Source organism: Capricornis sumatraensis, chromosome 10 (genome assembly GCF_032405125.1).
Source record: "Capricornis sumatraensis isolate serow.1 chromosome 10, serow.2, whole genome shotgun sequence".
Taxonomy (NCBI): Eukaryota; Metazoa; Chordata; class Mammalia; order Artiodactyla; family Bovidae; genus Capricornis; species Capricornis sumatraensis.
This window is the reverse complement of record NC_091078.1, coordinates 98,775,255-98,917,955: the sequence shown is the minus strand read 5'-3', so window position 1 is coordinate 98,917,955 and position 142,701 is coordinate 98,775,255. Positions and strand designations below refer to the sequence as shown.

The following is a 142,701-nucleotide window of genomic DNA, read 5'->3' as shown; positions in this document are numbered from 1 at the left end:
CAGGAGGAGAAGGGGATGACAGAGGATGAGATGGTTGGATGGCACCACTGACTCAACGAACATGTGTTTGAGCAAGCACTGGGAGTTGGTGATGGACAGGGAAGCCTGACTTGCTGCAGTCCATGGGGTTGCAAAGAGTCGAACATGACTTAGGGACTGAACTGAACTGATGTAATTTTGTTTTATTGATGGGAATGTGGGTGGTTTTGGCTCAGACAGTTAAGCTTCTGCCTGCAGTGAGGGAGACCCAGGTTCGATCCCTGGGTTGGGAAGATCCCCTGAAGAAGGAAATGGCAACCCACTTCAGTACTCTTGCCTGGAAAATTCTATGGACTGAGAGGCTCCTCAGAGCCTGGTAGGCTACAGTCCATGGTGTCGCAGAGTCGGATACGACTGAGCGACTTCACTTCACTTCCCATTTTCACCAACACAAGTACCTTTGCTGCAATACCCCCTTGAGAACATGCACGGATAGTCTCTAAAGGAACTGCTGCAGCTTTTGTACATGAACAGATCCTGCCACCATCCCCTCCCAGTATGGCCGAACCAATTCACACACTGAGGAGTGTGAGACTACCTAGCTCCCCGCCCCAGTGCTCACTACTAAACTCATACAGATTTGCCTGTTTGAAGGGTGGAAATGTTGTTGTTTAACTTGCATGTCCCTGATGACCACTTAGAGCATCTTTCCAGGTGTTTTTCTTTCCTCATCTGGGAGCTGCCTCTTCATATTTTTGCACATTTTAGATTTTGGGTTGTCTTTTTCTTTTGAGTTTGTAGGAGCAGAACATCTTTTCAAAGAGAAACTGCAAAAGCAAGTAGCAAAAGACAGTTTGCTTGACTGCAAAAAGCGATAAAGGCACCTGCTGGCGGAGAAATGGAGGGAACAAAAAGCCTGTGGTGTGTGCGTGCGTGCATGGGTTTTTTTCCATAGCGTGACTTTAACACCCACACATGTTTAGTAAACGGAGTGAAGCCCCCAAAGATTGCAACGGCAAAGATGAAAGACAGAAAAGTGAGGTAGTTCTGCCAGATGCTTAATAATAAGGGCGATTTCCAGCCAACAGCTGTGGGCTGGTTTCGCAGGCTGGCTTTCACGGGCTGCAGGGGCTTGGTCTGTGGCCCGAGGACCAACTCTTTCCTGCAGGAATCTTTCCTCTGGTGGGAGCTGGGGATCCGGGCTCCTGCTCACCCGTTGCCCACCTAAGGAAGTGACATCAGTCTGTGGCCCCTGTCTGGGGTTATCTGAGGGGCTCGTCGACGCTGCTAGTGGTGACAGAGGCAGAGGAGCAACCAGCTGGCAGCAAGGGGTTGGCAGACCCGGGCTCACCGACTTGCTCTCAACCGCAGGGGAACTTATCTCCACAGGGCATCTTCCCGGGTGAAAGAACGGGCACTTGTGGGGCACAGAGGGGCCGAGGAGGAAGGGGGTAGGGGACCCGGCCTCTCTGCAGCTGGTTCTGCTGTGTCTGTGGATGAGGTCGTGGATAAACCGCCATAGTTTACCCACAAGGATAAACCCCAAAGATGGGGTGTGGTGTGGGCCGAAGAGCTGGGTCTGTGTGACATCATCCCTCGAGCCCTCTGTCGTCAAATCTTGTTTAAAAAGATTGGAGAGGAAAGGCTCCGGCCATTTTTCTTTCGGAAGACAGGTCTGGAGTGGGCTGTGTTTCCAGCCTTTGCGAACGTGGCTAGTAAGTCAAGGCTGTCGCTGAGGAGGTTTGAATTGCTTTCTTTTCTTTTTTATAGAGTCTTGCTCATAATAATTCTGTTTCTCCTCCCAAAGCTCCTGTAGTAGATCTTTTACCAAGTCCCCCTAACTCTGGAATACTTCCCCAAACCCACTCACTTTACTCCATCCCCAAATTCAAACAGAAACAAACCCTTCCTGCCTCTGGGCATTCCTGAAGCCATTCGTGACTCCTAATATCATGCCTTCTCTCCCAAGATCTCCTCCACTCAGGCTTTCATGTAACCTCCTGAAGGACTATCCGTTGCTTAACACTCAAAGGGTAACAGGACCTTCTGAAGACAGGTAGCTTCTCTGCCCCCGCTTGCAGAAGTGTCTTTCTCCATTTCCCTTTATCTCCGTTATTCCTCCATCGCATGAGTGCACACACACACACACACACACACATATTTAGCTCGTGACATTTTCTTATTCTGTCTTAGATTATTTGTAATTTGTTTTATCTTATGCCGCAGACAGTGAAGTCATCCATTCCTGGATTCTACGAGTATCTGTAAGGGCTCACCACATGCCAGAGACTGCTCGACCCTTGGTTTCTTATTATTCTCTCCTGTCTTCCTTCTTTGTTCATAATCCTTCTGCCTCCCTCTTGCTCCTACATCCTCGTTTTCAGGGACATTTTTCTCTAAGGAACCAAAACTACCTCATGAAATTATCAGCCACTGAAAAGCCCTCAGGCTTTCTGCAGCCCTGTGTGGGTGGAGGGAGGTGAACGGCTGAGCAGTCTTATGCTATGCTTAAGCCACGTTGCTCTCCCATGTCTGCTGGTAGGTCCTTTATTTACTGTATGTCTGCCTAACAGGTCTGTCTGCAGGACACAGACATTTTGCTTTGGGGACTGTATATTTTATAACTGCACCTTAGCGGAAGCCCCTTGCCATCTCAGGCAATGGCTCTTCCTTTCCATACGTCAGCATACATGTCACCTCCTCAGAGAAGACTTCCCTGTTTGCCCGTCGGAAGTAGCCCCATCCTCTCCCTTTTCACGACCCAGCCACCCTCGATGACAATCACCTTGTGTGGGAGATGAATGTCACTGATGTTCCCAGTTAATGGTCTCCCTCCTTCCACATCCTGTAAGATGGAGTTTGCAGCTGTTTCCGCCAAGAGGTAGAGTCTGTTTGCACCCCCCCAACCCCCTGAATCGACGCTGACCATGTGCCTTGCTTTGACTAACAGAACGTGACAGAAGTGATGGTGTGTTAGCTCGGAGCCCAGATCTTCAGAAGCCTTGTGTCCTTCTGCTCCCAAGTGTTCTCTCTCGCCTTCCCTCCCTCCTGCTGTTCTCCCCTCCCTGCCTCTCTCTCTCTTAGAACCTAACCATCAGCATGTGCACAAACCCAGGTGACTCAGGGGCAGGATGGGAGACCACTCAGATGAGAGCTATGTTCATCCTAGCCAGCCAGCCCCTCATCAACTTGTTAGCTGACCAGACACATGAGTAGACCCAGCTCAAGTTATCTGAGGTTGCCAGGGATGAGAAGAACTGGCCAGCAGAGCCCAGCTTACACTGCAACTTCCGGAATCATGAATTAAGTAACAACCAATGCTTTAAGCCACTAAATTATGCAGTGGTTCCTTAGGCAGCAACAGCTAACTGGTACATCTTGCTTTTTTCCTTTAGAGCCCTTCTTGGGACTCTCGGTTAGCTCCTCAAAGACTCAGCTTCGTTATATTTCAAAAGGACAGCACATTTTATCTTGTAGCCTTCTATGGGATTTAGATAAGATGATGTTGTAAAGCTCTTGGCACAACTAGGGGCTCAGGACATTTATTTATGTCCTTTTTCTCTGGAGAAGAGTGGAGAGTCTCAGTCAAGAGAATGTCTGAGCCATTCTCCTCCAAGAAAGCCCTCAGAGGCCTTGGAACCATTAAGAAGAAATGTTATTAGGAAGGGGACCCAGGGTGAGATAGTGAAACAAGCCTGTTAAGTGGGTTGAATTTGGTCGATAAGTCCTGCATTGTCATTTAACAGATTTCTCTGCAGTGTTTAGAAGAGAAATTGTTTATCACAAGAAGGGCCAGTGCTTTTGCTTTGGTGCCTCCCAAATGCCAAGCTCTCGGATAGCAACATTCACAGCAACCTTATGGAACAGATATTAACGTACTGTCTTACAAAAGAGGAAACTGAGGCTTTGAGACAAAGGCCACCCTGTAAGTAAGTGTAGAACTGGACAGACCTCAGTCATGGCCGTGACACCAAGTACCTTCACTAGAAAGTACTGCTCGCTGGGCACACGCTGAGTGCTAGGCCCTTCTCGGCTCCTTTTATATACTAGCTCTTTTTTATCCTCACAGCAGTTGGGGCGGCTATGGGTGGAGGGGGGGTACCGTCACCACGTTTCAGAAATAAGTCTCTTGCCCCAGGTCACACAGGCATGGCGGTCATCCCAACCTTGTTCTAGTGGGAGACAGTTTTCACCCTCTTCCATGACCATTCCCAGGGATGGAGGAAGGTCAAGATATTAAGTCAACAGTGAGTTTAAAACAAAAAGAGAAGTGAGCTAAATCTTTGAGGCCAACAGAAAGGAAGGGCAGGCCGTCACAGAGCAACTTGCAGGACAGCAGAGTGGGAGGCGGCTTACCTCCAGCCTCTTGGCCGGGCCCCCCGCATGCAGGATGGTGGGAGCCCAGAGAGCAGTTGTCTCCCTCTGGAGTCATCTCGAACGTGGGGGGAAAGGCCTCATCAACACAAGGGTGAGGGGAAGGAATGTGAGCCCCAGGTCCCACAGCGTAGGTACTGAAACACAGATTCCAAGTTGAAAAGATCGCAAGCAGATGTCTTTCCTGCAAATGCCTCAGAACCTGGGATGTGCTGTTTGCCTGTTTTGCAGATTTGCGTTGTGCTGAATACTCACTCACAGCTCTGGGCCACAAGACTCAAGTTTGGGAAGCTGCTACACATAGATTTGGGGACATCTTTTTTCAAATGTGGCTGATTTTGAAAAGCGGGTTGTTACTTCTCAGAAGGAAACCTGTGGCCAATCTGAAGCCTGGGATGGGGTCTTAATCCATGTTTCTCTCTGCCCAGCAGGTAGGAACTCGGTAAGTGTCTGTGTGGTCCGCACGTGAGAGACTCTACGGAGAGAGCATCAGACTGGAGGCCTCAGGTCAGCAGCCCCCACGGAGAAGTGCTTCTCCGGGCCTCTGTGACAGAGACTCGATCTTTGATGTGGTTGCTCTGATGTGGCCATTTTGAAACTGGGGACATTTTGACACAGCTATTTTAAAGCTGTGGAAAATTTCTGACTTTTTAAAAACACCACCTTCAAGCTTCTGAAAAAATTAGCAAGTACCAACGCAGTGTGGGCTCGGGGACACGGTGAGGATCAACATCATAGAGAAAACTGAGACGGGGACGAGGCTGGGGAGGAGGGGCCTATTCTTTGTTTACATTTCATATAGGAAAAGAGTTGAAAGTTTAACGGACTGATTTTTAGGGTTGCAAAAAGCCTCCAAGTTAAAAAGAAGCCTTTGAGTAATCAAGATAGTGTGGTATTGGTGAAAGAAGAGACAGATAGATCAATGGGACAGAAAGGAGAGCTCGGAACAGAGACCCCCATGAATATCGCCAACAGGTCTTGGACAAAGCAGCAAAGGAAACACAATGGAAAAAGACAAAGATAGTCTTTGCAACAAATGACGCAGGAACAACAGGACGTAAATGTGCCCAAAATGAATCCAGACACAGGCCTCAGGCCCTTCACAAAATTCAGCTCAAAATGGATCTTTGATCTAAATGTAAAACACGAAACTCCCGGGAGGCAACACCAGGAGAAAACCCAGATGGCCTTGGGCAGGTGATACACGTTTTAGATATAACAGCACAGGGGCAGCCGTGAAAGAAAGAACTGAAAAGCCAGACTGCACTAAAAACTGCTCTGCAAAGAAGATGTCAAGAGACTGAGAGGACAAGTCACAGACTGGGAGAACGTATTTGCAGGAGACATGCCTGGTAAATGACTGTTATCCAAAATATACAAAGGACGCTTAAAACTCACCAATGAAAACAATCTGATTTTTTAAAAATGGGCCAAAGGCCTTAACAGACACCTCACCAAAAAGATACAGAGATGGCAAACAATCATATGAAAAGATATAAACAATCTTATGAAAAGCTCTTTATCGTATGTCATCAAGGAAATGCAAATTAAAAAAACCAGTAAGATACAACCATAGAGCTATGCTGCTGCTGCTAAGTTGCTTCAGTCGTGTCTGACTCTGTACGACTCTAGAGACGGTAGCCCACCAGGCTCCTCTGTCCCTGGGATTCTCCAGGCAAGAATACTGGAGTGGGTTGCCATCTCCTTCTCCACCATTGAGCTATGCAAGTGGCCAAAATCTTCAAATGCTGGCAACGATGTGAAGCTTTAGAAATTCTTATCCACTGCTGGTGGAAATGCAAAATACAGACACCTTGGAAGGTTCTTACAAAACCACACATAGTCTTACCATACGATCCAGTAATCAAACTCCTTGGTATTTACCCAAAAGAGCTCAAAATTTGTGTCCACACAAAAACCTCACATGAATGCTTGTAACTGCCCAAACCTGAAAGCAACCAAGTGGCCCTTAGTAGGTGAATGACAAGGAATATTGCGAGAAAGAGGTTATCAAGCCATGAGAAGACATGGAGGAAACTTAGATGAATATCACAAAATGAAAGAAGCCAGTCTAAAAAGGCTATATGCTGGATGAGTCCAACCAAACGACATTCTGGAAAGGCAAAACTATGGAGACAATGAAGAGATCACTGGTTGCCAGAGGTCAGAGGGGAGAGAAAGATGAACAGGTGGAGCAGAGAGGATTTTTAAGGCAGAGAAACTATTCTGAATGATTCTCTAATGGTGGACACACGTCACTACACATCTGTCAAAATCCAGAGAACGCACACCACCATGAGTTACCCTTCATGGACTTTGGGTGATGATGCTATGTTGACGTAGGTTCATCGGCTGTTATGAATACACCACTGTGGGGCAGGATATGGGTGGGGAAGCAACAGGGGATATGCGGGAACCCGCTATACCTTCTGCTCAACTTTGCAGTGAACCTACAAATGCAAAAAAGGGTGTCTGCTTGTCTTTTACAAAGCTTGTCAGCAATCTTGCTGCCTAACTGTCCTCATCACCGCAAAGGTTCCCTGACAGTCAGCAGGGTGCCCTCCCTCCCTCTGGGCTGTTGAGCCCTAAGTGCCCAGAAGCCTCCCTGGAGGCAGGAGTGGGCAGAGGGGCAGAGACAGGCAGAGCTGAGGGTTCTGGAGCCGGCGGTGGCCCAGTCAAGACGAGGTAGAATCCGTGAGCTGGTCTGGCCAGCCGGAGCTCACGCTGAGCGAGCCTGCAGAGAAACCACGAGGCTTTGCTGGTTTTTCCCTGAAGTTTCCCACGCAGCAGTCAGTGATCTCTTAGGAATGGGAACTGGATTGGGTCATTGCCTCCAGAGACCCCTTCAGTGGCTTCCATCACACTGGGCATCAGGTCAACACCATGGACCTGGGCCTCAAGAGCCCACCCCACCAGGTGCCTCCCAGTTCCCCAGCCGCCTCACCCCTCTCTGTCCCCTAGCATGTTCTTCTCATCCTTGGACACGCCCAACTTCCTACTACCTGTTCCCTGGGCTGGGAATGGTTACCCCAATCTTCAGCTCATGGGAATTTATAATCCAGGTCCTAAAGGTCACCTCTTTAGTAAACCCCTCCTAACCACCCGGTGTGAGACACCCCCTCGCTCACTCCACCATCTCTCTGCTTTAATCCTCTGTCATTTAACTTGGTATTTTTGGTCTTGTGCACTGCCCTATCCCTAGCTTTTAGTTGAGCGCTGGCACAGAGCAGGAACTTGGCAAACAGATGTTGAATGAAGGACTCAAATGAGACTGGCCAGTAGGACTGATGTTTTATCATAAACAGATGGTGCGAATAAAGTCACAAATCCTGCAACTGGTCTCACAGCTCACACGTGGCGAGCACAAAACCTCAGGAGGTGTGCATGACGTTTATTTTCCCTTATAAATTGTGCATATTCTGCAAGAACCTGGCGGCCACACAATGAACTCTTGACCTCCTCCAGGTTCCAGAGACCTTCATTTCAACACCTTAACCATATCACATCCAATGTTAAACGTACCACCGCCTTATGAAACCAACACCATCCCTGATATCTCATTTTCATTACGGGCACCCAAGTCTCCCCAGAGCCTCTGAATGATTCTGCTCCCCCGTTCCGCAACCTCCCACAACTTGCCAGCTCCCTGGTCTCCTGGCACGTCTCTCTCATCCCTTTCATTCCTACTGCTGGGCACGGTGTTGACCACTCTTTCCCCCACCGTCTGCCTCTGACAATTGTCTCCTGTGTCACTTCCCAACCTTCAGTGGCTATTCATGAGAACTGATATTAGCAAAAATGGCTACTTCTTTCCTCCTTCTCCTCCTCTCACGGTTTTAAGTGCTAACCATAAAACACGAAGAATTTAAAGAATCTAACGCAACACTGGAAAGCAACTATACTCCAAAAAAAATTAATTAAAAAAGAAAAAACAATCTGTAGTTATCCTGGAAAGTCTGCACCAACTTTAAGCCTCCTTGGGAGGGAGGGGCCCTCCTTCAAGCCCCTCTGCCCTCAGGAAGAGAAGAGTGGTCCCCTGCCACGCCCTGTAGGGTCAGTCTTCCTACAATACAGGTATCAGCTGCTGAACTGTGGGTCAGTCTAGACCTGCACTGTGCACCATGGTGGCCACTGGCTGTATGTAAGCTTGCTTTTCTTCCTGAATCTTCGATACATATTAGGAAAGGCAATCCAAAAGCACAGTGGGGTCTTTGGAAGAGGACGATGATAGATTTCCACTCTTCCTTGATTTAGCCATTATCCTCCCCTGGGAAGTTCAGAGTGTCTTGAAGGGGTTATCTGAATTCAAACCAATTGCAAGTAAATAAAATTTAGAGAAATCCATTTCTGAGTCGCACTAAGCACAGCTTGCGTGCTCACTGCTACACATGGTGGCAGCTGGGCCATGAACAGCGCCGACACAGGATGTTGTCCCCACCACCTTGTAGAAAGCGCTAACGCACGGCCCTGCTCTAGACCCCAGCACTTGGATGAGGCTTCTTTTCTCATTAATGTAGCCAAGAGATGATTACTAAACTCTTAGAACGTGCTGCTGAACTGCAACTATGCCAAGACCTCGTGGTCCTGTGCTCACAGAGTTAGTGGGGAAAGAAAATCCTTATGAACTTTACTCCTTGGAAGTTTATCCCTGGAACTCGTTGTACCCACACTAGTCAGACCCTCACCACCAAACGATTGCTAACCCCTTCAAGACACTTTGGACTTCCCAAGGGATGATAAGGCTTTAATCAAGGAGGAGCGGAAATCTACCATTGCCTTCTTCCAAAGACCCCCCTGTGCTTTTGGAAGATGACTTTCCTAATACATAACGAAGATTCAGGAAGAAGAGCAGGATTACAAACCTAGCCTTAGATCTGGAGACCTTGGAAAGCAGAGGACTGAAGCAAAACTCATTTATTCTCTGCCAGAGACTGTGCTAGACACTCGGAATGTGGGGACAAACAGGGGGAACCCAGACGTGGCTCTCCCACTGGCCCTTGCGACAAAGTCACCATGGGCCTTTCCTCTGAGGTAGACTTGAGACGCTGTGGGGCACAGATTTCATTTCACAATTAGTCCCTCGTTGACCTTCAACTCCAGTGCAGCCCCAAGCCCTGGGACCCAGAGGGCCTGCACCCACCCCCTGCCCTCTGGAACTCATCTAGGTGAGAATGCAGAGAGAAAAATCCCCATTGCAAAAGGGAGCCAGCAATGGCCCATGATCACCCAGCTCCGAATTCTACCTGCAGAGAGAGAAACACAGCAAAGAAAACAAAAGAATGGGGAGTCCCCTCTGAGGAATGAAACCAAACTGAGTGACAGACAAAGGAACCCCACTTGTCCCAGGCTCACTGGAGACACCAGAAGTTCTCCCTACTGCCTCCCTGCATCTTCCTGCCTCCCCAGCCTTGCCATCCCAGCCTCCTCTGCAACCCAGGGAAAACCTGGGAATTCCAAAGTGGCTCATCTAGAACTTCTGGACCGACTTCCAGAACACGTGGACCGCGGGGGCGGGGGCAGGGGCAGGGCCACACAGAAGAGAGAATTCTTCCCACAGCAGCACACTGACCCCTTCTCTTCTTCCCTGACCACCGCCCCCCACGCGCCTCTTCCCACCAGACTCACCAGCCATGTGGTGGGCAAGCAGCCCGAGTCAAGAGGAGGTAGAAAGCACAGCCATCTTCCTTGCCCAGGGCGTTTGCCCTTGTAGTGCACGCTCAGCCTCCTGGAAGCTTTCCCGGGTCCCAAGCAAACATAAGGGAGGAGCAACATCACCACTCCCTCCGCCAAGACCCCCAGAAATCAGTTCAGGGGGCATCTGTGTCCCCCTGTGGCCTCTTCCTTCTCTGTCATCATTTGCCAACTCCAAGGGAGAAGTGAAAGGCCACGGCGTTCGGCCGATTCTCAGTCAGGCCCCGTTTTAGACACGATGCTCAATGAATGTGGACAACGTTAGGGAATTCACAGCTCCCTCAAGGCTGCTGAATCAGCCGCGGCTTTCATTCTTACTGCTCACTGCACTGCACGTTTCGTCTGGGCTACTTGCTGGCCTTTCCATTCAGATAAGAAACCCAGCTGCGTCTTCTGCATGGCTTTGTTCTGTAGGAACTGGTGGTGGCTGTGATGGATGGGTCCTGTGCCTGGAAGAACACCGCCAAGGCCACAGGCCGATATATGATACACTGACAAGGCGAACTCAGTCTCATTGCAGCGCTGCGGGGACAAATCTACAAACAACAGTCTTTGCCATAATGTCAACAAAGAAGCAACTTGAGTCTTTTCTCTGTTCTGGGCATCAGAGGCTGTTGACTGTAGCTTCTCTTTGACAATTATTCCCCAAATGCCCCTCAAATGCCAGGCATGGTGCCTGGCCCTGGGACCCAGAGAGGTGCAACTGTATCGTGATCGAAGGCTCCATCGAAGCTGCTGTGGCTGGTGAAGACTTGCACGTGTGACTTCGTCAAAAATATAACATCTGTTTAGGCGTTTTTCAAAATGTCACCTGAACATCCATGATCAGTAAGATGAAATGCATCATTGATGTTGATATATCTCATGGATAGTGGTCACATCAGAATAAAATCTTACTGTATTTGACCTCAGTTTCAAGGAGTTCCTGGCTCTCCAACACTCCCTGTGTTCCCAGATGTGTCTGTCCCATTAGTGACCTTCGAAGGTGGCACTGCCATGCGACGGAACTTTCAGAGATGACGGGCCTGCTCCTCACCTATGCTGTGTTCCACGGTAGCCACGGCCACACATGGCTGTCAAGCACCTGAACTGTGGCTACTGTGACTCAGGAACTAGTCACATTGTAATGGATTTGAATTTAAACAGGCAGATGTGACGAGTAGCCATGGTATTAGCACAGCTGTATGGGTTCAGGTGGATCTAAGGCAGGCACACCAGACCACCTGACCTGCCTCTTGAGAGACCTGCATGCAGGCTAGGAAGCAACGGTCAGAGCTGGACATGGACCAACAGACTGGTTACAAATAGGAAAAGGAGCACGTCAAGGCTGTATATTGTCACCCTGCTTATTTAACTTATATGCAGAGTACATCATGAGAAACACTGGGCTGGAAGAAGCACAAGCTAGAATCAAGATTGCTGGGAGAAATATCAATAACCTCAGATATGCAGATGACACCATCCTTATGGCAGAAAGTGAAGAGGAACTAAAAAGCCCCTTGATGAAAGTGAAAGAGGAGAGTGAAAAAGTTGGCTTAAAGCTCAACATTCAGAAAACGAAGATTATGGCATCTGGTCCCATCACTTCATGGGAAATAGATGGGGAAACAGTGGAAACAGTGTCAGACTTTATTTTTTGGGGCTCCAAAATCACTGCAGATGGCGACTGCAGCCATGAAATTAAAAGACACTTACTCCTTGGAAGAAAAGTTATGACCAACCTAGATAGTATATTCAAAAGCAGAGACATTACTTTGCCGACAAAGGTCCATCTAGTCAAGGCTATGGTTTTTCCAGTGGTCATGTATGGGTGTGAGAGTTGGCCTGTGAAGAAAGCTGAGTGCCGAAGAATTGATGCTTTTGAACTGTGGTGTTGGAGAAGACTCTTGAGAGTCCCTTGGACTTCAAGGAGATCCAACCAGTCCATTCTGAAGGAGATCAGCCCTGGGATTTCTTTGGAGGGAATGATGCTGAAGCTGAAGCTCCAGTACTTTGGCCACCTCATGCGAAGAGTTGACTCATTAGAAAAGACTCTGATGCTGGGGAGAGATTGGGGGCAGGAGGAGAAGGGGACGACAGAGGATGAGATGGCTGGATGGCATCGCTGACTCGATGGACGCGAGTCTGAGTGAACTTGGGGAGTTGGTGATGGACAGGGAGGCCTGGTGTGCTGTGATTGATGGGGTCACAAAGAGTCGGACATGACCGAGCAACTGAACTGAACTGAACTGAAGGTCTAACGGGTCACACTGTGATGCCCAGAGCAGGGGCTAGGGGTGATAACCACCCCCTCACAGGCCTGTCCAGACAATGAGACTTTATAAAGCTACACTTGGGCCAGCCTGATCTCTCTCGATGGGACTCTCCACCTCCCCATTCCCTGAAAGGAGCCATGCTGTCTAGGAAAAGAAGTGGCTGTCAGACGATCGGCTTGTCTGAGCAACTTCAGAGAAGACAGTTTTCCCTTAGCCCAGCACTTCTTGGCTTTTCAGTTCTGGTTGCACATCACCGACTCTGCTGATTGCTGGAAGCTGCAGCTGGTGACTCCCTCTCCCCACCCTCCTGGCCACCCCACCAGTGACAACTCAGGCAGGGGTGGCCTGGCTTCCTTTCGGGTGTTTTCTATGGGTAGCAGCCTGCTCAGAGCTCACAGAAGGCTTGCCCGTCGTCCCAGGCAGAGAGCAAGCCAGGCCCTTCCCCAGAGCTGGTGGGGCCACCTCCTCCTGGAGCCTCACTCGCTGCCCTCCCCCGTGAGTACCACCTTCTTCCTCCTCCCCATCCCAGGGGCGCTGGGTCCTCAGCTGTGTGCTGCCACGATGGCTTCTAAAACCCACTCGCTTGCTCAGTGGCCTTGAGCACTGGGTACTTGGCTAGAAGCTGCCAGGGAGGCGGAGGTGAGTCAGGTGGGTGCCTTGCCCAGGCTTCCAGGGTGAGTAATAAGACTGCCTCCCACCCACACGTGTGAGGCTCGGGTTCAAGACAGTCTGTTCGGTCATCTGTTCCTTGCAGGAGGGAGAAACAAGAGTGGGGGACGGGTGACAAGAAGGTGGGCCGGGGCTGGGAAAGTGAAGCCCCGATGAGGTCCCTGGGTCTGAGGGGCTGTCCCAGGGAAAGTGTGTTTTTGGCAGCATTCTCTGTAGCAGCGAAAAACTGGAAACAAGTGAACTCTGCACCAAGAGGTGACTGGTTAAATGAATCATATAGAATTCAGAGAGTGGGACACTTGGCAGCCACTCAATCTGGTGACATAACTTCACACTGAACTGGCATTAAATGTGGTCCGTGACAGACTGTTAACTAGACAGCAAGACAGAAAACGCTTTGGGTAGTTTGATTTCCTTTCCTTTACGGGCTATATGTGTATGTGTGTATGTGGGATTGTGTTAGAATGTCTAAAAGACCGCATCTCGGAAGACGAATGCTGGCCATCCTAGGAAAGGGGTGTTTGGCGAGATTTTATTTTCTTCATTATATATGCTTGCTTTGTGGGATTATTTTTTCTTCACTGTGAATACAGTCCTTTACAATCAGATAAAAGTAAAGCTGCTCTATTGTAAGTGACTCCTCACTGACCACTGCTTTGTCCTGTCAACATACTTGTCCAGCTCTTAGCTGGCTGTGGCCCCTTGGACCCTCTGTGGGAGGGCAGCTGCTGGGTGTGGGGCTGGGATGTGGTACAGCCACCAGTGGGCAAGGCCTGTTCCTCCCCCCCCTCATCCCACAAACCCAAGTTCACCTGCTATTTCAGCATCTGGCGTCTGACAGCCTATTTTTCCAAATATCTGTCCATCTGCTCTGAAGCCCCCTCACATGCCCCTCACTCACAGCTCCCGAGCCCAGCACAGTGCCTGCCCGGCGAGGGGCGGGCACCTCACCCAGGCTTAGGGAGCAGACAGCCCGAGGGACAGCTCAGAGTCCCTGCTGTCATGCAACGTGAAAAAGCAGAGCTTCCAAACAAAAACAAAACGCAAGAGGTGATTCAACTTCCGTGTGGCAAGTTGGACAAAGATCAAAGTCAGGACCTGCCTTCCTGACTCACTTTAGTATCGGTATCCAGTTTTTTGGGGCTACTATGAGTAACGCCATGTGGATTTTCACGCTGGTTACCTTGAAGGACAGCAGAGAATAGAAAAACGATAGCTATTAGTGGATCCCAGGCTAACTTTTCTAATAGGCACTTTCCACTCTTAGAGATGAGCAGCTCCCCACTTCTCAGGACCCGGCACATACTTGCTGCTTTCTGGCATTCACACCTTTGTGGATGTCTTTTACATTTCCCTGACCTGGAGTCATGTTTTCTCCCTTCACTGAATGCCCTCATGCTCTTCAGCCTACATGTGTGCACTCTGAGTTGTTTCTGTTGTGTCTGACTCTTTGCGACCCCACGGACTGTAGCCCACCAGGTTCCTCTGTCCACAGGATTCTCCAGGCAAGAATTCTGGAGAGGGCTGCCATGCCCTCCTCCAGGGGTCTTCCTGAGCCAGGGATCGAACCTAGTTCTCCTGTGTCTTCTGCATTGACAGGCAGGTTCTCTACCACTAGCCCCACCTGGGAAGCCCTCTTCAGCCTACAAGAGCCAGCAAAATTGTTGCCTTCTCAATGAAGCCCTCCTGAATTTTCCCCGGAGCTGGGGACTTGGCTTCCTTCTCCCAATTCCAAAATCATCTCATAGCATTTCCCATTATTGGTATTTGCAGCCATGATGTATCCGCTGTACTTGAATGTGAGCTTCTTGAAGACATGGATCATGTCTTGTACAGTATTTAAGCCAAGAAAATGTATCCGGTGTCCAGGTGCATTGTTTAAGTGAGCTGTGGGGTGAAGCCTGCTTCCTCATCATTGCAGAGTTCTCTGCATCCCGCTAAGAGCCTTAACGCACAGCACTGCACTTGACCCTGGAAACAAGCCTTTAGAGCAGGTCGCGTGATCAAGTCCATTTTACAGACAAGGACACCAAGGCTAGGGGAGGGCAGGTCACTCCTTGCTAAGGTCCCACAGGCAGCAAAAGATGGGCCAAGGAGCAGATGGGGGCCGGCGTGCTCCCCCCCCCTCCCTCCCCCGGGAGACAACAGACAAGCAGGCTTTGCAGACGGGGTGGCTCGCGCACCCCAGCGAGGCCTCGTGGAGCAGCGGCGGGGAGACCTGGGGGGGCACCGAGCCCAGCCCTCGTGTTCTCCCAACAGACGGCAGAGAGGTCTCTTGCTTTCAGTGTGTTTGTCACTTGTGGGTTTTCCCCTTCTGTTTTTCTCTCCTTCTCAGGGGTCAGAAGAAAATGAAAGCAAGCTCTAACACTTGTGCGGTTTGTGGAATAAGACAGAGGCAAACAATATGACCAAGGGCAGGACGAGCAGATGCAAAGACTCGAGGGGGGTCTCTAGGCGGTGGGTCTAGGGAGGAATGTTTTTCATTTTCAGTTTCACCCCTGGGCTCTCTCCAAATCGTCTATGAGCCCAAAGCACCTTTATAACGGAAGGAAGATAAACCTTTACAGAGAGCCAGTGTAGCATTCCAAAGTCGCCAATAGTAGCCACAGTGAATTTACTTGCTAGATTTCTTCTTCCAGGGTTAGGAGGGGACGAGTTCCTCCTATGGACAACTTTTGCAAACAGGTGTACAGGACGGAAGAGCGCTGGGGCTAATTTTTTTTTTCTTTTTTTAAGCTGACAAGTTATTTTTAAGATAGCCCTTAAAATAAAATGTTGTACACAAAGTAGAATATGTAAATAGGTTACAAAACCTAAAGGAAAAAAAATGAAAGTCACACTTCCCACTGGTCATCCTTGTTTAACCTCCTTCCAGAAAACACTTCAGTACTGACAGCTATCAAGTGTATAACCTTTTATGTATTTTTTAAAAGATCATGCATCATAATCTACATTTCGCACGTGTGTACCTAAAAATCTTGGTGACCTCCTTGTATCAGTGTGAGGTCTGATTTATTCTATTTATTGGCTACCTGCGATTTACTGAATGAGTGTATCAGAATATCACCTACTGCTGGATACACAGGTCGCTTTTAGCTTTTCTGATTCTGGGGGCGGCGGGGGAACAACATTCAGGATCTTGTGTGTTACTCGCTCAGTGGTGTCTGACTCTTTGCGATCCCATGAACTATAGCTGACCAGGCTCTTCTGTCCATGGGATTCTCCAGGCAAGAATACTGGAGTGGGTAGCCATGCCCTTCTCTGGGGAATCTTCCTGACCCAGAAATCGAACCTGGGTCTTCTGCACTGCAGGTGAACTCTTCACCATCAGAGCCACCAGGGAAGCCCATTCATGCACCTTTATGTTCTTTTGTGTGAGTACTAGGAGCGCGGGCGTGTTCCCAGCAGATGAACAGCTGAGTCAGAGCTGCTGTGCTCTGTATGTTTTGACAGATACGGTTTAATCCTCCGAAAAGGTCACATGAATTTACACTCCCCACTGCTGTGTGGAGGCCTTTCCCTCAAACTCTCACCAGCATCATTACCATCAGTCCTTATTTTCAACCTATAACTAGCTATAACCAAATCCATTCTTTATTCTTTGTGTGGCCTCCTCCTTCGGGAATTTGTTTTCTCAGATATTATCTGGTTAATATTTAGTCTTTTTATGCAAGTTAAAAGGAGGTGACATGGGATGGAAAAGAGTCTGGGGCTACATAGATACTAGAAATATATGAAGTGTTTTCTAACAAATGTCTTAAAAACTATTTCCCTATTTCCCAAGATGTATTAAAATTAAATTAGATGAGTTGAGATTTTCCCATCTTAACTAGGCAACTTTTTACAAAGATTTGTTTCAGAGCATAAGAGAAAAAAAATCATAAAGTCCATGGGGCAATATGTAATTTGGGGGGAGATCCTTTGAGACTAAGTAAATTTCTTATCAAATGTTCACCTGCTAATTTCATCATCCATTGGTGATTTTTCTAATTACAGTAATCCTCTGTACTTATTAGTTGGCACCATAAGGAGAGCTTAGTTTTCTCATTTATTTTTCTCAGTATGGATCCACGGATCCTTATTTAATTGAATGTGCTATAATAACTGCCATCATTATTTAATTTGATGCTCAAACTGCCTCAGATTTGGCTAGTGGAACCCTATCAAGTTGGTGCCTCTGTCCTTTGACAAGTCCTCAATGCCTTTAAACACTTGCTTTCTGGGTTAAAAATCAGTCCCAAGTTCATCTTACAGTCTCCCTGCCCTAACTCTGGAATCAGGCATTTCTCCATGGGGTCCTGGTTCCTTGTCAGTAAGAAAGGTATTTAGAAACCAAGATCTGGGGACCTGCTGGCCATTATACTGTGTGTCCTTGCTTTTACGTCGTCTCAGCAGAGAGAGTCAGGAAATAAGCTAAAATACATAACACCTGTGGCTCAGCGGGTAAAGAATCCACCTGCAAGGCAGGAGATGCAGGAGACGTGGGTTTGATTCCTGGGTCAGGAAGATCCCTGGAGGAGGAGGAAACGGCAACCCACTCTCATATTCATCTTGCCTGCAGAATCCCATAGACAGAGGAGCTTGGTGGGCTACAGTCCACGGGGTCACAAAAGAGAGTCGGCCATGACTGAAGTGACTGAACAAAACACATCCATGCAAACTTACCTGTATCTATTTATCAATCGATTGACTGATCTATCAAACATCATCTGCTTAATCTCTTCTAACCCTAAAAGCCATGGGTTCGTACTGAGCCCTCAGTTCCCACCGAACAGCCCAAGGCACTTCAAGGCACTTTGGAGGAGCTACTGGCAGGAAGGCTACAAGGAGGAAGTCCTGGGTGTCTTTCCCCCGCCTGCTAACGGCCCGATACGACTCTGAAGAGGGACAGAAAGAAGAAAGGTTTCATCAGATCTTGCTGTTTTTCCTTTCTTTACTTTGACCACTTTACTGAGATCCAGCTACCAGCACTGCAAATGTCTGAGGTACAGAACCCAAGTTCTGACATTCGTGTACCCCCGTGAGATCACCACACTATCAATTCAGTGAGCACACCGCTCACCCCAGAGGCTTCTTGGCCTGCTCTTGTCCCTTCCTGCCCTCTTGCCCTGCCCTGCCCTGCCCTTCTCTGTCTCTCCAGGAAATCACTGATCTGCTTTCTGTCACTATTGATTAGCTCCCATTTCCTAGAATTTTATACAAGTGGAATCACATAGTATGTACTTTTTTCCGGGTCATTTTGAAATTTATCCACATTGCTGTGTGTATCAGCAGCTGTTCCGAATTCACTGTATGGATACTCCATGGTGGCTTATTTACTCTACTTGAAGGACAGTTGGGCTGTTCCCAGAAGTTGGCTATTACAAACAAAGCTGCCAGAACATTCCTACGTCAGTCTCTGTATGGATACGAGCTTGCACTTTGCTTAGGCAGGTACCACATGACGTGTGTTTAACGGGTCTCCATAGTGGCTAGCCCACATGGTATGCTTCTTTTTCTTTCTTTTAATTGGAGTATAGTTGCTTTACGGCACTGTGGTTGTTCCCGCTGTAGAGCAAAGTGAATCAGTTAATAGAGACACATCCACCCTGTTTTCAGATTGCCTTCCCATCTAGGTCACCAAAAGAGCAGGGAGGGGAGTTCCCTGTGCCATACAGCAGTTCTCGCCAGTTCTTGTCTGTTTGATACACAGTCCCGTATATATGTCAATCTCAATCTCCCCGTTCACATGCTATGTTTCTAAAACAACTACACTCTTAGAAAAGCATGGAGAGTCACGAGGCTGTGCTGTGAAAACAAGAATAAAAAAGCCCAACAGGTTACGGTTGGATGTATGAGGGAGCAATTTCCTTCCAGAAGCTTGGGGTGTGGGCTGAACATGCTTCTTGGAAACACACTCACTGAAGGTGTATAAAAAAAGAAATGCCCCACTCGGGCACAGACCCCTTCCTTGAGAGGAACCAAGCTGTTGTTTGCTTGGCCACAGAGGGGTGGGTTTTGCAGAGATTCAAAACACAAGAAAACAGCAGCAGAGATTTACCTCAGTTAGTTTGGAGGCCCTCTGCATGAGACAACTGTGTTTTCTTTGGTAAAGAAATGCAGGACTTCCTTTTCCTGCTGAAGTCAAGGTACAGAGCAAACAGGCCCTGAATTTGTAAACTGAGCACGCAGGGAGGTGTCGGGGTGCTGGGCCCCTCCTGGCGAGGGACTGTGACGCTGGCAGAGGCCACCTCACTCTGGGGTTCTTGCCACCTGGTTGCCGAGAGGCCCCTCCAGCAGTCAGCTGGAGCATTCTTTTAAGTCTGCTGTCCTGCCGTCTTCAGGGGACACTTGGTGGATAAAATTGGAGTAGCGGCGCCTGGTAGAAAAGCTGAGTTATGAGAAGAAGGGTTAAGGTAAAAAGGATGCGCTGGGAAGACGTCAAAGCCCCCAAGTGCTCTCAAAGGAGAGGTTTCTTTTAACTCTAGGTTAACAACCTAGATGACTGTGAAATCTAGGCTTGACTTGAAATCTAGTTAACTCAGCATCAGTATAACATGGATTCTAACTCTGGCTTGGCAGATTTTTTTTGTTCATGAGAACAAAGAAATTTAATGCTTCATCTCCATCTCTCGGTACTTGCTACTGTTCAGTTAAAAGCCAGTCCTTGTTTTGATTTTTGCCCTCTCTTTCTAGAAGCAAGTCTGAGTCTGACCCACCATGGTCCCCACGGAAGCCACAGTGAGTATGGCCACACCCTTGGGCTCCTTGAAGTACACTGCATTTGGGGCCTCTTTTCAGGGAGTGGGAAGGGCTCCATTGTGGGGGAAGGAGTGCTCTATGGTTTCCCAGGGCAAGAGTTCTGCTGAGCGGTGCTCCAGACAGCTGGTCAGTGCCCAGCACAGAGGGTTCTGTGGACACGAAGCTCTGGAAGAGCTCTGCGGTATGTGGGGGGGGGGGGGGGGGGGCGGGGGCAGAGGAGAAGGCTGGTTCAGGTTTTACTCATAGGTGAGGGTTTTATGATCTTTACAATGTGCCTAGTCCCATGTGTCTGTTCTGAAACTCAGACAAAAGACGGCAAAGGAGAATTCATTTGCTTTTAAAAGACCCATGGTGGGCATGTTAGTCGTGATTCTTATCAAACTTTATATAGTCTTTACAAAAAAGCAAATAATGATATATATTTTTCTGAAAGAGGCTCATAGAAATGAGTGAGTACAGCTATGATCCAGAGAATCATTCATGATTTTACAGCCAAATATAATTAATTATAGAATCAAATAAAATTCCTATGCTTTACTTATATTAAATGCTCACAAAAATATCTAAGGATTTTAATTTTGCTTTCTCAAAGGGAGAATCTGGGTTTTACATGTAGGTATTGAAGTCAAACATTCTTAGTGGAGTTGACAGATGACCTCCATGCTGTATGGAGAGTGGTGGTTGCCACCACTAACGTCAAGCAAGTTATTTATCATATGCTGATGATATTCAGCATAGCATACGTCATCATGTTTCCCGTAACAACAGCAATGACAAAAAGGCCATTATTTGGGGCCTGCTGAAGTAACAAGGTGCACGTTAAGTCACTTCAGTTGTGTTCGACTCTTTGCAACCCTACGGACTGCAGCCTGCCAGGCTCCTCTGTCTGTGGGATCCGCCGGGCTAGGGCCTGGGGCTGCCATGCCCTCCTTTAGGTGATCTTCCTGACCAGGGATCGAACCGAGTGTCTGATGTCTCCTGTGCTGGCAGGCAGGTTCTTTACTAGTGCCACCTGGAAAGCTGAACCAACAAAATAAGTCTCTATTTTTCTGACCAAAATTAGAACCGTAGTTTCTCCTGAGACAGAATCTGCTCTTTATCCCTGATGCTGGAAACAGGGCTGATAACATCAGTCATTCGGTTTTATCATTTGGGATCTTGGAAAAATATCTGAACTTTGCAAGGCAGCCTCAGAAAGGAAGGAAATGCACTCAGATAATGACCTTTTGTGGTCAAGAGGTGTCCAGCACCACCGACACGGGGACAAGCTGTGACCTCTGTGGCTATGACCTTGGTCAACAGCCATGACTCTCCTGGGGCCGCTCTTCTGAGACCGGCCGTGTGCCAGTCACCACCCAGGGCGCCGTGGTCTCACAGCAAAGGCGGAGCCACGCTAACAGATGAGGAAAGCCACGCTGGGGGAGGGGTGGAGGGTTCATGGTCAAATGGCGCAAAGGACGAGGAGCGCTGGGGGCGTGGCCCCGGCTTCCCGGGCTCCTCCCTGAAGGCGAGTGTCCACGCGGCTCACTGGCTGAAAGCCTCCCCTCCTCGAAGGGGGGGGGGCTTGCCCACTCCCACCAGTCCGAGTCCCTCCCTGCCTGTCTCCCTCCTCTTCCCTCCAGGCCCCCGTCTCCTCTCTCCAGGTGCCCATCCTGGTATAAGGAGCAGGCAAGGATATGGCCTTGGCCCTCCACAGTGGCCTTTCCCCAGGGGTGCCTGGAGCCGGGGGAGGGTATCCCGAGACAAGAGTCAGGAGGGAGACCTTGGAAAGTTGGGGGAAGATGGAGTCCAGGAGCTGCAGCTTCTTCAATGTCTGGGCCAAGGGCTCCCAAAGGGAGGAAGACACACCTGCACAGGCTAGGGAGCTGGGGCCTGTCGGGTAGAGCGCCTGGCGGCGGGCACTGGCAGGCAGGGCAGGCCCCTTATCTGCTGTGCACTGAGGTTTGCCCCCAGCAAAAGGCAGTTCCCAGCTGCCCTGGGCAGAGGAAGCCACAGGGCATCCTCTGGTGCCCACAGTCTTTCCGGGATGGGTGGGGGGAGGATGCAGATGGGGGATCTGACAGCCACTCGGCTCAGGTGCTGGGACCCAGACACTGAGGCTCAGGCTTGGTGTGGCCACTGTGAGGTATGGTTTTTCCAGCAGTCATGTACAGATATGAGCGTTGGACCATAAAGAAGGCTGAGCGACAAAGAAATGACACTTTTGAATTGTGGTGCTGGAGAAGACTCTTGAGAGAGTCCCTTGGACAGCAAGGCGATCAGACCAATCCATCCTAAAGGAAATCAACCGTGAATATTCACTGCAAGGACTGAAGCTGAAGCTCTAATACTTTGGCCACCTGATGCAAAGAGTCAACTCATTGGAAAAGACTCTGATGCTGGAAAAGATTGAGGGCTGGAGGAGAAGGGGATGACAGAGGATGAGAGGGTTGGATGGCATCACCGACTCAATGGACATGAGTGAGAAAGCTCCAGGAGACAGTGAAGGACAGAGGAGCCTGACAAAAGTCAGCCACGAATTAGTGCCTGAACAACAACAAATGACAGTGACAACATCGGAAGGTGGAGGGCAAGGTGCCGGGTCTGGAGGGGCTACAAGTGGCCCATCCTGGGGTTGAGGGGCAGGGGGCTGGCTCTGGCCTTGACCGTCCCCCAGGGGGTGAGGGTTTGGGCCAGAACCTTCTGTTCCTTGGGTCTGTCTCCTCCTCTATAGTGAAAGTCACTCAGTCGTGTCCGACTCTACAACCCCACGGACTATAGAGTCTATGGAATTCTCCAGGCCAAAATACTGGTGTGGGTAGCCTTTCCCTTCTCCAGGGGATCGTCCCAACCCAGGTATCGAACCCAGGTCTCCCACATTGCAGGTGGATTCTTTACCAGTTGAACCACAAGGGGAGCCCAAGAATACTGGTGTGGGTAGCCTATCCTTCTCCAGCGGATCTTCCCGACCCAGGAATCAAACTCGAGTCCCCTGCATAGCAGGCAGATTCTTTACCAACTAGCTATCAGGGAAGCCCCCCTCTATAAGATGGTCTCTAACATCTGAAAATCATTCTAAAACCTGTTGAGCCTCTAAAAGCTCTGTCTGGGGCAGAAACCAAAGCCTATGTGAGCAGAAGGCGGCCCCCGCTGCTGAGTTCCAGGCCAGTCCCTGGGCATGCTGTGAGACAGTCTCTCACTTACTTAGATGTGTGACTATAAGGCACTTCTCTTCTTGATCAAAATTCTAAAAATCATCAGAATGATATCAATACTCCAATTAAGTAGCCCGCTGGGAATCAGAGCCATCCCACGATACTGCCCTGTCTAGGGGCCCTCTGTGCTGTGGAGCTCAGGACCCCGCATGCAGGCAGACCACCCTCCCCCCATCCCATGACAGGTGAGTCAGGGACCTTTCTCGTGGCTTGCTCCACTGCTCTTACCATCACTGGCAAGAACACTGTCCTTTGCAAGTGGTTTCCTTGCCTGGCATGTAGTTTTACTATGCTTAGTAAATTCTTGCTGAATGAGTGAACAAATCACATTATTTATTGCCAATGAACAAGAAATAAAGAGCTGTTTCTCAAGCTTAAGGTGATCATGCTGACCTCTTAGTTAGTCAAGGAATAAGATCGTGGGATCTTCACACAAACACCATCCATCCTGGCCAGGTCTGGGCCCACCCCCGCCCCCCGCCCCTGCCACGGATTGCTGCTCCTCACAGTGACAGAAGATTCTAGATCTGGCTCAGACCACTGCTCATGGGGGACCACAGGCTGTGAGCAGTGGTCTAGTTGGTGAAGATGTCATGTTTTTAAAAGGGTCTAAGAACAACACAATTTGCTAAGAAATGTTTCAAGGGAAACCTTGGGAAAGAGAACCTCTAGACATTCCAGTAAGATGTGGAAGAGAATGGTCAGCCCCATCACAGAGAGACTGAGCACTCCCCAGCAGTAATGACACCCTGTTTTACTCTGTTCCCACAGCCCCTGTCATGTTCCATAAGAGGCAAGAGGCAGTTACTGAGTGCATACGACAGAAGAGAAAGGACATACGTTCAAAGAGGGTCAGAGCAAATGGACAGAACAGCGAGAAAACAGGAAGAGTTAGAACTTGAGTTTTCAGCCTAAAACTGAGCTGTCTGATGCGGTAGCCACAAGTCACGCAGGGCCTGTAAGCACTTGAAATGTGGTCACTCCGACTAAGATGTCCCTTGATTGCGAAATGCACTTAGTCCAAAAATAGTCTATGCAACAAAAGGATGTGAAATATCTTGATAACTTTTACACCGCTTGAAAGTGAAAGTGAAGTTGCTCAGTTGTGTCCGACTCTTTGCAACCCCATGGACTGTAGTCTACTAGGTTCCTCCGTCCATGGGATTTTCCAGGCAAGAATACTAGAGTGGGTTGCCATTTTCTTCTCCAGGAGATCTTCCCGACCCAGGGATTGAACCTGGGTCTTCTGCACCGAAGGCAGGCACTTTACCATCTGAGCCACCAGGGAAGTCATTGCTTACATAACGAAATTATTTTAGACATGCTAGGTTTCATAAAACACATTATTAAGGTGAGACCTACCTATTTCTTTTGACTTCACTTGGCTACTAGAAAATGCAAAATTAAGGAGTTGCCTTATTTCCTATTAGGCAGCACTGATCAAAGGGTTTTACTTGGTTACTATACTTGGGCTACCAGTTTGACTGAGCTTCCCAATTACAAAGGGAATCCTCATCAGTCACAAATTCATATAGTTCATGAGTTAAAAAAAACTCTCACTTGTTCTTCAGGAAATATGAAAGCGTTGCTTTACATCTCTTTTATATGTAAATGCCAAATGCACATCTGAGCTAGGTCTTGATGAGTGGACACAGAGCTAGACGGAAATGCCCTTGGAGGTAGGGTGCACGGCAAGCTCCTTAGAAGCCACCTCGACACAGTCCCTGGGATAAACTCAGGGCAGCTTGTGGGAAATCCTCAACCCAGTCCTCAGCCAGGGGGCTCCAGTGTGTGCTCTTGGATGGAAAGTGAGTGGGAAATGAGTGGATTTCAGATCCTTACAGTGACCTCTCTAGGTCTTATTCTGAACCAGACCTTGAGAACAGCCTTTGTGGATGGCTTCTCCAGCCAGAGCAGTGTATCCAGGGCTGAGAGAGCAGAGAGGACAGAAGAAATGGCCTGGCCACCTCAGAATTCCTCCTGGAAGCCAGCTGCCCCTCATCTGGATGAGGGGCCCACCCCTACCCGGAAGGTCCCGGATTAAATGCATGCATATCCTGTACTCCACACAAGGTCTGGCATGCACTTGGGGCTCTGACAGTAGGGAAGCAAATAAGCTGCTAAATACCTGACATTTATATCTGCAGGGAGATTTTCAGAGGATCCTGTGCCTGAGAGCCAAAGGGTGTTTACCCACCAGTGACAGACAAAGCTATGAGTGCAAGTCTTGACACAGGCGTGTCCAGGCTTCCCCTGGCCTAGGACACAAACTCTTCCTCTGTCATCGCCGTAAAGATGCCCAGCACTCTGACCCTGTAAGGATGATACAGGCTGGCCTTGTGGTCTTGACGAAATTCATTCAATTCCATGTTTTTTATGTGTGAATTCAATCACTCTGAAAATATGCCTGGAGAGTCCTTAGCTGTATCGAAGGGTGTGTGTGTGTGCATGTGTGCTTGTATGCACATTGTGAGGGTGTGAGTACAGGTGTCTGAATGTGTGCACGTATGTGCAGGGGTGTGTACATGTGAATATGTGTGTATTCGTGTAGGCACGCTTGTGTGCATGCGTCTGTAAATGTGAGGACTGGTGAGGGCTGGCTTCATGGGTGGGTGGCAAGGGCCTCATGCTTAGAAGTGCTGCTTGATTTAATGCTCTGCTGTCTTGAAACTCGTAACAAATTCTCAACAAGGGGCCCTGAAATCACGCAGCGTGTGCTGGTTCCTGGGTATGTGCATGTACGTGAGGGTGTACACATAAGCGTGTGTGCTCATGTGTGTGCACACGTGTAAGTGGGTGCGTGTGTGACTGTTGCTGCTCAACAGAGGATCCATAGCTTTCAGAGGATTCGGGGGAATCTGGAGCCAGAGAAGTGTGAAAGCCTCTGGGGACCTCTCAGGGAGCGCAGAGTAGGCAGGAGAAGGAGCAATCAGGCTCGTCGAGTTCGCCGGATGAGTTCGCTGGCCAGTGGCCCCGAGACCCTCCTCCATCCCGATGGAGCCCCTGTCACGTGGGCTGTGACTGCTCCTTTGCTTGCGTGTCTCTTCCCAGAGGGGGAAAGTTCCTTGAGAGTGGCAACTACACTTGACTCTTCAGCACCTGCTTAATAAACATTTGTTGAATAAATAAATCATTTACAATCTAAGCAGATGCTCTCGGAATTCCTATTTCCTACACACGCATTTCTTCTGCCTTCTCACAGCCTTTTGGGGTTGGAAGGTTCAAGGGCTCCGTGCCTTTGCCATCAGACTGAACCTCCAAAAGCCAGCCCCTGACCCAGTGTCGCCTGTGTCTCCTTGCAGAGCCTAATCCTTAGCCCGTCAGATGACTACGGCTACGATGGCACGCCGCCCATGGAGTATGACACCAACTTGACAGACTACTTCTGTGAGAAAAGCCACGTCAGGCAGTTTGCGGGCCACTTCCTCCCGCCCCTGTACTGGCTTGTGTTCATCGTGGGTGCCGTGGGCAACAGCCTCGTCATCCTGGTCTACTGGTACTGCACGAGAGTGAAGACCATGACTGACATGTTCCTTCTCAATTTGGCCATCGCTGACCTTCTCTTTCTCACCACCCTGCCCTTCTGGGCCATTGCCGCCGCTGACCAGTGGAAATTCCAGACCTTCATGTGCAAGGTGGTCAACAGCATGTACAAGATGAACTTCTACAGCTGCGTGCTGCTCATCATGTGCATCAGTGTGGACAGGTACATCGCCATCGCGCAGGCCATGAGGGCGCAGATGTGGAGGCAGAAAAGGCTTCTGTACAGCAAGATGGTCTGCTTTACCATCTGGGTGATGGCGGCCGCGCTCTGCCTCCCGGAACTCCTGTACAGCCAAGTCAAGGAGGAACACGGAACTGCTATCTGCACCGTGGTCTACTCCAGCAATGAGAGTACCAAACTCAAGTCGGCTGTCTTGACCCTGAAGGTCATCCTGGGCTTCTTCCTCCCCTTTGTGGTCATGGCTTGCTGCTACACCATCATCATCCACACCCTGATCCAGGCCAAGAAGTCCTCCAAGCACAAGGCCCTCAAGGTGACCATCACTGTGCTCACCGTCTTCGTCCTGTCTCAGTTCCCCCACAACTGCGTTCTGCTGGTGCAGACCATCGATGCCTATGCCACGTTCATCTCCAGCTGCGCCCTCTCCATCAAAATTGACATCTGCTTCCAGGTCACTCAGACCGTGGCCTTTTTCCACAGTTGCCTGAACCCTGTTCTCTACGTTTTTGTGGGTGAGAGGTTCCGCCGGGATCTTGTGAAGACCCTGAAGAACCTGGGCTGCATCAGCCAGGCTCAGTGGGTTTCATTCACGAGGAGAGAGGGAAGCCTGAAACTGTCATCTATGCTGCTGGAGACAACCTCAGGGGCTCTCTCCTTCTGAGGTGGCTTCTCTGAGGTGGGCGGTCCTTTTGGAAGTGTCCAGAAATTCAGAGACAGCTTCCCTTACTGACAGGCCAGAGGGAAAGCGGAGAAGGAGAAGCAGTGAGAAAAGGGAAATAGAAAACTCAGGAAGGGATGAATTTGAATAGCATTATTACTTTTGGTCAGGATTTGCCAAGTTGGACTCTTTAAAACTGACTGGCCATCCCAGGAGACTGCTGCCTGGCTCCTGGCTGCAAAGGCTGTGGTTTTCAGAGGAGGATTAATGAATGACAGACACTGCAGGCCTCCGTGGCTTTGCCACTTGCCTGAGCATTAATGCAGCTGAGCCCTGGAGGAGGCATTTGATTTCTCGGAGCCCTGGGAATCACTGTGGCTTCAGTTCTGACGCCATCTCTTCCAAAAGAAGACACAGAAGCATCGGCCACTGCCACAGTCCATGAATGCACAAGGCTTCATGAAAGCTTCTGTCTTTGGAGAATTTCTGCTCTGGTACTGGGGGCTGATACCCATGGCAGGTGTTGATCTAGATCCTTCCAAACAACCTCGGATCTAATTCCCTTCTGCTCTCCTTGATCTCTTTGGGGCCAGTGAGGGTCCTTGTTCCTGTTCTGAAACTATCTGCAGCACTGGTCAGTGAGCCTTTGGGCAACTGACCGTACACACATGTCACCTGAATTCTGCTGGCTTCCAACCCACGTCTTCTGGAGGCCCTGTGATTCCTCACCTGGCTGCCACGCTGATCTGGGCAGGATTCAGCTTGTCCCCTGGTGCCATGGAAGTGGTCTTCACAACCCCTGCAGGGAGATTAAGAACCTGGGTTGGTGGGGACCTGGCTCCACTATGGGCTCACTCTGTTGAGTGGCTGGTATGATGGTCCACTCTGTTCCCTACACAATGGACTGGCCCTATTTGCCCTCTTCTTTCTGAGGCCACTGGAAGGATATTTGTCTCCATGCTTCTCTTTTTCATATTGTATAATGCTAACTTTTTTTAAAAAAAAAAAAAAGCTTTCAACTTAGAGATTAGGCTGAAAAAAAATGTAACTTACCTTTGTGTCTCTTTTTACTATTTGGCAAATTTATCACATTAAATATTTTCATTTATTAGAAAAGTGCTTTTTAAATGACTGTTTACAAATATCCATTACTTTTCACTTTTTTTTTTTTACCCTGTCTCTATATTTTAAATGTGTATACAGATCAAACAGCCATATTAGAGTATGAAGAATAAGAGACTGGGATAAGGAAATAACACTTCCAAAATACCATAAAACCATTTTGGCTGAATAATTCCTAATTTCTTCTCTGGGCAAACTTATCTTCCAAGTTTCTCCAGGTGAGTCCATTGGTATTTCCAAAGAGGACGATCAGAACAGGATCATGAACCATTCCGGCTTTGCCACTTGCTTCAGAGAAGGCATCTCATTTTCCCAGTGCATTGTGAGTTGCCGTGGTTTCCGTTCCAAGGCCATCCCTTCCAAAGGGGACACCAAAGCGCTGGACTCTGCAACAGCGTCCTTTCCCCACCCACTTCTAAGCTACACGTCAGTGAGGAATACAGTGAGCAGAAAGTGGACAGCAGCAAGAAGAGCAAGAGTCGATGCGCAGGCCCTGCCAACCCACCCCAAGTGTGGGCAGCTGGTGGCAAACAAGCATTGGCCTGGGACCAGCAGGCCAACGCGGGTCCCAGCACAATAAGAACCACCTACAGTCAAGGGGAGGCTGAACTTCCCAAGGCAGTCTATGGACAGAGCTGTCCATGTGCCCACCTCTTCCAGAAGGCGACTCAGATATCCTTTGAGAAACCTAGAATAAGCAACAGGAATGGAACAAGCCTAAATAACCCTGTGCAGTTCAGTGGGAGAACCTGACTGGGCTTGGCTTATTCATCCCATGCCCTTTTGATACTGCGGTTCTGGTACTATATGTCCTGGGGGCTCCACTGGAGCTGAGGATGGGGAGAGGGATGGAAGCAGGGAGGAATGAGCCACGACTGTGCTTGTTCAATCTCCTCCAGCCTAGAGTCACTTATGGGACATCATGATGGAGATTAAGTGGCAGTTCAGAGGTAGTTTGAACTGAACTACATGTTAGTTTTGCCAACAAAGGTCCAATCAGTCAAAGTTATGGTTTTTCCAGTAGTCACATATGGATGTGAGAGCTGGACCATAAAGAAGGCCGAGGACCGAAGAACTGATGCTGGAGAAGACTCTTGAGAGTTCCTTGGACTATAAGGAGATCAAACCAGTAAATCCTAAAGAAAATCAACCCGAATGATTCATTGGAAGGACTGATGCTAAAGCTCCAATACTTTGGCCACGTTATGCAAAGAGCAGACTCACTGGAAAAGACCTTGATGCTGCGAAAGATTGAGGGCAGGAGGAGAAGGGGCAATAGAGGATGAGATGGTTGGATAGCATCACGGACTCAATGGACATGAGTTCGAGCAAGCTCCAGGAGATAGTGAAGGAGAGGGAAGCCTGGCGTGCGGCAGTCCGTGGGGTCACAGAGTCAGACACGACTGAGCAACTGAACAAGGACAGAGGTGGATGAGGCTTTGCCCAGTGAACGTTAGTTGAGGAAAAAGTGCCACAGACTCTACTTCTCCCCACTCTGAGTTTTAGGGAAGGAGATGAACGCCACAGGAACCACGAACCCTGCACTGAGCGTGATGACCACCCTTAGTTCCAAGGGCCTCCGTTAGCACCCGCCTGACTGTCCCAGTCCTACCACAGCGGCAAAGGAGGGCTAAAGATACACTGCAGCTGCATTATATTTTAAAGATTTTAAGTATCCTCTATTGGTAAATCAGTTTTTAAAGGATTGCATAAATAGGACCATTTTACATTCAAATTAAACTAGGTCTTAGAAGCAGATTTATCCTAAGATAAAAACATTGGAAGGATCAGCAAGGGGACACCCACTAGGACACCCATTCAACATTTCTAGAAAATATGTCTGTGAGTACTTTCCTGAAGTAATGATAAAAAAGGATTATAATATAATTACATTTTTACAGGAACTCTATAGATCAGAAAAATCAGGAAACTGAATGAAATACATCAGAAAAGATACTGCTTTACCTACTAAAATTTCAACACATGACAATGTGTACATTCAAAGGGGAATGCTGTTTTGATGTAAGATGTGAGATATGGATGTGAGAGTTGGACTATAAAGGAAGCTGAGCACCGAAGAATTGATGCTTTTGAACTGTGGTTTTGGAAAAGACTCTTGAGAGTCCCTTGGACTGCAAGGAGATCCAAGCAGTCCATCCTAAAGGAAATCAGTCCTGAATATTCATTGGAAGGACTGATGCTGAAGCTCCAATATTGCCTGTTTCAAAGTGAGGTCTGGTCAAGGGGTGCTAAATGACTTTGACAAAAGGGAGATTATCACGGCCTCCAGTATCTGCACCTCACACATTTTAGACGCTCCAAAGAAATCTCTCTCTTCATTTGACAAGTAGTCACTGATTGTTTACTATGAGTGATTAATAAATAGCATGGTTTTAGAATTCTCATTGCAACCAAGACTTGGTGGTTCTGCAACAGTTTCCTTGGCCCGACTCCATATGGCCCTCCTGTTCCAACTGTGGTCTGAGCCCAGCAACCTCCTGGGACAGGGAATGTCTCTCTAATCAATTCTGTATTATTGTTACAGACAGCCCAAATAGCTAATGTTCCTTTCAATGTATTATAAAAACCTACAAAAGACAAGCAAATGTTTCTCTCCAACACGTGACTCTTTGTGAGTTCCCCTTCTCTCTTGACATATTTGGGCTTCCCAGGTGGCGCAAGTGGTTAAGCACCTGCTTGCCAATGCAGAGGATGTAAGACACACACACACACAGAAGTCGCTCAGTCGTGTCCGACTCTTTGCGACCCCATGGATTGTAGCCCACCAGGCTCCTCGGTCCATGGGATTTTCCAGGCATGAATACTGGAGTGGGTTGCCGTCTCTTTCTCCAGGATGTAAGATACACAGGTTCAATCCCTGGCTCGGGAAGATTCCCTGGAGGAGGGCGTGGCAACCCACTCCAGTATTCTTGCCTGGAGAATCCCATGGACAAGGAGCCTGGTGGGCTACAGTCCATAGGGTCACAGAGAGTTGGACACGACTGAAGTGACTTAGCATACACACAGCTTCATGCCAGGCTGGCAAGGTTTCTCTGCCCAATCCTATTTCCTCCTACTTCCCTTCACAGTTGGCAATCCGGAATAGACATTTGCCCCCAAGATTCCATCTCAGCATCTGCTTCTAGAGAAGTCAGCTTGCAACAACCTTTTCATCAGAGGCTGGCCTAGCAAAAGCACATTTGAGACCTGTCAGGCAAAGGGCACAGGGTACCCAGAGCTACAGTGTTCTGTGAACATCCGTCACAGAACTCATCTCTGCAGGCTGGGAGCAGAGGCCTGACTGATCTTAATTCAACCATCAGCAGACCACTGTGCACACCAACAGCCTGCCAGGCCCCGTGGGTACCGGACAGACACGGGCTTGCCTCTTCTGACTGTCATCTCCTGCTTGCTTGCTTTGTGCTGGGTACATACATAATACTGTATGTAATTCCAACCATTTTGCAGATGAAGGGGCTAAGCGCTTCAGAGATCAGGAACCCACCCAGCATCACACTGTAGCAACCGACAAGGCCAGGACATCATCCCGGGCATGTCTGGCACTCAAGCCTTGACTTTTGCCCGCCAGGCTGTCCCACCTTGCATGTGTGACATGGTCAGACAAATCAGCCGCTGCTTTGAAGGGTTGACCAACACTGTGCCAAGCTCCAGGCTGAGTACCAGGGGCTGCTGCAAAGATGCATGGGCAGAGACTGGGCTGGCACTGCTTTAGATACCACTGCACACAAACTCAACAATGACATGGGACAGCTGAGGCCCTGCTGAGCCCTCTGTCAAAAGTGGGCCACAGGACAATGACATCATTTTCACAGGCTCCTCCTCAAACACGTGCAGTTGTGGGGCCTCAAATTCTTCATGTGGGAGCCACAGATGCTGCATCATGTCTGAGGATGCGCAGATTCAACGACTCTGCAGCCAAACCTGGCCAGAATTCTGGACACCCACCGTCCTCCTCACCCCACACTGTCCCCGCTGGTCTTCCTGGCTCCTTTCTCACAAACAGTCCATCTGCCCACTGGACGCCACCTCAAAGTGCGTCAGTACCACAAGGAACAGAAGAAGCATCTTGTCAAGCCCTACTCAAACTCCTGACCCATAAAATCATGAGATACAATAAAATGTATTATTGTTTTCAGCCGCTGAGTTTCGGGGTAATTCATCACATAGCAGTTGATAAACGGAATACCAAGGAGCCAACAATTTTGCCATTAGTCTTTCAACTCCAACACAATGACGTGAGCAACCTAGACTGAACCCGCAGGAACTCACGGCACAGACCCAGCGTTACAGAAGAGGCTGGACAAGGTGTCAGACAGTCCACCCCGCAATCCCCTAGGTGACTCTGGCTGGATCTCTCCCAGCCACATGCTTCCTCCGCCACCTGCTGAGGTCTCTGCTTAAACACCACCTTCTCTTCCAGGCCATCCCGGCCCATCCACAGTCCCCTTCCCTGCTCTGCTCTTCTCCGCGCTTGGCACCACCTGACGCTTCAGAAGTATAAACTCGGGCAGGGACTGTTTCTTTTCTGTTCACTGCTATTTCCCAAGTGCCTACGACAGACCTCACACATGAGGGACACTCAGTCAACGTATGTTGAGAGAATCAACGGCCCCTCCAATTTCAAATATTTGGTTCTGGGAAGTGCACTTACTGTTGTGAAATCCTGCTGTCTTGGGAAAATGCAGCAATTGATAACGATATTTTACCAATCTCATTGAACAAAAACTTATGGAGCATCTTCTAGGTGTCAGGCACTGGGCTTAGGTGATGCTAAGGAAAAGCAGACATAGGTCCAGTGCCCACGAAGCTCACAGTTCACAGATGACAATCAGACCATCATGAAGAGAGGGTTTCGAGATGGTAGTGTGTTACAAGAGGCTCTGACCTACTGTGCGGATGAGAGGCGGCCAAGGTTTCCCCAAGGAAGTGGCGTTAAGCTGAGAGCTGAAGGATGAGCAGGAATGCGCTACAGGAGGAAGGAGAGGGAGGGTGCACTGGGAGGACGGGGTAACATGTGCAAACGCCCTGCGGTGCCCATGCCTGCGTGACACTGCCAGGCCAAGTGCCCCCGCCACTGAGCTAGTTCAGGTTATCACCACTCATGCTCTTCTCGTTTTAAAGTCTTTAAATATGAAAATTAAAAAAACCACACACATAGGCCTTCCTTGGTGGCTCAGCAGTACACAACCCTCCTGCCGATGCAGGGGACATGGATTCAATCCCTGATCCCGGAAGATCCCACGTGCCTTGGAGCAACTCAGCCTGTGCACCACAACTACTAAGGCTGCGGTCCAGTTAGGGCCTGGGGGCGGCAACGCTGAGCCCGCGCGCCCTGGGGCCTGTGCTCTACGAGAGCAGCCACTGCAATGAGGAGCCCGCGCACTGCGGCTGGAGAGTGGCCCACGCACCAACGAAGACTCAGCACAGTCAAAAAATAAAAGTCGCTCAGTCGTGTCCGACTCTTTGCAACCCCATGGACTGTAGCCTTCCAGGTTCCTCTGTCCATGGGATTTTCCAGGCAATGTACTGGAGTGGATTGCCATTTCCTTCTCCAGGGGATCTTCCCAACCCAGGGATTGAACTTAGGTCTCTCACACTGTAGACAGACGCTTTACTATCTGAGCCACCAGGGAAGTCCAAGTAAGAAAACATACATAAACGTGGCGAGAAGAGCGTAACGAACCTCCTCCCGCCCATCACTCAGCTCCAACAGCGATCCACACTCTCCGCATTCTAGTCCCGCCCACAACGCCCACCTGCTCCTCCTTCCCTTTCTCTTCGCTCTTGCTTCCTTTGCCCCCCTTCGTGCACTGGCTCCTCCCTTCCCCCCTTTCTTCCTTCTCTCCTACCTTTCTCCGGTAGCTCCTCCCTTTGCTACGGTATTTTAAAGCAAATCCAAGACATCATATACTTCCCCTCAAAAATCGTGCTCTTGGGGCTTCCCTGGCGGTCCAGTGCTTACGAATCTACCTGCCAACGCAGGGACATGGGTTCCATCCCTGATCCGGGAAGATCCCACATGGTGTGGGGCAAGAAAGCCCGGCTGCCGCAGCTACTGAAGCCCGAGCGCCTAGAGCCCACGCTGCGTCACAAGAAAGCCTGCGTGCAGCAACAACGATCCAGCACAGCCAAAAATAAATAAAAATAATAATAAAATCATGCTCTTACCCTTACAAAGCTCCAGGTATAAATGAGTGAATGAATACCTGATGGAAGCTTCCTGTTTGGCTGGGCCACCTCTTACCAGAGGGACCAAGGGAGGTATGCAGCTAGTTGGGAATGAGTGAGCAGACGCTACAAGGTCTCATACTGTGGGTGACACTTTCTCAGTGGGACTAACAATCTAGGGAACTCAGAATATTCTGGCAAGGCCAACAAAGGCAGAGTGAGCCCCAGCACTGTCCCTTGTTCAACTTTTGGAATCCAGAAAACCTCAGAGCCAGAAGATATCTGATCCACTGAGACGGTGTGGGACCATGAGCTATAATTCTCAGCGCATAACTGATAAACCTCTTGTAGGGAGGATGATACACAGTAAGGGTTTACAGGTCAAGGGCTGCCACAGCATAGCTTGGTTTATGGAAGGTTTTTTTTTTTTTTTTAATCATTGGAGAATCTACTTTCCAGTGAAATGAGAATGGTTTGGAGAAAACTACTGCCACAGCCATCTCAGCCTTGTAGTAACATGTTCTCCAAATGGTTCAGACTTACCAGCTTCCCTGGGTCTTCGGTTTCCTCATCTGTAACAGGTGGCTGACTTATGGCAAGAGCCTATTAAATTACTTATGCTGCTATTAATTATATGTTATAAATAATAAGCCAGTGCTGCAATGAGCTGATCTTTCTCTTCTTTCCCATGAAGACCTGCCAGAACCCAAAGGTCCTTAACCTTTTTTTTCCCTTATATATCCCTTTGACAATCTGGCAAAGGCTTCTCAGAATGTTTTAGAATGAATAAAATATATATGATTACAAGGGAAGCCAATTACACGGAAGCATAATTCTCTATTAAAATAAATTTGTGAACTAGTAATACACGTCTCTTCATGAACACGGTTAAAAAAAGATCTATAGCAGGTATAACAACCACCTTCACTTCACAGTGAAGATGAGCATAAATAATATGCAAAGGGTCTGCAACAACTTTTAAGTAACAAGAAAATATCTGTCACTCCCACCAGTGGCAGAGACACAGGTCTTGCTAATGCATACTCATGTGGCATGTAGTCTATATTCATAATTGAAGGAAGAGCTAAATTTTAGCTAGATAGTAGAGGAAAGGTGTCATTTTCCCAAGTTCAAAGACCTTCTGAATTCTGTGTATGGACCAGTTTAGGAATCCCTATTTAACCCAGATCCTTTGATACCAAACTCATAGTTCTTCCTCTAAATCTTAAATTGTGGACACGTACGGAACTACTTCAGGTTTGGGGAAGGGAATGTTTTTCCATTTACAAATGACCGGTTGGGTAACATGTCCCTTGAATAAGAACATAAGCCATAAAAAAGTTATGGTTGTAAAAAGGTTTTACCTGTAGGATAGTTTCATATCAGATGGTTCATTTGGAAATATCTTCCTCTCTAAGAATGACATTTCCATCACTGCATCCCAGTGCTTGGACCAATGAGCTGAGAGAGAGGTCCTGGCTCCAAGATTTGAGGGTCACTGGCAAAGTTGAATTAGGAGACAGATCCATTAGCTGATTTCACCCCTTTCTTCAAGTTCTAACCAAAATGGTGACAGAGGTGATCATCAAGGACTTTCTGGCGTGGTCCACGGATCACCTCCGCCAGTATCCTCATCTGGCAGACTTGTGAATGAACTGGACCCAGTGAACCAGAGTTGACATGCCGCCTGCCCATGCCTCTGTATTTTAATGTAACCCAAAGATAAGCACTTTCTTCTAGGAAACTCTCTGCTACTTGCGTTGTATTTACTGACACTTAATAAACCAACAGGTTGACTATGGAGCAAAACTGAGCCCTGGGTGAGCCTTGGGCTTTTCCTGATAACACCTGAACCCTTGATAGCCAAGGAGCCCGTGCGCCTGATCTGCGCCTAATGGGTCCCTGTCCCTCTTGCACAGGTTCATCTTGGGGGCATGAATGTGTGGTCCTTCTGAGAACATACAACAGGTCTGTGGGGGCCCTTGCTGGTGCAGAAGGGCTGTCTTTACAAAGACTTCTGGTTTCACACATAGACCCTGTCTGTTATGCAAAGGCCACTGGAGGGCTGATGCTGCGGCCACTATGTGAAAGCACGTGGGGCCCTGAAGTCAGCCCCAGAGTCAGAGGAACAAACTGGATTCCTCTCTCCAGGTCTGCAGTCACTGCCTTTGCTGTCTGTTCGGTAAGCCTGCCATTCCCCCCACCACTCCTTCCCTCCCACGAGAAAGGTGGCTTCTGCTCACCTGGCCTGCGGGTGGCCCCAAGAGAAGGCCCTTCCTGCTGCTGACCCCCCTTTCTTACCCCTCCTTCGCTCTGCTAGCCTTTGGGTCTCCCCTACCCCCTCCCACTTTCCTTTCTCACGCCAAGGAGAAGCCAGTGCCTGCCCCACTGACCTGGCAGACGGATGGGTGACCTCCCAGAAAAGGTGTCCTTCTCTCCTCAGGGCTCAGTGGGAGGTCTCCCTGAAATCGCCTTTCCCTTGAGCATCCTGCAGCAGCCACAGGCCCGAAGCCAAAGGCACTCTGGAAATGAGGCCTTCCCTGGGGAAGGCCACTCACGCACCTCGGGTTTGGAGAGGCCTGGCTCCCTTTGTTCATTATGGAGCTAACACAACTCATTCCAGGCTTCAGATAGGCTGCCAAGTCTGCGATAACCTCAGTATGAACCTGCCAGAAGGTTGAAGAAACCACACCAGCCTCCGGCCTCCAGCCTCCCCCCGGAGCTCGAGGGATGGGGGAGGGACGAGGGGACACACATCAAAGCCCAGAGACTGGTGATCATACTTTGGCTCGGCTTTACTATCTTTCTTCAGCAACCAGCGAGTGTGGGAAAAGTAAAAGGCTGACCTTTCTTTCAACCCTAACCCACTTTGAGTGGCTTTCACAATAGCTCTGCTCTCCCCTGGGTTTTGATAGCTTCAGCTTTAACCGCTCTCTCAATAAAAGTCCGTTTTCTCATTTCAGGCGACAGGTTTCACCATCTATTTGCTCTGCAGACGTGTGTGGGTGGCGGGCTTCACTCGCCAGATTTTTCCCACGCATCTTCAAACCGAGAGGTCTGACCCTGGCTGAAGTGTCCTTCTGAGTCACCCGGGGAATCGCTACATCCTCTGGGCGGAAGAGGCATCGCAGGCACCGGCACGCGTCTACGGACACCGAGAGGGGCCAGAATTCCCGGAATCGTGTGGGGGCTTGGAAAACCAGGAGCGGAGGTTTGGTTTGCTCACCTTGGGGCGGCTCAGCAGGGGCGGAGAGGTGCACCAGGAGCGTGGCACGGAGGCCCCGGATCCCAGCCCAGATGGAGCAGCCTGTATCTGTGTCCCGGTCCGTTCTCCCAGGCTCAGTCCACGTGGCCTCTCTGCAGGGCCTTTCCTATGAACACAGAATTCCTTCTGCGGTGCTGTTTCAGGCACTTGGATTGAGCACTCTTCCATCCCTGGACAGGAGAGGCTTGAGGGCACAGGAGGCTATACGTGTCCGATCCAGTAACCAGCTCACTTCCATCCTCCCCAAATCGGCCCTGTGGGCTTGACCTTGTCCTTCTCTACCATGGGGGTTTTGGGGGTTGGTCTCCGGCCAAGTTCGCCACCAGGATTGCTGATGGCCTAGGGCTGACCGTGGTGCCCAGTGTCCTTGCTGATTCAGAGGCTGGTGAGCACCGTGCTCCCTGCTGCGGGGTGAGGCAGAGCAGGGAGATGAGGATGAAAAACAGGGTTCTGGAGCTGCAGGGAATAATACACTTCCGGGAAGAGTCACGTACTCCTGAGTAACTGATCAAAGAGGCGGCCGCCGGAGATCCAAGGCAGGAGGAAGGCTGCAAGAAGGGGAGTGGAGGGAAGGAGGGCTGGGGGGACCCTGTGGGGCACAGGGCGCTCCAGAGGCGAGTGCGGATGGACTGCCTGGCCCAAGCTCAGTCTGCCCAGGGGAGGAGTGACTGGGACACGGCCCTCGGGGCCCATGTCCAGGGTCTTCGCTGCCCCTCTCTGCTGCCTCCTCTAGCAGCTCTGCCTAGATTTGGATCCAGCTTGACTAACCGTGGTTTTAGGCCACCCGTGACCTCCTCCCCAACTCCATCATTCTGGTAAATCAGGCTGCTCTTCGTGGACCAGGGGAGGGCTGGAGAATTTTGCTGAACGCAGCTCTTCTGGAAGAGGGCAGTGGGTTGGTGCATCGCATTGGCTGGGGCAGGTCTGAACTCAGACCTCAGCGCACACTGTGGGTCCAGATGCCAGGCCAATTTGGCAACCTCTTAGAACAGCTGCTTTTTTTTATTCCCCCTTTTGAAAAGTCACAGGACTTGACATGGCCCAACAGCTTTGCCCCGACTCTGGTGGGTGCAACTTCATCTCTCACCTTATGTCTCAATGGAATGAAACATGACGCCACTGTCAATGTCATAGTGTTTATTTAAATCCTGAGATTAAAAATAAGACATTCCCAAATGGTGCAGCAGATGCTATACGGACTATGTTTTGGGATACAAAAGTTCCTCACCCCCACTGGGCAGGTGGAGAGTTGGCATTTGATGTGCTTCTGGTAATTCTTTGGCAGATAAAAAAGTTAGGTTCTCAGACTCACTACCCCGTAAGGCCGCGAGCATTGAGGATTGGTCTATTAAAGTGCAATTCTGATTTGGAAGCCACCCAACTGAGGCTTCACTGTTGCTCTGCAGCCATGGGGGGACAGGAGCATCTCTGGACAGCCCTTGTCCTCAGGTTCTGAGAAGACTTTTTGTCAGAAATGCCTCCTCAAATTTAAAGATGTACTGTGTTATTTTGAAAAAGTGCTTAAGAGAGAAAAGGCATTATTAACTGTCTTTTGTTTCCTTGGAAGCACCACAACAGAGAAAAATTCACCCAGGGTTCCACTGAAAAGAACCTTTTGGGTAAGTGTTTTGTAAACGTAGATGGCTGGCTCTACATTCTCTGTGCTGGGTGACCCTTGATTCTGAGCGTTGCAGAGGGTAGCTCTGCCCTCATTCTCAACACCTCTCAGCTGAGGTTGGGATTCTCCAAGGTGGAGTCACCAAGATGGGCTTCTAAAACTGAAACTCCTATAAAAACGTATGGTGGACAGCTAACCAGAATGATAAAATACAGACTCTGAGATTTCATCCCCAAATGGGGATTTCTTTTCAGATGAGTCTGGAACGGCTTCACCACTGAAGGTGAGTGACAACTGAAAATAATTTTAAAAAACCATCTCCTTTATCTCTGATTTATCTAGTGTGGCTGTGCATTCATACTTTTCAGACCCGATGTAGTGTTTCAGTTCCAGATTCCTGTTTGAGAATTTCCTTGCCTGCTCTTGGTCCAGCGGATGTGGAGTAGATGGGCTCCAGCCAGAAGTGCTCTGCAGGGGCTACGCTTTCTCCCAAACAAGCTTGCTGGCGATGGATGAGGGTGCCTGACAGAGGCTGTGTTCCCGGGCGAGGGTGATCAGTGGCTTCCAAGGCATTGGTGAGCAAGGTGGCTGGTACTAATCAACACTAAACAGCAAGTTATTCAGAGAGCTTGGCCAGCCCCCAAAGAGGCTGCTGGGGGATTTTTCTTTTTTTTTTAAGATAGTGATCTGGGATCCCAAGAATGTTTCCTACTTGTTGACTTTTAGTGTTAATTCAGTCTACTGGCTGGGGCCACCACTTTCAATAGCTGTTTTTCATTATCGTTTGCAGTAAAAAGAATACCTCAACCCCCAAACTTCAGTAAAGTTGGGAACTTGTTTAAAATAAGAAAGCAGTTTATACAAGCCATACTTAAATATGCCAAGATGAACTCTAGCTGCACATCAAACCCGAGCTCCCACAGCAAACTAACGAAGAACAAGAGTCCATTCAGCACAAAAAAATAACTGCGCTGCAGCGGCAGGGTGGGGCCGCGCTGGGCAGGCGAAGGCTTTTGCGCCCACTGCCATCACTGTCTGCAGCGCTGGCACAAGGGGCCCGCGGGCTTCTGCAGCAGTGCCTCTGGGTTGGCTTCACAAGAGCCACGGGATTTTTTTAAGCTGCAGTTGGTCCCCTGCTGGGTCGTGTCACAGAGGTTCAGAACAAGCCTCAGATGGAATGTCTCAGGCCTTCGGCAGGAAACACATCAGCTACTCGAGAAATGCAGATTCGAGCTGCAGGTGACGGTGGTGAGATGAGGGCCAAGAGGGCCGCCTGCTTGGCCATGTCTCCAGGGTATCCTGGGAAAGCTAAGCACTCAAACCGAGATTCCAGATGCTTCAGGGTCTTTTCTCTCTCTCAAGTGGTGAGCCAGCTACATCTGGTTATCCTCTTCAAGGGGGAGATGGATTTAAAGGCAGGGTAGTTTGCTTTCAAGCAGTGCGGCACCCTGTAAGGACAAGCATTAAGTCTAGGAAGTCTCTGGGGGCCTGGCCATTTCTGTTTTGGTGCTAAGCACCGTCAAGACCTTGCTCAATGAGATGCTAGACTCTTGGCTTTCTGCCACAGGCGGCAGCTTCCAGGAAAGAGAGCACGAGAGGGCCAGCTCTTTTCTGGAAGGTTCTGTTCACCATGTCTCAAGCCCCACTTAAAGTGCCTGGAAGTGCCTATGTCTCCTGTTTAAATGGAAGTTCTGAGTCTACTGCCAAAGTCATTTCCTCCTACCTCTGCTGGCGCCTGGGGGGTATGGGGTCTGAACTGAACCTGGCCAAGGATTCTTGACCCATTCGTCAGTTCCCAAAACCAGTCAGATCAGGCTCGTGAATGATGAGATGAAGCTTTGACGTGGTGTGACTCGGCTTAGTCACCGGGCCAGCTGAAGGGCTGGCGGGGTATTCGGACCTGCAGTCGCCTTGCCAGATACCCTCTCCCCTGACCACAGCTAAGGTGGGCTGCTTGGTCAGATCTCTGCTCACTGCGGAAGGACCTGGGTCCCAACTGCCCTGTGAACAGGGCACAGAGAGGCCGTCAAAGGTGAGCTCTCTGTGGTGGGAGAAAAGGGCCACAGAGAACAGGAAGATCATCTGCTTCTTGTCCCGGAAAAGGAAAGAGGATTCATTTGCTCCCAGGTGTCAGCTGCAGGCTGAGCAGCAGGAAGTGGGCAAAAGGGGTGCGGGGAACCTAGGCAGGTGGGGAGGAGGGACCGAGAGGTGAGCAAAGAGCCGATTCATGAATTATGCCCGTTTATACTTGAGTTAGCAAAGACTTCTCTTAAGAAGCCCTCGACTTCTAAAAGTGGTTCCTACCCTGAATATGATCATTAGTAAACGTATCTGCAGAAGCTCTTGTCAATATAAACAAAGACAGGCTGAGAAGTGAGCCCCACAGGCTGATGTGTCCAGCCTTTTGGTCATGGCGTGGATGTTACCCAGCATCTGGGCTCTGGCCATCTGGACGTAGATTGCACTGCAGGCCCTCAATAGGTGGGTTCTGTTTCCTGGATTAGCTTTACTTCTGATTCTTAGGGTGGTATTTTGAGCTGTTGAGAGGCCCAGCTGAGTGGAGGGCTTTGCTCCAGGACAGACTCGCCCAGATAGAAGGGCCAGGAGAAAAGTGCAGCTGGCGGCCCCTCTGAGCAGCCCTGCACTCCCTGGGCAGGAGGGGACAGGAGCATGATGGAGGAAGCTGGATGGGATCTCAGGCGGGCCCCTAGGTGCCCTGATGTCCTTTCCCAGGGAGGACTCGAGGGCCCCACAGGGTCTGGCCAGGCCTTCCAGCTCATGGTCACCCGTGATGGCTGGCTGGGCACAGGGGGGCTGTGTCTCTCCACGGGCGGAAGTCGGGACCCTTCTGACCCAGGAAACTCCTTCACAGGAGGCCTGGAGCCAACTGCGCCCCCCTGGAGAGGCCAATGGTCTCCTGAGTGTTTAAACCTTTGGCATAGTGTCCCTCCGGGTGTGAGGACAGTGGAAAACGTCACTTGAGCCCTTACGAGCCATGGGCTAAGAGTGGTGTGCAGCGCTGAGTACACGGCGCTCGGAGCAACGTGGCTCTGATGAGCAGCCAAGGGCCCATCTCCTAAAGTTGCATAGTGGATACTGATAGCTTTAGAGCAGCTATTTTTTGTTTTCTGGGTTTTTTAGGTGCTTTACGTGACAAGTGAGGAGGAGTAGTGTTTCCTGTGGGTAATGTGAAACTAGCAAAATCCAGGTACTTGAGGTTACGGGAAATCACTTCCATCGTAGATCACAGGCCGGTCAACAGTTAAGTGATAAAAGACTTTCTTGGAGACGAATCTGAGGAGACAAATGGGGAAGGGGGGGTTATTCCGAGGGCTGGAAGCAGCTGCAGTGACCTGGCTGGGGTGGGTGCTGGCTGGCACAGGAAACCTTGGTGCAAACACCTCTGCTCCGAGCCTGGGGTCCCTCACAGACTGCGTGGACTCTTCCGGGCCCCCTCACCCCCATTTCCTGACTCTCTAGCAGAGATATCTTCCTGCAAAAGGATCTTAGGACACCTCCGTGGACTGTCCTGGGCTTGGGTGCAGAAACGCCCATTCAGTCCCACACTGTGAAGCACCCCTCCTTCCCTTGCTGCTCTGAAGGGGCCCTGGGGTGGGGGTGTCTCAGGGGTCTCGGCGGTCTGGGCTGCCCTGGGGAAGTGGGTGGCGCAGGCGTGGAGGGGACACACACAGTGGAGGCGAGCCTGGATCTCATTCTGACTGGACATCTGGATCTCTTCCGCTGTCGTGCTTTGAAAACCTTGACTAGGCCCTGAGATGACGTCAGTGGCGAGGGCCACAGTGTGTCTCAGCACCATGGCCGCTCCTACTGCCGACTGCAAAGCTGGTCTGGGGCTGCCTCTGCCCTCAACACGCTGCTCCCAGCCTCTCCGTCAATGTGCGGTGGGGCTCAGGGAGGTAGTAAAAATGCTGGCTGCCACTGCAGAGGAAACCGGGGTTCCAGTAAAACCCAGAGGAGAGAGAGTGCTGGGCTGGCCTCCACCCCACCTCCTGACCGCTGCCCTGAGGGGCTGAGGCCCATGCCCGGTCTGACCAGCTTTCTGGACATGCAGAGCCCATGCCCAAGAATCCTGCTAACACAGGGTGTGTTCATGTTCCTGGGGGAAGGGCGCGGGAGGGAAAGGTGGGGAGCCCATTCTTCCAAGCTCTCCCTTGGTGGATGCCCATGGCCACACGCCCTGGGAGTTCAAGGCCCTGAGGTGGTGAGAGGGTGCACTCCAGCTTTCACCGACAGGTGGCACCCCAGCTTCTCACCTACTTGATAGCTATTAAGTTACTGTGCTTAAAGCCCAGTGGGCTGGCAAGGGCACCCATGGGGAGGGATGTGGCTGCTAGCTCAGGGCCCTGCTCAGAGAGGATGTGGCTGGATGCTGATCAGACAGGTCTTATGAATGAAGCGAGCCCCTACTAAGGGCTTACGCTGAAGCCAGAATAGGGACAGGTGCCCAGCAGCCTTCACTGTGGCACATCTCCATGAAACAGGGCCCTGGCTCGAGGCAGATGCTCAACCAGCGTTGGTCCGTTGTCCTGCTTCCTTTCTTGGCTGCCCCTCCAGCCTCATCTCCATTCACCCCCATCCTCCTGACCCCTCAACCTTGCACTCACTCCTGGACCTGCACCTGGAGTTCTGAAGTCGTGCTCCCCAGAGATGGGACCTGCTGCTCACTCCCTGGACAAGGGGGCCCAGGGGCCTGGCCTCACAGCTCCAGTCCTGGTTAGCTCTGGGCCTCATCACTTCACTTCTCTCTCATCCGTCCATTCACCCATCCACCCATTCCTTCCACTGTATTTGCTGAGCTCTTCTCCGGCCTGGGCAGAGGGCATCAGGACAGCAGAAGCAGAAGAGCATCCCGGGTAAGAGCCCAGAGCCTCGAGCCAGGCCACCTGGGTTCAAATCCAGCCCCACCACCAGCTGTGTGATTGGGAGTGCCCCTCTTCTAGGTCCTCAGTCCCTTAGCAGTAACACGAGGAGAAAGACAGTCCCTACTGCACGGGGCTGCCGTGTGGCTGAAGGCAGTAGTATTAATAAGAGCAGAGGGCAGAGAACACGCTTAACCCGTGGTGAGACTCAGTAAGTATCAGGCTGTGTGTTACACACGCTACAACGACACTGGAACACCAGAGTATAGGTCTAAAATGAATGAACCACCGATAATCAGGGACTGATAATTAAACAACTGCTTTTACACGTCCACCTCTGTCCTTGAGGCGGGGTGCCGGGTGGGTTCATCCGGACGCTGACTGAGGAGGCGGCCTACCTGGAAAAGGTGTTGTCGAAGATGAGCAGGTAGATGCCTGGTGTGCGGACCTTGAGCTGGCCCTGGATGTTCTCCTTGTGGGAATTGCAGCGGGTGGTGGGAATGAGCACCTGGGAGGATAGGCAGATGGGAAAAGTGTCACAGAAGCGGAGAGGGCACCACAGAGCCTCTGGGCAGACTCTTCATTTGGGGAAGGAAACTGAGGCCCAGGGAGGCTGAATGCCTCATGAGGTCACAGCTGAGCCTCATCAGCCCCCATGTCCGGGGGGTGTCCTTCCACATGCCCTGGGTTTGTCAATAACTTACAATGGGGCAGGGACCAGTGTAGACATGAGTTTCGCCAAAATCACGATAGGTCAGCATCCTGAAAGACTGGTCCCCCCAGCCCCCTCTGACCATGGCCAGCGCCAGAACGCTCTACTCTCCAGAGAAGCAGCTCCTTCTTGGCTTCGGGAAGCAGAGGCTTACTCCAGGTGGAATCCTGCCTGGCCCTTTCCTGTTGGTGCTGGTGCTGCTGCCCTCGGGGTGTCAGAGACGGGCCCAGCCCTCCATCCACGTCTCTTGGGCACTCTGTGAAGCTTCTGGGCCTACAAGCCTCCAGGCTGACCGCCCCTGGCTCACCCGTGGCTTCTCACTGGGCCCCAGTCAGTCCGTATGTCCCAGAGCCCTTTCATCTTTCCAGGTCTCCAGCTTCCTATCTCCTCTGAGAATGAGAAATTAATCCCTGGAGACACTTATTTTCTGAGAACATTGTTCCCAGGGCCTCACTGTCCGAGGCCAAGTCTGAGCACATGGTGTGAGCTGGCCAGGGCCGGGGCTGGGGTACTGGGATGGCCAACCTCTTCCCCACGGGCAGTCTTCAACCTGCTGGCCAGGCGAGACACTTTAAAACTGAAGATATAATAGGAAGTAACACAGGGCCAGCCAAAATTTAAAACATTTTTGGGAGGGGTTCCTTGCTGGTCCCAGTGGTTAAGTGTTCATCTGCCGATGCAGGGGACATGGGTGTGTTCCCTGGTCTGGGAAGATCCCACATGCTGAGGGGCAACTAGGCCCTCAAGCCACAACTACTGAGCCCGCGGGCTGCAGCTACTGAAGCCTGCACACCTAGAGCCCATGCCCGCAACAAGAGGAGCCCCTGCACGACAAACAGGAGCCCCCGCTTGCCGCAACTCGAGAAAACCTGCAGGCGAACGTTTCCAACCTGTACCAAAAGACTGACTCCAAAACAGAGACTCGATTATGTTTTCACCTCAAGGCTGAACATAGCTGCCTACTTCTTAAAATGCTACATGATGGTCACAAAGTTCCCAAAGTGGGCTAAGTTCCCACAAAAAGCTCTGCCCTTCAGGATCTTGTGGTTTAATGGTGATAACAGATAAGAAAACATTCAATTGTGCTGGGTGAGATTGTCACAATAGGTGTACTGGGGAGGGGTGCCTATCCCAGCCTCTCGGTGGGTGGGAGGAGAGGCAGAATCAGGGAAGACTTCCTGGAAGAGGCAACAGTGAGCTAGGACAATTTAGTTGGTACAGTCCATGGGGCCTCAGAGTCAGACACAACTGAGTGCACACACTTCTAACTTATTTGTATCTTTACATCTAAATTGTATCGCTTGTAGGCATGAAGGGGTTGGGACTTGCTTTTATCCAGCTTGACAATTCCTGCCTTTCAATTGGGATGTTTACCCAACTTACATTTATGCAACTGTCAATAAGGTTAGGCTTGAGTCTCTCATCTTACTGTTTTTTATATGTTCCATCTGCTGACTGCTCTCTTTTCCTCTCAAAGCAGTAAGCTAGGGCAATTTCAGGGCTCAACTTGTTCTATCAAGGATCACTGTCCATCATGTCCTACTGCATAGTGACTTAAAAACGGTTGCTTCTCATATTTTGTCTGTTTTGGTTCTTTCTTGGGAGGGTAAATCTTAGCCATTCTCCCGTGCTTTTGAACATGTTGTCCCCCTGCCTGGTGTGGCCAGCGAATAAAAATAAATAAGTAAGAGACTCAGGTTGGATCCCTGGGTCAGGAAAACATCCTGGAGAAGGGAACAGCAACCCACTCTAGTATTTTTGCCTGGAGAATCCCATGGACAGAGGAGCCTAGTGGGCTAGAGTTCATGGGGGTTTCAAAGAGTCATATATGACTGAGCAACTAAGTTAAAAGGATATAAAAGGAATATAAAAAGATACACCGCGCTGCTGCTGCTCAGTCACTTCAGTCGTATCCAACTCTGGACTACAGCCCACCAGGCTCCTCTGTCCATGGGATGCTCTAGGCAAGAGTACTCGAGTGGGTTGCCATGCCCTTCTCCAGGGGATCTTCCTGTCCCAGGGATTGAACCCAAGTCTCCTGTACTTCAGACAGATTCTTTACCACGGAGCCAACAGGGAAGCCCCATACCATGCTAACACTGGTCGAAAGAAGCTATATTAATATCAAAGTAGATTTTATATCAAAGAACATGGCCAGGGATAGTACCATAAATGATAAAGACAGCAATTCATCAAGGGAACATAACAATCCTAAGCACTAGCTATTAACTTGATCTAACTGATATTTATAGGACACTCCACCCAACAATAGCAGAACACACATTCTTTTCCAGTATCAGTTCAGTCATTCACTTGTGTCCAACTCTTTGTGACCCCATGGACTGTAGCACGCCAGGCTTCCCTCTCCATCACCAACTCTCAGAGCTTGCTCAAACTCTTGTCCATCGAGTCAGTGATGCTATCCAATCATCTCATCCTCTGTCGTCCCCTTCTCCTCCCGCCTTCAATCTTTCCCAGCATCAGAGTCTTTTCAAATGAGTCAGTTCTTCACATCAGGTGGCCAAAGTATTGGAGTTTCAGCTTCAGCACCAGTCCTTCCAATGAATTTTCAGCACTGATTTATTTTAGGACTGACTGGTTTGAACTTTTTGCTTATCCAAGGGACTCTCAAGAGTTTTCTCCAACACCATAGTTCAAAAGCATGAATTCGCAACACTCAGCTTTCTTTATGGTCCAACTCTAACATCCATACATGATTACTGGAAAAACCATAGCTTTGACTAGACAGACCTTTGTTGGCAAAGTAATGTCTCTGCTTTTTAATATGCTTTTTAGGTTTGTCATAGTTTTTCTTCCAAGGAGCAAGCGGCTTTTAATTTCATGGCTGCAGTCACTGTCGATAGTGATTTTGGAGCCCAAGAAAATAGTCTGTTACTATACCAAGTGAAAATTTCATGCAAAGATGGGCACAATAAAGGACAGAAACAGTATGGACCTAAGTAGAAGATATTAAGAAGAGGTGGCAAGAATACACAGAAGAACTAGACAAAGATCTTCACGACCCAGAAAACCACAATGGTGTGATCACTCACCTAGAGCCAGACATCCTGGACTGTGAAGTCAAGCGGGCCTTACACCAAGTGGGCCTTACAAAGCATCACTACAAACAAAGCCAGTTGGAGGTGATGGAATTTCAGTTGAGCTATTTCAAATCCTAAAAGATGATGCTATGAAAGTGCTGCACTCAATATGCCAGCAAATTTGGAAAACTCAGCAGTGGTCACAGGATTGGAAGAGGTCCATTTTCATTCCAATCCCAAAGAAAGGCAATGCCAAAGAATGCTCACACTACCACATAATTGCACTCATCTCACACACTAGCAAAGTAATGCTCAAAATTCTCCAATCGAGGCTTCAACAGTACGAGAGCTGAGAACTTCCAGATGTTCAAGCTGGATTTAGAAAAGACAGAGGAACCAGAGATCAAATTGCCAACATCCTTTGGATCATCGAAAAAGGAAGAGAATTCCAGAAAAACATCTACTTCTGCTTTATTGACAAAGCCTTTTACTGTGTGAATCACAACAAACTGTGCTTCACAGTTTTCACTCTCTTCAAGAGATGGGAATGCCAGACCACCTTACCTGCCTCCTGAGAAATCTGTATGCAGGTCAAGAAGCAACAGTTAGAACCGAACATGGAACAACGGACTGGTTCCAAACTGGGAAAAGAGTACTTAAAGGCTATATATTGTCACCCTGCTTATTTGACTTATATGCAGAGTACATCTTGCAAAATGCCGGGCTGGATGAAGCACAAGCTGGAATCAAGATTGCTGGGGGAAGTATCAGTAACCTCAGATATGCAGATGACACCACCCTAATGGCAGAATGCGAAGAGGAACTAAAGAGTCTCTTGATCAAAGTGAAAGAGGAGAGTGAAAAAGCTGGCTTAAAACGCCACATTAAAAAACTAAGAGCATGGCATCCAGTCCCATCACTTTATGGCAAATAGATAAGGAAACAGTGTAAACAGTGACAGACTTTTCCAGCATACTTGGAATAATCACTAGGTAGGCCACACTCTAGGCCATTAAGAAAAATTACATTTAAAAGGATCCAAACTATAAAAAGTGTGTTTTCTGACAATGGAGTTAAGTTAGAAAAAAACTGCAGTTGTCTAGAAAATCCCCAAATATCCGACACTAAATAACATATGAGTCAGACAAAAGTCAAAAGGGAGACCCCAAAGGCCCAGAGAGACAGAGCACACAGCAGGCTCCTGACACCATGGAACCCCGGCTCTGACTGCAAGCAGCTGGTGGCGAGGAGCAGGACGGGCCCAAGACAGGCCTGGAGGGGACCGAGATGCGCGAGCCCTTGTATGTGTGGGCTCTGTGGCAGCCTCCTCTACCAAGAAGCACATGGTATCTCATCAAGCTCCATTACTGGCTTATAATAGTCTAGTTCTACAGGGAACTGAGAATCCTGGGAGGTTGAGAGGTTGGGTCTGCTCCTGTGATCCATAACCTAAAAGTTTTGAGCCTGGCCTGAGATATTTCAGCAAGCACACGTAGGAGGTGTGCCAGGGAGAAAGGCTTGCGGTTTACACAGGGATGCCTGTGTGCCCCGCCCCTCAGCCTTCCCACACATTACTCTGATTCCAAAGCAAAAGCCAAGAGCTTGTCAAGGCAGGATCCTCTGAAAAGGACATGTAAGATAATACTCTTATTTCTTTACAACAGTCTATAGACTTTTTGGTCATTCCAGCTGCTGTTTTTTCTACCATGGTCAAAATCTGTAAGATTTTCTCGCTATTACTTTAAATTAATCAACCAAATCATCTAGGGGAGCCAAAGGCTCTGGTGTAAAACTGTGGAAAATTCTTTAAGAGATGGGAATATCAGACCTTACCTGCCTCCTGAGAAACCTATATGCAGGTCCAGAAGCAACAGAACTGGACATGGAACAACAGACTGGTTCCAAATTGGGAACGGAGCACGTCAAGGCTGTATACTGTCACCCTGCTTATTTAACTTACATGCAGAGTGTATCATGTGAAATTCTGGGTTGGATAAAGCACAAGCTGGAATCAAGATTGCTGGGAAAAGTATCAGTAACCTCAGATATGCAGATGATACAACCCTTATGGCAGAGAGCAAAGAGGAACTAAAGAGCCTCCTGATGAAAGTGAAAGAGAAGAATGAAAAAGCTGGCTTACAACTCAATATTCAAAAAGATAAGATCATGACATCTGGTCCCATCACTTCATGGCAAAAACATGGGGACACAATGGAAACAGTGAGAGACTTTACTTTCTTGGACTCCAAAATCACTGCAGGTGGTGACTGCAGCCATGAAGTTAATTAAAAGACTCTTGCTCCTTGGAAGCAAAGCTGTAACAAGCCTAGGAACAAACAAACAAAGTAATAAAATAAAAACGCAAAAAGCAGAGACGTCACTGTTCCGACAAAGGTCTGCATAGTCAAAGCTATGATTTTTTCAGTAGTCATGTATGGATTAAGAGTTGGACCATAAGGAAGGCTGAGCGCCAAAGAATTGATGCTTTTGATCTGCGGTGCTGGAGAAGACTCTTCAGAGTCCCTTGGACAACAAGAAGATCTAACCAGTCAATCCTAAAGGAAATCAAACCTGAGTATTCATTGGAATGACTGAGGCTGAAGCTGAAGCTCCAACACTTTGGCCACATGATGTGAAGAGCCCACTCACTGGAGAAGACCCTGATGCTGGGAAAGACTGAGGGCAGGAGGAGAAGGGGTCAAAAGAGGATGAGAGGGTTGGATGGCATCACTGACTTGAGTCTGAGCAAACTCCGGGAGATAGTGAAGAACAGAGAAGCGTGGCATGCTGTATGTAGTCCATGGGGTTGCAAAGAGTTAAACATGAGTGAGCAGCTGAACAACAATTGGTACCAAAGCCCATACAGCTGAGGTGACAGGAGATGACTGGGGCCCCGTGTAAACCTGAGCAAGACAGGTCTCTGCTGTGTGAGCTCTGGGGCCATCCCGCATCAGCCTCCCGTGCTTGGACAGCTGTGACCTGATTTATACCACCCGTCTGCAAAACAGTCCAGTTGGTTGTACTGCTCTCTTGCGAAACTCCAGTGGTCTGGGGCCCTGGTACAGAGCCATGACTCTATGCTAAATGGAAAAAGCCAGTCACAAAAGGCCACATAATGCATGATTCCATTCACATGAAATGTTCGGAACAGGAAATCTGCAAGGACAGAAGGTAGGCTGGTGGTCGCTGGGAAGAGGTTGCGGAGTGACTGCAAATGGATACAGGGTTTCTTTTTGCTTTATGCAGTGATGAAAATGATCTAAAATCAGACAGTGGTGATGGTTATGCAATTCTGTGAATAATACTAAGACAACGGAATTGCTAAGATAACTAAGATAACTGAACATCTTAAATGGGTGAGTTACATGTTTGTATGTAAATTGTATCTCTTCAAAGTTATTTAAAAATAACAAGTCAAGCTCCCTGTCCCAGCTCCTCCCCTGACTCTCAACAGCCCCAGGCAGGCCTCTGGCTTCTCTAGACAAACAGACAGGCAGGGCCCGGATCTCCGTCCCTGACTCGCTCCAGGCTTCAGACCAGTGGTCGGCACACGGGTGGCCTCAGGTCCGTGACTTACTGCTTCTTTTGTCAAGCGCTTCCCAACTCACCATCTCTCATCTCAGTGTCCAGGCCCGGCCTTGATGGAGGGGGGCCCTCTGGAGAGAGGGTGGTCCCAGGTGGGGCGTATATGATGTGCCCTAGAGACGGGACTGGCCTGCCACGCTGTTCCCTCTGCCTGGACGCTTCTCCTGTAACCCGTGACCCCTCCCACTCCTCCCAATAGCTTCTCTTGGTTTGGCCCAGGAGTCTCCTGGTCTGCTAATGCCCCCCAGGCTGGGTGAGGCACCCTTCTTACTGCTGCCCCACCCCCCACCCGGTGCCACCCCATCATGACAGTCACCACCTGGAATCACAGTTGTTTCTCTAACAGGGCCTCTCTCTGATGATCCTCTGAACTCCTCAAGGGCAGATCCCAGCAGGGATCAGGATCTCTCCTGATCCTCAGTGGGCCCTACAGAGCCCACTATGCCACGGAAGTTCAGTGAGTGGTTGTGAACTGAGTGCAAGGACCCAGCCCAGTTCCTGATGTCTGAGCCTCCGTCACCTTGAAACCTAAGTGCGGCAAGGTGCACTATGTCCTCTGGTTCCCACAAGGTCCAGGCAGGTCAGGGCATCACCCGGGGAGTCCCCAGGCGAAACGCTAAAGAAGTGAGTCTGGACACAGACTCTCCAGGCTGATGTCTGTCCAGGACCTCAGGCAGATGCAACAGCAACCCCACAGCGGGCTGGGGATGGCAGAGGAGCCCCGTGAGCACCCTCTCACTCACTGTGAGCTTCTTCTGCCCCTTGGCGACCACTGTGGGAAAGACATCGGCTGCCAAACCCTCCAGGCAACAAGGGAGCCCGAGATGAGGACTCTGACTGAGCTCCTGAATCCTGGGAGGAACCAGCCAGGTCTTTCGGGGCCATGGGATTAGGTAGGTGAGTGACTGAGCAAGGGGACAGGTGTGGACACAGGATCTGTCTGCTCCCTCTCTCACCTCGGACACCCACCTGTGTCTAACCTGGGCAGACGCAGTGCTTAGGTGCTCAGCGGGCCTTGGGAACATGAGGTGAACGGCAAAGGTGCTGGGGTGAGTTCTGGGCAGTGCAGCTGTTTGTTAGAGCAGAGATGACAAGCCCATTGCTTAAGCTGCTCAGCCAGCTAACTGTCCAGGCAGGCTGCTCTGGCATGGCTGAGCCTGTAACTGCTCTCCAACCACAGGCCCAGGACCTCCCAGATGGATGTTCAGAACTGCTCAGGAAGGAAGGGGTCCCTACATGTGTGGCGAGGTCATGAGCCCGCGAAAGGAAAAGAGGGGCAGGGCAGTTTTTAAACAAGAACGAGCATGAAACTCCGTTCAACAAGGCCAATTCAGGGGGCCAGATTTCAGTTTTAGGCACGAATCTGAAGAGGAGAGATATGAGGAAGCAATCTGTAATGAGCAGGTACCACAAGGACAGGGACGGCAGGAGAGCAAACCCAGAGGGACAGATGCCGCCCCCCCCCCCCCCTCCGCCCACGTCAAATAGCAGACGTGGATGCTGGAGCCGGAGCGGCAATCTGCACCCAGCACTCCAGAGCCTGGCCCTCCTGGGGCCCTGGGCCCTCCCCAGACCGCGACTCGAGCCCCTTAGGACACCCCAAGGACCACAAGCATGCGGGACTAGTGGACACCATCACAGAAACTTCACAGAAGGGTTCTTTCACCACTTCGACTTGCCCCTCTCTAGCTTCATTCTAACCGACTCCAGTGTTCTTGCCTGGAGAACCCCAGGGGCGGGGGAGCCTGGTGGGCTGCCGTCTATGGGGTCGCACAGAGTTGGACACGACTGAAGCGACTTAGCAGCAGCAGCAGCTTCATTCTTAGAAAATGGAGACGTTGTACTAAAAGCCTGGGACGCAGCCTGAGCTGCAATCCAGCCTGTGTGTCTGTCCTCATTCCTTCCACTCCCAGTGATTCCAGTGGAACTCGAATGTCCATGCAAACCCGCTCTCCCTCCATCACCCCTCACACCCTGCCTGCAGAGACTCAGGCGAGGAATTCAGACTCCGTGCCCCGCCCCACCCCATCCCTCCAGGCCTATCCACTGTCCTGGGCTCTGCACTCCACCCCATCCGTTCTCCTCTGACTTCTTCCCCTTGATTGAGACCAGTGACTCTCAACCTTGGTGCCCACTGGGATCACCCAGAGATGCCTGGGTCTCCCTGAGTGATTTTGATTTTGGGGTCTGGATTATGGACTCAGAAGTGCATTTAAAAATGTTTCCTGGGTGTTTCTAAAGTGCAACCAAAATTGAGGACAACGGTCCCAGCCAGTCATTGTCACATGCTTATTAGGATTTCTTAGTTTATGAACTGGTGTCTGCTACCAAGGTTCTCAACCCAACCACCCAACTGACACAAAGGCTAGGAGTCTCTTTTGACCTATCTGAAGTGAGACGCTGAATGCCCTAAGCTCAAAGCTGGAAGCAGAGATCTTGGCCACCACCTCCCGTGATTACTCACTCGTGCTCTCCACGACTCTGTTAAAATATGATCCTTAACCTGAGTCACACATCTGCATTCCTTTCAGTTTCACCTACCGACCTACCCCAAGGTCTGTCTGCAGCTGACCCAGGAATGGCCTTCAGACGTTGGGAGACAGTTCTCAGGCCCTTCCGTCCCCACCGGACAAGCCCAGCTGCGTCGCCTGCTCTGCCTGACGCAGGCCGGTGAGCTTTTCCACCCTGGTTTCCCTCCGTCCTTCTCAGAACAGTCCAGGGAAGGGCTGTCTGGGCATCCTGCTGGCAGGGAGCCGGCCTCACCTTACACTGATCCAGCGGCGTGTCCTCGGCCTCCTGGAAGACCACGCTGAAGGAGATACTTTTGGGGTCGGAGGAGAAGACCCAGCTGATGGTGAGGCCTGCCTCGGCCACGGTGATGGGGATGAGGCTGTAGGTACTGGACCTCACAAACAGCTCCCTGCTGCCCTCCCCGAAGTTGGTGATCTCTTCCACCGTGAGGGGTAATTTTATCCTGAAACACGAATGCAGAGAGGGGCTTAAACACAGCAGGGAAAGCACTTGAGTCCACTGGCCATGTTGCCCGTAACTCAGAGGTGACCGGAGACAGCTAGAGGCTGCTGCAGGGCGGCCAAGCCTTTGGTCACCATGACTGCCAGGCTTACTCGTGGGAGAAACCCTGATGTGCCGCCCACGCCATCAGCTCTTTCCTGAGCACTTAACTATTAACAGATGCCTGGCATAGCTCGAGGCACTGGGGACACAGGAGTGAAAATTACAGACGACAATCCTTGTCTTCAAGGAGCTGGTGTGGTCCCTGCGAGTTGGCGGGAACCGAGACGCCTGGGCCGCTCTGGGCCCCTCGAGGGCAGGAAGTGTGTGCCGAGGCCTCAGCTTGCACAGCTCTCCTGCGGCTGCCCTCTGCCCGGCGGTCCACTCTCTCTTTCTCCTTCCTTTCTTGGCTCCCTGGCTTTTACCTGTTCAGTACCCGCAGAATGCATACCCGTGGTCTGAAACCTCCTGTCCTTGCTGTCGGTGATCTCTCTTTCAGCAGAAATCCGGGACCTGCCTTGAGATTTCGGGGGCACCCTGACGCGCATTTCTTAAACACAAATGTCCCAGGCTTGCTAATACAGGGTAGGATGAGGGCCCTGGGGAGAGAGGCTTCTGGGGGCCGTGTCCCTATGCTCCCTCTCATTAGCTGGATTAACAGCCAGTTCCAAAAGCTTAAAGGATTGGGGACACTGAGTTCCTTGGCTGGACAGAGGGCATGGTGCTGGTTCCTGCCACAGGGCTCAGCCTCAGGCTGCAGCCAGGGACGACCATACCTGCCTCTGGCTGGTGTGAGAATTACGTCAGAGGATAAACTTGCTTGGAAGGGCAAAGTCTCCCTCATTAAGGGCCGTGCCCCCTGCGGCACTGCAAACCCAGAGGCAGCAGGTGAGTCAAGGCCACGAAGGTGGGGCCTCCAGAGAGGAGCTGCAGGTCGGGAGCCCGTGGCCTTGCTCTCCTTTCCTCTCCTCTCCTCAACCGTGAAAGGGCCAACTCTGCTCGCCAGCTTCAGGTTTGTTCTCATCTACACACGAGGAAGCTAAGATTTAAAAAGACACAGAAAGACTGCCTAGGTCCATACAGGTCTCAGCCAAAGCCACTGCCTTTCCACTATACCAGCCTGCCCTTTGTGAAGAAAAATACTACTGCCCCTTTAACACAGCGGTGGAAACCAAAATTCAGGGAGAGCGGGTAACTTGCCTAAGACTGCACAGGGGTGCAAGGGGTGGTGCTAAAGGTTCCAAAGCTGTAGAGGTGGCTGGGAATACTGGCCAAGCTTTGCGGATGAGAAGACTAACTGATGATTAAAAATCCAAAATACTGTAAAGAACAGCTCTGATACAGCTCATTCACGTGTGAAAAATTCAATTCCATGGACCATTTTTCCATGTGTTAAATTAGGTTTTTGGCTGATTATAGTTAAAAACATAAAATTCTGAAAGAGATGGGAATATCAGACCACCTGTCCTGCCTCTTGAGAAATCTGTATGCACGTCAGGAAGCAACAGTTAAAACTGGACATGGAACAACAGACTGGCTCCAAATAGGAAAAGGAGTACATCAAGGCTGTATTACACTCATCTTACACGTTAGTAAAGTAATGCTCAAAATTCTCCAAGCCAGCCTTCAGGAATACGTGAACCGTGAACTTCCAGATGTTCAAGCTGGTTTTCGAAAAGGCAGAAGAACCAGAGATCACATTGCCAACATCTGCTGGATCATCGAAAAAGCAAGAGAGTTCCAGAAAAACATCTATTTCTGCTTTATTGACTATGCCAAAGCCTTTGACTGTGTGGATCACAATAAACTCTGGAAAATTCTGAAAGAGATGGGCATACCAGACCACTTGACCTGCCTCTTGAGAAATCTGTATGCAGGTCAGGAAGCAACAGTTAGAACTGGATATGGAACAACAGACTGGTTACAAATAGGAAAAGGAGCACGTCAAGGCTGTATATTGTCACCCTGCTTAATTAACTTATATGCAGAGTACATCATGAGAAATGCTGGGCTGGAAGAAGCACAAGCTGGAATCAAGATTGCCAGAAGAAATAACAATAACCTCAGATATGCAGATGACACCACCCTTATGGCAGAAAGTGAAGAGGAACTAAAAAGCCTCTTGATGAAAGTGAAAGAGGAGAGTGAAAAGTTGGCTTAAAGCTCAACATTCAGAAAACGAAGATAATGGCATCTGGTCCCATCACTTCATGGGAAATAGATGGGGAAACAGTGGAAACAGTGTCAGACTTTATTTTTTTGGGCTCCAAAATCACTGCAGATGGTTATTGCAGCCATGAAATTAAAAGACGCTTACTCCTTGGAAGAAAAGTTATGACCAACCTAGACAGGATATTGAAAATCAGAGACATTACTTTGCCAACAAAGGTCCGTCTAGTCAAGGCTATGGTTTTTCCAGTGGTCATGTATGGATATGAGAGTTGGACTGTGAAGAAAGCTGAGCACCGAAGAATTGATGCTTTTGAATTGTGGTGTTGGAGAAGACTCTTGAGAGTCCGTTGGACTGCAAGGAGATCCAACCAATCCATTCTGAAGGAGATCAGCCCTGGGATTTCTTTGGAGGGAATGATGCTGAAGCTGAAACTCCAATACTTTGGACACCTCATGCAAAGAGTTAACTCATTGGAAAAGACTGTTGCTGGGAGGGATTGAGGGCAGGAGGAGAAGAGGACGACTGAGGATGAGATGGCTGGATGGCATCACTGACTCGATGGACTGAGTCTGAGTGAACTCTGGGGGTTGGTGATGGACAGGGAGGCCTGGGGTGCTGCGATTCATGGGGTCGCAAAGAGTTGGACATGACTGAGAGACTGAACTGAACTGAACTGAAGGCTGTATATTGTCACCCTGCTTATTTAACTTATATGCAGACCACATCATGAGAAAGCACAAGCTAGAATCAAGATTGCTGGGAGAGATATCAATAACCTCAGATATGCAGATGACACCACCCTTATGGCAGAAAGTGAAGAACTAAAGAGCCTCTTGATGAAAGTGAAAGAGGAGAGTGAAAAAGTTGGCTTAAAGCTCAACATTCAGAAAACTAAGATCATGGCATCTGGTCCCATCACTTCATGGCAAATAGATGGAGAAACTATGGAAACAGTGACAGTCTTTATTTTTCTGGGCTCCAAAATCACTGCAGATGGTGATTGCAGCCATGAAGTTAAAAGACGCTTACTCCTTGGAAGAAAAGTTATAACCACCCTAGACACCATATTAAAAAGCAGAGACATTACTTGCCAAGAAAGGTCCATCTAGTCAAAGCTATGGTTTTCCCAGTAGTCATGTATCGATGTGAGAGCTGGACTATAAAGAAGGCTGAGTGTCAAAGAATTGATGTTTTTGAACTGTGGTGTTGGAAAAGACTCTTGAGAGTCCGTTGGACTGCAAGGAGATCTAACCAGTCCATTCTGAAGGAGATCAGTCCTGAATATTCATTGGAAGGACTGATGCTGAAGCTAAAACTCCAGTACTTTGGCCACCTGATGTGAAGAGCTGACTCATTTGAAAAGACCCTGATGCTGGCAAAGATTGAGGGCAGGAGGAGAAGGGGACGACAGAGGATGAGATGGTTGGATGGCATCACTGACTCAATGGGCATGAATTTGAGTAGACTCCAGGAGTTGCTGATGGGACAGGGAGGCTTGTCGTGCTGCAGTCCATGGGGTCTCAGCGTCAGACACAACTGAGCGACTGAACTGAACTGAACTGAACTGATAGTAAAAAAAAAGGTCTTGTCCAATATGAACAGTTTTCAAGAATCTGAGAGTAGGCAGAGGCGTCTATTGTGGAAAAGAGGTCTCATAAGCTGGAGATCGTGTTGCACCACTCACTCTGACAGGATGCCCCACTGATGCCAGGTCATTTCATTATTTTACGTTCCAGAATTCTGCCCTTGCACCCCAGTGACCTGGATTGTGCCCTTAATCATTTTTCACTTTCTAGACGTCAACTGCTCAGTGAGAGGACAATACTCAGTCTCGCTAAGGGAGATGCTAATGAGAAGATAGTTAGGGTTTGCCATCTCTGCTCAAATGTAATCTTAAAAAAGTCTGTTGTTTACAGTACTCACATTACAAACGTAAATTCTACTGGTCTCCCTACTTCCGTCCCTGCAGAGTCATTCTTCACATGGCAACCAGAGTGACTCTGTTTCTAACGTAAGTTAGGTCAAGTCATGCTTCTGATCCAAATCTAATTTAAAGCTCCTAGTTCCCTCAGATTAAAAGTCCTTACGATGGCCCAGAAGGCCTGGTGCGACGTGGGTCCTGTCTCCTCCTCATCCAGTCTCTCTCCTGCTTTCTGCTCCAGCCACACTGGCCCTTCCTGGATTCCTTGAATATACACCAGACACCATTCTGCCCCAGGGTCTGTGCACCGACTGTTCCCTCCGCCTGAATGGTGTTGCCTCACATTTCTGCATGGCAACTCCCTCAAGTCTTACCTTCTTAGTGTTTTCTATTTAAAATTATCTTTTCTTTTCCACAGTAAGCACCACCTTGTAACATACACAGGGCACAGAAGTGCAGGAAGAATGGCTACAAGAGGGCAGGGAAGCCTTCCAGGGTGATGGGACTGTTCTATATCTACACTCTGGTCCCATGGAGGGGACAGTCATTTTTCTTTTCTGGATCAAGGTTTCCTCTTTGGCAGAACAGGGAGTGGAGCTGGCTGGGCACAGGGGCCTGAGACTGTATAAGCCTCTGGCCCAGCAGGACGTGTGGGCTGCCAGACAATCAGTGACTACACCGTATCATCTGTCTAAATCCAAGCACTGTGCACTATAAACGGGAAATCTTACTGTATATAAATCTTACCAAAAAGACGAAGAAGACGAAAGGGAAAAAGAAAAAGCAGCGCACGCCCGAAAGCCACTGTGGGTGCCCAGTCCGAGCACAGGGGTGTTTTCTGAGGGGCGTGGAAAGGCCAGGCCTCCTCTGGCGCTCCTCCTCTCCTCCCCAGCTCCCGCCACCCCAGCAAGGCCAGCTAGGGCCCACGACTTACATCAGTTCTCCCGACTTCAGCAAGCAGATTTCAGAATCCTGCCCCACGGGCATGTCTTCAGCATCCTCAGGGGTGAGCGAGGTGGACGTGGTGTCCCTGAAATGTCACAAACACAGCCAGCTAGCTGTCAGCACATAGGCCCACAGTCTTGCTGGAGTCCAGTAGCCATGCCCAGAACACACAGGGAGCCCTTCCGATCATGGACGCCGGGACAGAGCCCACAGACCCTGTGTCTGGGGAGCCACGGGGGCCAGGCTAGGGTGGGCAGGACGGCGAGGTGCGGGGGGACAGCAGGGCCGCAGTGATCTCCCCAGTGTCCGCCCGGCACAAATGGGCTGCCCTCCTCTCCCACGCCAGCAGAGTTACAGCTGTGGGGCGAGTGTCCAGCACCACGGATGCCAACTTCACAGCGCCTATCCCTGACTCCACGAGCCTGCTCTGGGCCTTCCCCGAGGAACATGGACAGGGTGAAAGGGCAGGAAGTCGCATGGGCTGAGAGGGAGGTGTGGAGGCCCCCTCATATAAAGGGGGCAGACCCATGCCACATCTCTTCCCTCCCATCATGGTCTGCTGTCCAGAGAACCAGCTGCTGGAGCTGCCTGGCAGGAAAGCGGTTCCCAAAGAGTACTCTGTGGAACACCAGTGCCTGGGGAGGGGAACCCCATACTCTTTCTCCGAAACTCAAGGCATTTTTACACAGTAAATTCAAGGCTCTGAAATGTCCTGCAGTAAAGGAACCTCCTAAATTTTAAATTTAGTGTTCCCACAGAACGTTTCTAAACCCTACTGAGTTGCTGCTCCTTGGCGCGTACTGTCTAAGATGCCAGTGGCCACAGGTCACAGATGGGGACACCGAGGCCTCACTGCCTCTCACGCGGCTCTGGGGGCAGGAATGTCTGTGACACACAGTGCACTGCAGTAACCACGACACCCTGGGAGTCTGGGAGTCTGGGAGGGGTGCCCGGTGCCTCCCCCAGAGGCCGACACACACAGCAGCCGCCGTCCGCTCCCACCCTCCACGCTCCTGCACCGCATACTCGTCCCCACCCCAGTCACAGCCCCAGTCACGCTGGGCCTTGCCCATCTGCAGGGGTCTCATCTCCCTCTGGCCCACAAGATCTTGCAGACAGGGGCTGCAGCAGGACTGTCCCTGCCCCAAAGGACAGGCCACGGCCATCTGCAGGAATCAAAGCACATCCATGATACTTGCAAAGAAATACACGTGGGGGAGTGAATAGTCAGTGTGTAAATTCAGGATGAGAGGGCAGAGGAAAAACTGACGAAGTCAAGAGAAGAATCAGGGACAGATCCCGAAGAAGGAAGTCTCCGAGTGGCTCAGGGGTGGCGGGCACTGGGTTGGCAGAGCCACACCTGAGGCCAACCCGCAGCCCCTTCACCTTGAACGAGATCCTCTCACATGAAGCAGACTGCAGCCTGCCAGCTTACACAGCCTCTCTCTCTGGAGGACAGCCTGGCACAAGAGGGGCCTCTCCTCTCAGGAGACCTCTGCACAAGAGACCTGGCTTCCTTCAGATAGCTGGATGCTACACCTGCCCCCCACAAGGCTGGGCCGCTGCTCGCCCCACTATACGGCCCCAACTCCCCTCCCCGTTCCTGTCTACTGCTGGGGGGCTGAGCCCACTGACTGCGGCAGGCTGCCCAGGGCGCTGCTGTGAGGGTGCAGGTGGTGGCTGGCATGGAGGGGGCCTCCAGGGCTCCCGAGATAATCAGACAGCCACTAGCGCCCAGGTGTCTGGCCGGGGATGTTTGTGCCGTCTCCATCAACCCATGATAGGTGGGAGAGCCTGTCCACAGACACCCTGCCCTTGGGTCCGAGTGCCCTGAGGGCCAAGCAGTGGGCGCCCTCTGGCTGGGGCGAGGAGTGGATCCAGAGAGAGTATGGCTTGTGTGTGTGTGTGAGAGAAGGGGGTACGCAGGTGGAAGGGGTAGGCATCACTCAAGGCGGTTCCAGTCTTGGCTTTATGACCAACTCTGACTCTGGGTGAGCCACTTCCTTCTCCATGTTTTCCTCTCTAAAAGGGAGGAGATGGAACCAGCTGGACCCCAGTTCTGCCGGCCTACAAAGGCTGTAAGTTTCAAAGGACTTGGAGAAGGCATTCCACTGGCCGGGAGGAGCCAGGCTCGACCTGGCGGGCACTGTTTCCAGGGAAGGAGCAGCAAGAACATGTCCTGAAGTGTCTGCTGCCACCAAGGGCAAACCTGTTGCTCCTTTTCCTCCTTGGCCCAGCCCACCTCTGACCTCCTCCCTGTCCAACACCTCCTTCCTATTCATCTTTCAACCACTGGCTTCCAGATTCCCACACTGCCATCACAGAATGTTAGTGCAAGAAGCAGCTCTAAGAATCATCCAGTCCAACTTCCACTTAATAGCTGGGGAAGCAGAGGGACAGGGGAGAGGAGCTGGGAGTCCCAGCGCCAGTCAGCCCGTCTCGTTTCATTTGCTCTCAACCTTGTCCAAAGTGAAGCACCATAAACGAGAGATAAATAACATGCGAAACGAATGCTGGAAACGGTCGTTCGTTCCCTCAGTTTTCCTGCATTAAGAATAAAAGACACCAGAGGACTTCCCCAAGGGGCTAAGACTTCACCTTCTGATGCAGGAGGCACGGGTTCAACCCCTAATTGGGGAACTAAGATCCCACATGCCATGTAATAATGGTGCTAGGAAAAAATCTGAATACCCCAATGCAAAAGGGCAGTGTCAACAACTGATCATACTCTGCACCACATACAAGAGATTAACTCAGAAATGGATCACAGACCTAAACGTAAAAACGAGAAAATAATGGTTAAAATAGAAAAAGCCAAACGATTAAAAAAATAATAATAAGTGAATAAATAAAAGACGCTGGGCCTTCCCTGGTGGTCCAGCGGTAGCGACTCTCTGCTCCCACTGCAGGAGGCACGGGTTCAGTCCCTGGTTGGGGAACTAAGATCCCACAAGCCGTGGGGTGCGATGAAAAAAGAGTCTTCATCTGTTTTTTCTTCTCCTCCTCCATCTCCTCACCTCTCTGACCATCATGACACAGACAACCTGATTACTTGCATGTACTACCGGAGTAGATCCCACGACCCTTGCCAGTCCTGGCTGAGGCCCCGTGTCGGGGAGCTCTGTGCCGGGCGGGGGAGCGGTGGGTGGGGGAGGGGGGAGTGTGCATGGGTGGGTGATGCAATCTCAAAGGCGATGGTTAGGGACACAGACCTTCCTTTCAATGGCTCTTCAAACTGTGGGTTACAACCCAATCAGTGAGTTGTGAATCAGCTGAGTAAGTTATGATGCATATTTTAAAAAAAATAGAAAATGTCAACACATTTTTGCATCACATTGCATGTAGTAAGGATAAGCATTATTGTTTTTAAGAGGCTCTTGTTCGACTTTATGTCTACACAGATACACACCTGGGTAGTCATGTAAATTTCTGCCTGTGGGACGCAGCAGAAAATGTTCAAGCAACTCTGCTGGAAGATATCAAGGGATTTTGAAGTTTGAGAAGGACAGGGAACAAATGCAAGGCCACTAGGGGGCACCCTCTCTCCTTTTGTTGCCACTGAGATGTTTCAGAAAAGCTCACTGTCCACAGGTGACTCCTCCTCCCCTTGCTCTGGCCGTGGGAACTGACTACTAGCTATGGTGGCCTCTTGTGGCTGATGGCATGTCACCCCATCCTGTCCATCTGCCTTTCCGCCCCTGAGCCTGCGGTCAGTCGAGAGGAACCTGTACTGAGGCACGTGTATCTGTCACCTTGCCCTCTTAGGGGTGGTCATCTTGGCCACCCCTGCCACAGTTGGCCTCGGCACCTGCCTTGCACACAGCCAACGTGGTTTCTGTCCCTAATGTCCTCAAGGGCATGAGCAAGGCTCACTCCACTTCAGAAGCAAGCAAGAATGAACAGGCGACCACAGGCAAAGACGCTGAGGAAGTCTCCAGCAAGGTGGTCCAGGGTCCACGCCTGCCTGGACGAGGGGTCACAGTGGGGCTCTGTCCAGCTCAGTATCTGCAGCTGGAATCTACAGTATTTTCCTGTCACAAATCAGAACGCCTCAACCACTTGCTTCTTTAACTTCAATCCTGCCAATTGCCCGAGAAGCAGACTCCTGGCCGCTCAGGTTGTCTGAGGAAGGCATGGAGCCTAGAGAGCCTCCTGGCCTGTGTGTCCTGCTGACAGCCTTCTTCAGGGGGCCCCACCTGCCCCTCCGCCAGGCCAGGCCAGCGTTAGGAGTGCTGCTCTGCCTGTTACCCGGGGCCTCCTGTGAACTGGAGAGGCCTCTGCTTTACAACTGCTCTGCCCAGTAGAGTACAGTGCAGTGCCACTGGCCTCACGTGGCCGCTTAAATTCATCAGAATTAAAACAAAACTCAGAGCTTGGCTCCATGGTTCCGGTGGCCACACTCCAAGTGCCTGATACCTACACTTGCCTGTTGGTCACGCAGCCACAGGGCACACCCAGCATTCCAGAAGGCTCTGCTGAACAGCTCGGGTCTAGAAGGAGAGGCTAAGCCACACGGTGGGCCACATTCACTGCGGGGCTTGGGCGCATCTTTTTACTTGACTTTTAAATTCTTACCAGTTTTTCTTTTGGTTTTGGCTTCCTTTTTGCTGAAAAACCAAGTGAAGAAGGGCGCTTCTGGTTTTGATGTCTGATTACTTGGTAAATATGCAGACCCACATCCCTGTCCTCACCACTGACCCGCCGCCTGCTGCCCTCTGGGTAGGCTGCTTTTCTGAGGGTCTTTCCACTCATCTTCCACAGCCCCCACCACCCACCACCCACCACCGCCTGGCAGTTACTCCTCTCCCGGCAGCCACTGCCCCATTCCTGGTCCCAGAGCTGCTGCCGGAACCAGGGCTCTGGCTCCAGAGTGTCAGGCGTTCAGAAAAAGGGAATGGGTCAAGAGTCTGACCCCAAGAGAGCCTGCGGTGGGCACAGCTGCCACGGCCCTTTTATTCTTCCCTGATTCTGCTCAAGAGCTGTTTGCATGATCTGGGGGAAAACCCAAGACATATGACTGGGTATCTGCCGTCAAGAAGTTCACTTGTGTTTCAAAGACAAGCAACCGACACTCCAAATTGGAAGACAACAGAAATAAAATTCTGGTCCTCAAACTGGGGGCGGGGGGGGGCTCTGACTTAGTTGTGAGTTTGAACTCTCCACTGGAGAATGCTTATGACAAGTAGAGTCTCGCTCTCTCTGAGATACATAGCTCTCCTCCCTCCCAGGCATGGGCGCGGTCACAGAGGGCACCGGGCTGCTTCTCCCCAGGGAGGACGTGCTGAGGGGGACAAGCACTGCCAAGTCAGTGTGTCTGACCAGGTTCAGGCCCTTCTGTCATCATCCCGTGAACTGGGCCTAAGTGACACGGTTGGCTTGTCGCTGGGAGGAACTCATCTCTCAAAGCTCAAAGACTCCAAAATGTGGGGCTGGCTCCCTGTGAAGGGATGTCTTGTTGAGAGAGACAGGTCCTTCAGGATTTGGTTCAGCCTGTTCACTGGTGACCCTAGCTGTGAGAAGCAGGGTGGTGAGCACCACCTGAGTGGAGTGGGTTTAGGAGGCAGGGTGACATCAGGCCCTCTGGCAGACCCATCTCTAGAAGCCATCTGGCCCACTGGCCTGGTGATGATAGACACCTGGCCTTGCATCCTGGCAATGGCAGTTACTGGCTTTGAGTCCATGAGGGTTGTTCTCTGGGTATGGTCCTCTGTATTCCCATCTATAAAATGGGATAATACCTACTTGCACGGTCACTATAGGGATCAGGGCTGTCGTGTATGTTGGAGGTGTACACACACAGAACCCAGGCCATAGCATCAACTTTGCACTGGTCCAGACCCAAACTGCTCCAAAGGAACATACGACTAGTGGATGAAATAATTTTAGGGTATAAATGCCACCATCTTCAGTGGACTACCAGTGCCAGACCTGCGCATGGCTCCCCTTTGGTTTACAAATTAAAACCCTCTCAGATCCTGGTAAAAGGGTAAGACCCCAGCCAGGCTGTGGGGGTTGTGCAGCATCGGAGCCACTGCTTTGTCTCTCGGACCCCCAAATTACACGGGTGCGGGCTGGGTCATGTGGATTCTGACCTGCAAGATGGGGAAGGGCTGGGTCTCCTAACATCACCAACTGAGGACTCTTCACAATCACTCAACGGAAACCCGGACCACATCAGAGACAAAGGCAGACCTTCCTGCTGTGAGCAACCTCGTCTGCTTAACAAACTGAAAGAACAGCCCTACCGGTGAGTCATTTATCTTTTCTTTATAGTTAAAAGAGGGGCTAACCCCACGTTTTGGGGGGGATTCTCAGAGTCCTGCTGCAGCGTGGTACAGTCAAGTGCCTGGGTTTTCAAGCTCAACTGCTCTTGGCTCAAACTCCAACTCAGCCACTTGCTGCCAGAGGGCTAGAGTAGAGGACCGTGACTTAATCTGTTTCTGTAATACGACGCTGGTAACATGATGTGCCTACAGTGTGGGAGACCTGGGTCCAATCCCTGGGTCGGGAAGATCCTCTGGAGAAGGAAATGGCTGCCCACCCCAGTACTCTTGCCTGGAGCATCCCGTGGACGGAGGAGCCTGGTAGGCTACAGTCCAGGGGGTCACAAAGAGTCGGACACGGCTGAGAGACTAAACTAAAAAACTAAACACGCTGCTGATAGGAATGGCAGGGTCACACCTTCCCTAGGAGACAAGGAGATGCTAGCTACCCGTGTTGTTCACTGACTAATCTCTTTTTCCCTTTTTTTTCCGTTTCTTTCCCATTTTATAGGACCGTTGTTATCTTAGCTCATGGTTTTCTTTCTTTTCTCCATGTACATCAATACACAACTGTAATAGCTTTTGAAAATACAGAAAATTTTAAATGAGGAAGGGAAATAAGTCACTACTAATTCTACCAGTCAGGGGTGAACTGCTGATAAAATGTAATTTCTGTTTGTTTTAAAAAATTTTTTGTCCAAACCATAGAGCTTATCGTAGGTTCTTAAACAAGGCCCATAGAGCATGGAACAGGGGGGTTTAGAGTTCATGAATCCCTGCAATTGCAGGCATGTATGTACATCATCACTGAGGGAAACGATGTGCAGCTTTTAGGAGACTCTCAAAGCGGTTTCTGATCAAAGCACGTTGAGATCATCATCAATTTCACATGCACTTTGTCCTCTATTCGCTGTAATAGTAACAGCCAAATAGTATTTTGCATATCGACTTTGTGCTTACATTGTTTTGAGCAATTTAAATGTATTTTTGGGGGGGCAGAAATTGGGAGACTGGGATTGACATATACACACTCCTATATAGCTGCATAGCACAGGGAACCCTACTCAATCCCTGTAATGGCCTATATGGGGAGAGAGTCTAGAAAGAAAGAGTAGACATTCGTACATGCATAACTCACTCACTTTGCTGTACAGCTGAATCTAACCCCACACAGTGAATCAACTATGCTCCAATAAAAACAATGTTTGACACACTGTATTTCCCAAAGTCAAGGGTGCTTCCTCAATGTTTCAATCATATTCTATTTTATGCCTAGATTATATTTTCTTTATTTATTATCACATATTTACTATTTCCAAAGTTGGATATATTATTATTTTTAAAATTTTCACAAATCAACCTAGGACTTTGGTTAGAGAAAATAAAGAAATGAGTACTTTTAACATTTCTAGAAGGGAAAGTAATTTTTAATACTCCATCTGCACATAACTGTGCATTCCCAATCTGTTAAATACTGTCTAAATTTACCAACTGTTACAAATGAGTTTGCATGGGTCCTCTGAGGCAACTGCAATGCCAGTGTAATGCATTTTTTACAGGGAAGAGTAAGTCAAGTGATAATGGAGTTGTGACGTTACCTTCAATGTCATGTTCTAAATGATAAATGTTTTTGCCCCCATGTGAAGCAGTAACACAGACACATGATCGTTGGACCCAACTTAACCTACAGCCCAGAGACGGCGGGGCACAATGCTGCCGGGCTGGCCTTTCACTCTTAGAGCCAACGGTTTGTGGTCCAGGAGGAGGGACTTAGCACTAAGCAGTCCTAGCCCAAAGGCAAGGTCCTTTCTGCTGCTTTGACCCCATGAACAACCAAGGTGGTAGCACAAAGGTGGACATCCCTTCTAGTCAGGACCCAGCATGGGGAAAAGTCGAGTCTCTGAGGAGGCCAAAAGGAGAAATCATCTCTCTTGCAGCCTCTTCTCCAGCCGGTTGATATTCTGCCTTTGCTGGACGAAGGCCTGTCCTTCCTAAAGCTCTCCTTGAGGTGCCAGTGGGTTATGGCACGAGTCACTGCAGGAGCCCCTGCGAGCTCAGTGTCCGCGGGTCACTGACCTGCAGGGGACCGACCTGACCCCCCAAGGCTGATGCTGCCAAAGCTGCCTCTGCTCCCGCGCCAGACTACGTCACCCCTGGGGCTGGTCCGTGGTCCCTAGTGGGGTCCCAGGGCCCACAGCAGGGTCCCAGGTGGTGATTATCTTGAAGGGCTAGGACCCTCAGGCAAGAAAGACAGCTATTTGGTCTCTGCTATAAGCAGCCCCACTGCAAGGCTGGCCATCGGCCCTGTTTGTGGCTGCCCATCCCCCTGACATCCCATTTCCATCAGCTCTTCTGTTTGTTAAAGGAGACCCCTCAGCCCTACACAGTTGGTTATAAAAGCAAGAGCAATGTTCCCTTCTCAGGTAATCTACCCTGAAGAGATTCCTAGAGATCAAAGAGGCCCTGAGGGTGAAATATCATACACAGACAAGCAAGGGGAAGGCTGGGGTTGGGCGTGAGGAGAACCACCCAGTTCCCTGGGCAGGAAGCCACTTAGCCAAAGCACTGGGCAGCCTGGCTGTTCCCCAACCTGCCTCCCCATCACAGGAAGATAAGGCAGGATGAACAGGCCACCTGGGGCAGAAAGGACCAAACTCCTCTTGCTCTCCAGGCCCATCAAGGTGGACCCCCCTCTAAGGGGGATATTGCCATAGCTTCACAATTCCAGGTCCAGGGGTCAACCTCACAAAACATGGGGCACAGGCTGGGTGGGTACCTGCTGTGAGGCCCAGGCAGATGAAGACAGCCTCCCCACTGAAGACCAGCACAGTCCTTCCAAAAGGACACGGTCCCCATTTCACCATGTGATGACCTCTACTTCCAAGGCCATTCAGCACAGGATTTTCTGGAATGTGGGTGGGGTCCTGAGAGCTTTACCGCAAGATAAACTGCTGAGCAGTTTCCTCTCAGAACAGGCTGTCCCCAGTATCCTGGGCTGTTACCCAGCAGAACAGTGGGAACGTTTAGAAGCTGACTATTTGCCCCCAACATGTGGGCAGCAGGGCAGTGGGAAGACAGGAGGGGGCTTCCTAGGGGGCACTAGTGGTAAAGAGCCCGTCCGCTAATGCAGGAGACTTAAGAGATGCAGGTTCGATCCCCAGGTGGGGAAGATCCCCTGGAGAAGGAAATGGCAACCCACTCGAGTATTCTTACCTAGAGAATCCCACAGACAGAGGAGCCTGGTGGGCTACAGTCCACAGGGTTGCAAAGTGTCGGACATGACTGAAGTGACTTAGCATACATACACGCACATTTGCCCCCTGAATGTGGGCAGTGGGACAGTGGGAGGACAGGAGGGGTCACCCTCAACCCAAATGGATGTAATTCCTGTGGTCTGTCTCCCAGGGGTCCAGCAGAACAGACGGCATGGCTGAGTATAACTACGAAGACCTCGGGTTCTTCAATAGTTCCAACGACAGCAGCCAGGGGCACCAAGACTTCCTGCAGTTCAGCAAGTTCTTCCTGCCGTGCATGTACGTGGTGGTGTTCACCTGCGGCCTGGTGGGAAACTCCTTGGTGCTGGTCATCTACGTCTTCTACCAGAAGCTGAAGAGCCTGACGGATGTGTTCCTGATGAACCTGCCCCTGGCTGACCTGGTGTTCGTCTGCACTCTGCCCTTCTGGGCCTATGCAGGCATCCACGAGTGGGTCTTTGGCAGCATCATGTGCAAAGCCCTGCTGGGCATCTACACGCTGAACTTCTACACGTCCATGCTCATCCTCACCTGCATCACCGTGGACCGCTTCGTCGCGGTGGTGCGGGCCACCAAGGCCTACAACCAGCAGGCCAAGCGCATGGCCTGGGGTAAGGCCATCTGCTCGTCCATCTGGGTGGTTTCCCTGCTGGTTTCCTTGCCGCAGATCATCTACGGCAATGTCCTTTACCACGACCGGCCCTCCTGCGGTTATCACGAGGCGATTTCCTCCATGGTGCTGGCCATCCAGATGACCCTGGGGTTCTTCCTGCCACTGCTTGCCATGGTCGCCTGCTACTCGGTCATCATCAAGACCCTGCTTCAGGCTCGAGGCTTCCGGAAGCACAAGTCTCTGAAGATCATCTTCCTGGTGGTGGCGGTGTTCCTGCTGACCCAGACGCCCTTCAACCTCGTGAAGCTCATCCGCAGCACGAGCTGGGAGTACCACACCATGACCAGCTTCCACTACGCCATCGCGGTGACAGAGGCCATTGCCTACCTGCGTGCCTGCCTTAATCCTGTGCTCTATGCCTTTGTTGGCCTCAAGTTTCGGAAGAATTTCTGGAAGCTCGTGAAAGACGCAGGCTGCCTCCCTTACCTGGGTGTCTCAGGCCAACACACGTGTTCGGAGGACACTTCCAGGAGTGCTTCAGCCTCTCACAACGTGGAGGCCACCAGCATGTTCCACCTGTAGGGCTCGGGGAGGCTCCTGGATGTCACGGGAGCACAGCTGTGTCTTCTGGATGAGGCAGGCTTTGTGTATAGCGTGCGCGTTCTCACAGAGAGGTTACCCAACGCCGCAGCTGGGGGGGCTGCTGCTTCTCAGGCATGAACAGATCTGCTTTTTCACAGCCTAGCCTAAGCTCAAAGGGGAGTCTGAAAGCTGCGCGGGCTTTCCTTCCTCCACCCCAACAATACTGATGCCAGGAAATGACATGTGATTCTCAAGACCCCAGGTTCTCCTTCACTGAGAATGGGACTGGGACAGAGCTGAAGAAGGGGCATGGCCAACAAAGGTCTTGAAGGCAGCTAAGAGTCTGGGTTTCCAAGTTCCGAAAACTTTTCTGATGGCTGGTAAGCAGGGGACATTAGAGCAGCCATGAAAACCAACGCTGATCTTGGCGTCTTAGACCTTCATCACCAGGTGCTGACAGAAATGAGCTCAGGTTCTGTCACATCTTTGGGGTTTCGTTTTTATAGAGATAGATGGTTAATCCTGCTATCTTTGCTTGATCCTGGAAGGACTAGCACCAGGAAACACGAATGGGCCGAAGCAAAACAGGGTCGACTGAAGACTCCAGTGGGCCGCAGAAGGCTAGAAAAATGCACAAAGCTGGGTGAAGACTGTCAGGAGTCTAAGCAGCACTTCTGAACGGGATCCTCAGTGGGTTTGCTCTTAAAATCTGAATTATTCAATGCGTCACATACAAATCATGTATAAATGTATATGTTACACACACACATGCATATCAAATAGCATATGATTTTTATGACTGAGAAATAAAACTTTTAAAATGTCTCCAAACTACTTTTACTCTCAGGCACATTCTACCTTAATGCGGTGTTCCTGAATAAAACAAAGGAGATCGCTCGTGGGCTCAGAGCACAGGAAATAAGTTTACGACTATCAACTTTGAGGGCACTGCTCTATCGATACACCAATGGTAACAAGCCAGCTTCTTCACTGTGGCTTCTAACCTCCTGCCCAGCGCGAGAGGAGCCTCTGCAGTGTGGTCACGGGATGAGACAGAGTGTTAAATGTCAGCCACTTGTTTGTGTATGTTTATTGTACCCCAGCACCTGCTCAACAGGCTTAAAGTGGCCTTTTAGGCTCACATGTTGCAAAACCACTCACTGAAACATGGAGAATACTTTGAGGACAGCTAGAGAGAGACCTTGGGGAGGGGGTCAGAACAGGCTGAACAGTTGAGGTTTTGAGGCCTGGGCAGACCTGAGTCACGGGCTGGTAAGACCAGCTGCATGCTGCTCCGTCACTTCAGTGGTGTCCGACTCCTTGCAACCCCATGGACCAGGGCCCGCCAGGCTCCTCTGTCCGTGGGAAGCTCCCGCAAGAATACTAGAGGGGGTTACCATGCCTTCCTCCAGGAGATCTTCCTGACCCAATGATCGAACCTGTGTCTCCTGCATTGACGGGTAGATTCAATTCTTTACCACTGAGCCACTGGGTTAAGACCAGTTGGTAACGTCTTAGCCACTTCCACTTTGGAGCAGCGTGTTCCGTAACAGTGTCGCCTCTTAGGCCGGCATGCGGAGGGCTGGAGAGGACACACACCAAACACTTAGCACCCTTTGCATTTGTGGGAGGAGGGGCCCCCAAATGGTGGCAGTGCATTGGTGAGGCGTGGGAGGGGGGGCTTTGTGCCTTGCAGAGGTGCAGGGCATGGCCCAGCTGTGTAAAGGCTTGGCCTGCAGGGCCCATAGGGCCCCACCAACTGTTTCATAAACACGCTAAATGCACCCATGGGGAGAGCTGCTTCACAGAGAGGGCAGGAGAGCAGAGAGCTCTGCTCAGGCCACAGAGGCCATCTAGTACTCTAAACACCACAAGCTGACCTTTTCACTGTGACAAGGCTGAACTGACCTTTAACCTGTTTATGTTGGTTTCAGAGAGGTGGGGGTTGGTCACCCTCCTCTGTGCGGTCACCTTAATGCTGAGCACTTATGCTAGAGAGGCCACAAGCCCCTGGCCTCCCCAGTATAACCCAGAACAAGAGGCAGAGTCCCTAACTGGGAAGGAATGGGTGAAGTGTCTGGCCCAGTGTAGGTCCTCTGACCACACAGAGGAAAGCAGTGTGGTGTGAGGGGAAAGGCAGGGCTCTGGGGTGACTCAGATCCTGCTTCAAGGACAGCTTCATGTCTGTGCACCCCAGGACAAGGCAGGCGCCCCCCCATCCCCGCCCAAGCCTGTTTCACCAACCGTACCCCTGGCTGATGACGCCCTCTGTCCAGGAGCGCTGGGAGGCGGTGACCACGTGCTCGGAGCTGTGCTGGGGGCGGCCACTCAGGCAACGGAGGGGCAGCTGCTGGGACCGCTGGGTCCTCCCCTCCTGAGTGCCGGCCTGGCTGAGTCAAACGAGACGAGTCGCCTCAGGCCACATGCCACGCCAGGCCTGTTATGTGCCCTCTGTCCAGGCTCCCCGCAAAAAGGTTCTGCACTGGCCCTTCCACAGCTGAGGAATATCTGCCTGCCTGTCCTGAGGAAAAGCATGGCCGCTCCATCTTTTCCCGCTTCTCTGCCTCCCCTGCTTGGGCCCACACTCTGGCCTTACCTGCTGCCCTTGGGAGCAGAGATCATTTCCCCAATCCCCTCCTGGGCGCACGCCACTCCGGGCAGCAGACCCTGGCACAGCCCACGGAGCTTCCTGAGGGTTTTCACTTTGCACTTCACTCGTCCACAGGACAGCCCTGTGGAGCGCAGGCTCCCTGTCTCAGAGCCGCCCTTCCCCTCCCGTAGCACTTGCCTCTACTCACACCCACTGCTTGACCTAAGGGGCCTGGGGTGCAACTGGAGGAGGTCGGGTGGGCTGTGGCTGCCTTGGGTGAGGCCTCAGGGTCTCCCCCTCTGAGTTCCCTGTACTTGCAGCCCAGTGGCAGGGCAGGGCCACACTATCCGAGATGCGGAGAACACAGGCTGACCCTGATTCCAGGGGCTACTTGGAGCCGGAAGCCCGGGATTCTCAGCGAGCGTCCTGCAATGAGGAAATGATGCTGCGGGACAGAAAAAACAGAAGCTGCCTGTCCTGGAGGGGCAGAGGCGGAGCGGAGAGCACCGAGGACGGGGCGCCGGCTCTCCTTGTCCTCTGGGGGCAGCGCCCCTTCTGCGCACCACTCCTTCATGGCCCACGGTACCCAATGCCCTTTGTTAGGACGTTTGGTACTACCCCATTTTCCAGATGAGCAAACAAGTTCAGAGAGATAACTACCTCACAAAGCACACACAGCAGGGTTAAAACCCTGGTGAAAACTCTCTTTTCTTCCCTCAAATGTTGGCTAAGATGGACCAGGGAACCTGACAACTCTGTACTCATCTGAAGGCAGAGATGCTAGGTTAACCCAAGGGCAGCAAGGCTTTTTGGAAAAGGTCAGCTTTCATTCCAATCCCAAAGAAGGTCAATGCCAAAGATGTTCAAACTACCACACAACTGCACTCATTTCACATACTAGCAAGGTCATGCTCAAAATCCTTCAAGCTAGGCTTCAACAATATGTGAACTGAGAACTTCCAGATGTATGAGTTAGATTTAGAAAAGGCAGAAGAACCAGAGATCAAATTGCCAACATCCGTTGGATCATCAAAAGAGCAAGAGAGTTCCAGAAAAACATCTACTTCTGCTTCATTGACTACACTAAAGCCTTTGACTGTGTGGATGAAAACGAACGGTGGAAAATTCTTAAAGAGATGAGAATACCACACCACTTTACTTGCCTCCTGAGAAAACTGTATGGAGGTCAAGAAGCAACAGCTAGAACCGGACATTGAACAACTGACTGATTCAAATTGGGAAAGGAGTACATCAAGGCTGTATATTGTCACTCTGCTTATTTAACTTCTATGCAGAGTACATCATGTGAAATACTGGGCTGGATGAAGCACAAGCTTGAACTGAGATTGCCGGGAGAAATATCAATAACCTCAGATATGCAGATGACACCACCCTAACGCCAAAAAAGTGAAGAGGAACTAAAGAGCCTCTTGATGAAAGTGAAAGAGGAGAGTGAAAAAGCTGGCTTAAAACTCCACATTCAGAAAACGAAGATCATGGCATCCAGTCCCATCACTTCCTGGCAAATAGATGGGGAAAAAATGGAAACAGTGACAGACCTTATTTTCTTGGGCTCCAAAAACACGGCAGATGGTAACTGCAGCCATGAAGTTAAAAGATGCTTGCTCCTTGGAAAAAAAGCTATGACAAACCTAGATAGTGTATTAAAAGGCAGAGACATTACTTTGCCAACAAAGGTCCACATAGTCAAAGCTCCGGTTTTTCTGGTAGTCATGTATGGATGAGGAAGTGGGACCATAAAGAAGGCAGAGCTCCAGAGATTTGATGCTTCTGAAATGTGGTGCTGGAGAAGACTCTTCAAGTCCCCTGGACAGCAAGGAGATCCAACCAGTCCATCCTAAAGGAAATCAACCCTGAATATTCATTGGAAGGACAGATGCTAAAGCTAAAGCTCCAATACTTTGGCCCCTTGATGTGAAGAGACCCTGATTCTGGGCAAGACTGAGGGCAGGAGGAGAAAGGGGCAACAGAGGATGAGATAGTGGGTTAGCATCACCCACTCAACGGATATGAGTGTGAGCAAACTCACAGTGAAGGACAGGGAGGCTTGGCGTGCTGTAGTCCATGGCGTCAAACATGACCGAGTGAATGAAGAACAACGAAAGGTGGTTTTCTAACCTTAACCATGTTCACCATTTTCTGTTCTCGTTTTGCTTGAAATACCAGGCACTGGATCTCCTGGTTGGTGATAAACCCACAACAGTTCCCCGAAACACTGACCACAGAGCCCCCGTTCTAAAGGAGGTGCTGGCTAAGATACTCTGTGGGTTGGCGCAGTCTCTATAGAGTTTGAACTCAGTAATCCTGGGCATCAGGCAGGATGTTCCTTGGTGAAGACACCTGAGCTACGAGGTGCAGCAAACCAGGGCCCATGCAGTAGACACCACAGCGTGATCCTTGACCTCACAGCTCAGGGAAAACATTGCAAAAACAAGGCACCTCCATGGAAGGCTTCCCACACAGTACCCAGCTGACCCTTTTAACACCGTGGGAGTGGGTGCGGCTCCAGCTCGTATGTGCCAGGGAGGAAGTTGAGTTTAGGGGCTGTGGTGAACCTAGGGGCGGCAAAGCAGGACCTGACCAGGAGCATCTGGCTCTTGAGCTCAAGCTCTTCTCTGACACGGTCTGCTCAAGAAGGGGAGGTAGGCCTGGGGGAGGCCAAGGACTCGAGGCCTGCCCTGCTGTGGGCGAAAGGAGCTCTCTTTTCTTCTCAGCCTGCTTCAGGCCTGAGAACAGCTGGGCCTCTCTCAGGGAGATGGCTGAAGGTGGGCCTGGATGACTGTGGGGAGGGGTATGCATGTCCACGGGGTCTGGAGAATGTCACCTTCCCACCTGGTGAGGCCTGTGCCCCGGGGCTACGTGCCGGGGCCGCTCCGAGGCTGCTGAAGGGTCAGCGGCATCCTGCCAGTTCTCCCTGAGCTCCTGGGTTCTGGGGCCTCTTCCCGTCCGGTCACAGCCAGGGGGCAGGGCAGACAATCGTGTTTGTCCTGAGGACACACGTGTGGAGCGGGGAGTGGACGAAGGGTAAGGAAGGAGGGCAGCTCTTTGATGGGAAGATGGGGAAGCGGGGCCAGGAGAAGGCGGCAGTACGCTGCAAAATGCATCTCATGCCTGTGACTAGAGGGAGGGGTTCTGGGTACAAAGCTTGGTTCTGACGCTTGCAACCCCCTGACCTGGAGCGAGTTACCTGGCCTCCTGAGCTTCAGTGCCTTGATATGAGAAACAGGGACCATAACCCCTACTCTGTGGAGGGCTGGGCGGGACCAAGTGAGGGCACGCAGACACAGCTCCGGAGGGAAAAAGCTCCAACAAGGGCTTTCAGCAACACGACCTCCAGGCGGCTTCTGTTCTCTGGATTAGAACTTTTGCAGTGTTAACCCCTCCTGGACCACTTCTTACTTTGGACTCTTTCTCTAAATCTCTTGGCAAGGACGTGTACACACACCCAGGCTCTGTACCACCCCTCTCCCCACCGCCACTTTCTCAGACTCCTGGTGGTTTTAAGCCTAAGAAAAAGCTGCAGGAGACACAGGTGTCTGCCTCCAGTGTGCAAGCAAGGTGTGAGACGGGGCAGGCCCTGAACTGACTCGGAGGGCTTACCCTTCGCCCAAACAGACTAGGCACGGGACTGCAGATCCATCCATTAGCCCCGGATCTGCCTTGGAGGCTGAGGCCAGCATGCTGGCAGTTTCCTTTCCCTGGAACGCTTCCTGATTTCCCACGACCGAAACACACACGTTTGTCAGTGGTCAGAAGACCTTCTGCTTTTGCTCCTACTAGGAAAGGGGAAGGTGAGGGGTGAAGTGACGGGGGAGCTAAGGGGGTACTTTCTCATGCACCTGAGAGCCCAGGGCCATTTCCAAGGCCCTGAGGTTCTGGTCTGGCTCACCTGACCCCTGACCCACCTGGCCAGTAGTCAAGGCACAGTCAGCGAAGAGCTGCCAGGTGACAAAGGAAAAGGGTGGCTTAGTGCAAATCCATGGGGGTCAGGGGGGACACTGCATGCTCGCGCAGTCAGGCAAGGCTTCAAGGTGGGGCTTTCAGAAGGAAAAGCAAAGGCCCACGGTCAGTGAGCACCTCCGCTTGGGTGATGGGGTCGGCTGCACCCTTGACGCGAGTTCACTCACCCTTAAGCACGAGCATAACCGAGTATAGGGACACACGCTGGAGCCTAAACTCTCCTGAGCTGAGAACCTCCCAAGATTAAGTGCATCTCCTCCCATGTAGCAGAAACCCCAGACGATAAATCTGACAGATTGGTGCCAGCCCTCCTCTGAATTCTGGGCATGAAGAGAGGAACAGAGATCTCAACGTGAGTGGGCAAAAGCTCGCGAAGCTCCCCACCTGGATGGAGAGTGGGCCATGGACTGTCTGCACACGGAGGCCCTGTCAATTCTCCCCCGAGCTTCTGAGCAGGCAGCGCTTTGCACAAGAAACTGCATTTTAGCCGGACGCCGGGGCTGAGAAATACCAAGTGAGGCTGCCACGGAGGGGAAATTGACCTTTGCCGTGGGTTCCCTGACTTAAACTCTTGACACTTTAGTATGGTGGCACTTGATGCAGTTATTTCATTTATTTAGAAATTAGCCCTTGCACAACTCTCCTTGCAAGCTTTGTTGGAAAACAGCTGGCCGAGAAAAATTGGGGAGGCCAGTGGAGAGCTGGTGCTGAAGGATGCACGGCCCTGTGCCGGATGCCGTCCATCTACAGCAGTGGAAGGTTTGGAGGGTCTGGATCACCGTGATGGGACAGGGCCCAGGCTGGTTGGGGGAAAGTCCCTTGGTTCCACAGAGTGCTGGGTAACAGACTTGTCTATATTTTTTATTGCTTTTAGAACTCTGGGGCTCGAAGAGGCCTTAGCTGAAGCCAGAGGAACTTCTGAGAGAAACCGCTTGAGAGAACTGAAATTAATCTGAGCTTCCTTTCTTGTGGCAGCATCACCAGGCCTGATGAGTGGTTCTATGACGGGTTTTTAAAGAGCAGTGTGATGCTCTGAGCACGGCTGAGGCAGCCCAGGAAGGGCTGCTCTTCTGAATCATCCAGCAGAAGTCATCCCGGATCTCTGCTGCATGCGAGCACATGCACCTCAGTCCCCATGCTGACGTCCTACCCCCAGCGCCTCAGAACGGGGCTGCTTTTGGAGATAAGACGATTAAAAGTGACAAGTTGCTCAGTGTGTCCGACTCTTTGTGACCCCATGGGATTCTCCAGGCAAGAATACTGGAGTGGGTTGCCATTTCCTCCTCCAGGCGATCTTCCCAACCCAGGGGTCAAACCCAGGTCTCCCACATTGAAGGTGGATTCTTTACCATCTGAGCCACGAGGGAAGCCCAAGACCATTAAAGAAGTTAGTTAAAATGAGGCCAATAAGGTGGGCCCTAATCCAATCTGACTGGTGTCCTTATAACAATGGAAGATTAGGAGCCAGAGAGACAAGGGTGCACACGCCCAGGGTCGGGGCTGACCACATGAAGAGATAGGAAGAGAAGGGGAGGCCTCAGGGAAAGTAAACCCGCCAGCACCTTGGCCTTGGACTTCCGGAACCTGACAAATTAGACTTCTGTTGTTGAAGTCATCTGGTGTACAGCATCTGTCATGGTGGCCTACGTGGATTAATATAGTTGCCCAAGACAAAAAAGGCTTCATGGAGTTGCTGAAATCAGGAGCACTGCTGACAGAAACGCCCAGAAACTCTCTGACAAGGCTCCACGCTGACCACTCCCCGAGTCCTGGTGCTGTTCAAGGACCACCTGCCCTGAGCACTGTGCTCAGGCACCTTCCCTTAATGAAAGACAGGCGATCCTGCTTCTGAGCTTTCCTAATCCTCTGATGAGACAGCACAAGGCCAGGGGCTTCCCTGGTGGTCCAGTGGCTAAGACTCAAGCTCCATTACAGGGGGCCTGGCTTCAATCCCTGGTCAGGGAACCAGATCTCACACGCAACTGAGAGTCCGCACACCACAACTGAAGATCCTGCATGCTGCAACGAAGACTGAAGATCCTGAGTGCAGCAACTAAGACCGAAGATCCTGAGTGCAGCAACTAAGACCCTCTGCACCCAAATGCGCACTTTTTAAAAGAGAAAGAAGGCACAATACCAGGCACTTAATGAGAACTCGGGAAATTGAGGTGATGTCTACTCACTGTTCAGCCACATTTGGGTCAAAAGAATCAGTCTCAGTGGGTGTTTCAGGCAAAGAGGGGCCGGACTCCTGTATCTGGCACAACTCCTCGTCTGTGATGATGTCAAACACAGCGTCATCCGGCGGCCGGCAGTCTGTGTTTGCACCTGGGGCACAGATGCAAGCAGGGAGAGAGGAGAGGCGCATGGTCATGCACGGGACGGAGAGGGAGCGCAGCTCCGCGGACGAACCAGGAGCATGCACCCTGCAGCACTCACTCAACAGACAGCGACTCTGTCCGGATGGAGACAAACGGCTGTTGGGATGTTTCAGAAAAGCAGATGAGGGGACTGCAGGTGAAACAAAGTATTTTCTCTGAAGTCCCTTAGGCAGGGGCATGGAGGACTTTTAAGCTCTAACATGTTCTCTGAGGCCCCTTACTTAGAAGGAAAACACTTATCAAACCTTATCAGGAAAGAACCTAACTAAAAGATAAACATACTTCCCTGCTGCTGAATCCTTGCTTCAGCAGACACACACCTCATGCATGCCTCTTTGAGAGCAGGATTCTGTGTGACCTGCATTTCCATCTCAGTCCACTAGGGGGTGGAAAGGAACTGCCCGCCACCCCCCAACCCAACCCCACCAACCCCACCCAACCCCACCAACCCTTGAAGCTGGACAGAATTGTGCCCAACCCTGCAGAGCACTGGGTGGGAAGGACACTGTGTGGATGCTGCTGTTCTGGTCATCCCCACCCCGCCAACAAGCACCCTCCTGCATGTGATGGAAGCTGTGATGGCAGGCCTGAGGTGAGAGAAGAAAAGGCAAGCAAGACCGAAAGAAAGACAGGCAGGGGAGGAGGCAGGAAATATCAGAAATCAAAACAAGCAACCTCAGCACGCTGGCACCATGCCACCCTGTGTTGTCACTGAAACACCCAGAATGAGCCAGGCACGGGAAAGAGTCCTGGGCTGCTCAGTGAGAAGGGTTCATGTGGGCTGCAATTCCCCAGCGGGCCCTGCCTCACAGCTCCTGGACGGGCTGGGCTTTAGGAGGGACGTTCTCCCTCAGGCCTGAAGTCTGCATAATGGAGGGCGGCTTGAGGCACAGGCTGGAAAGGGGGGACTGGGACTGGCTTTTTTCCATAGGCCCAGCCACATTCCTGAACCCACCTTTTGAGGCTGGCAGGAGGAAGGGGGAAAGAAGAGGAAGGAAGGGAAAATGAGCAACAGGGACCCAAAATGATGCCCTCCAAGAGAAACCAAAGGAGCCCTAAATTGAGTGCTCTGCCACGTGTAGACTGGAAGACTCAACTCTGTTACTCTGGCAATTCTCCCCAGACTGCTGCAGAGACTCAGTGCAATCCCAACCAAATGTCACCAGGATGTTTTTGTAGAAATTGACTAGTTAATTCTAAAATTTATATGGAAAAGCATACGACCTAGAATAGCCAAACTTTAATAAAGAAGAAAATTGGAGGACTCACTCTGCCTGATTTTAAGACTTATAAAATTACGGCAATCGTAACAGTGTGGTATTGGTGAAAGAAAGGGCATGTTGGTAAATGGAGTGGAACAGAAAGTCCAGATACTGAATCATATATAAAGGCAACTGATTTTTGAGAAAAGCACAAAAGCAATTCTATGGGAACAGACCTTTCAACCAATGGTGTTGGAATAACTGGACAACCATATACAAAAAATGAATCTTTGGGCAAAGCTTGCATTGTATAAAATTAACTCAAAATGAACCATAGACCTAAACATGAATCTAAAACTATAAAACTTTTAGGAGAAAACAAAAGAAGACCTTTGAGTTCTTGAGTTAAACAAAGAGAGAGATGATATTAAAAGAACAGGAAAAAATTGACCCATAAGGGGAAAAAACTGATAGACTGGACTTTATCCAAATTATATTCATCAAAAGAAAATTAAAAAAGACAGGATATAGGTTGGGAAAAAACATTTGTAAAACACATATATGATAAATAAATCATACTCAGGATATATAAAGGGCTTTCAAAATTCAGTAACTTTTAAATAACACACTGCTGCTAAGTCGCTTCAGTCGTGTCCGACTCTGTGTGACCCCATAGATGGCAGCCCACCAGGGTCCTCCATCCCTGGGATTCTCCAGGCAAGAACACTGGAGTGGGTTGCCATTTCCTTCTCCAATGCATGAAAGTGAAAAGTGAAAGTAAAGTCACTCAGTCGTGCCTGACTTGTAGCGACCCCATGGACTGCAGCCCACTAGGCTCCTCTGTCCATGGGATTTTCCAGGCAAGAGTACTGGAGTGGGTTGCCATTGCCTTTTCCAAAATAACACACTAATGCTGTGCAAAGTACACTTCCCCATCCTTGAGCAGTTGTTTGTATCTAGTATAAATAATGGAGCTGGCCAACCTCCTTGATGATCCATTTAAACAAAAGAGGAGCTAACAGTGTCTCTGAAGGCTGGCTGGCCTGGATCCAGACTGAGGCCAAGGAGGGCAGGGCTCTGGCTGCAGGAGGCAGTGGTGTCTGAGCACAGATGGCGCTCACTGCCACCCGAGTCACTGCAGTTCTGCCCCCCTCGTGCTCTACACCACAGTCCAGTCCTGAGCAGGCGGCCTGGGCTGGGGTCTGTGAGGCTGTGCTTGGAGCAGAAGCAGCAGGGACCAAATCCCGCTTCCTTTTACTGAGCTGAGTGGGAGGAGGTGAAGGACAAAGGGCCCTTCTCGGTCACTGAGTGAGAACACGAGCTAGTGGGAAGACAGAGAAGGATGCGCTCATTTCCAGATTCAACGCCTGGCCTTCGGTTATCCTGGGACAGAAGTTCGGGGCTGGGGCCTGGGAGACAGCATTTTCTAAAGCGTGGGGTGGCGTTCCACCAGTGGTACATGAGTTAAGGGGCAAACAGACCTCATGTTAAATAATAATGCTGAATCATATCAGGAGAAAGCTATTCCCTTTTCAATTCAGTTTCCATCCTAATTACATCAAAAAGAAAGTTTCAGTGCCTCACTTTGGAAGCACTGAACTAGGCGTGGCTCAGCTAAGCAGCCACAGTGGGGAGGGTGGCCCCGGAGACCTGAGGCAGTGGGGGAGCTGACCTTGGCCTCCGGCGGCCTGGGCTGGGGACCGCGTGGGGCTGGGCTCCTCCTGGCTGGTGCCTGAGCTGCTGCTGCTGGGAGACCCGGGGCTCTCGCTCAGCTTCCGGAAGCAGGCCCGGCAGCAGCGCTCCTTCCTGCCGCTGTGCTTGCTCACGGCGTAGTTGTTGCAGCAGTAGTAGCAGAAGGTGCGGCCGCAAACCCTGGGGACGACACGGGCTGTGAGGACGCCGCACAGGGGCCGCGGCGCCCTGCCCGGTGCCCGAACTGGGCTCTGGACGCCACAAGGCTCATCACACCCAACTCTGCCCGCTCTGGACCGTGGCCTCAAGGCCCATTTCCTAAGACTCCAAGAAAGCCGCCTGGGTGACGCCTGATGGGAGGAAGTTTTACTTCCTAGGGTCCTAGCAGGCAGGCCGAGCCCCCTTCCCTGACACTACGATGCAGCTGGGCATCCCACGCCTGGGGGCTGGGCTCTAAAACCAAAGATGATTCTCCACACCCGCGTCCCAACTTGAAATTCATTCCTGCGTGCCCATCTTCGGGTCCTGGGGGCAGGGAGGTCTTTGCTTCCTCTGGTAAAGCCTCGGCCCCTGCTCTCTCCGTGGTCCGTTTCCCCTCTGATCCCCACAGGCCAAGTGAGCACTGAGATTTGGGTCTCTGGGTGCCCCACATCCCTGGGGGTCCCCTTACTTCTGCCCACATGCCCTGTATTCAACTCTCTTCCCTTTCGGGGATCCTTGAGTGTCCTGCTGGGACCCTGCCTAACACCCCCTCCTCAACTGGTTCCCTCAAAACTAAAAGACAACATGCTCTTCCTAGACAAGTGGCTGCCATGCCAACGCCTGCCCTAACTCCCCATCCGGAGCCCTCTGCCCTGGCTCTGGGCCCTTCCCGCAAGCCGCCCGCTGACCTGCAGTGGTGCCTCCGCACCATCCAGCTGAACTCCCGCTTGCAGTCGAGGCAGTGGTTCACCTCCGTGTCCCCGGGCCATCTCTCCTCAGCACTGAGCTTCTGCTGGAATTCCAGGGCATCTGACTTCTGCCAGAGAGCATCCTTGTCCCTGGGACAGAGCCACATGAGAAAAACAGAAGAAAGCGTCCATGAAAATGACAGAACTACTTCTGGATTCACTTCAAAAGACTGCTTCTGAATTCTGCAAGACAGGAGGGGAATTCACTTTTATTGATACCAAGGTCATCTGTCACCCACAGCAGACCCAGACTCAGCAGGAGTCCCCCATGTGTGGGTCCTGATCTGACACCACACATGTGAAGGTATGGGGGTCCATAAAAGGCTCTGGCAACTGCAAAGGCCTGCTAGCACTAACAAGGGCCACCAGCTGCCCAGGGGTCTAAATGGCAGTGTACACGGCCACTGGGAGGTTAGGCTGCCAGGTGCTGCCACACTTACCCAACAGCCAGTGTGCTGTGAGCCAAATAACCAGGAATGTACGCCCACCCAAATCTTCAGGATGTTTGGGATCCTTCTTGGTTTTATGATTTAAGTAACAATTAATGGCCCTGGCAACATGTGAGCCACTGATGACTGAGAGCCACACCAGAGCCACCCAGGCCCTGAGAGAAGCCAGCACTCTCGTCAGTCAGGGACTCAAGTCAACCAAAGACTGTTCCCCTGAAATATAAACCAGAACATGGACTTTTCAGGAATGCCTGACATTGTCAGGAAGCAGAAAGACTCATTCTTGCGACCAGCGTCATTCTCCCACCTGGGCCACGGCTTCTTCTGTCCAGCCCCGGGAGGCCAGGTGCCCATACCCTGGGAACGTGGCAACTGTGTCGGGACCTGGGCTCTTCCAACACAAACTTCTGGAAGGGTCACAAATGCTGAGTCCCTAGTCTGCAAACTGATGGCACGTGGGCAGAGTTTTCAAGCTTCCAAATTAGCCAAAATTTATTATTGCCAATTTGCAATCCCAAATGAATTAGTACATTTAGGTATCACTTATGCGTGGCTGCTGACACTGTAAAGAAAGGGCTAACCAGATCTTATGTGGTTCTTCAAAGAAAGACCCAAAACTATAAACCAATTTTATGGAGTTTTTTGGACAAAACTTTGAGTCTGAGCCAGTGTCTAGTGGAGCAGGGGTTTTCAGCTCTTGCTCACTGATACCTGGACCCCACTCCCAGGAATTCCACTCTGGCTGGTCTGGGTGGGCTCCAGACCTGAGTGTTACTTTAGTTATTAGCTCCCCTAGTGACTCCAATTTGCATCAGGGTTGAGAACCACTGCTCTAGTTATAACTCTCAATTAATAGGCTACACAGAAGATGGAAAAACATGTTAGAGGACACTATAGAGACGTAATCAGCAAAGCCCAGGTTACAGGAAACTCTACCAGATAAATGGCCTGCTTTCTTTAAAAGTAAACTGCAAAGGAAAAGAGGAGAGATGGTGGGGAAACCATGCTTAAGTAAGAGAGATCCAAGAAACGTATCACCATGCAACATACAGATCTGATTTAGATTCTGACTAGAAAAAATCATAAAGCAATTGGAAAAATTTCAAAATGACTAGATACTTGATGACATTGGGAATTAGTAAATTTTTAAGCATAGTAATGATATTGTGGTTGTTTAAAATAAACAGTCCCAGTGTTAGGAAGGCACGTACCAAAATACTTGTGGATGAAATGACAGGAAATTTGGGATTTGCTTCACAACAGTCTGAGGAGGTGGAAGAAATGGGTAGGACTCCAGGAAACACACGACTTGGTCATGAGCATAATGTTGAGGCTGGGTGACAGGTACAGAGGGGTACATTCTGCTACCTGGTTTTGTATTTTTGAAAACTTCTGGGACTTTCCTGGAGGTCTAGTGGTTAAGACTCTGGGTTTCCACTGCAGGGGCCACAGGTTCGATCTCTGGTCAGGGAATTAAGATCCCACAAGCCACAGGGCGCATCCAAAAAAGAAAGAAGATTCCCATACAGAAAGCTTTACAAATTTTTTGGAATGACTTGCCAACATTTAAAACTCAGACCAATTTCACATAAAAATCCAGATTTCTACCTTCTCTGAAGAAGTGAGGGGCCCTGGCAGCAGCAGTGCAGCCATGCCCTCTGGTTCTCAGAGCCCCTCCAGCCCGGCTCACACATTCACATCACTGCCTGCTACCTGAGTGACTAAGCACACAGCTGCTGCCTGAGGCTGGAGTCTGGGGCCCCAGGAGCTGGGGAGAGTCGGATGGAGGAGAAGGAGAAAAGGACTCAGGAGAGCGGGGCAAGGGAGTGGAGAAGTCCCTGAGGATATTAGACATCTTTGACTGCCACTCTGTGGCTGAGTACATGGAGAGTTTGAAAACAACACAGCAATACAAAAACACAAACCAGATGCACACTAGTGGGAACAATGAAATCCTGTCTTTTAAGGCTGCCAAGGGCCTGAGTAGACCCTGTTCATGTGTGCGTGCCCTTACAACAGGACACAAGCAAACAGGGGCCCGCTTCCCTGCAACAGTCCCTTCAAGGAGAGTCACACTTCTTTCAAGAAAAGCCAAGCTCAGGGGAAGCCCCCGGCCCCTGGTCTGTCCCGACACTCACCTGAGCAGCTCTATCAGCCGCTCCTCCAGGTACTTCTTGGTTCTGTTCAGGTCATCCAGGTCAGCGAGCATCTTCTGGTCGTTCTTCTCCCTGTCTGCCACCTCCTGGCAGAGTCTGTTGTAATATTCCTGGGCCTTTGTGGTGGCTCTATCAAGTTCCTTCTGGGTCCTGGTGGAGGAGTGGTAAGTAGTCCCGATCACCCACTATTTCCAGCTTCCCCCTTCCCCCGGGCTACCCTCAGCCTCTAATAAGCAGTCCCGCTGCCCTACCAGCCTTTGTCTTGGGGGAGCCCCTTGGCACTGTTCCACTCACGGGGTGTATATTCAAACCTTAAGCCTTCAAACCTCCTCTCACACACCCAAACTCTTCACACACTGCTACCCCCCACAACAAATACAAGGGACATTCGGGAGAGGAGGTTGACCTCAGGTCACTAGGAGCACCCCAGGTGGGTCAAACTCCGTACCACTTTTCTTGGGAGAAAACTGTGGTTGTGAAAGGAGCCCAATGGGTGAGGTGCATGGGTTAGTGACAGGGGGCGGATATGCAGAGGAAAAAGGAGTCAGAACAGGAAGAACTGAGGCGCAGCTTCCTGGAGGCGACCAGGCAGAGGAGCATCTGTCCCCCACATTTCTCTGGGACTCTACACATGGGGTGTGGCACTGGGCACAGAGCAGGCACTAACTCTGCATGGCCAGGAGTTCAACCTGAGGCCTCGAGGCCTACAGAATCCTGCTCTGGGTACTGCAGAGTCTCAGGCTATGAGAGGGGCTGGCTGAACCAGAGTCTGCCCATCCTTGCCCACTTCTCATTCAGCTCACTAGTCCCCTAAGGCAGTGGCTTTCCAAGGATGGTTTATGAACCAAGGTATTCACAAAACCTCCATAAAACTAGAGAGCTGCACCTGACTAATCAATCTGTATCTATTCCAGCCTTGCCATGTCCAGTAAAAAGTTGTCAGCAGGTTGTTTACGAGACACTGTCCACCGAAGTGATCTTGGGGACACACAGATATACACACAGTTATAGCATTAAAAAAAAAAATACCACCAACTTAGGAGGTTCTATTTAAGTTGTCACATGAACATGACCTGGCTAAGGGCAGCCAGAGTACTACAGCAATTGAACTCTGAAAGGAAAGTCAGATGAGAGGAGACACACATCCAGGCTACTACGCATCCAGTGTGGTCTGGATCTCCTGTTGAGCCTGGGCCAGGCCTAGAAGCAGGTGATAGGAGATGGGTGGGAAAGCTAAACCCTCGGGGAAGTATGGTGTGTCTGCTCCTGCTGGGAGCACACATACAATCCGGCGCCAGGATCCCCTGCAGGACAAGCCTGGCCCCGTCGCTGGCTGGGGGGCCCATGATGCACCAGGGGGCTGCCAGGTCTGAAGAAGCGGCGGCCTTGGGGCTGGACACAGGGAGGGCCATATTTTAAGGTTAAAAGAAATGATGACAAAGGGTGATGGCAAGACGTGCTCTCCACAGACACAGCACCAGCAGGAAGACAAGCTGAACCTGCTCCCTGGCTCGCTCGCTCACTCCTGGATGAGCTGGGAGAACCTCAGACTTAACCCTGCAGCCTGTCATGTCACTGAAGAAGAACTCGGGTCAAAACTCATACTGGGGAAAGCATGCACACACATAACTCACAAACCAGTCCCCTAAAACAAAACAAAACACGAGAAAACACAAAACTCTCTGTCTATATGTTTTTAGGGTAGTTGTTCAGAAAAGACTCTGGAGCCGAATGTTCTAAGTTCCAGTCCTGCCATCACCACTTACACACTGTGTGACCCTGGGAAAGCGACTTCACTCTTCTGAGCTGCATTCTTCTCTTCTATAACATAGGATAAATAATACCACCATCCTCACAGGACCGTTGGGAGGATTAAATAGGCAAGTAAATTTCAAGGATTTAAAATGGTACCTGCCACATTTTAGGCTTAAATGTTTGTTGTTAGTATCATGACACTTGCCCAATTTTTATTTCATTTGATTTTTACCAAAACATGAAGTTCCTGAACTGAAATATGCCCCTCCAGAGATGACAATGGATTAAGAGAAAGGTTCCCTGCAGCTTCTACAGGCTTGTGACAGGCAGACTGCCAAGGAGCTCTGCGGCATGCTTCCGACATAAGCACTCCCTGGGTCTATAGCTTTTCTTGCAAAAGGACTTTTTAAAGGGGAATGAGTGGTTGACTTTCTAAACGACTGGCCCAAACCCGCCCCTTCCGTGCGGACTCTCCCCCTGGCCCCGCAGGTAGACTGTGTAACTAACCTGTCCAAGTCTTGGCGCAGGGTGGCCCCCTCCTCGTCCTTCCTCAGCATGGCGGCCTGGCACTCGGCAAGGTGCTTGCTGGTGCAGCTCAGTTTCTCCTGCACATCCTCCTGGGCGGCCTGGCACAGAAAGCAGGGAGAAGACACCTGGCTGCAGAAGCCGTGCGAGGTGCCACCCGGTGACTGGCTAGCTCCACCCCATCTGACCGGCGCACTTCTACGGGAGGGGCTTTTGTTTAAGTGTAAGGGGCCAAGAACTAGTACATGTGTGGAGTAGGACAGATTCCCGTTTGTAACTATGTCCCTTGAGCATCAACTAGGGCCAGTTGTGACGGGTGTAGGGGCTCCAGGGTGGGGATGGAGGTGTGGTTGCAGGGTGTGGGGGTTTCTGAAAAACGTCACAGCCCTGAAGACAGGTTTCAGCGCCACCCCTGCTCCAGCTCAGGTCGGACTCACTGACTTGGAGAACATGGGCGGATATGTGCGCGCGTTAGTCGCTCAGTCGTGTCTGACTCTTTGTGGCCCCGTGGACTGTAGCCCGCCAGGCTCCTCTGTCCATGGGATTTCCCAGGCGAGAATACTGGAGTGGGTTGCCATTTCCCTCTCCAAAGACAAGGCGGGGGGTGGTGTGAAAAAACACACTTGGCAGCTCCAGCCAAGTGTTCAGGGAGTGGCAGGGCCAGGACACAGACTCTGGGTGTCTACAAAGGTGAGCTGATGGCAGCTTCAGTGGGGGCACTGGATCTCCCGCAGGGAGGCCTCTTGATGGTCCAGTGAGAGACAAGCGAGATTCCCTCCCCAACAGGCCCACAGCCCGGGAGTAGGATGACCAGGCAGATGAGGGGCCGGCCCCTGCTCAGGCAGGCAGGAGTACCTCCCCTTGGCCCCAGGGCTCAGGCCTACCTTCAGCTTCCCCTCGGCCTCCTTGGTGGCCTGCAGCTCCCGACCCTGCTCCTCCAGCTGGCCCCTGAGGTTCTTGCATTCTTCACTGGAGGTCTGAGAGGATGGGAAAGGGATCAGAAAAGTGGGGTCCTTGTTCTGAGACTCCTTCGGCCCTATTCACCGAAGTGGGTAAAAACAAGCCACTTCTCTTTCTCCCAAATTCAATTAAGCTTTGGGCTTCACTGGTAATACAATCCTGTCAAGCTAAGAGATTTAGCTTGGCCTCTGAGCTTAGAATTTCATTTCTTCGAGGGAAGGGTGGAGCATGAGCCACGTGGAGCTACATGGGATAGAGTGACACAGGGTGGGAAGCACGGCTGTGGAAAGGCAGCAGCTGCCTGAGAGAGAGGAGTGGAGAAGCGCACAGACACGTGCCGAGCATCAGAGGCCAAAGCCCCGTCTGTTTGCCCGTGTCCTCACTCTTAACCTCTCCCCCGTGCAGTCTAGGGCACACATAAGCTCAGCCATCCCAAGGGTCTTGTGAAAATGAATTGAGTTGGTTTATTACAGCTGCACTGTTATCAGAAGGCAGCTGAAGGGACAGAGAATCCAGGGACAGGACTTGAGGCAGTCAGGAACTCGGGCTTGGGCAGCAAGTACATAAATGAGGGTAAGGAAAATACCAGCGGCCTCGTTTCCTTAAAGCAGGCACTCCCACCCTGCCCCTGCTGCCATTCAGGAATGAGGGCACACAGGCTTACAGGCCTCCTAAGATTTCAAAAGAAGCCCCCAAACTAAATCTACAAACAACTTGCTCTTAAAACGTTGGCTGCTAATTACAAAAAATTTCTGTGTGGGCCAAACTTGTCTGCAATGGCATCAGATGTCTGAGTTAAGGCATCCTTCCCTCGTGCTGGGTCCCTGACAGGTTCTCGCAGGACAAGGATGCTGTGAGCTGTGACAACAGGACATTCCCGGGCTCTTACGGGCCACATGGCCCAAGGCAGCTCCCACTTACTCAGGGACCCACCAGGCACTGCTGCACGAGGTGGGTGCAGCTCAGACGGCTGGGGGAGGGTTACCTTCAGTCTTCCCTGGTAGTCCATGATCTCGGTGCTCAGCTGGAACTTGAGGGTGTCGAGCTCCTGGCGTGAGGCCTCCTGGAGGCTCTGGGCGTGCTGTTCAGCCTGGGCCAGCCGGGCCTGCAGGCCAGGAAGCGAGCCAGCTGTCTCCTCAGCCGCCCTCAGCTGCTCCTGCAGGCTCTCCTTCTCTCGCCGCAGCCCTGCCACTTGGTGCTCCAGGCCCTCCCGCTCCCTGGAGGCTGCCTCTTTGGCCTCCTGAAGCTCCTGAATAGTGTGGGCCAGCACCCCCTCCACCCGCTCTTTCTCCGCAGTCAGCGCACAGACCTGGATGCCGAGCTCCGCCGTGTCTGTGTTGGCGCGGTGCAGCTGCTCCTGCAGCTCGGTGTGCTCCAGATGGGCCTCCTCGGAGCTGCACCTGGCCCGGGACAGCTCCTCCCGCAGGATCTGGAGCTCCTCCTCCCTCCGCTCTGCCTCTTCGGCCCTCTCCTCCCTCAGCGCCCCTTCACGCTCCGAGCACTGCAGCAGCTCCTGGACGTGGGCCCTGTTGAGGGCCTCGTTCTGCTCCTTCAGTCGCTGCACGAGGGCCTTGTGCTCTGTCAGAGCAGCCTCAGCTACGCTCAGCTGGATCTTCACCTTCTCCTGGTCCCCCAGGGCAGCCTGCAGCTTGGCCTGGAGCTCCACCACCGTGGCCTGGAGTCGCCGGGCCTCCCCGTGATGGATCTCCAGCTGCGCCTGAGACAGGGCCAGCTGGGCGGCCAGCTCCTGCAGCGCATGGTCTTCAGGGGGGCTGAGACCCTGTTGGCCTCCGTCTGCCCTGAGGGTCTCAGTCAGCTGGGTCTGCTGCTGGCACTGGCCCTCAAGAGCTTGGAGCTCCCCGTCCCGGGTCTCGGCCTCCTTGCTCCGCAGGGCAGCCTCCTTCTCTGCCATGTGGGCCCACAGGATTGCCTCCGTCTGCTCTGACTCGAGAGAGGCCAGGGAGCCCTGGCTGGCCGCCTCCCGCTGCTGCAGCGCTTGGTAATCAGCCTGCAGGGCCTGAAGTTTCTCCTCCAGAATGTGGTTGCGCTCAGCTATATTCTGCAGCTCCTTCTCCAGCTCCCTGTGGGCCTGCTGGAGCTGGTCCTCCGGGCCGGCCCTGTGCACCCTGGGATCGTCTGTCTGTCCCTCCCGCAGGCCCTGCTGTTCCTCCTCTGGTGTCTCGCAGGCCTGCTGTGGGGCAGAGTTTGGAGCTTCAAGCATCCCAGCCGCGCCAGGCAGACCTGGACCTGGCTGCGCAGCAAGTCGCTCCAGTGTTCCCACCTTCTGGCTGAGGTGGTCCCGGTCCCGGATGAGCTGATTCTTCTGCTCCTCCAGGTCACTCACGTGCTGGCTCACCTGGGCCAGCTGGGTCTCCAGGAGCTGCAGCTGCCGTGTCAGCGAGCGGGCCTCCTGTTCCAGCAGCTCTTTCTCCTCCAGCCACTGCCGCGCCTCACGCCTCGCCTGCGCGAGCTCCTCCTCCAGGGAGCCCAAGTGGCCCAGAGACTCCTGCAGCTGGCGCCGGAGCTGGGCTGCCTCCTGCCCCTTGCGGGACAGCTCTTCCCGCAGCAGGGCCGTCTCCTCCACCAGGCGCTCCAGGCAGGCCCCAGCCTCCTCCTTCAGCTGCAGTTCCCCAGCCAGCAGCTCCAGCTGCGCTGCCTGCTGCCCGCTGAGCTCCTGGACGCGGGGATTCTCGCTTTCCAGGGCTTGGAGCCTCACCGCCAGCTCCTGGGTCTCCAGGGCCAAGTCACTGGAGGCGCGCTCTTCCCTCTCCTTGGCATCCAGAGCCGTAGCGGCCACCTTCTCGGCTGCGGCCGGCTGCTCCGGGACATCGGCCGCAGGGATGTCCTGGTCCCTCCTGCGAGGGGAGTCATGGGTGGCCTCGAGCTCCCGAGCCAGGGGCTTCAGCAAGGACTCCAGCCGCCGCAGGGCCGAGCAGTAATCCTCCTCCTTCTCCGCAGCCCCCAGCTTCAGGGCCTGCAGGCGCGTGTGCAGCTCCACCATGGTGTTCTGCGTGCCCTGGGTGACTTCCCACTGCTTCTGGAGCGCGGCCACCACGTCCGCGAGGCGACGGTTGTCCTCGGCAGTGGCGCGGCCCCTCTCCCTCTCCACCTGTAGCTGCTCTCCCTGCAGGCTGATGGCCGCCCTCAGCTCCTGGTTCTCTCTGTCCAGCTGCTGCATCCGCTCCTGCAGCTGCTTCTCCCGCACCTCCAGCTGGTCCAGCTCCAGCCGCATCTCGTCGAAGCCCTCCAGGGACTCGCTGTTTAAGGGGTTGCTCAGGTCCAGGCTGGAGGCCATCTCCTGGGTCTGGGCGGAAACACGGAAAATAAGTCGCTTGGGGATGAAGCTACACAGCTGTTTGGTGAAGCTTTAGAATTTAATGCAAACAAAAGGAAAAATACAGCAATTAGATGACCTAAAGTCTATGGAGCTATTTGAAGGACTGGAACCCCTTCGCTCAAAGCAGCTGCCAGAGAAGGTCAGCAGCACATCCTAAAACCATGATGCAATGCCACACATGTGAGCTCCCCTGAGACCCAGAATTGACGTTTCCCATCCCGCCCCCGCTAATATTGGTAACACAGTGGATGTACGCTCTCAGAGAAATTAAGTTATATGTAAACTACTGCTCACCCACTGCACTGTACCCACAATTCCTGCTGCGATCATATCACAAAATGGGGTCAAAATGCTACTCTGAATTCTTCTTGTATTGATTGCTCTTTATTGTGCTTTGCTGAACAATTTCTGTGTTCTTTACCATTAAACTATATGATACATTCCATTCACATAGATAACAAAATTAACCAAACTGACCTTACCCACTAGCATTCACTGAGCACTAGGCTTGCGCCAAGCCCTCAAGCACAGTAAGTGCATACCTTTGTCTACTTCCTACAACCACCTTAAGGGCTGGGATAATCGTTATGAACCCATTTTACAGATGAGAGAGCTCAAGTTCCGAGAAGGTAAGTCACCTTCCCAGAGTCACACAGGTGGCGAGTCAGGATATGATCTTGCCACTTTTAACCACAGTGCTAAATCACTTCTTCTAAAACAAAGTTTTAAAAAATAACAATTTTAAAAGGCCTGAATTCCTTTTGGTTGTAAAAGCCTGGACTCTAGGAAACAACGGGTAGAACTGAGGGGTTATGTGGCTTGGGGCTGGAACACCAGGTGTCTGCAAACGTCCCCCGAGTTGGGCGGGGCAAAGACATGACAGACAGGAAGGCCCCAGCCTTCCCGGCATTACCTGCAGGTAGCTGCTCACCAAACTGCTCATGCTTGAGCTTCGGCTGGGTGGTCTCCACAGGTAAGCGGAAGAGCTGGTGGCCAGGGTCCTCCTGTGGGGCCGCAGAACAGACATGCCTGCCTCAGAGCAGGAAACACACACACACACACGTGGGGAGGCCTTGGTTGTCAACTGGCAACCAGGTGGCGGCAGGGGTGATGCCCACCCAGGTACAGTAAGGAGGCAAAGTCCAACAATTTCCACCAAAGCAGACATTCAGGTTGGTTGTGGCCGCTGGACTCCACTGCTGAAGTCTAAGCATGGTGGCTTTGCTCCCACTGTCAAAAAGGAACGATATACTATTTTCCCAGTTTGAGGTTTAAGCTTTCCTAGAAACTTTGGTGCCAGACACTACTTATCTGCCAGTGAGGAACCAGCAGCAGTCAGTCTGGTAAACAGAGGTCACGCTGTGCTTTTGGGCCCTGAGGTCACTGCTTTACAGTACGTTACACGGGTGATGTGGCGGGAAGACCTCTTCTGGTTCATGTGACCACACCGGACACTTTCCTTACTGCGGAAAGTTCTATTTGATGGCACTAGTCACTGCAAAAGAAATGCACTTTCACTTAACCAGAATCTGTCCCTTAATCTACAATTACTGCATTTTGCACCTGTTAGTCTCCACAACCCAGCGACTGCACTTGTCAGCATCTACCTGGAAGACAGTCACATACGTGTGGGTGCTCTCGGCAGTGTATCATGGTGGAGAAAGCAGAACAAGTCTGACTCTATCACTGGAGAGACAGAGAGCCTCGTTACTCACACAGAGGAACACTACACCACTCACTGGTCATCTATTTTGTAAAGTGCCAGGCAGTGAATAGTTTTGCTTTGTAAGCCTTATGGGCTCTGCCACAACAACTCAACTCTGCCACCGTAGCCTGAAGGTAGACCCATAGACAGTGGGCAAATAGAGGTGTGTTACACACTGCCCTGTGGGCTGTGGTGTGCCAGTCCCACCCCACATCTGTAGAACTCCCTGTGCAATTAGCTAAGAACCTCAAAAGCAAAGTGGAAGAAAAAGGCGAGTTGCAAAAGAATAGCAACTTCATGATTCAATGTATGCAAATGCAAAAAATATACATATAAAATAAAACTATATATATATTTATGAGAACACACAGTAAAACACAAAAATATCTGGGAACGACACTCATCAACTACAGGGTTGTAATTGCTTCTAGAAAGAGAGAGATCAGAAAGGATGGCCATGGGGTGGGGCTTTATTTGAATCTATATTTTATTTCCTAAAATAAAGGGTATCGGAACCAGTTTGAAAGGGCTTTGACTGGCCAAATATGAGATAACTTGAGTTTAAAATTATTACAGTGATGAATATAACCTATTGAAGAAAAGAAGAATCCACAAGTCAGTACTGCTATAAATAAGCAAATGAATAAACAGATGGGGAAGAAAGAAGAGATCTTCCTTACAAACAGAACGCCAGCTACTAATGCAGAAGGAAAAATGGACTCAGAAAATCACTCTGATAACCATGACAGTAATTGATTCAGGAAAGATTTACCAATGGATGCTAACAGGAGAGAGATTTAAAAGAAACAGGATAAAAGAAAAGAAAAATCAACAACCACCTAGTCTCAAAATGTCTTCCAATAAGATACGTATTAATTACAAAGAGAGAAAACTTTAGGAGAAACCTGGCTAACACCAGCATAATCAAATGATGATGGTTAACCTCACTAGTAATGAAATAAATCAACATCCTGTGCCTCTGGGTACAATATACCAAGAGGGACACAAAACCTGGGGTATTTCTCCCCAAATGCTTACCCTGAATACAGTGACGGGAAAGTACACTAGACAAACGCAACTCAAGGAACAAGTTACGAAACAACTGGCCTCTACTTCTCGAAAATGTCTATGCTATAAACAAAGAAGAGAAACTATCCCAAATGAACAAGGACTAGACCCTTGACAATTCACTGACGTGAGCCTGGACTGCCTCAAAGACGTGTCTGGCATAATTCTTCAAATTCGAGTATGTTCTGTAGACTGGATAGCAGTATTGTATCCATGTCAATTCCCCAATTTTAACAATTGTACTGGGGTTGTATAAAAGGATGTCCCTGATCTAAGGAAATACACAATGAAATACTTAGGAGTAAAGGGCAATCAGGGCTGTAACATATTCTCAAATGAGAATGGAAACAAACCACGTTTACATAAGGAGAAAAAGTGATATGGAATTCCCTGACAGTCTAGTGGTTAAGACTCCCATGTTTCTGCTGCAAAGGTGCAGGTTCAACCCCTGGTTGGGGAGCTAAGAATCCCCAAACCATGAGGTGCAGCCAAAAAATGACAAAAGAAAACAGAATGATAAAAACAGTTGTAGTAAAACACTGATAACTAGGGAATTGAGGTGAAGGACAGATGAGCATTGAGTACTGTTTTTATAACTTTTCTGTAATTCTGAAATGATTTTAAAATCGAACCATTCTAAAAAGGATGTGTGAAGTAAATATGGCAAAAATGTTGGCTCTTAAGCCCCAGTAGTTGACACATGGGTTCCATTATAGCCAGTACTTTTTCTTCCACAGAAAGAAGTTCCTAATAAGAAATTCAAAAAATTGGAATTAAAAACAAAACATACCTTTTTTACAGAAAGCAAAAAACAACAACAACAACAACAAAGAGTGCTGGGTTTGAGTTGAACTCGAGTCTGGTGCCCTGGCCCTGCTCTTGCCAGCTGTGTGGCACTGGGCAAGTCTCTCCACTCTCTGCGCCTGTTTCCTCAGCACCTCACTCCTGAAATGGGTGTTGTGTGAATCCAGTTGTTGCGGACGCTATACTGGTGTAGGGAAAGAAAACACAGCAAAGCAAACTTTCCAACAACCCTTATGTGATAAGCTTTCTATCCCTCTCATTGGTGTCCATGATAATCACTGTATCCAGGAGAACACAACTGGGAAAAGCCCACTTGCTTTCACTTCGCTCCACACTGAGTTCCTTAACACATCTGAAAACCCTGGGTTTTGCATATGCATCTCCACTGACTCATACCGCCTAACCAACTAGGTTAGTTTAAGGCTGGAGCCTTCAGATGTTATCGCTAGTCATGATGCCACCAAGTCTGTAAAATGAGCAAGCATAAGGTAATTTACTGCATTAGCAAAACTGCTTTGAGCGTACTGACAGCAAGCTTCAAAACTTCAGACACCTCTTTCCCCTCTTTTCAACCAAGCAGTTAATTCTTCAAAGTACCTGGCAAACGTTGGCCAGGCAGCATCCAGGTCATAGCCCCTCGATGCCAGGTCAAACTGGACGTCAGTCAGCTCGTAGAGTTGGCCCACGATGTCAGAGCTCAGCTTTGGCTTCAGAAAGGGGCTCCTTGCATAGTACCAGTCACTGCAGAAAAACACGGAAAGGGGTCAAGTACAGGGACAATAAAGAAAATGGAAGAGAGCATTTAGTCAGTCCTCTTAGCACGGCTTTGCCTCACCAAATTGCAACTCAGGTACTAAAGTAATTAAAGGCAGACAGAAATATACACATCCCAATGTGATTTTCACCACTGAAGTATGTAACTCTTAAACTCACTCTCCTTCAAGGAATTACTGAGATGAACTAGATGCTTATTTGTTTATTATTTATATCTTATCTATTCCCCCAAAGAATGTGAGAAACCTTAAATTTGAATTGCCATCCAGGAAAGGACAGTTGTAAGGGAAAGAACACTTCCTTTTTACAAGAAAATTTTGTCTTCTATCCCTTCTGGAGAACGCAGTACAGGACATTGAACTCGCTGCTAATTTCTGTCCAGACATGTATTAAAAAAGTCAAAGAACAAAGTACCTCCACTTTGAGGTGGTGGCTGTTTTACCTCATGTGAGACAGTAAGAATTAAAGAGACAAGACTGATGAGTTTAATGAGCTATGTGGCTGAGTTCTGGGAACTGGGAGAGACTGTAAGTCAGTTTATGACAGCTGTCACTGAACATCACAACAAAACAACCTTCAAATCAAACGTGCAAAGGTTTTCAACTCACATGAATTCACAAAGCTTAGCACATACAAGAGAAATATGCATTTACACAAATCTTAAAGGTGACACAAAATGAAACAAAATATTTCCCAATAGTTTTTCTTTAATTCAGAAGTATCTCTTTGATTAACTGGAAGAAGCTCCAGAGGCAGCAGGGCGGCAGAGGTGGGCTGGGCAGCCGGGCAGCCAAGAGGTTCAGCTGACAGGCTCCTAATCTGACATTCTCTCCCGGCTCCACGTGCTCAGTCCTGCTCTCCGTCCTGTCCTCCTCCCCCTGCTGAAGGGGTGGGAGGGGCACGAGGAGCACAAGGGGCCCAAAGGCCCCCCATCTGGTTGCTGTCACAAGCTCCAGGGAGCCCAGACCAACAGGGCCGGCAGTGACTCAGTGTCGCTGGTGAGGCCCCAGGCTCGCTAGTGTTAAAGATTTCACAGGTGGTTCTGCGGAGAGGCATGTCTGCCAGCACCAAGGACATGCCATCCACCAGCGGAAAGCACCTGGCATTAGGAGTTCCAAGACCTGAACCCCAGTTTCTGCTCCTCACCTGAGCATCAGTGGGGCCCAGACAGAGGCATCTGGCCTCCCTAGGCCTCTGTCTCCCCACCTGTGACAGCGCAGGGCTTCCTGCTTCGTGGGCACCAAGGACTGCGGTCAGGAAGGGGAGGAGAGGATGACAGCTGGAGGCCCCTGCTTGTGCCAGGATGTGGCACAGACAGGCACTGCCACTGCGGCTGCCATTATTGCTATTATAATCTTTAAGTTTATCACACTTGTTTGAGGGCTCCTGAACTTGTTTCAGAGGCCTCATACACTTTAATGCCTGGTGAAAAGTGTTCAAAAAAAATTGTTCACTACAAAAACAATAATTTAAAAAGAAAAAAATGACATAGTCCTACCTTTTATTTATCACCTCATGTTCTCATATACTTTCTAATCCTTTTATATGTCTTTTTGCAATTTCTTCATTGTTGCCATTAGGACAGAGAAGATTTGCATTCTTTTTCCTTGATCGTTATATTCTTATTTTCATTGTTGCTATACAGACTTCCTTATTAGAATTTTAAATGATGTCATGCTATGCCATTTAAGCTAATTTGCTGTAATTTTACAGCCCTCTATCATTGGACATGGATGGTTTCCACTTTGTGTATTATAAATGGCATCATAATTTTCTTTGATAGTTGATTTACAAGTACTATGTTAGTTTCACGAGTACAGTAAAGTGATTTGGTTACACACATATATGTACATGAAATTAAAAGACGTCTGCTCCTTGGAAGACAAGTTACGACAAACCTAGACAGCGTATTAAAAAGCAGAGACAGAGACAATAAAGGTCTATATAGTCAAAGCTATGGTTTTTTCCAATAGTCAAGTACGGATGGGAAAGCTGAACCATAAAGAAGGCTGAGCGCCAAAGAACTGATGCTTTCGAACTGTGATGCTAGAGAAGACTCTTGAGACTCCCTTGCATTGCAACGAGATCAAACCAGTCAATCTGAAAGGAAATCAACCCTGAATATTCATTGGAAGGACTGATACTGAAGCTGAAACTCCAATACTTTGGCCTCTAAGCCACCAGGGAAGCCCAATACTTTGGCTACCTGATACAAAGAGCCTACCTACTGGAAAAGACCCTGATGCTGGGAAAGACTGAAGGCCAAAGGAGAAAGGGACAACAGAGGATGAGATGGCTGGATGGCATCACCAACTCAATGGACATGAGTTTGAGCAAGCTCCGGGAGACAGTGAAGGACAGGAAAGCGTGGCGTGCTTTAGTCCATGGGGTCACAAAGAGTTGGACATAACTTAGCAACTGAACAACAACAATATATGTACGTGGCTATATTTTAAAAATTCTTTTCCATTATAGCTTATTACAAGATACTGAATATAGCTCCCTGCACCATACAGTGAACCTTTGATGTTTACTTTATATACAGGACTGTGTATCTGCTAATCCCATACTCGCAGTTCACCTCTCCCCCAGAAGTTTCTTTTCTGTGTCTGTGAGTCTGTTTCAACAATAATTCATTCATACTGTTTTTTAGATTCCACATAAGAGATATATGATATTTGTCTTTCTCTGTCCAGTGTAAGTAGTACCATTACTATTCATGAGGGGCCTTCGGGTCATCTCTGAATCACGTGGGGGTAAAGCCCAGAACTGTCATGTATTTACCTGGTCACTTTGGTGTTCATGAAGCACTGCTGTAAAGTGTCGGCCAACCTCTGGTGCACCAAGGAGTAGCGAATAAATGCTCTTCCTTTTCCAAGAGATGTTCGGAGCTGGAAAAAGTAGATAAAATAGAAACCAAGAGCTGTTAGCCTAATGCCAAACACAGGCCTCCAAGGATGGCTGGCCAAAACAGAAACAGGGCGGAAAATGCCACCCAGTCCTCCCTACACATAAGCTTCACTCAAGTCCCTCAAAGAACACTGAACATTTGAGAACGTCGCCTCAGAGTAAAAGGCCTAAAGTGTGTGGACGTCTTGCAGGCCTCTGTCTGAGAATAATCTGCGGACTCTAGCAAACATGCCACAGTCGTAAGAGGCTCAAGCATCTACCGTGGATTCTACTGGAAGGTCATTCTTCCTCCTCTGCTCCCTCAGAATCCCTGGGTTTAGAGTCAGAGATGAAAATGGTCTGGTTTAATCTGGAACCTTTAAAAAACAAGCCGGAGATAAATGGAGGGCCCCTCATAGCAGAAGTACCCTTGAGGAGCGAGAGATGGTCTTCGTTTAGCACATGTCTGGGCTGGGCTTTGAAGTGCTGGGAGAAGAGAGGCCGCAGAAAAGGTAAGGCGGCTTGGCTGGAGCCTGTGTGGAAGGGGGAGCGGGAGGGCAAAAGGCAGAGGAGTGTCAGGGGACCTGGGACGGACGTAACTGCCTCCCCTGCACCCTGAGGGAACCGTCAGTAAAATCCACACATCTGCCAGTGCGTTCCTGGGGGGATCTCTTTTCAGCTATGCCAGCTCACTGGGTTTAGTCAGAAGGTGCCCAGGGGGTGAGGGCAGGGGAGTTTCTAGGTGGCCGAGTCACACTGAGGTAATGGAAAATGGGTGCAGTTCTGTTTTAATAACCCTGAGGTGGATAGAGGGTCCGGGCGCAGGCCTGCCTTCACAACCTCTCCCCACAGAGAAAAACACGGCTTCTAAAGAGGTTTCTGGCTTGTTGTGATAGAGGCGGGATAAGCCGGTCAGAGAGCCTGGCCCTAGCAAGACACTTGAGATCAGTATGCAAACCAGGGTCCGTGCTCCCGATGACCCAGCCCCAGCAGCTCAGGATAACAGGCAGGAGCTCACAACCTGCCAGCTTACCACATGCCCCTGTTCTGTCAGGCACTGGCTCTGACCGGGCTAAGCCAAGACTCATTCCCTCCGCGTCTCTTCAAAGGTCACAAGTGTTTACCTTGGTGGCTGGGGGAAGGGTGGCAGCGGTCTGACCAAAAGACAGTCCTAACACTTCACTCTTAAGAGTTCCCTGGACAGTAAGGAGGTGCAACCAGTCAGTCCTAAAGGAAATCAACCCTGAATATTCATCGGAAAGACTGATGCTGAAGATGAAACTCCAACACTTTGGCCACCTGACGTGAAAAGCCAACTCACTGGGAAAGCCCCTGATGCTGGGAAAGACTGAGGGCAGGAGGAGAAGGGGACGACAGAGGATGAGATGGCTGGATGGCAGCACCGACTCAATGGACGTGAGTTTGAGCGAACTCTGGGAGATGGTGAAGAACAGGGAAGCCTGGCGTGCTGCAGTCCGTGAGGTCGCAAAGAGTCAGACATGACTTAGTGACTGAACAACGACAGCACCCCTCCATCCTATTAAGAAGCTAACCATGGCGCTGGGCTAAGACAGGAAACACGAGGTACGGCCTCCAGCACCAGCATGCTCGCGGTGCTGTAAACATCCCGGTTCCCAGCACCTTTAAGCTCAGGGCTCCGTGCGTTCTCATTGCTGACTTGAGGAAATGATACCACAATATGAGGTAGTTTTAAAAAATGAGAAGGTGTGAAACCTCATAAGACATTTCTGTCAGAGTCTGTAAGACATTTCTCCATGTGAGTTTTGTGGGTCTGGGGTACAGCCAGGGGGGTTGGAAATGAAGGTGGTAGCAGCAGCCTGACCCACTGGCTTTGTAAAATCCACCATGGCACGTCCACAAGGAGTGGATCCCGACAGACGCTCAGGGAGAATGACATCCCCACGTCCAAATGCTTTTCCACTTATGAGTGAGGTGAGAACAAAGTGCTCAGCGGTGACAACCAGGGACCCAGGCAGCTGGGAACAGCTGAGCAAGGCATCGTGAAGTGAAGTGTATTGGTCACACACACACACATCCACACCCAGGTCCCGCTGAATCTAAAAAAAAAACCTCACATAACAGCTCGTATCTGTAAGCTCCCAAGGAAGGGGCCTGCCCTTATTAATAAAATGGCCATAGTAACAGCACTTAGAACATTTAAAGGCAAACATTTGAGGCTACATTTTAAGTCAGGCCTATTAACCGAATCCATTATATGTGTGAAAGGAGTTACGTTGAAAAGTCTTTTTAAACATCCTTTGGGGAAGGGAACAACAACAGTTCCTTTGTATAGCAAATGAAGATACTGCATTGCCTTTTTTTAAGAACTTTTTGAGATCACGGGTCCACTTTCATCATTCAGTACCTTAAGTTTTGTTAGCATCTAATCAAAACTCACTGCACCACAGAGAGAAGCAAACGCTTAATCATGTACCTGAGTGTGCCACCAGGCACGATCTCACAAGATCTGTCTGTACATCTGGACAGACCAATTCCTCTGAGCCAGGATCTTCCCTCATTTTCTCAGCCGTCAGAAGGTACAGCAGCTGGAAGATGCCCAGCCCTCAGTGTCCGCATGTCTAACGCCGTCATTCTCTATAAGAAGAAACCTATCTGGCTCCAGGTGGCACGGCTGAGGAGTCCTTCCCAGGGCACATGACCCTGTGGCCTTTGTGGGAGGCCAGCCAAGGAGCATGTGCTCTGATTTTAAAGGGACCTTAGACTTACTGATGAGATCTCGAAAAGAAAGATGAAATGTATAAACCTCCTGTTTCAAATCTAGGTGGATTCCCTAATGTGCAAAGTTATTCACTAACAGATGGACTCGACTGATGAGACAGAGAATGTGTGCTGCTGTTGATTCGGAGTTTTATAAAACAGCAAAGTAATGGCATTCTGCTCTTGGGGGGCTTAGAACTTAATGTGGGAAGTTGCTTACTGCTGGCATTTTAAGAAATGTCTCTCGAGATCCTACTTCACTCTCTTCATCTCAAATCCAAGTTTTCTGGGCATAGAGAAAGTAGCCTTAGCAAACTGTAAGGATTTTCTTTAAGAAACTGATTCTTCAAAAAAAAGGTGAAGGTGTCCTGTGCTGTCCATCTCTTTGTGGGTACCACAAGCAGACTACAATGGGAACAGCCCACCCTGTGAGGTGACGTGTGGGCTGGGGTCTCACACACAGTCTGGACTCAGCCACTCTTTGGCGTGGTAAACGCTCACCTGGCAGGCTGCTGTGAGAGAGGCTTAAGCTGGAGAGGGGAAGAGGTGAGATCATTGGTTGTTTCGCTCACCTCCGAGATGGACTTGACGAATCGGATCCCATCGTTTGCACCCTTCACCTTGGCCAGGCAGGCACAGAAGTAATCCCAGTAGTCCTTCTTGTTGCCCAGGAGGGTGGCCTTCTCTTTCTGATCAAACTGGGCAGAGAAAGGAGAGAGAGAACGTTCAAACACACTGCTGTTTATCCCACCATTTAATGATGGGTAATAATAACAGCTTCTTAGTTGCCTGGCACTGAGTGAGGCTCTTTTTTGGCATTATTTTTACTTACTGGTGAATAAGGGTGTTTTAGTCCCCAGTTTATAGGTGACAAAACAGACTAGGAGAGGTTAAGCAACTAGCTCAAGGTCATATGACCAGTGAGATTCAGGAATAACAGGCCCCCAAAGTGACCTCTGTGCATAGAGCTGGGTGGAAGACTCCAAAGGTGCTATTAACACATGGGAAAGAAATGAAAGAGAAAAGTTCCAGGGCAACATGAAGAGTTATTAACAATGTCTTGACATCAGGAAATGTGTTAGTGACATCTTACCCCAGTTACGCAACTCAAGTTTCAGTACTGTTTTAATATACATAGAATAAATCCAAACAAACGTCAGCCCTGTGTCATTTCAAAACCCAAACCAAAATGGGTGAATTCAGGGAAAAAAAAAAAAAAGCCCTTTAATACTTCCACAGTGTAAAACAACAGAACCAGTTGAAAAGGCATGTGAAAGGTGAGACTTCAACACCTTTCTCCAGTGGGCTGAGACACCTCCTCCAGTGGGCTCTCACGCCATACACTCTGGTGGGAGGCGACGCTGCCGACTTAACGGTGTTCAAATGATAGAGGGTATCTTCCTACAACCTAACGTTCTATGGCATTTTTTCTGATTATTAAACATGTGCATACATCATTAGGAGGTCTGGATAAAACAAACTAAAATAGAAAAGAAAAACTTATAATGCCTAACACCATCACCCTGAGATAAGTTTTGTTATTGTATTGGTCCATTTCCTTCCTACCTATTGTAGTTGCCTATATATTTCCACATCTGCAGGTTCTCTAGATCTGTGCTTCTTGAACCGACCAGATAAAAGCTCGGTTATACAGTGGATGTGTTAAAAGAAAGCTTCCTGGGCTGACCTCAGAGATCCTGATTCAGCTGGTTAAGGTGGGAACCAAGAGGGTACTTCTGCCTTGCTCCCAGGTGACGCAGATGCTTCTGGTCTATGACCACACTTTGAGGAGCAAGGCTCTAAAATGGGGACTTCTGGATAGTCTTCGGAGGGCCCACAGCCTCCTGGAAAACGTGTGACCAGGTACGTATGACTACGTTTGGGGAGAGAGTCCATAGCTTTCACTGGGATGCCAAAGGGTATGGGACTGCCCCAAAGTGAAGATCCCTGCTATACAGAGACCCTGTGACCTGCACTAAGAGGACGTACGTCTCTGAAGTGGAGCGACAGTCGCTCAGTCGTCTCCGACTCTTTGTGACTCCATGGACTGTAGCCTGCCAGGCTCCTCTGTCCATGGTCTTCTCCAGGCAAGAATACTGGAGCGGGTAACTGTTCCCCCCCACAGGGGATCTCCCTGACTCAGGAATCGAACCAGAATTTCCTGCATTGCAGGTGGATTCTTTACCAGCTGAGCTACGAGGGAAATTAAAATCTCTGAAGAATGCTCTCAATTCCCAACACCATACTAAGGGGCAAGAATCGGATTCCCCCGAGGATCACACTTGGACGCTGGGGACGGCTCTGGCCTTCAGTCCAACCAGGAGGGCTCAACAGCTCCACTGAGCTTTCGGAGCTGCGCCCTGTGTATTGAGGAGGCAGCCAAGGGGGAGACAAGACAGCAGAGCAGAAAAGCAACACACGACGGGAGTCACTTACTTGGAGGAGGTACTCAAGTTTATAAGAAAACTTATGCAAGTTGGTGCTGTCGTCTGTGATGGGTTCCCCTGCTTCCTTAGATTCTCTGCTTAGTTCTGTCACAGCATCTTTAAGACAACAAACAGGAACATGTAACCAGATGGAGGCTGGCCTCAGAGAGAGCAGCAGGATGACCCGGGGCAGCAGGAGTAAGTGGTCCCCGATGGCAAAGCACTGAGCACACGTGGGGTGCTGCATAAGCATCCGTGGGCTGGAGCTCCGAGTCAGAAGGCACGAGGCTGTCCTGAGGGCCCACGGTACTTTATGACAGCTCGCTGACTCGGCACCTTTCTCGGTTGGCCCCGTAAGCCCACCAAGGCCTCATGACTTGCAAGCGGTATTTGGACAAAACGTCCACTGCGTGGACAAGTTCTACAGCAGTCCCTAACACAGACTTCCTGAAGGCTTTATCCTCTCCCCACCGTGTTTCTCGTTCCTCACTATAACCCCACTGCTCAGGACAGGTAGGCCCAGGCTTCCTGAGGACCCAGAATGTGCAAACAGTGGTCATGACGACAGCAGCAAGAGTGACACCGCCATCTGCTTCTGCCAGCTGAGCGCCGCTGAGGGGCCAGGCCTCTGCGCGGCTTCCTTATTCAACAGAGTGCTATGAGGCAGGAACTGCTTTATTGCAACAAATCTAAGATGCAATTGATTTTAAGATGAGCCCAATTTCATAGCTGTTAAAATGTGAAGGAAAAAAAAAATGGTACAAGGCAGAATTGACAAACGTGGGCATTTTCATCCCCACTTTACAGACGAGGAGCTCACAGAGAGGTCAGAGCACTTGGCCAAAGATTAAGGGCGGCCAACGGCAGAGCTGGGACAAGAACCCTGGTTCTCTCAAGAGACCCAGGGGTCCTCTCTTAACTTCTAAGACGATTTACCTCCCAATGCAGAAAACGAGGAAAAACCCCTCTCACTCTCACTCACAGCCCTTCTGTGGGACAGAGGGACTGTCAGAAGGTGGGTCTGGTTTAGACCCTGAGAAAAACGTCCCCAGCTGAGATGGTTTGGGATATGCAGGACAAAACTGCCTTCACTGACAATTCTTGAAAGAAAAGGAGCCATTAGAAAGCAGCTGTGCCCAAGACTGAAGCTGGGCCTGAGCTGTTAGAAGTTAACCAGCTCTGACCCCTCAGGCCAAGGGAGCCAACAGCAAAGAGGTTCTTTGGGACTGAGTCTCACAACACGTGACCAATGTCCAGTGTGCCCGATGAGAAGCGTTTGCTGTAGGGGCTCTGAGGGCCAGGGGCCAGGGACTGGGAAGGACACAGAGCCTTCCTCCTCCACCCTCAGGCAGGGGCAAAGCTCACAGCCTGACGTGGGAACTCCTGAAATGCAGAAAGAAGGAGCCTTGGATATGGAATATGAAATTTCCTGCTCTAAACTCTGTTACCAACAGATGAAAGGAAAGGGTCTTAAAAAAGTGTGATGCCTTTTGAAACTTCCCACTGAGGTGCTCTGAGCACTGCGTACCGGACACTGGGATGACCTGGGATGTGGGGGATGACAGACAAGGACAGCTCGCGGGGTGGAAAAGGGCAACTGAACAAAAGCAGATGCCTGTCCTCTTCCCTGGATCACAAGCTCTGCCACGGCTCCTCCCTTCCTCTCTCCTCCCTCCAATCAGGAACCCCAGGTCCCAGAGTCAACGTGAGACCCAGAGACTGAAACACAGGGAAGACGGTCTACTTTGGGGAGAAGGCTCTGAAGACCAGGGCAAACTCAGGTTTACAGGGACTGTCACTTTACTTTCTGTGTGTGCGTGCGTATATGCGTGTGTGCAGATTTAAAAAGAAAAGACGCATCTCACACTGCAGCTGGACGTGGACTGGTGTGGTTAAGAGCGCAGCCCATGGCACCAGCTGTGTGTGCAAACCTAGGCTCTGACAGGATATGTGACCTTAGGCAAGTCACTTAGCCTCTCTGTGTCTGTTTCTACATCTGCAAAATGGGAACGAAATGGCTCCTGCCTCACAGGACCAAACGTGAGGACCCAATGAGTTATTATCTATGAGACCTGTGCCTGGCACAGTGAAATGCCATGTAATCATCAGCTAGTAGAGGCCCAAAGCTCTACATAAGTAGGAGGTAAGTCTGAGAAAGTGATTTTTATCTCATCTAGTTGTGACCCTCACAATGAACACTCCTGCGGCCTCCACTGGCCTGGAGCGACTGCAGTTGGTTATCACAGGTCTGAGCAGTTAGGAGCCTGGGCCTTGAGTTTATTAGGAGTGTCACCAGGGCCCCCGTGATGTGGAGGAAGGGGGCACAGCACATGTGCTGGTGCTCCAGAGAGGCTCACAAGACCTGCCCCGGTGACCCACGAGGGACGGAAAACTTGCTAAGCCTCTGACCCTCGGGATGGCACCCACAAAGTGGCCTTGGGCCCTGGACTCCGCAGTCAGTAGAGAACACAGCCCATTCCTCCAAGCCTGCTCTCCTCACACACACCCCCGGCCGCTCTCCCTCTGTGCAGCCGAGGCCCACGAGCCGGCCTCTCTCGCTGGGCAACACTGAGCTCAGGAAAGGCTGGGAGGCAGCAGGCCCGACTGGAGTGAGTTCACCCGGGACCAGGTGCAAGAGCAAAACAAGAAAGGCAGGTATGCCGTCTTCCTACTCAGAGGGCGGGTGAATACTCCTTCACAGGGGAGCCAAGTCCAGCATTGCCCGATGGTGTGTGTACACACACACGCGTAGACACGCACACACGACAGTCAGACACAAAAAGGGGCATCTGATTTTGTCTACACACTGCCTCTACAGTTTCTGAGAGGAGGGCCAGGCAAGTTCTTCCAGCTTCACATGAGGTGGACATCTGAGGCCCAAATGTTTCAGTGATGTGTGCCGAGGGCTCCGATTACCATCGGTGTAAACACAGATCACAGGGCTGAAACTCAGCCGGCCCCGGCAAAGCACAGCCACAGCTCCCTCAGCGCCAAGCTCGGGGTGCCCTGCGGCCGGGCCGTACCTTGTAAATCGCGGATGATTCTCTGCAGCTGGCTCTCGCTGCTGGTGGACGCCATGGTGACCGTGACCGTCTGGGGCCACCTTTCCTGGCTGCGCGCTTCCTGCCCGGGGCTGCTCAGCAGCGGTCAGACTCCATGGTGGCACCTGCATGGGGAGGAGGCCGTGGAGGAAGGGGTCACAGGCAGGCTTAAAGTCAGCGGGACAGGGACGCTGCTCCGGGAGCAACGGCACCCCGTCTGGGCGTCTCCTCTGAACGGGAAGGGCTAGACCCTTCTGCGTGAGCCTTGTTCTGATACACTTACATTCTCTGAGACACTTACATTCAGGAACAATGACCTGGTTTGGACTTCAGAAGAAATGAGATCAACTAAATAGAGCCACCTATTCTTCCGAGCTCCCCTCCCAGGCTGCCCTCTTAGGCAGGCCTACCTCACTTTCCACCTTTAAAAACCTCCCAGCGCTCCCCTCACCCTGCTACACCGAGGCCAGAACTAGTCCAGCCCGCCACTCACTGCAGCTAGGCCTGAGGTGCGGCCATTCCAGTTCCGTCTCCTGCGTGCCCGGCCCCACGCCCTCCCAGGCTGCTTTCGGAAGAAGGGCTGGGAAGCTCTGGCCAGTAGCAGCCGTGGAGGGAGAGGCTGAGGACACATACCCTCAGGGCTTCTGGACCAAGGAGAGCCTGGCTTGCCTCTCGGGGAGGTCTGTGGCCTCCAGCCGCTCAGCGTCCGTCTCAGCCGGGGAGGGTAGACACCAGGGGCTACCGGGGGCCTGCACAGCCAAGGGACGTGTCTATTTTAAGCGTGGCTAGTCCTCTCATGGCTGGTGAGTCCCGAGTTACCAGCGCTACTTGGGCAGCTGCTGAAGGGATGTCAGGACACAGCGGTGGCGGGAGACCAAAAAAGAAGAGATCCGAGCAGCGTTGGAAGGAGGTATGGACGTGCACGTGGACACCAATGAATCCTCCTTCCAGAACCTCTAGTCCTTGCCTCAGATGGCCAATGCAAAGGCGTTAACGTTTGCTGGCAAAATGGGCTGGCAAGACGGGGGGTGGCCAGAGTAGCCACCTGTGCACTGGGCCTGCGAGGTGCTTTACACACTCAGTCATTTTAATCCTCAGCAGTACCCTGGGGCTGGGGGAGGGGCAGACAACGTGCAAGGGAGAACCTGGGTGCAGAGAAGCTGTGTAACTCGTCTATGGCCCAGGCCAGCAGGGAGGGGAACACTGGTCAGTCTGAACTCACCCCTTTTAGCTCCACATGGAGCCACTGTCGCTCCAGCAAATGCTACTACTTCCACTGGCTTCTGGGAACTGCTCTGAACTCCAGGGCCTCTCAAGTGTGCCGCCAGCCTGAGTGTTTCAAACACGAGCTGGCCCACACACTCCCGTCACCCTCACTACTCCAGGAGACAAGGCAGGAGGAAAAACGGTGGAGAACTCCAAGTTCCCAAATATTTACAAAAGCATTCCAGGTCAGCCTGGGGCGCAGGGAGGGGCTGTCGTGGCGCAGATGTCCCGAGGACTATTTTTAACTCACAAGCCAGCATGGCTGTGACTCAGGGAAAACAAGGCCCAAAGAGGGCTTTTCCAGCCTAGGAGGAACTAGACAGCCAGCACCACACCCTCAGGAGTCTCAGACACAGAGCCCCGGAGGGTCACAGGACCCACAGACTCTGCCAAAGTCCCCAGTAAAAGTGCTGGCACCCCACCCTCAAAGCGAGGGTAGGCTGGATTACCAGAAGCCAGCCTGCCTTCCCTGGGCGGCTCTCTGGGCCCCTGCTGAACACACAGCCCAGGCAGGGACCAGCCAGGGCCCTAGAGAGCAGCAGCCCAGGATGGGTCAGACTTGCGCAGAGGCCCTGCTGCCTGGGAGACACTCGGCACCTCCCAGCAAGGAGGAGACGGTCGAGGACCACCACTGTCAGCGCACAGCTGCCCAGCACCGCCCTGCCAAGTTCAGTCTGGGGTTTCAGGGCACACAGGCACCATCCAGCCCTGGAGGAGCTCGGCTGTGCGCCGACAAGACAGAAAGGAAGGCGTTTAGATGTGCGGATAAAGCAGAAGAGGTCCACGCAGAGATTCGAGTGAAAAGTTATGAGCACTCAGTTAGGGGAGGGAGTGAACCAGGGATACACACAACACATGACGTCTGCCAAGTGAAAGAAGCCAGACTGAAAAGCCATCTACTTCACAATTCCATGCGCCTGCTACTCTTACAAAGGGGAGACTCTGGGGAGAAATCAGACCTCCCGCTGCCGAGGACTGACGGGAAAGGGAGGGTCTGACTACAGGAGAACATGCGGAAGTCTGGGCAGCAATTCTGTTCCGTCTTGATTATGGAGGCGGCTACGTGACTGTGTACATTTGACAAACTTGTGTCAAACCTCACTTCTGTGCATTTTATCTCAACAAAAGAAATAGCAGCACTGGGACGAATTTAACAAGATGCAATGGGACCCGAGGAAGGGAACGTTCATCTCACTTGGGGAAGGGAGAGTGTGGTGGACACTCTGTGATGGTGACTGGGTTGGGCGAGGCCTGAAAAATGAATAGGAGGTCTTCAAAGAGACCCGAGGAGGAAAGGGCATGACAGGTGTCGAGGCCACGTCTGTACCTGCATGCCTCTTATTCGATTATGGGCAACAGAGAGCCTTGTAGCTTCGGGGGGAAATGACCTTGAAAGATGATGACCTGGAGAGTCCACTGGGTCTGTGTGCATACTGAGAGCTAGGGGGAGAACCCGAACATGAAGGGGAGGGCGGAACCTGGAGAGGAAGTCCTGACAACCACACGCTCTGAGTCACCTCATCCAGGCTCTGGCTGGGATATTGCACGAACCATACAACCAACCTCGATTTCCTAGAAACCAGCCCTCTTTGGAGCTTGGCATGAGGGCAACAGTGTCCGTAAACCAAACTGGCATCTTGGCAGGGTGAGCCTGACCAGACAGAAACATGCTCCTTCTGGGCCTCCTGGTGCTTTGGTGAAGCTGCAGGTGTCAGCCCGAGCCCAGGAGGCCTTCTCTGCCTGAACCCTGGCGTGCCCCCCTCTGCCAAGGCCAAGCTCCCAGGTCATGGGGTGAGCTGTGCCCAAGCACTGATCACACAAGTTGGTTTTCCCAAGAGCCTGCATCACCACCAAGGTAAAAGCCCTGAGAAACTGTTGCTGGGTCTACAGGTCACAGCAGGCTTCCCCACACGGCTGGGAGTCGCCACCTCCCAAGGTTTCAGGAAGCAAATGGTCTCCATAGGAATGCTAATTTCATGGATTTGAAAGAATGACTCTCAGTATTCTGGCCTCCCTTTTCCTAATCCTGAGGTTATTACTGAACAAAAGACAGAATGGGGGCAGTCCCCCTCCATCTATTTCCTCGTATCTCTAGACGAGCTTGCCCTTTGGCTTAGGGATGAGCTGTTTTTAAGCCTAACACTTCTGACACCAAATGTGTGGCTTTTCCCCATACCAATATCTAGTTATCACCACTGGGTGTCTTGCAACTCAATTCAATTCGTTTTCTTTTTGTTCATGCCACATGGCTTATGGGATCTTAGTTCCTTGACCAGGGATCAAACGCAGGCCTTCAGCACTGAAAGCTCGGAGTCCTAATCACTAGGCCACCAGGGAAGTCCCTCAATTCAACTGTAACTAAGCAACTCTAATTCTGACTCTGGAGTCAGTGCAGCCCCCACAAGTTAAGCGTTCAGTCCACAAGACTGCCCGGGCTTCAGACACCAGTCACAAGTCCCAGTACCTGTCACTGCCTATACTTCTGACCACCCTCTGTCATCCCCTTCTCCTCCCACCTTTAATCTTTTCCAGCATCAAGGTCTTTTCCAGTGAGTCAGTTCTTCATATCAGGTGGCCAAACGATTGAAGCTTCAGCTTCAGCATCAGTCCTCCCAATGAATATTCACCACTGATTTCCTTTAGGACTGACTGGTTTGATCTGCTTGCAGACCAAGGGACTCACAGGCGTCTTCTCCAACACCACAGTTCAAAAGCATCAGCTCTTCAGTGCTCAGCTTTACAGTCCAACTCTCACATCCATACGTGACTACTGGAAAAACCATGGATCTGTTCATGACTAGATGGACCTTTGTCAGCAAAGTAATGTCTCTGCTTTTTAATATGCTGTCTAGGTTGGTCATAACTTTTCTTCCAAGGAGCAAGCATCTTTTAATTTCATGGCTGCAGTCACCATCTGCAATGATTTTGGAGCCCGGATAATAAAGTCTGTCACTGTTTCCCCATCTATTTTCCATGAAGTGCTGGGACCAGCTGCCATGATCTTTGTTTTTTGAATGTTGGGTTTTAAGCCAGCTTTTTCACTTTCCCCTTTCACTTTTATCAAGAGGCTCTTCAGTTCCTCTTCACTTTCTGCCATAAGGGTGGTGTCATCTGCATACCTGAGGTTATTGGTATTTCTCCCAGCAATCTCAATTCCAGCTTGTGCTTCATCCAGCCTAACATTTCACACGACGTATTCTGCATAGAAGTTAAATAAGCAGGGTGACAATATACAGCCTTGATGTACTCCTTTCCTGATTTGAAACCAGTCTGTTGTTCCATGCCCAGTTCTAACTGTTGCTTCCTGATCTGCAAACAGATTTCTCAGGAGGCAGGTAAGCTGGTCTAGTATTCTCATCTCTTGAAGAATTTTCCACAGTTTGTTGTGATCCACACAGTCAAAGGCTTTGGCGTAGTCAATAAAGCAGAAGTAGATGTTTTTCTGGAACCTTCTTGCTTTTTCTATGATCCAACGAATGTTGGCAATTTGATCTCTGGTTCCTCTGCCTTTTCTAAATCTAGCTTGAACATCTGGAAGTTCTTGGTTCACATACTGTTGAAGCCTCGCTTGGAAAATTTTGAGCATTTCATTACTGAATGTACGACTGATGAAATCACTGGCTACTGGTGATTAACTCCACCTTCAGCCCTTCTGAAGCAGGGTCTAAGGATGGGGCTGAAAGTCCTCTAGCAACCAGCCCTTACCAAGACACCACCTATCCAGGGGCCCAGGAAGAGTCAACCTTACTAGCATAAACCACCTGTGTGGTTGAAAGGGTTTTGTTTTGAATAACAAAGGACACTCCTATTACTCAGGAAATTCCAAGAGTATTAGAAGTTCTGTGCCAGGAACCAGGGACAGAGACCAAATATGTGTTTCGTACTATATCGCGGGGATCCCAGACTTCTGGCATGAACCAGCACGGTCCTGACCTCTACAACCCACTGCAAACTGCTCTCCTAATTCGGGAGATACTCAGAGATTGCTCTGTCCACACGCCATGGGCTCCAGGCCTCCAGCACCTTGCAAGACCCCCACAGTGCAAATCACCTCCAGGAACCCAGGGTCCTTGCTGATGACATTGTAAACACCTCCTTCACTAGTTTCTGGCAACCTCTTTCAAATACCAGAGAAATTTATTTTATAAAATTTGAGGGAACAGTGGAATCTCTTGCCAACAACACAAAATTAGGTTTAAGCTTATCCAGAATGTCTGAAAGCATCCAATCTTCTGATAAAGACAAAAAGGGACTAAACATATTTTAAAAAATTCTTATTTACTACCTGGGACTACTGCCTGGCTTCCAAGTCACAACCGAGGTATTATTTTAGAGGTGAAGGACCTTCCTCGACTTCCAAATTCGTCCCACACCTGCCCAGTTGCACTAATGCCTTAAACAACAGAGACAGCAGTTCAACCTCAAATTAAGATATAAAGATGCTGACTCATATAAACTTCTTCACACTATGGTACAAATGACTAATACTCCTAATGTTGCCCAGAAGCTGACTCTGGCAGGAACAACACCATGCCAACTGGAAATGGGCACTTGCCATCTGCCTCTAACCACTGCAGTCACTGACCTTCAACACATTCTGACTGGAGTTCAGGATGGAGATCAGGAACGAGGCACTCTGTGCTCTGGGAAACTAGCAGAACAGGCCTGCAGATAGGTATGAACAGATATTTTCAGGAGGAGATTTTATGAGCCCAAATCCTTACATCTTCGCATATCGAGAAAAGCACTAGGTCGTTCACAGTGACATCTGCTGCTCATGACTAGTTGCAAGCCTTTGCAAAATGTGTGCTTGACTGCGTGCACCCCCTTTCACTAAAATAATATATAGTACTGACCTTAGCCGCTACCTCTGTGGAGCAGTTCCTCAGAGCTATCTGAGAGGCCCGAGATGCTGTCTCCCAGGCTAAACTTCTTATTTTGCCCCAGGTAAAACTTAACTCGTAACTCTCACATTGTGTATATATATTTTTTCAGTCCACAACAGCATCTGAGTAGCCATGTTGGGAAAGACGGATGAGAAAGGGAGGAGAAGTTGTGGGCACAGGAGACAACCTTGTCCGGCCTGCCAGATTTGTTGTACTTGCTCCCAACACAACAGCTAAGACGTGACCCAGACAGGGCACCATACAGCGGGCTCCTCCCTGACTCCTGGTCAAGGTGGAGCATACCAGTTGTCAAATCCACACTGACCAGGAAAGAATGTGAATGAGGACAGTTTGGACCAGTCAAAAGCAAAAAACTCTTTCTGAAGAGTCCATTGCCTTGACTGGCTTCAGCATACCCAACAGCGTCTATCCAGTTACCACCTATGGGAAGGGGGGGGCGCTTGGCTGGTACCTGCAGCTGTGAAGGCCTGGAGGTCTTGGGGTCAGTCAGCACTGAAGCAGTCAGTGGGCAGGCAAGTTGCCCTCTCCAGGGCTTCAAGACAGTGCCTAGGAGAGTGCTGGAGAGCCTGTCAGAGGCCAGTTCAGAGGCTGATGCTTCAAAGCACATGAACAAAGCCTCATTGGGTGACCCAATTATGTCTGAAGACCTACAGTTAAAGCACTGACTAACTGTGGGCCCTGGGTCATCTAGCCCAAACACTCGCCCCTCATAGTCATCTCTTCTTTCTTAAAGGAAATGAAGACTAGAGCCTTGGCCATCACTTCTTGCACCCTTTCTTGGCCCCCTCCCTCCCACCAACAATTTCAGATTTCTTGGTCACTCCTACTAGATCAAAACTGGCCCTAATTCCAGTTGGTTGACCCAGGAGAACAGGGTCAAGAGGGACTTGGGGGTGTGAGGTGCTGCTTCTGGGCTTGGAGAAAGCAGTCTTTTTTAGGAAGGTGGGCAGTTGCTCAGGAAGGAGCCATACATCCATACATGGGGGTGCAGGGCCAATGTCTGGCCACTGGAAATCCCAGAGGAAACATCCGGAACCCTATTCGGAAGGCAGAATCAGGTTCACCTTGTGAAATGGCCTTTCCCTCTTGTGCACCAAGTCATGCAGTAACGATCTCGCCATGACCGTGGGAAACCCATGGTACCTTTTGAGGCAATTTCAGCCTGTCTATGGGAAGTATTCTGACCTCTTCCTACGTGTGTGTGTGTGTACGTGTGTGTGTGTGCGTGTGTGTGTGTAAGTGTGTGTGTTTTCATGTGCAGTGTAGAGAGGTGTTACCCTTTACCTTCCTCCACAGAGAAGATGGGCAAGGAGAAGAAGAGACATTCTCAGTGGCTACCTTTGGCTGAGGCTGCTAAGCCCTGCTCTTGACCCAGGCTGCAGATGCCCTGGAAAAAGCACGTGGGGCTACAGTTCCTTCCAGCTCCACATGAAGCCACCGCCTCTGATTTAGCTTCCAGCCCACCCTGCCCCTCTCACAGGGATTCTCTTGGCCTGTCCCTCTGCAGACCAATGTCTTGCTTGGAATGCTTTTTCCCTTCAGTTTTTCCTTTGGATTCCAAGGGTTCCCCTAACCTGGTTTTCTGCCCCAGGTCAAGGGTACAGTACTCCAGTACCTGCCCTTGGGCCTGGAACCAGCCACATGGCCACAGATTCTGCTCAAGTCTGTCCTTGGAAACACACTGACACACACATCCTCATCCCTGCAGAGGATCTGGCCCAACTAGAAACAGGCACCTATGTTCCTTCAAGTGCCACAGAGACATGTGTGAACAGGAAGGACCATGGGCAGCCACTAAAACCAACAGGAGAACTGGCTCCAAAGTGAGGAAGAGGGGAAAACCACCTTCTACCCAACGCAGCACGGCTCTGTCGTCTTGATTTTCTGACAGTCAGGGAGCCCGTGTGTGCGGAGGCTGACGCCCTTAAGGGGGGAGTGTAGTGACACCTCTAAAAACAGCAGGATAAACACAGAACCATGGAAACAGTTCAAAACTCACCCTATTGATTTATTTAGTTATTCAAACAGATGCTATTAAACCAAGAGCTTTAAAAACAAAGAAAAACAGAAACCTGGCATTGAGATCACAAACGGGAAATACTGTTTATCTTTTGAGCAACACAGTAACATTCAGCAGATGAGCAGGATCAGTAGGTGAGCAGATGCTGACAAGGCCAAACTCCACCTGTGCTCACAGGAGGCTTCCGGTGAATGAATCCTACCTGCTCTGCTGCCTGGGCCTGCTCTAGTGAGTGCGGCTCCAGCCTGTGAGTTCCATCAGCGGTTTGCACCACAGCACCACAGCTAGACAACATGCTGCCTCTGTCTCAGGATTAAAGACACTCTGGTTTTGAGGCACCAAAGTTGTCCTTGGAATCACCAGAAAACACAGGTTACCCATTATCCAAGCCTCTCCCCTAAAGGGAACAGGGGGCCTGCCATTTCTCGAGCGCCTACTGCCTGTTCTAGAGGTAGCAGCCCACAGCCTCAGTGAGCAACACGGGAAAAAGTCACCAGTGGCTCTGATCTTGTGCTGTTTTGGGTGGTTCCTCTCAGTAACACACATCTGTGGGGTCCATCTCGTCCCCAAAGGACCAGGTTAAAAGTGTGGCTCCTGAACCCATCTGGTATCCCCAAACCAGCCGGCAAAGGAGCAAAGACCATCCGAAGAGCAGCTAGAGGACTGACTCTAAAGCAACACAACAATAATCAGGGTAAAATATTAATCGTAGAATCAAACAGGTGAGTGGACATTCACGGCACAAGTTTTTCAATGATTCTGTATGTTTATTTTCCTAATAAAGTGACTGAAAAGAAAATAAAAACGAAATGAAGCACCACACAAAGAACAATTTTAACAGAAGCAGAAAATATCTGTCCTAAAACCTTTGCAGATTCTTTTAATCAAAGAACACCACGTCCCATCACTGAGACAATTACCTTTGATCTCCAGGGTAACAACAGTAGTAGCTCATAACTAGTAGAGGACATTCAACAATTTGTGAGCATAACTCTCATGGGAGCGAGGGTCAAGTGGGACTTACTCAGTACGGGCCCACTTCAGAGGGCAGGAGCCACTGAAAGCAGTCAACCTCAGCGTGGCAGCTCTTCCCTCAACCCCCTACAATACCCAGCAGCCCGCATTAGGCAGATGGCAGAGTTAAGCTTGTGCAGAGGCGACCAGAAGGCTGGAAGTGGCAGGCGAGCAGCGAGCAGATTAAGGCCTGATCCTCTGCCCTCAAGGATCCCCTGACCCATTTCTCTGTTTGGGAAGGAAACTGCTGTGGTAAGACAAGCACAGGAGCAGACAGGCTGTGGCCAGCGCAGGCAGCGCTCATTTTTTTTTGCGGATGGGACAGCGGATGGAACTGAGAAGAGTGACAAAGGGTATCAGAGGATACAAATGCACTGAGAGCCACGTGGTCAAAGTGCCAACCACACACGCTTTTCTCACAAAAAGAAAGCCCAGCCTTCCTGCCTAGGCTCTTAACAACATGGCCTGAGTCTGGTGCGGCCACCCCACTACTCATAAACCCACAGGTGTTTCAGCAACAGTCATCTAGGGGTTATCTTGAAACTCTGCACCAGAACACAAGCCGCTGAGGGTCAACAGACTAGGCCGTCGCCTGGGAGGGCCCAGGATCAATAAACCGTCCGCTGACAGACAGGAGGAGTGGAGAGACTCCGGCGAAAGTTAAGTTTTGGAGTCTTGCAAAGTTAAGGGGTGGGCTGTCCCGGCCCAGCTGAGGCAGGAAGTACGCTTCTTAAAGTCAGCGGCCTCTTCGACGAGGCAAGCAGAAACTCGGGACCTGTCCTCCTCTGCTTACAGACTCCAAGACTCTTTCTGAGTCCACACATGGTGGGCTCCTTGGCGACCCTCAAGGCCGTGGGGAGTCTCGGAACTGGCGCTTGGAGGGGGCGGACGGTGTCTGTCTTTCTAACTGATGGCCAGAGGAGGCCTGGGTTCTAGATCCATCAGATCCATCAGTCCGGGGTGCTGCCTAAGCCCGCTGTGCAAGGGTTCGGGGCTCCGACGAGGTCTGTGGAAGACTCGGGGTGGGAGGGGACGTTAAGGGCAACAGGTGACAAGTCGCGCCCGGAGGGAAGGTCGCCGCTCCGGAGACAACGGCAGCTAGAGGTGCCCCCTGAGTCTGGCCGGCCCTCCGCAGCACTTACTCGCTCGTGGGTCCAAGGCGTGACAGAACCGAAACTTTCTGCGGCCAAGCGGAAGAGTACGAGAGCTCAGCGTAGGCGGCCATGATACGCTGACCCCTCCGCAGACAGGCGCGGACTACAACTCCCGGCGTGCTCCACAGAGCCGCTGTCTACAACTCCCATTGGACTCCATGGGCAGCCGAGCGCGAACTACAACTCCCAGCATGCCCCGCAGAGTTGCTGTTTACTACTCACACAGGTCCCACCGGGGCAGCCGGCCTTAGATTAACTCTTGCAATTTCTCGGGGCATGCAGGTCTATAAACATATCCCTGGGATCCTGCAGGCAGTGCATTCCGTATGTGGCGTTTAAGAACTTGAACTGTGACTAGAGCTGAACTGTACATGTGCTGTTAAGTACAAAATACACCTGAGTTCCAAAAAAGTGTAAAATAGCTCACATTTTTATATCGATTCCATGTTGAAATGATAACTTTTAAAAATTTTACTGGGCTAAATAAAAAGCACTCTATATTGCTGGGCCTAATGGTCTGTCTTTTCATCCCCTTTGGTACTTAACACAGGGACCTGCTTAAAAGCAGTGCTCAAAAACTGTTAATGAATGAACTACCTCCCCCAACTTCTCCATGCTCTCCGCCCAATTTCTATTCATATTTTCTATTGGTAAGTTGTGAAGCACTCTGAGTCTACACTCAATAGAACAAAATGCATTCATTAGTAATGACTGGGCACAAGAGAGGAGAGCAACAGTACGTGAAGTACTTCAGCCTGTGACTGTCCTCCATTCCTTGGCCCTGGCAGCACCATCCCTTTCTCTTGGCCTGTTCTCACCATTTCCTCTTGAAACACTCTTCTACCCCACAGGATTTAGCCACCCTCTTCTCTAACCCCTGCAACCGTCCAGTTCCACCTGTCCATCTGTTGCCCATGTGTTCTCTCTGATGCTCAAGGCTAATTTTCTGAAAATGATAAAGTCAAGGAGCCAGGCCATCTTTGTCATCCTTTGGTCCTTCCAGCCACACTCTTCTGTGGGGGGGGGGTCGCATGGGGGGGGCACGGTTTGCAAAAACCCCACACCTAAGATCGGGGATGACCCCAAGGTGAAGAGGGGACTGTGCTCAGAATAACTTGGTGAGGATTTAGGATAACTTTCTTCCCGTCACCAAACGTCCCTCCAAATCTGTCAAATATATCCTACCAAGTTTTCAGGATGCCTGAAATTCCCAGCATTCCTTCTGATTGGAGAGTTGACCTCTGGTAGGTCCCTGTTCAGGCACAGTAGGTCCTGAGACACACTGAAGATGGAAAACTCAAGTGCTAGGCCAGGGGAGAGATAGGGAGGGACGGAAAACTGAGGCTAGGAGCATTCAAAACAAATTTGGCCTCCTGGGCAATGTCACCCAATTTCCTACCATCCTGACCCACACAGAGCTTGTTCCGTGCTTTATCTCTAGTCCTTCTTCTGTATCACTCCATTCAACCAATAACCTAACTCAGATCCCTCATAAACAGACAGCTTTTAAAAATCTTAAATAATGGCATTTTCCTGGTGATCAGTGACTATAAGTCCATGCTCCCAATGCAAGGGGCCCAGGTTCGAACTCTGTCCAGGGAACTAGATCCCACATGCCACACTAAGAGTTTGTGTGCTGTAAGTAAAGATTCTGATTGCTGCAATGAGGATCGAAGACCCTGAGTGCCACTACGAAGATCCAGCACGGCCAAGTAAATACACAATAAAAGAATCGTGAATAGTCATCTTGGGTAGCAATGAGGGGAACATGAACAGCCCAAGGTAAGTCAGTACATGCTAATCTTTCATTTACATACATGATACAGTGATGGTTTCTATATTTTATGAGATGATTTTTAAGAGTAATTCTTATTTTTCCTGTCACAGGCAGGTTTCACAAATGAAAGCCATGCTTTCAACAAACCAGGCACTGTCTGGGCTGGTGAGCCCAAGAGAAGAGTTCATGGGAAGCCTACTGGGTGGTGCCTGTTGTTGAGTGGAAGATGTAATGTAAGCAAGTGTAGGAGGAAGAAACAAAAGTGGAAAAAAGCTAAAAAGATGATCTCCCATCCACTTAGCCAACCCTAAACACTGCTGGGCACTAAGGGAGGTTCTAGACATGCCCAATGGGGTTTGTGCCCTCAAGGAACCTCCACTCTGGCTGGGGTCACCTGGGGTCATCTGAGGTCTGGGGCTGCCCTGGGCTTGGAGGCATGTTCCTACTTAGAGATCAGCACGGTTTCTCTCTTGCTGATTTTGTCCGAGAGAGGGTGGAGGTGGAAATGCTGTGAGGAGTTTCTTCACTTGGAGCTGTTGTGGGTTTTTAATGCTACAGGAATGGCAGGTGGCCTGCAGCCCTGGGTCCAGGGCATCTCTTTTTTGACTGAATAAGAAGGGACAGGGCCACAGTGGCCCAGCTGAGGTTCAATAGTGGTTTCAGTGGTAGAGGGAGGGGAAAGAAGGAGCTTGTCGTCCATGAAGAGTGTGGCCAGAGAACGTGGAGTGTGGTCGCTGGGTTGCAGCTTGCGGGCTGCTTCCTTCAGCAGTCCAACCCAGGTTCCCTTTCTGATAGGACGGGCGCCCCTCCATCTTCCCATTCATTTCTCCCTTTCTGATAGGACGGGTGCCCCTCCATCTTCCCATTCATTTCTCTCTCTCTCTCTGTGCCTCTTCCCTTGTATTCTCTAGGAGCTAGATTAGAAGACTCTGGATTAAAGATTAGCCTAGTCTACTGGAGGGTCCAAAACATCTCTAGAAACGCAGAGACAGACATGATTGTACTGATGAAGTGCTCCCAGGGATATGGCTGTATGTGTTGAAAGGAATACTCAGAGAAGTATTTTGGGATATGAAGGAATGGGATGGGCTGAGGAGGCCATGGAGTGAGGTTCTCAAAGGCCATGCTCAGCAGTGATACAACATCCTCAAACCTGCCTTCTAAGAAGAGTGGGCTCAAAACCAGCTCTGATTTAGCAAAGTAGGTGGGTGATGGAGTCCTCTGCCCTTCTGCTCCCTGGGCTCAGTCCGCCCTCTGAACAGAATTTGAATACTGTTTTAATAGCATCAGCTTGAAGGAGTGCGGGATGGTGAGCCTGACCAGAAGCTCATAGGCTTAGCTCTGCCCCATAGCTGTCTCCTTCCTTCTGCTCTTCCTTTCTTCGATGGGGAGTGATGTCCACGCCAGTTGATTAGCAAGTCCATGGGAGTTTCATCCCTTTACAACTGCACCAGCCAGCCCTCCCCAACAGGCCTAATTCTAAAAACTAGACCCTCACTCTTCCCCAGTCAGGTCAAACTCCTTCAAGACTGGCTTCTCAGGGGCAAAGAGATCATTGAAACTGGAGCAGTAACTTCAGGGGAAATGCCATATCAACTCTCTAAGCTCTAGGTGAGGGCTATACTGTTGTTTGGTTGCTATGTCATGTCGGACTCTCTGCGACCGCATGGACTGTAGCCCACCAGGCTCCTCTGTCCATGGGATTTCCCAGGCAAGAGTACTGGAGTAAGTTGTCATTTCCTTCTACATGAGATCTTCCTGACCCAGGGATCAAACCTGTGTCTCCTGCGTTGGCAGGCAGATTCAACAAGCATGTGTTAATACCTGCTGGATGCAAAGTCTTGCTCAGGGGACTGTGGAAGTCTCTGGAATTCCCATTTTCAAGGAGTTGCAGCCAAATGTTCTTAACTGGGGTGCATGTCAGAATCACCTAGGGAGCTTTTCCAAATGCCCTACTCCAGAGTGAATCAGGCTCACAGATTGGGATCAGGTCTGTGGGATAGGGGAGAGCTTAGAGGGTGGTTTTCGTCTACGTCCTTTGATGTGAAGCTCTGGGATATTGTAAGAAACAGGCAGTGTACCACTAAACAAAAAGGATGGGCAAGGCAAGCCACTGCCACAGAGAGAGAGAAGCAGTGTGCTCTGAGAGTGGCAACTAGCAAAGAAAAGTTAGTATTGATAAAGAAGCAGGCTGGGGCAAACAGGCAGAATGTGTCACATGGTCCTGGCTCCCCCCAAAGCACATCAGAACACGGATGGCAGCTGTCACTGCTTTCTTGCACCCGGTACAGTAATGGGCCACCGGGGCCCTGCTTGGCAGGTGCAGGCCCAGGTTCCTGCCATCGGGGAGTTTGCAGTGTGATGGGGCAGGGAGATCAGACATCCGTGGGTGCAACTACCACACACTGGAAGGTGGCAAATGCTATTCCAGAGGGGACAGGCAGAGTGCCTCGACACCACAGAGGCTGTTCTCCTAATGTGCAGGCTGTGGATGCCTGACCCAAGGTGTTGGTGTTTCAGATAGGGCCTGCAGGTTAAGGAATAGAAGCCCCAGCATGACAAAGGACCGGAGGAGACTGGGAGAGGGGTGTTTGGGGAAGGACCAATGTGGTCTTTTGTGATTGGGTTCTAGGCTGCTTGGGGGTGAAGATTTATGTTGGATCAAAATTGGATGTGAGAGCTGGACCATAAAAAAGACTGAGAGCCAAAGAACTGATGCTTTCCAACTGTGGGACTCTTGAGAGTCCCGTGGACTGCAAGGAAATAAAACCAGTCAGTCATAAAGGAAATCAACCCTGAACAGTCCCTGGAAGGACTGATGCTGAAGCTGAAGCTCTGATACTCTGGCCACCTGATGCAAAGAGCTGACTCATTGGAAAAGACCCTGATGCTGGGAAAGACTGAGGACAGAAGGAGAAGGGGGTGACATAGGATGAGATGGTTGGATGCATCACTGACTCAATGAACCTAAGTCTGAACAAATTCCAAGAGGTGGTGAAGGAGAGGGAAGCCTGGTGTGCTATAATCCATGGGGTCGCAGAGTCAGACACAACTTAGTGACTGAACAACAACAAAAATTAGAAAGAATGGAAAACTTAGTTGACACCAGATTGAAGGGGTCTTTATTTACATGCAAATAAAGCCTATGGTATTTGGGCTTTATTTGAACGTAACGTGAGGGTTTTGAAGTGCTGTGATATCAATGCAGAGGACACTTGGTGGGGAAAGAAATGAGCAGCAGGAAGACGCCGAGGATGTGAGCCTGTTTGGGGAGGAAGCCACAGGCTTGTGAGAGGTACTGGAAGGGTAACATCAACAGGACTTGGCCGTGGGCATGGAGGGAAAGGAAACGCAGGGCTCCAAGATTACCCGGCTTGATCAACCAGGAGCAGGAGAACACTTTAGGTGGAACGTGACGAATTGGAAGCGTCAGCTCAATATGCACTTGGAGAGGAGGAGGTGCTGGAGGAATCTTCACCCTGGATGCCTTCAGCAAGGTGGGCCCTCAGGGCTTGACTGTTGGCACCTGGAGGGTAGTATCTGCATGTCATTAATCTTTATAGCTTCCACATAAACGCCTGCAGAAGGTGGCACTTACTGCATTCATTCTTTCAATACAAGATTTACAGACTAAATATGCAAGCAGCTAGTTCACGTGCTGGACACTGGAGCTACGGTACAGGGCACGTCTCTGGTCCAGCCGTGGGAATTCAGGATCCAGATTTCACTCTGACTGCGCTTGTTTGCAGGTGCGGTCACTTCTGTTCTGCAGACAGCCCCATCCAGAGCCACCACCTCCAACACCGGGGGACAATCCTACAGTCAGGGAAGGAACACCGTCTTGCCAGCAGCCTAGAGCTGCACAGCTGAATTCCAGACCCTCATCAAGTCCTGAAGGACACTCCTTTCCCACAAGCCTTTCATATTTGAGAGTCTCCTGACCTCAGCAAGGATGAGAAATCCATGTCTGAATGAAGGAATAAAGGAGAAAAGATTTCCTCAAAATCTAAGAAGCGTTTTTCCGGATGGCAGTGTAAGATTTCCAGGTGGGAAACTTTTCCGCAGAAGAGGGGGCCCGTGGGACCCCTGGTGTAATGCACGGCTGTCATCCCCCAGCCGCAGCTGTAGCGTTTCCCAGCCACGTGCCCTCCGTCTCCTTCCTGCCCCACCGAACTCCCCTTCAGTAGAAGGAGGTGCCCTCGTAGGTGAAGGCACCTGGGGGGTGAGGTGACGGGGGAAGGCTGGGCGCCTGCTGCCGGCAGAGCCAGAAGCGCCGGAGCAGACTTTTGAGGTGCCTGCGGAACTTGACCCCGACAAAGACATATAGCACAGGGTTGAAGCAGCAGTGAGAGAAGGCAACGTTGCGGCAGATGAGCAGGGCGTAATCCAGCTGCTGGCTGAACTCGCAGTTCTGAATGACCCCCAGTTTCAGCAGTGTCTGCAGGAACAGGGTCAGGTTGTAGGGAGCCCAGCTGAGGAAGTACGCCGCCACGATGGTGAAGATGAGCCTCACGGTGCGGTGGCGCCGTTTGGACCGCGAGCGGAACAGGGTCCTGAGGATCTCCACGTAGCAGAACAGGATGACCCCCACGGACAGCAGGAAGATGACGTTGTGCTGGTAGACGGACGCGAGGAACCACTCGAGTTCCGAATAGTCACAGCCCGAAGGGAACACCTTGTGGAAGATGGCATCGGGGATAGAGGACAGGATGCTGGCTGCCCACACGGCGGCGGTCACCAGCACCCGGCGCTGGAGCGTGTGGACGCGCAGGGACGAGATGGGACTCACCACCGACAGGTAGCGGTGGATGGTCATGATGGTCAGGAAGGAGATGCTGCTGTAGAGGCTGACGGAGAAGACCATGTTGAGGAGCTTGCACAGCAAGTCTCCCAGCACCCAGCCCCAGTGGTACCCCAAGATCCACACGGGCAACAGGCAGGAGAACACCAGGTCTGAGAGGCACAGGTTGAGGATGAAGACGTTGGTGAGGGACTCCAGGCTCTCATACTTCACCAGGACCCACAGCACTAGGCTGTTGCCCACCATGCTGAGAAGGAACACCAGGCAGTACAGGATGGTGGTGCTGATGGTGGCGAAGACGAACGTCCTCTTCTCACACAGAAAGCTCTGAGGGTCATAGTCATAAATGGTGGTGGACTCCGGGATGTCTGAGGGCTCCATCTAGACGCCGAGAGCATCTGAAGTGACAGAGACATGGAGTTCAAAGCCATGTGGTTAGGCTAGAGAGCAACAGGACCCAAGGTGCAAAAAGATGTGATCCATGGCCCAGCTACTGGTTGGTGAACTTTATAACGAAATGAGGAACTTTTCAGTAGCACTAAGGTAGACCAGTGTCCCAGGAGGTGTAATAGAAAGACAGTGGAACTGGATATCAAAGTTCAGTTCGGCTCAGTCGCTCAGTCATGTCCGACTCTTTGTGACCCCATGAACCACAGCACGCCAGGCCTCCCTGTCTATCACCAACTCCTAGAGTTTACCCAAACTCATGTCCATTGAGTTGGTGATGCCATCCAGCCATCTCATCCTCTGTCATCCCCTTCTCCTCCTGCCTTCAATCTTTTCCAACCTCAGGGTCTTTTCAAATGAGTCAGTTCTTCGCATTAGGTGGCCAAAGTATTGTAGAAAGACCTGAGATCAAATGTAGGGCCCAATACTGTGTTCTTGGACAAGCTTTCTAACCTTTCTGAACCTTAGGTCCTTATCTACAAAGCAGGGCTAATGATCCCAGAGTCATTTCTTCATCTATTCAACAAATACCTAGTGAGCATTTATCAGTCCTGCCTGCCTTCCTGTCTCCTCTCCCGCTGTCCCTCCCTTCCTTTGTTCCTCTGCTCCTTCCTTTCCTTCCTCACTCCCAGAAAGCATAGAAATCCTGACAGCAGGATTGTTTCAGGGCGCTTGCGGTCTCCTGGAACCAGTCAAAAAAGAGAAGACACAAACAAAGCAAACATCTGTTTCATGTAAAGCTAATTATGAAATAATCTCAAGACTTCAGTGAATATTGAGAATCTGGGAGATCAGATCCCCACTAACACAGGATTAATTCCCAAAGCAGAAAGCTTCATCAGCCAGGAGTTTGGTTTATAGCATATCCTATGAGCAAGTGGAAATAACCTGTGTCCAATAGAAGGTGAGCGGCTAGGAAAACACAGAGGCAAACGGACTCAGTCCTCTGTGCTAGTGAGATTTTAGAAACAGTGAGACTGGAAAGCCAAAGAGGCAGAAGAACGTGCTTGAAGAGCTGGGAATTTCACTGAGAGAGGCAGATGAAGCTGCAGAGCCCCAGAGAGGACGGGAGACCTGGATGAAGAAGCTGCCTGAAACGGAGTGCACTGTAAGAGTTCTCTGCGTCCACTCTGGGCCAGGCCCCGTGCTGACTCGCAGCGCTCATCTGCTCCCTTCATCCTGCAGCTCTCTCACGAGATGGGACCATTTCCACTTTACAGAAGAGGAAACCAGCTCAGACTGGTAAAACGACCTGCTCAATGTTATAAAGCCAGGAAACCGCCAGGAAGGCCAACACTAGAACCCAGACTCTATGTCCTTGCATTTTGAGGAGAAGAACTGGAGGAGTAGTTCCCCATTTTCCAGTTTGGGATAGGAGGACTAATAAGGAAGGGAGGGAGTCTCAAAATTTATCCTATTTTAGGTAGGTGAGTCAATTTGTCTCTTGAAACACCAAAGTGAAGATAACTGAAAATATTAAGATGGTTGTTTTGTATTCTTTTACTACATAGGGGGGATACAGATAGTTTTGCATGTTTACTGTCTACTTCTGGTTCTTATTTTTAAAGTACTTATGGATTTTATTTTTCTACTTGAGATAATATTGTTTTCCTTATGGACTTTAAGAGCCCTTTACACAAACTGGTCAACCTGTTCTGCTTTTAATCATGTCTCATGGTCTTATTTTTTCTGACATTTAGAAATTGACTGCTTACATTTTAAAGAAGAGCTTATCTGACTCAATACAACAGCCCATAATGATCAGTGACACACACCAGGCACCATGATAGATGTTGGATTTTAGGGTGTGAACGTAACAGTTTCTATCTATAAGAAGTTTACAGTTTCCTGACAAGTTGAAGTAGAGATATTTTGGGACAGGATTTTGTTAAGCACACTTCCTGTCATACAAAGCCCAAGCTGGTTATTTGGAAGAAGTTTTAAAAGAGGTACTAAAACATAGAAAAAGCAAGAGAATTCCAGAAAAACATCTACTTCTGCTTCATTGACTATACTAAAGCCTTTGACTGTGTGGATCACAACAAACTGTGGAACATTCTTAAAGAGATGGGAATATCAGACCACCTTACCTGCCTCCTGAGAAATCTGTATGCAGGTCAAGCAACAGTTAGAACCGGACATGGAACAATGGACTGGTTCCAAATTGGAAAAAGAGTATGTCAAGGCTGTATATTGTTTTTATACAAGGCTGTATGTTGCTTATTTAACTTACGTGCAGGGCATATCATGTGAAATGGCTGACTGGATGAAGTTCAAGCTGGAATCAAGATTGCCGGAGAAATATAACCTCAGATATGCAGATGACACCACTCTAATGGCAGAAAGTGACAAGGAACTAAAGAGTCTCTTGATGAAGGTGAAAGAGGAGAGGGAAAAAGCCTGTTTGAAATTCCACATTCAAAAAACTAAGATTATGGCACCTGGACCCATCACTTCATGGCAAATAAAAGGGGAAACAATGGAAACTGACAGATTTTATTTTCTTGGGCTCCAAAATCACTGCAGATGGTGACTGCAGCCATGAAATTAAAAGACACTTACTCCTTGGAAGGAAAGTTATGACCAATCTAGAGAGCATATTAAAAAGCAGAGACATTACTTTGTCAACAAAGGTCCATATAGTCAAAGCTATGGTTTTTCCAGTGGTCATGTACAGATGTGAGAGTTGGACCATAAAGAATACTGAGTGTCAAAGAATTCATGCTTTTGAACTGTGGTGTTGGAGAAGACTCTTGAAAGTCTCTTGGACTGCAAAGAGATCCAACCAGTCCATCCTAAAGGAAATCAGTCCTGAATATTCATTGGAAGGACTGATGCTGGAGCTGAAACTCCAATACTTTGGCCACCTGGTGTGAAGAACAGACTCGTTGGCAAAGACTCTGATGCTGGGAAAGATTGGAGGCAGGAGAGGCAGGGGACAACAAAGGATGAGATGGTTGGATGGCATCTCCAACTCGATAGACATGAGTTTGAGCAAGTTCTGAGAACTGGCGGTGGACAGAGAAGCCTGGAGTACAGCAGTCCATGGGGGTCGCAAAGAGTTGGACATAACTGAGCAACTGAACTGAACTGAAAACTCTAGCTAGACTTAGAACAGAAAGAAACAACACGAATTGTCAATAGCGGGTATGAAAGAGTGGTTATTGCTACAGGTCTTACAAACTTTAAAAGAATAACAAAGAAATATTATGATCAATTTTAACCAATTCAAAAACTTATATGAAATAGATAAATTTCTTTAAAACTTTAACCTACCAGAACTGACATGAAATGATATGACATAATCCTACCTTTATTACAGAAACTTTGTCAACTCTAAAAAACTAAGAAACTATCCTACAAAGAAAACTCCAGAATTAGATTTTTCTAGTGCATTCTGTCAAACATACCAGGAAGAAATAACACTGATCTTACACAAAGTACCTGAAATACAGTAAGGAGTAGTTCTTAAATTGTTTTATGAGACCAACATAACCTTGATACCAAAACCAGACAAAAATTACAGTAAAAGAAAACTATAGACCAGTAGACCAATATTTCTCATGAAGACAGATATAAAAATCCTTAACCAAATATTAGCAAATCAAATCCAGCAATATATTTTAAAAAAGGTTAATACATCATGACCAAGTGTTTATCCCAAAAGTATGAAGTTGGTTTAACATTTGAAAATCAGTCAATTTAAGTGACCATACTAAGACGAAACTATATGATCCTTTTTGACAAATACAGAAGAGCATTTGACAAAACTCAACAACAGTTCATGATATAAACTCAGCAAGCTAGAAATAAAAGGGATATCAGGCACCTATAAAAACAAATCATTCCATGTTTTATCGGTTATTAATACATTTACTCAAGTTTTCAGAGGTGCTCTTGGTCTGGGCATGGTGGGCCTTGGGCACAGAAAAGAGAATGGTTCCAAACCCCAAGCTTCTCAGAGTTGCATCCTAGGGGTTCCCTTTGCATGTCATTGCCCTCCTACCTCGAGATCTCTGAAGTCCACTTCATTTCTAACAGAGTGACTTTAGCTTTCTGGTCCACAGTATAATTTGGATTGAGAATACAGCTCTAAATTATTCAAACACTAATAATAATGCCTTACATAAAGATTTATAACCAAACACCTCCCCTTTCTTTAGCACAAGGAAAAGTAAAGGATTATGTATGACAGTCCTACTCAAAGCATGGTCTACTGACATGCTTTGCAGCATTGCAGATTTTTAGGAAAACTCAGATTCAGGGAATCAGAGCCTCTGGATGCAGGGCTCAGGAATCTGCATTATTTACGTGGTCTCCAGGTGCTTCTGATACCTACCCAGCGTTTAAGAATTCCAGCTATCCGCTATTAAAAGTAGAGGAAAACATACGTTTGAAAGGGTTGTAAAGGAACTCACCTATATGTGCACCTCTGTACACGCGCCTCCAGGCAGAAATGGTGCTTCTCTGTTCCTTATTTTGTGCAAAGAAACTGAGACACCCTCTCAGTGGGCTAGAAGAAGGCGGTGGTGGTATTCAATTGCTAAGTCACGTCCAACTCTTTGTGACCCTATAGACTGCAGGACACCAAGTTTCCCTGTCCTTCACTACCTCTCGGAGTTTGCTCAAATTCATGTCCATTGAATGGGTGATGTTATCCAACCATCTCAGCATTAGGCTCTTTCCCAGAAGCAGAATCTTTTCCAATGAGTCTTTTCCTAAGTTGTTGACTTAGGGGTCATCTGAGCCCCTCAGTTTCACCAAGGACAGATACAAGTAATTCTGGAGTTAGGGATCTTAAAAGATAGTGTGTTTTTTAAAGTGGTACTTTAAATTTTATCAAAAACGATATTTGGGACTTCCCTAGTGGTCCAGTGGTTAAGAATCCACCTGCCAATGCAGGGGACACAGGTTCGATCCCTGGTCCAAGAAGAAATTCCACATGCCACAGAGCCGCTAAGCCCATGTACCACAATTACTGAGCCTGAATCCCACCACTAATGAGCCCATGGCACCGGAACAACTGACGCCATTGCACCCTAGAGCCTGCGCTCTGCAACAGAAGCCACCGCAACGAGAGGCCTGTGCACTGCAACGAAGAGCAGTCCTCACCTGCCACAACTAGAGAAAGCCCGCACTCAGCAATGGTGATTCGCTGTAGCCAAAAAGAAAAGAAAATAGCTAACTGTTTTAAATTAATGATGTATAAATATCAGTAGGGCATGATTATTATTTTAAATTGAAATAATTCATGTAACATAGAATTTACCATTTTAAACTGCAGAATTCAGTGGTTTTGGCATATTCAGTGTCTTATACCGCCATCACTATCCAATTCAGAACCTTTCCTTCACCCTCAAAAGAGACCATGCTTGTTTGCCAGCAGTCAGTCTTACCCCCTCGTTCCTGCCATCTCCTGGCAACCACTGCTCTACTTTCTCTCTATGGTTTGCCCATTCCAGAAATTTCATGTGCGTTGAATCATATAACATGTGATCCTTTTTGTGTCTGGATACTTTTACTCAGCACTATATTTTCAGGGTTCATCCAGGTTGCAGCATCTGTCAGTACTTTATTCCTCCTTATGGATGAATAACATTCCATTGTATGGATAAACCACATTTCAACCAGTTGTCTATTGAATGACATTTGGATTGTTTTCACTCTTTGGATGTGATGAATAAGGCTGCTCTGAACATTCATTTGTAAGTTTCTGTATGCATATAAATTTTTTCAGTTCTCTTGGGTATTTACCTACGAGCAGGATTGTTTGATTGTTTGAGGAACTGATAAATCGTCTTCCACAGAGCTGCTTCAATTTTTTTTTTTCCAAACAGTAATGTATGAAGGCTCCAATTTTGTAGTCTTTCTCTGCAAAAACATGATCCTATCATGTACACTGATTTATCCTTTTTCCATTCAATGCAACAGCATGAAAGTCTCTCCAAGCCTATCCTATTATTTTCAATGGCTAGAAAGTGTTCCACTGCATTATGGTGTTAGGCTTTGCTTCTTTTCGATGAACATCCACTTTGCATTCAATTTTTAAAATTATCAGAATGTTGCAAGGATTATAATACATATGCTTTTAATGTACTGGTATTGAATTTCTGTAGGATCTAGAAATGATGCATTTCTGGATCATAGAGAATGTGCATTTTACATTTTGGCAAGTACTGTTAAAGTGCTGCACTCAATATGCCAGCATATTTGGAAAACTCAGCAGTGGCCACAGGACTGGAAAGGTCAGTTTTCATTCCAATCCCAAAGAAAGGCAATGCCAAAGAATGTTCAAACTACCACACAATTGCACACATCTCACACACTAGCAAAGTAATGCTCAAAATTCTCCAAAGCCAGGCTTCAGCAATACATGAACCATGAACTTCCAGATGTTCCAGTTGGATTTAGAAAAGGCAGAGGAACCAGAGATCAATTTGCAAACATCTGTTGGATCACTGAGAAAGCAAGAGAGTTCCAGAAAAACATCTACTTCTGCTTTATTGACTATGCCAAAGCCTTTGACTGTGTGGATCACAACAAACTGTGGAATATCCTTAAAAAGGTGGGAATTCAGACCACCTGACCTGCCTCTTGAGAAATCTGTATGCAGATCAGGAAGCAACACTTAGAACTGGATATGGAACAACAGATTGGTTCCAAATTGGGAAAGGAGTACTTCAAGGCTGTATATTGTCACCCTGCTTATTTAACTTATATGCAGAGTACATCATGTGAACTGCTGGGCTGGATGAAGTTTAAGCTGGAATCCAGATTGCCAGGAGAAATATCAATAACCTCAGATATACAGATGACACCATACTTATGGCAGAAAGCAAAGAACTAAAGAGCCTCTTCATGAAAGTGAAAGAGGAGAGTGAAAAAGTTGGCCTAAAGCTCAACATTCAGAAAACAAAGACCATGGCATCCGGTCCCATCACTTCATGGCAAATAGAAAGGGAAACAATGTAAACAATGTCAGATTTTACTTTCTTGGGCTGTAAAATCACTGCAGATGGTGACTGAAGCCATGAAATTAAAAGACGCTTGCTCCTTGGAAGAAAAGTTATGACCAACCTAGTCAGCATATTAAAAAGCAGAGACATTACTTTGCCAACAAAGGTCCATCTAATCAGTTATGGTTTTTCCAGTAGTCACATATGGATGTGAGAGTTGGACTATAAAGAAAGCTGAGCACTGAAGAACTGATGTTTTTGAACTGTGGTGTTGGAGAAGACTCTTGAGAGTCCCTTGGACTGAAAGAAGATCAAACCAGTCCATCCTAAAGAAAATCAGCCCTGGATATTCAGTGGAAGGACTGACGCTGAAGCTGAAACTCCAATACTTTGGCCACCTGATGCGAAGAACTGACTCATTTGAAAAGACCCTGATGCTGGGAAAGATTGAAGGCGGGAGGAGAAGGGGACGAAAGAGGACGAGATGGTTGGATGGCATCACTGACTCAATGGACATGAGTTTGAGTAAGCTCTGGGAGAAGGTGATGGCCAGGGAGGCCTGGCGTGCTGCAGTCCATGGGGTTGGAAAGAGTAGGACAAAACTGAGTGACTGAAGTGAACTGAAGTATTGCCAAAATACCATTTACAACCTGTAAAATGGTTGTATTTATTTACATTTCCACAATAGTGTACAACTAGTCAAAATCAGGTGTTACTAACTTTAAAACGTTTGGTCAGTCTGAAAGGATACTTGTAATATGTTGTTTTGATTCAAATTTTGTTGAGTTAGCAATTTTCTCTACAAATTTACTCTCCCAATCGTGTGTGTGTGTGTGTGTATGCATGTCTGTATTAATAACTGCTCTTTGCTAAGGTTGGTAATTACTGAAAGGACTCATACAGCAAGTGTTTAACAAATGTCTGTTCCCTAAATATGAAGACACAATTTGAAAGCATCATTTCACATTTCCTCACATTTGGTTTCATTATGAAAAAATTTCATGCTCTCGCCTTAAACAGAAAGTTCTAAAACTTTCTGTTTGGGCTGGACACAGATGGAACCGAGTTTCAGCCTCATACAGACTCAACATACAGAGGGGGGAAGTTCAGTTCTGGGTGAAGCACAAAGTAGATAGAGGTCTGGTTATCACAGTTAAGGTCTGGATCCCTCTGTGGGGAAGTGAGATTCAGGGCCGAGATCAGCATCAGAGGTCTCTGGCCTCAGCATCAGAGTGCAGCTCTTGGTGGGAATGAATTGCTCTTAATAAGAGAACTGCTGACTCTAGATCCCCAGGGTCTCATGACCTAATTGGACCAAATCCAGGGAGAGGGATAGTTGTTTCGGTCTCAGCCCCATGCACATGAGAACAGGCAGAGGCACATGAAAGGTCTTGCACTTTTAGGAGCCCTTAGAGAGAGCATCCTGGCTTCACTGGGATTCATAGGGCCCAGGACAGAAGAGGCCAACAGCACCCAGAGGGCCCCCACCTCTCTGCTGGAACATCTAGCCTCTGGCTGAAGTGGCTCCAATGGAGAGACTGGAGCTAGCGTTTGGTCTGGGCCGAGGCATGATGGAGCATTTTTATTTTTAGGACTTTTGTGAACTGGCTGCTGTCACATTGGTGGCTTGAAATCAACCATGGTGGAAGTATCGACACCTTGGAATCTTGTCAGTCAGTGAGTTCAGTCGATCAGTCATGTCCGACTCTTTTCGACCCCATGGACTACAGCACGCCAGGCCTCCCTGTCCATCCCCATTCCTGAAGTCTACCCAAACTCATGTCCATTAAGTCAGTGATGCCATCCAACCATCTCATCCTCTGTTGGCCCCTTCTCCTCCTGCCTTCAATCTTTCCCAGCATCAGGGTCTTTTCAAATAAGTCAGTTCTTTGCATCAGATGGCCAAAGTATTGGAGTTTCAGCTTCAGCATCAGTCCTTCCAATGAATATTCAGGACTGACTTCCTTTAGGATGGACTGGTTGGATCTCCTTGAGGTCCAAGGAACTCTTAAGAGTCTTCTCCAACACCACAGTTCAAAAGCATCAATTCTTTGGCGCTCAACTTTCTTCACAGTCCAACTCTCACATCCATATGTGACTACTGGAAAAACCATAGCTTTGACTAGAAGGACCTTTGTTGGCAAAGTAATATCTCTGCTTTCTAATATGCTGTCTAGGGTGGTTATAACTTTTCTTCTAAGGAATAAGCATCTTTTAACTTCATGGCTGCAGTCACCACCTGCAGTGATTTTGGAGCCCCCCAAAATAAATTCTGACACTGTTCCCACTGTTTCCCCCCATCTATTTGCCATGAAGTGATGGGACCAGATGCCACGATCTTACTTTTCTGAATGTTGAGCTTTAAGCCAACTTTTTCACTCTCCTCTTTCACTTTCATCAAGAGGCTTTTTAGTTCCTCTTTGCTTTCTGCCATAAGGGTGGTGTCATCTGCATATCTGAGGTTATTGATATTTCTCCCGGCAATCTTGAGTCCAGCTGTGCTTCTTCCAGCCCAGCGTTTCTCATGATGTACTCTGCATATAAGTTAAATAAGCAAGGTGACAATATACAGCCTTGACATATTCCTTTCCCTATTTGTAACCAGTCTGTTGTTCCCTGTCCAGTCCTAACTGTTGCTTCCTGACCTGCATACAGATTTCTCAAGAGGCAAGTCAGGTGGTCTGATATTCCCATCTCTTTAAGGACTTTCCATAGTTTGTTGTGATCCATAGTCAAAGGATTTGGCATAGTGAATAAAGCAGAAGTAGATGTTTTTCTGGAATGCTCTTGCTTTTTCAACGATCCAACGGATGTTGGCAAATTGATCTCTGGTTCTTCTGCCTTTTCTAAATCCAGCTTGAACATCTGCAAGCCTGGATTGGAGAATTTTGAGCATTACTTTACCAGCATGTGAGATAAGTGAAATTGTGCAGTAGTCTGAGCATTCTTTGGCATTGCCTTTCTTTGGGATGGGAATGAATACTGACCTTTTCCAGTCCTGTGGCCACTGCTGAGTTTTCCAAATTTGCTGGCATATTGTGTGCAGCACTTTCATATCATCATCTTTTAGGATTTGAAATAGCTCAACTGGATTTCCATCACTTCCACTAGCTTTGTTCGTAGGGATACTTCTTAAGGCCCACTTGATTTCGCATTCCAGGATGTTTGGCTCTAGGTGAGTGATTACACCATCATGATTATCTGGGTCATTAAGATCTTTTTTGTGTAGTTCTTCTGTGTATTCTTGCCACTTCTTCTTAATAGCTTCTGCTTCTGTTAGGTCCATGCATTTCTGACCTTTATTGAGCCCATCTTTGCATGAAATGTTCCCTTGGTATCTCTGATTTTCTTGAAGACATCTCTAGTCTTTCCCATTCTATTGTCTTCCTCTATTTCTTTGCATTGATCACTGAGGAAGGCTTTCTAATCTCTCCTTGCTATTCTTTGGAGCTCTGCATTCAAATGAGTATATCTTTCCTTTCTCCTATTGCCTTTCTCTTCTTTTCTTTTTACAGCTCTTTGTAAGGCCTCCTCAGACAACCATTTTGCCTTTTTGCATTTCTTTTTCTTGGGGATGGTCTTGGTCCCTGCCTGCTGTACAAGGTCATGATCCTCCATACATAGTTCTTCAGGTACTCTATCAGATCTAATCCCTTGAATCTATTTGTTGCTTCCACTGTATAAACATAAGGGATTTGATTTAGGTCATACCTGAATGGTCTAGTGGTTTTCCCTACTTTTATCAATTTAAGTCTAATTTGGCAATAAGGAGTTCATGATCTGAGCCACAGTCACGTCCTGGTCTTGTTTTTTCTGACTGTATAGAGCTTCTCCATCTTTGGCTGCAAACAGTATAATCAATCTGATTTTGGTGTTGACCATCTGGTGATGTCCATGTGTACAGTCTTCTCTTGTGTTGTGGGAAGAGGGTGTTTGCTATGACCAGTGCATTCTCTTGGCAAAACTCTGTTAGCCTTTGCCCTTCTTCATTCTGTACTCCAAGGCCAAATTTCCCTGTTACTCCAGGTGTTTCCTGACTTCCTACTTTTGCATTCCAGTCCCCTATAATGAAAAGGACATCTTTTTTGGGTGTTAGTTCTAGAAGGTCTTGTAGGTCTTCATAGACCCATCCAACTTCAGCTTCTTCAGCACTATTGGTCATGGCATAGAGTTGAATTACTGTGATATTGAATAGTTTGCCTTGGAAACGAACAGAGACCATTCTGTTATTTTTGAGATTGCATTCAAGTACTGCTTTTTGGACTCTTTTGTTGACAATGATGGCTACTCCATTCCTCCTAAGGGATTCCTGCCCACAGTAATGGCCACCTGAGTTAAATTCACCCGTTCCAGTCCATTTTAGTTTGCTGATTCCTAAAATGTCAGTGTTCACTCTTGCCATCTCCTGTTTGACCACTTCCAATTTACCTTGATTCATGGACCTAACATTCCAGGTTCCTATGTAATATTGCTCTTTACAGCATCAGACTTTGCTTCCATCACAAGTCACATCCACAACTGGGTGTTGTTTTTGCCTAGGTTCCATCTCTTCATTCTTTCTGGAGTTATTTCTCCACTGATCTCCAGTAGCATATTGGGCACCTACTGACTGGGGGAATTCATCTTTCAGTGTCCTATCTTTTTGCCTTTTTATACTGTTCATGAGGTTCTGAAGGCAAGAATACTGAAGTGGTTTGCCATTCCCTTCTCCAGTGGACCATGTTTTGTTAGAACTCTCCATCAAGACCCGTCCGTCTTGGGAGCCCCTACATGGCATGGCTCATAGTTTCATTGAGTTAGACAAGGCTGTGGTCCATGTGATTAGATTGGTTACTTTCTTTGATTGTGGTTTTCAGTCTGTCTGCCCTCTGATGGAGAAGGATAAGAGGATTATGGAAGCTTCCTGATGGGAGAGACTGACTCAGGGGGAAACTGGAAAATGGAATCCGGAAGTCAATGCAAATCAGGGCTTTACCCTCTGGCGAGCTGGTTGTTACAATGTACCAGCCCACCACTGGATAGAAGGTTACCATTTTCCTAGAATTGCTCCTGAGATAATGTCCCAAGTTCCTATTCTTGCTGGTGTAGTGGTATCGTTCAGGATTCCAGGAAGGGACAGATGGTCCTTTCAAGAGGGTGACTGAGGATAATGCAAGGAATGGACTTTCACAAAGGCATGGACAAGGTGTGGGATGCAGGCAGAGATGGGAGGTGTCCCTGGACCAGTGAGGGCAGACAGTGTCTACTGAGCCCAGGCCTGGGGAAGAAAAAGCCACTGGAGGACCTGGTGAGATGGGCTCTTGGAGAAGGTTGCTAGACACAGGGTGTGGCCTGGAAGGATGGATGTAAGGCACTCAGTTAAGAGCCTTAGGTGGCCTGATCCTGGCCAGCTCGTGGGATGCACGCTTCCTTTGTCCACTGTACTCAGTGGCCGCACACATTACTTCTGCTCCCCTCCCCCTAGTTCATTACTCCTCCTCCTTGGCTTAGAGTTCACCCTCCTGAACAGGTCAGACTCTTGACTGTGTTCTTTTGCACCTTGTCATTCTCCGAAACAGTTCTCTGCTTAAGCTCACTGTGCTTATTACTTTTAATCCAATAATGATTCATTTAACAATTAAAATACCAGCAGCTCACATTTCATGGCACTTCCCATGTGCCAGGCACTCGGTTACGGCTGTATTCGAGAGGGCAGGCACCATGTCTCTGCCTTGGTCACTGCTCTGTGTCTCTTTGTAAGGCCTCCTCAGACAACCATTTTGCCTTTTTGCATTTCTTTTTCTTGGGGATGTTCCAGGACACAGCCTGGAACACAGTGTGAGCTAGACCAACATGGGGAGTAGAAGTCCCCTCAGTAAGCATAGCAAGCGTTTCCTAGCTCTTCTGTAGTAGGGACATTATATATGGCTGCAAATGTTTTTCCATTCTTTCCACGGAGAGGCAGAGTCTAACTCCATTCTTCTTGAATGTGGGCTGGTCTTGGTGACTTGCTTGACGGATAGAATTTGGTGGACGTGAGATTCTGGGACTTCTAGGTCATAAGAAGCCGAACTGCCTTCAGCTGGGTCCCTACCATTCTCATTGATAGCCCCGAACCACCATTTATAAAGTCCAGCTCCATGAGGTCATCACACCGGTGAGGCTGCGTGTGGGGTGGCTGATCTTTCCTAGTCCAGCTTTCTAGCCTCCTCTACTGGGGCCAGACCGCGTGGGGAAGCTTGGAGCAATCCCTCTTCCAGCTCAGTGGCATTAAGGGACCCCCATTGATGCCACTTGAAAAAGAATTACCCAGCTGAGTACTGCTCAAGATTCCGAGTCACAATTTATGAGACACAATAAAATGGCTCCTCTTTTAGACCTCATTACAGAGCAAGAGTCAGAACTTGTAATATTGGTTTCAGGGAAATCCCTACATTGATTTTCCATTCCACCTTCACCCATCCCACGCTCTACATGACCCCTGACAATTATCACCATCCGGAGTCTTACTAACTCTCCAGCAACTAACCTTTGATGTGGCTTTAACAGAGGTGCCTACTCGATTGAGCTTCCATTTGAACATGACTGGGAAATCCCCTGAGAGCAGGTCTGGCTGTTTAGTAGGTAGTGAAGAGAGCTGAGTTGTTCTGGGTCAAGGGCCAAATTTTCCCGCTGACCCCTTCAACCTTTTGTGACGGTGAAATCACCAACTCCCGGGGAGAGGCCCTTGCCTTGGAGGTCTGCTCTGCTCACCCACAGGCCTGGTTGGATGGTTTTCAGACTGAGAGTTGGGGAAATCAGCCACTGCCCGGGGCTGCCCTGCTTTCACTGAGGACTTGCTCCCCGGCCGGCCCTGTCCCGGGTACAGCAAACTCCACTGGCATCACCAGCACTCGTCGTCAAGGAGCTTCTGAGGGCCCCATGGCTGCAGTTAGAGGACTGAACCCCAGGGTGTGCTCAGAAGGTGTGGAGGGTTCTGGATGGAGCCACTTGGACGTGTCTGGCGGCACCAGAGACTGAAGAGACATTTGAAGAGTGGGAGGCCTCTTGACCTTCTCCAGGGCATCTGTAAGGGGCCGCGTGGGATGTCCCTGGGGCTCTGCCAGCCCATCCTGAGCCACAAGGGCTCCCTCTTCTCACTTGCTTCACTGCTCCTCAAGCACATGGGTTGGTGGGTGAGGTGGAGACCCTTCTCCTGGCAGAAGCAGCCAAGACTGGGGACAGGAGGTGTCTGTGATGCAGTGAGACGGGCGCATCAGGGCTGGACCTCATGGAGCCTCAGACCCTCCGTGATGCTCTTGGCCACTGACATTTTTGCACCATGTGGGGCTTATGAGGACAGGGGATCCCAAGGTCCTGCCTACAGACCTACAGAAACAAGGACTTCAGGTGAGGCCTGGGCCTCTGCATTCCTGGCAAGTCTGGGTGTTCATAAGGAAGCCAGGCAGTGTAGAGATTAACACCACAGGCTCTAGAGTTGGGCTGTAGGAGTTCAAACGTGGATTCCAGGATTCAGTGCCCATTTAATAATTCTGGCGCCTGTTTCCAACATGAATTGCAGGTAATTGTAATTATCTGCAACATCAATTGCAGATAATTACAACCTCAATGGCTTGTTAAAAGGATCAAACACAGCCGATGAGTTAGGTATGAGGATAACCCCCAGTGACTGCTCTATAACTATGAACTCCAGCTCCCCAGAGAGTGGCAAGAGATGAAATGCAGAGAGCTGTACCTTCAGTACAGGGTCAGAGCTCAATAAATGTTGGCTGAATGGAGAACAAGAGCAGGACCCAGCCAGCCACACCACTGGCACAACCATGCCATGAACATTAATTTTCACAGCAGCCTCTGGCATTGTTCTACGGGCTGGTGGCTCACAAAGGAATAAGTCATTCTCTGCCCTTCAGATGCTCACAGGCTCACAAAGGTGGAAACAGGTGGTAGAAGGCAATGTGTTAAGGGCGGTGTGAGGGAAAGGCTCTGGGCATGCCAGCCTTGGAGAGGTGAAGAAGGCTTCCTAGAGGAGGTGATGTCAAAGGTAGATCTGAAGGATGAGTAGGAGTTATGCAGGGAAAGGTGGCTGAATGCCAGGTGTGGGGGAATGCTTATGCAATAGGGCACATTCTGAGCCTCCCAATGATTCACACCGAGAGAGGTGTGTGGTGGAAGTGGCAGACTGCCAGGGTTTGAGGCTGGAAAGATGAGCAGCATCAGAGGCTTGGGTTGACTTGGGTTGCCTGACGCCTGCAGGTCTGACTAGCTCATCTTACGCATTGCACGTCCTTATCATGAAGGTCGCCTGTGTGCCACTGAATAACACTTCCCTGGATCAGTCAGTCAGCACCCTACTTCAGTGTCCAGAGTATAAAAAGTCACTGAGGTCCAAATCTCTGGCCAGCCACTCTCAAGTAGATGAGTGTCAAATATTAATAATTTGGAGTCCATGTTTCAAAACCACCACATGGAGATTTGGGGACAAGTTCCTGAAGGAGAGTACATGGGCTAAGTCTTGAAAGGTAGGAGTAGGAGTGAAGAGAGAGAGCAGAGGAGGAAGGATGTGCCATTCGGGGACCAGCAAGTATAAACACAGGGGACAGGAAATCTCCAGGCTGGGTCAGAGGACTCTACTTACGGCTCAAGAGGGGAAGATATGTGCTGAGAGGTCGGTGGGAGATGAGCAGGAGGGAGAGACAAAGGCCTTCGGGTGCTAAGCTCAGGAGTCTAGACTTCATCCTGAATGGAGAACTAGCAAAGGGTTTTAAGCAGAGGAGTAAGGTGGTCACTGGATTCACTAGGATGGTCTTGGCTGTAAGTGACAAAACACAGGGCCTAAGAGGCTTAAGTGGTGGAAGCTGTTGATTTCCCATAGGGAGGTAATGCTAGGGTTGGTGCAGTACTTTGGCAATGTCATCAAAAACCATGGCCCCTTCTACCTCATGTACTAGCCTCAGTGCCTCTGAAATATCATCCCTCATGCCTGCAAGATGCCTGCTATGGTACCAAGTATCACAGCATTGCACAGCATTGAGGGCAGGAAATAAGGAAACATGTCTAAACAACCAGCTTTTCACCAGGGGCAATTTTTGGTCATCTTAGCTTGGGGAAGCTACTGACATCTAGCAGGTAGAGGCCAGGGATGCTGGCAAACAGGACAAACTCCTACAAAAGAAAATTAACAAAATAGCTACTGTGTCGAGGTTGAAAACCCCTGGTCTAAACTGACTGAGTGCCCTTGGTTTATATGGGGCGGTGGGTCTGCCTCCCTCACTGGACCTGTGGAACTAACAGCCCAAAGATTCAGTTTCACAGTGTCGCTGCTGAGGGACCTGAGCCACTGCCAGATAGGTCAGTGTATTATACAGCTACAACCATATACATTTTCAGATAGTCTGAAATATAAGAAACAAAAATTAAACACCCTGCAAGACAGAAAGAGTTATCAGATGGGGAATGAACATACTTATATATGTACATATATCACATATAAACACAAATACAATATACATATAGTTTTCATTACATTTCATTTGAGAAGGGCATTATTACTGCTCAGACATTGAACTGGTTTGCAGGACACAGCTTTCTCTCTTCTCAATACATCTTTAGTTCCTGGAATTTGTACTCCATTGTTGTAGTCAGTGTAGTGTCTTCTTTCCTTTCGATTTTCCGAAGCAGAATTTTTTGGACTGGCCTTGTTGTGATGGGGGCAGTGATGGTGGGAAGGGAGGAAGAGGCTGACTAGGAAGGCAGGTGCTACCAACATAAAAGAAATTCAGCTTGCCTACAGGCAACCCAGAACCTGAAATACCTCTATTTCCGCTGGAGGGTTCTGGTTTGACCTAATTTTTTCAGAGATATGATGCTGATTTTGTGCTTTTTTTTTTTTTCTTCCTAAACAGCTTCCTTTTCCTGTTTTTCATTTTTTATTTTTTAATCATGGTCCCTGCCATTAGCTTTGTTTTTTGAAAATGAGAATTTGAGCTCCACTGGTTAGGTGTGGGTATAAGTATGCCATGGGCATGTGTGTGGGCTTGCATGTGTGTGGTTGTGTGCCCCTGTGTGTGTATGGTGGGGTGGTTCATATAGATTTCCATATCAACACAACTTAGCTCACAAAGTTCTGGGCTCCCTTAGTGATAAGGATGGGTCTCCTTTTAATCCATCCTCACTACGTAATCAACAGTTGAAAATAATATAATAAAAAAAGTAAACCCACATACTGTGCCTAAAAATCTTCAACAAGTGAATTACCAAAAAATAAAGAGCACCCTTTTCAATAATCCAAGGATCAAACAGGACTCAAGAGGAATTAAAAACAAAACAAAAAAACAATGAATGGGATAAAAATGAAAACACAACATCAAATTTTGTGGGACACAGTTAAAAGCAGCACCAAGAGGGAAATTTTTAGCACTAAGAAAGAGAAAATATCTCACATAAATAATCTAAGCACTTAAGAACCCAGAGAAAGAGACGCAAAATAAACTCAAGTA

The 142,701-nt window shown here is 49.7% G+C and overlaps 4 protein-coding genes and 1 pseudogene across 4 annotated transcripts; 3 read left to right on the top strand and 2 right to left on the bottom strand.

Moving 5' to 3' along the window:
- The first annotated feature begins 19,667 nt into the window (after positions 1-19,667).
- On the top strand, positions 19,668-27,288 carry CCR9 (C-C motif chemokine receptor 9). The gene is made up of 2 exons (XM_068982986.1): positions 19,668-19,688; positions 26,206-27,288. The coding sequence occupies exons 1-2, from the start codon at positions 19,668-19,670 to the stop codon at positions 27,286-27,288; spliced, it is 1,104 nt and encodes a 367-aa protein (XP_068839087.1).
- An 11,756-nt stretch (positions 27,289-39,044) lies between these two features.
- Positions 39,045-118,314, bottom strand: FYCO1 (FYVE and coiled-coil domain autophagy adaptor 1). The gene is made up of 18 exons (XM_068983168.1): positions 118,234-118,314; positions 107,867-108,009; positions 104,854-104,960; positions 102,990-103,115; positions 99,574-99,680; positions 96,613-96,756; positions 93,352-93,442; positions 90,087-92,405; positions 89,026-89,118; positions 88,124-88,242; positions 85,844-86,011; positions 83,197-83,346; positions 82,287-82,486; positions 79,215-79,359; positions 59,738-59,833; positions 54,461-54,671; positions 44,758-44,867; positions 39,045-42,773 (listed from the first exon to the last, which is right to left on the bottom strand). The coding sequence occupies exons 2-18, from the start codon at positions 107,919-107,921 to the stop codon at positions 42,698-42,700; spliced, it is 4,317 nt and encodes a 1,438-aa protein (XP_068839269.1). The 5' UTR covers positions 107,922-108,009; positions 118,234-118,314; the 3' UTR covers positions 39,045-42,697.
- CXCR6 (C-X-C motif chemokine receptor 6) lies at positions 69,438-70,460 on the top strand. Its single transcript, XM_068983165.1, has one exon. It carries the CDS (start codon positions 69,438-69,440, stop codon positions 70,458-70,460), a length of 1,023 nt encoding a protein of 340 aa, XP_068839266.1.
- Positions 118,315-124,202: 5,888 nt separating the features above from the next.
- Positions 124,203-125,204, bottom strand: XCR1 (X-C motif chemokine receptor 1). Its single transcript, XM_068983195.1, has one exon. It carries the CDS (start codon positions 125,202-125,204, stop codon positions 124,203-124,205), a length of 1,002 nt encoding a protein of 333 aa, XP_068839296.1.
- Positions 125,205-141,004: 15,800 nt separating this feature from the next.
- LOC138087806 (nuclear pore complex protein Nup88 pseudogene) overlaps positions 141,005-142,701 on the top strand; it is a 4,120-nt pseudogene continuing 2,423 nt past the window's right edge.

What these genes read in the sequence shown, in the direction of transcription:
- CCR9 (XM_068982986.1), top strand. Translation starts at nt 19,668, where the DNA reads ATGGTCCCCACGGAAGCCACA. An exon ending in TGGTCCCCACGGAAGCCACA is followed by an intron (nt 19,689 to 26,205) that starts GTGAGTATGGCC and finishes GTCTCCTTGCAG; the next exon opens with AGCCTAATCCTTAGCCCGTC.
- CXCR6 (XM_068983165.1), top strand. Translation starts at nt 69,438, where the DNA reads ATGGCTGAGTATAACTACGAAGACCTCGGGTTCTTCAATAGTTCCAAC.
- FYCO1 (XM_068983168.1), bottom strand. Translation starts at nt 107,921, where the DNA reads ATGGCGTCCACCAGCAGCGAGAGCCAGCTGCAGAGAATCATCCGCGAT. An exon ending in CTGAAGTCGGGAGAACTGAT is followed by an intron (nt 54,672 to 59,737) that starts GTAAGTCGTGGG and finishes TTCGTGTTTCAG; the next exon opens with GATAAAATTACCCCTCACGG. An exon ending in CGCCGCTGGATCAGTGTAAG is followed by an intron (nt 44,868 to 54,460) that starts GTGAGGCCGGCT and finishes CTATCCTCCCAG; the next exon opens with GTGCTCATTCCCACCACCCG.
- XCR1 (XM_068983195.1), bottom strand. Translation starts at nt 125,204, where the DNA reads ATGGAGCCCTCAGACATCCCGGAGTCCACCACCATTTATGACTATGAC.